The sequence below is a fragment of the Lissotriton vulgaris genome, chromosome 1_1, assembly GCF_964263255.1.
Source record: "Lissotriton vulgaris chromosome 1_1, aLisVul1.2, whole genome shotgun sequence".
Classification (NCBI taxonomy): Eukaryota; Metazoa; Chordata; class Amphibia; order Caudata; family Salamandridae; genus Lissotriton; species Lissotriton vulgaris.
The window spans coordinates 1,964,716,128-1,964,860,306 of NC_141685.1; positions in this window are offsets into that span (position 1 = coordinate 1,964,716,128).

Genomic DNA, 144,179 nt, shown 5'->3' on the forward strand with positions numbered 1-144,179 from the left:
CCTCCGACCCTTGCCCCCACCACATCTTAAACAAAGCCGGCACCATCATCGCACCCCACATGCGGAACGTCATAAACAGCTCCTTCACGTCAGCAACCTTCCCTGAAAGCTGGAAACACGCAGAGATCAACGCCCTCCTGAAGAAACCCACAGCAGACCCAAAGGACCTCAAGAACTTCCGTCCCATCTCTTTTCTCCCCTTCCCGGCTAAAGTAATCGAGAAGACCGTCAACAAACAGCTGACAGCTTTCCTCAAGGACAACAAGTCGCTCGACCCTTCCCAGTCCGGATTCCGAGCCAACCACAGCACCGAGACCGCCCTCATCGCAGCCACAGATGACATCAGAACCCTGATAGACAACGGGGAAACAGCTGCCCTCATCCTCCTGGACCTCTCAGCAGCCTTCGACACCATATGCCGCCGCACACTAATACAGTGCCTCAGCAACACTGGAATCCAAGGGAAGGCCCTGGAATGGATCATCTCGTTCCTCTCCGAAGAACCCAGAGAGTCCACCTCCCCCCCTTCCGATCCGCGGCCACAGAAATCATCTGTGGCGTTCCCCAAGGATCCTCACTCAGCCCAACACTCTTCAACATCTACATGAGCCCCCTCGCCACCATTGCACGAAAACACGACATCAACATCATCTCCTACACCGATGACACCCAGCTGATACTTTCCCTCACCAAGGACCCAGCCACCGCCAAAACCAACTTCCAGGAAGGGATGAAAGAAGTAGCAGACTGGATGAAGCACATCCGTCTCAAGCTACCCCAACCCGCCGGCTTTGCTCCACCAGCCTCGCCCTCGCCATCGTCCCACGAATTCGAAGAACCACCTCCGGCGGAAGATCATTCCCCACTCACCTTCGACTGACCCAGGACCATCTCAGCTTCAGGAAGCACCTCAAGACCTGGCTCTTCGAGCAGTAGCAGCACCCCCCTCCCCCTAGCGCCTTGAGACCCTCACGGGTGAGTAGTGCGCTCTATAAATGCCTTGATTGATTGATTAAATAGAGTGTAATCCTCTGTCCTCTGGATGGATTCAGAGTCATAATGTAATGCCGACTTTTTGTATCACACCGCTAGGGTGTCTATGTAATGTCATAATTGCTGCAGTTTGTTTATAACAATAAAAACGGTTTTACCAACAAAAAAAACAAGTGCGGACATTATGGAGAGCAGATTATGAGCAGGTGGGCAGAAAATAGAGGGATACACGTTCCCTTAGATTTGATTAAAACCATGATTTTGCAGTGTCCTGTTTGTCAGCATGCTCGACACAGATCAGTCCCACAGATAGTGAGAGGTCAGCTAGGTACAGGGAAGTTACCAGCACATATTTGGCAAATCGTTTATGTCGAGCTTCTGTCATTGAGTAGAGGATGTCAATATGTGTGCACGGCTGTGGACACATACTCTTGATATTCAAAAGCTTTTCCATGTAAACGTGCTTCCCAGTTGAATACATTGAAAACCCTAGACTTGCTGATTTTGTAATATAGAATTCTTTTACAGATTCAAAGTGACAACGGAAGTCATTTCAAAGGTAGATTGGTGCAGGAGCGACACCGGAGGCTGCAGGCCTTGACTTGCATGCTCTGAATTTATACAGATTGACAGAGTTACTCAAATGGTGATCTTGCCAGTGTATGCAGGGGTAGTAAAGAAAGGGACTGCCCCAGACTCCCTCACTGTACGTGGGGAAGCAGGGTTTGGCTCGACTGATAAAAACCCAGGAGTCAAAGTGTGGGTAGAGTCCACAAATAGACCTACCGAACAGGCAGAAATCATTACAACTGGAACAGACAATGTCATTCTGATTATGAAGCCAGGGCAAGAAAAATGGGAACATGTGCCGGCTGACAAATTTTATTTGTGAGAATGAGTAATACCTGTTTTGTTTCCGTTCTTTTAGATCACTGTATGGCATGTTTGCGCTCTGTGTGCACTCTCTGGACTCATTTTGCCCATGTACGCATGAAGCCGAGGAGGATGAGAAGCCCCATATCGCTAATTGGCCAGCCGGGCACGCAGACTGACAGCGATGCTGACTCAGAAGACTAACATCTGGATGTATTTGGCGCAAACAGTGCTCAACAGATCATACTTCTGTAAGTCCAATATGAGGAGTACACTTGACGTGGTTTCTACATGCCTTGTAACTGTGCCTACCCCTGTCCACGAATTAGTACACACTTTTATTGTCATTAATGCAGACGGGGCTGTAGAAGAACATGATGTGAGATCTCATCTATCGCCCTATGAATTTTTTAGATTCCGTCCCGAAGCTACCGTCTATGACGGAAAAAATATGACGCAGGTCCTGACATATAATATCACTGAAGGTGATGTTTGTTACAATTTAACTTGTGACCCTGCTTTTATCGGCAAATGTGCTGAAATTCGACTTAACAGAAGTTTATCAGCTATGTCTTGGCAAGAAAAGCTTTTATGCCAATATAGACATGACAATGTTTGTGCTAATGTGCTGAACAATATGGTGTGCAAAAATATAGTATCTGCTACCAGTCATTTCAGACATATCAAGTTGCCTGTAGGGTTGTTGTTTTCCTGTGGAAATGTGAACTTCACTTATATCCCAGCAAATATCACAGGTGGACCATGTGCTTATACTAGATTAAGTTTGATGATGTTCCCGTTAGATGCATCATCTCATACTCGGACTCTGAGAGAAGCTGTTTAGCTTAACGAACATTGTAAATCTGAATTACATTTATTATCAAAATCTGAATACATTAGTTTAGCTGCTTTGATAGTTAGAATTTCAGGTCTAGCAATTTATAACTCCAGAGCTGTTAGTGAATTAGCTTATTTTATGGTTAAAAATACTAATCATAAATCGATTGTTTTAACTGAATTCTTATTAGACATGTGAGGGGCATGAAAAACAATTTTGCAGAATAGAGCGCTATTGATTACCTGTTTTTGAAACATGATCATGGATGTTCTGATTTTGAAGGAATGTGCTGCTTTAACCTTTCTGATCATTCTAAATCAGTACAGACCCACATCAATGCTTTACACAAGTTAGCTAAAGAAGTCAAGCAGGATGTCAAAAAAAGGTGGTGGGTTGAGTTGTTTGGATGGTTGCCAGATTTTGGTATTCTTTGTTCTGTTTTAGGTGGTATAGTATTGGCAATATATCCAGTTTCATAGCATCAATTTGCGAAAATTAGGAATCTGATACCTGGTTGGGTGTGTTCTGTAATGTGTACAGAAACTGTGGTAGTGCAAGCATTTTAAATAAGGATGCATGCCCTAGCAAGGTAAGGGGAAGCGTTTTCCAATGTTTGACATCTGAGCGAAACCTCTGCAGCGGTTCGAGCAGGTTTCTATCAAAGAAAAGTGTGGGGTTGATAATGATGAAAATTCCTAGGTAATGGAAGCCCAGTGAGGCCACCGGAATATCGTAGCCTCTTGGACTCTGTGGTGGCTCTCCTCATAGGGGATACATCTGGGATTTAGACCAGTTTATTTGGTACGTGAAAATGTGGAGCACATGGTGCAAGGAGTGCGTCGGCGAAGCGAGATAGAGTAAAATATCGTCAGCGTACAACGATATGCGGTCTTCATGGTTGTTCATCCAGCGAATGCCTCTAATACCCGGGTTGCCCCTTATCCAAACCGCCAATGGGTCTAGTACCATGGCAAAACAGTGGCGACAACGGGCAACCTTGCCTTGTGTCTCGACACAGGGGGAACGGAGTGGAGCGATGATTGTTCACCGACACATGGGCCATGGGCTGTGTGAAAAGCAATTCAACCCATCCCATGAATTTTGGGAATAAACCCAAAACGGCTAAGAGCTGCGAACAAGCATTCCCATGCTATAGTATCAAACGCCATTTTGGTGTCAAGAGCCAATCGAATCGCTTCTTCCTCCAGTGTGTGTACCCGGCCCAGTGCCCCATGTACTCGATGTAGATTGCGTGCAGTATTCCGCCCCGGCATGAATCCCAATTGATCTGGATGGATCTGGTCCGTGAGATAGGGGAGTAAGCGGGTTGGCAAAAGTTTGTCTAAAATCTTGGCCTCCGCTGTAATCAAGGAAATGGGTCTATACGAGGCACCCTCATCTACCGGCTTACCAGGTTTGTGGATGACTACAATGGTGGCCTCACGGATATCAGTTGGGAGGAGAGTGTTATCATAACTTTCATTATATAGATTCAGTAGATGTGGTGCTAGTTTGGAAGCCATGGATTTGAATAGTTTGATCAGGAGACCATTAGGGCCCATCGCCTTAAATGCCCGAATGTACCGAATCACCATCTGTATTTCCTCAACTGACAAGTCTGCCTCCAATGCCTCCTTATCTTGCTTCGAGAGGCTAGGCACTTTAATAGTGGCCAGGAGTTCTGCAGCATACTCAGCTTGAGAGACTTGTGGGAAATCATATACAGATGTATAGTGGCTTGCAAAAGTCTCAGCGATGCCCCGAGGGTCCGTAATGAGAACTTTCTCGGATCACCGAATAGCTCGCACCCACCGCGCGGATTGCTCCTTCCGTTCCAGCCATGCCAGTAGCTTGCAAGTGTGTTCCCCCTGTTCGTATGTCGAGTCGCTAGAGCACGTCTATTGGCTTCTTCTAGGAGAAGTTGTTTGTAATCCTGTTTTTTAATATCACTTCGGTGCTGAGTGTCAGGGTCCGGGGATCGAGAGATATCAGCGTCTAGGTGTAGGATCTCGGCTTCCAGTTCTAACACACGTCGGCGATGCTCAGCTCTGTGACCAACCATCAATTATAGCACGCTCCCCTTGATTACTGCTCCATAGGCTCCACAAAGCGTAATGGCCAACTGGACCGAGCCAATATTTTCTTGAAAATAGTACTTGGTATCCTTGCGCAGGCTGTCTTTAATATGCGGGACTTTTAGCACCCAAGGCATTGTACTCCAAGCGTCGTCAGCACGGGAGAATGATCAGACAACCCCAACGCCAAACACCACGGGTCAGAGAAGTCATGTATGTGTTGTGCATGCGTGAACAAAGAATCTATGTGGGATTGATTGCGTGTACACTAGAGTGAAATGTATAGTGTGTGTCATGGAGGTGGGACCACCTCCAGATGTCCACCATCCCCAGGACGTCGATCAAGTCTCGTAATTGGAAGCCTTGTTGTGGGACTTGTCTGGGCGGGGACCTATTTTATTGATTGTCAATCATCAGGTTGAAGTCACCCCCCATGATTAGGGTACCCACTGGAAGATTAAGTAAAAGAGCCTCAATATCCGTCAATGTCAATCTTTGTAGACCCGGAGAAGCATACACAGTAACTACGTTTAAAACTCTGCCCTCCCACATATCTGCACATGCTACATACCTGTCCTACGGATCAGTCCAAGTGTCATATAGCACGTATGGACAACCTTTTCGAAAGAGGACACCCACCCCTCTGGAGCCAGTGGTAAAGTCAGAATGCATAATCATAATGTACCCCTTCCTGTCAAGGGCCTTACATGAGTTACCAATCAGGTGGGTTTCTTGTAATAATATCAAATCAAGGCAATGTCGGTGGATATACTGCGTCACAATACCCCTCCTAATTTTGTCCCCCAACCCATTTACATTCCAGGTGACAATTCTAAGTCCCTGACCCTTTCTCATTTGTCACAAAAATTGGTAGAATGGTATTTATGGAGACCCCGGGGCATCTCAGGCACTTCCCAGCTGCCACACGTGCGACCCCAAGAGCATCAATGAGCACCACATAATATTGAATCTCCCCTGTTGCCCTGCAAACATAACACTCAACCAAGCCGTACCTGTCTAGGCAATCACATTGATCTGCTGAATGATACTCCCCAAAAGCAATGTCCCAGACATTTAAACTCAACAAAACATCCCCCAACAAAACAAGCCCAAACATACCCAGATACGCAGTAGCTCACCCCCCTCCCTGCCTCCCTGCATAATGGGACTAGAACCACCCACCACCCCCAACATGCAGAGCGCCTGTTGCCCACCCATGAACAATTCGAGGGAACATGAGCTACCCCACTCCCAACACAGTCACTGACAGTCAATAGGTTCCTCGTCCCCCGACCCGACCCCATCCTCAACCCTGTATACAACACCCATCTCAGCCCGTGTGACTAACCAACATCAAACAGTGCCCCAGCTCAGGGACCCATGAGTCAACGGCTCCCATATAGGAAACAATCACTTTCAAATAATTAAACATGAAGAAAGAGAAAAAAATCAACAAAACAAATCATAGTAATGGTTCAAAATAGGCATTCAAGAGCTGAATCAGTTTCCTCAATGATGACAAGTAACGACATTTCGCCAGTAATGGTTCGCTCCCAGCATCCAAGAGTAGTGTCCCCCTGTGTGTCCGAATGTGGAGAAGAGTGCTTCTGCTGACGCTAAACGTCGGCCTCGTCAGCCACAGAGAATCCCTTCTTTACCTTCTTTTCCACCGTGCACCAGACCTCCAGCCAGTCCCATGCTTCTTCTGGGTGAGTGAAGAACCATGACTTCCCATTGGCCTCCAATCGCAGCTTTGCGGGGAACATCATTGTGTATTTAACTTCTCCAGGAAGCTGCGTCTCTGTTTCTGAACTCTCAGTGTGAAATTGGGAAATAACATAACTTTGCTGTTTTCGACAATTAGCGGCGGTGCCGCCCTTGCGGCTTGAAGAATGCTGTCTCGGTATCGGAAATTGAACACGCGAGTAAGGAGTGGTCTAGAGGGTGCCCCCGGCCTGGGACGACCTCCCGGCACCTGATGAGCCCTTTCAATCAAAAACCACTTGGAGAGTCCTCTAGGTTGCAGATGCTTGAAGACCAAGTCCTCAACTAAAAGGTCCACTGCTTGTCCCTTTGCGTGCTCCGGAACTCCAATAATGCGAACGTTGTTATGCCGCATTCTTCCTTCATAGTCATCAAGCTGTTGAGCCATTGCTTCGTGGGAGGCGCGCAGTTCAGTGACTTCTCGCTTGAGAAGGCTAGTGTCGCTGCTCAGTTCCTTGATCGCGCTCTCCACTGTGCCCACACGTTTAGCGATTTTCTTCATGTTTTCTCGGATCAGTGGCCACAGTGTTGATCCTTGCTTCGAGGGACGTTTTAATGGCAGTGATCGCTTCAAGGAGATCATTATTAATGGGTTCCGCAGAGTCGCCTGAGGCCGCCACATCCCCCCCGCTCACCACTCTGTTGTTTTTGCCAGGCGAATTTCTCTAGTTTGGTTTGTGCAGCTGTTCTGTTGCTACGTCCGGACGCCATGGTCACCGTCCCAGTGGCACCACCCGGTGTCAGAGTGCGGCCGCTAATCCCTGCCGCCTGCAGTGGACTCAGCATGAGGTACCCCTGTCGCGGTGGGGAGCACACATGCTTCAGGCTGCCTGGATCTTATCCACAGCCTGGCCAGGACTCAGTCACTCAGTGGGGGGAGAGGATTGATGGGCCTCCACACACTGTGTTATTTTTGATTTATTCTGATGATGTTATTCAATGGTCATGGGATGGAATGGTATGAATGAGCCACTCTTGTGGTTGGGTACTTGATGATGACCACCAACTATCACCATCTTAAACTGACTTTAGTGCGTTATTTTATTCTAGCCTTAATGTAGAACGATACGTATATATACCTGCCTAGTGAGAACAATTATGTAGAATAGTACCTTTTGATATGAGCTCTTACCATTGACTTTGACATGGTTTCATGTCAATCTTGCCCTCTAACTTTATCTTGCCTAATGGTAGTGCTTGCTGTTGGTTTTTACATGACCTTATGTCACCTTGCTTACTAATTTTGCTCTGCTTAAGCTTCTTTATGTGCTTGAGAGCGCTTGCAAAACGGACTCCATTTTCTCATCTGCCACCATTTTCTGTGCTTCACAAGGTGGGAGGGCAGCTTTTGCTCCTCACTTGTTTTTTGAACCTAACTGACCAGAAAGTACTCTGTGGAATGTCCAAACTCCATCTCGAAGCCAAAATACAGAGGCTTGGCCAGCCACTGTCTTGATCTTGACGTGGACTGGTACGAGCCAGCCCGGTTTGCCAATGAGAAAGGAGCGAAGCTTTGTAGAAGCTTTGTTTCACATTATAAATGGTAACCAATGAGGGGTCTCCGCAGGCCAGATGGAAGTTCACCATAGAATAGACATATTGCTGTGGACGGCAAAGGAATTTGGGTCCTGACTGAAACTCTGTTGAGGCTGCAGAACCGGCCTCCCCTCAGCTTGAGCTGGCAGGATGGTGCTGAATCAGTCGGTGAGGTGTTCCGAAACCAAACCTTTTTCTTATTCCTTTATATTCTTTAGTACTCTATTGCTACATACATATATATATTGCATTTTATTTTGGCCGTTTATTCCAATTATCCATTTGTTACTTGGGAGTCTGCCATGACTAATGAATTCGGACTGCCTTTGTTGAAGTAGTGTATTAATAAATGTATATGTGTTATATTCCACGTTTGGATTGGTGTTATTACTTCGCCTTGGGGAAGTGCTGGGTTTTGCCTTTGCCCAAGGGAGGGTTGTGGTTAGGATCTGTCCTTTTTGTGAAAAGCAGATTCACAGCAGGGGGGTGGGAGGAGCAAGGTCCTGTCCATCAAGGAGGAGTTCTATTGAAGAGCTTTGTTTTGAGGTCCCTCGTGAAGTTGGGGAGTAATGTCGTCTGCCTTAGGTAGAGTGGGAGGGAATTCCAGGCTCAGGCCGTGAGAAAGGAGAAAGAGCGGCCTCCCGATCTGGACTTCCTGGTGTGAGGGACCAAGGAGTAGGAGAGCTGGGCTGATCGTAAGGTCCTTTGGGGTGCACTGAATGTCAGTCGGCTCTACAAGTATGCTGGTCCGGTGTTGTGGAGGACTCTGTGGGCATGGGTGAGAATCTTGAAGGTGATTCCTGCCTCAATGGAGAGCCAGTGGAGTGTGCGCAGGTGCTGGTGATGTGGCTGTGTCGTGGCAGGTTGAGGATTTGTCTGGAGGCGGCTTTTTGGAGGTTTTGAAGTTTTTGGGTGAAGTGTTTGTTGACTCCGGCGTAGAGTGTGTTGCTGTAGTCAAGTCTGCTGTTGATGACGGCATGTGTGACGGTCTTTCTGTGTTCGAGGGGGATCCATTTGAAGGTCTTGCATAGGAGGTGGAGGGTGTGGAAGCAGGAGGATGCTACAGAGTTGATCTGGCGGTCCATTTTGAGTTCGGAGTTCAGGATTATTCTGAATTTACCTGCGTGGTCCCTGGGGGTGGACGGGCTTCTGAGGTCAGGGGGCCCCTCCTTCTGCGAATATTGCATCACTGTAGGTAGTATCTTCTGACTGTCTTTTGCAGTATTCTGGTTGCCTCAGTAAAGGCACAGTACTGCCTTTCAGTATCTTTTATTTTGTCTGCTATCCACCAATTTAAGCACACCAAGCTTCAGGAGGAGAACTGCAACTTTCCCCGTACCCTATCTGAGCCCCATATTCAGGCTTTACATTTCACCACTTGGCAAACCTCTAAATTCATAAAGGTAGGAGCGATACTAAGGCGCCTCCCCCAAGCCTCCGGTGATGGCCGCTACTGAATCGGATGCTGCCCGCCGCCCCATACCAGCCGGGCCATGGAGGAATACTAAATAGGATCAAAGCGGAGCATTCTGCATACACAAGTAAGGTCTCGCCTCCCTTTCTGAATTCGCCTCTAGCACGGCGACAGCCTATCTTTCACCATACACAAAGGGTATTGACTTCTATATTCCTCTTTTATCTCCAGATAGTAACAGGAGTGACTCCCCCCCTGTGCCCCGATTCTCTGGACCTTTATAAGTATTGATGTAATTATTGGCGCTTTACACTCTGGCATCTTTTAATTGTGTGTGCATTTCACCATATAATTTTTATATGTATGTCTGTCACTACGTAATTTTTAAATGTATGTGACTCTCACTGTAACAACACAGCGCATTTAAATGCTTACCTGTTGCGCATTTGAGAACATCAACTCCTTGGTGGCGCAAGGGACAGCCGCCATAGGTGACGGCATCACCACGGTTAAGACACTGGGGACACTTAGGTTACTGTGAATGCCCACCAGGCTCCATAGCGCCACCATAATAGTGGAGAAGTGTGGCTCACTGGTTAGAGCAGGCAGACCCTGAAGCAGAGGTCAGACCCGGGACCAGGGTTCAATTCCTGACGCGGCAGGGTCTTGAGCTCAAATGTCCACGGACTCGATAATTCTCGCTTCGGTGCCTGGCCTAATCATGGTTTCACACTCTGCAACTCTGGGCATTAAGCTTGCTTAATCTCCACAACGGCCCCCCGCGGCGGGATGCCTGGCTTTCACCTTGGGGATGCCCTGTAGGGGCTATCTCACAGCGAAAAGCCAGGACGGGTTCCCAAGGCAAGCGCTCAGAGACCCCTGGGTGATAAGCGCTATATAAATCCAATGTACAATACAATACAATACAATACACAGCACAGGCATGCTAGCACTCACAGCGTGCTGTGCTCTACCCACTGTCACCTGTTTTGCTTGATATCAGCAACCACCAAGCACGCCATAGAACACCTGTTTAACATAGCGAACGGACGCTTGCAGCAATCCTCTTAACGCATTGGTGTGCATTGTCTGTTCTTCCTTCCCACAGGATTTGTTCGCTCCCCAGAAGGTGCCTGTAACCCACAGGTGCGCCTTCCACCACCTTTTTTCCACACACCTTAGCACATGTGTAGGAGTGGCCTTTCCTTTTTGCCACTCACTCACCCTGGTCCTGAAGAAAGACCCGCCCAGACTCTACAGGGACTGAAACATGTAGACCGTTATCAAGTCAACTAAGTAATCATAAATTTTTTACTATTAGTTGCAGCACATCGTTTTTAATTGACACCCTGGGCCGTCACAAATAATTTGCCAGGCAAGGATTCCCAGAGGTGCATTTTAAACATTCACCTTCATCCACTTCCCGCTATTGCACGACACCCGCTCCGCTGTAGTAAGGCGTTGAAGCACAACCAGGCGGCACTCGCTGCCTGGTTGGACCCCGATGATGAAGCATGACACCAACCAGGTTGGTGTGTGAGGGGTTTTCAAACAAAGACTGCTTGTGCCCAGCTGACACAGCTACATTTACAGGTGACATGGGATACTAACCAGATTCCATCACTCCAACACAGTGGGCCAGTCCTCGTTGTTTACTTGATTATACCTCAGGGGTAGGGACTCGCCCCTCAAAACCCTTGCTCTCTGTATTTAAGTTTTAATTGTCCTGGCATGAAGGTTATTTTTCACTGTTGTAAGGCTATCTCTCTATAAGGGATACCTTATTACATAACAAATGGTACCACATAGAGAAATGTTGTTTAGACTCCAATTAATTAATAATCCACTTTAATGTAAAGTCAGTTTTATTGTTACTATTATAAAAATGGCACTTTTAGAAAGTTTAAATTTTTTGGCCCAAACCAACTGTGCCTTTCTGCCAGACTCCTGGGTCACGTGACTGTGACTGACTCTCCTGTTGTGAGTTGTGTATTTCTTCCAGACTATGAGACAAAAGAGGGCATGGTGTCAGGGGAGAAGGTCTTCTGACATGATGGCTTGAGAGGAGTTGTGCCCTGCCATTATTACACTTCAAATGACCCTGTCTGAAGCTAACACAAAGGGACCTTACACCAGGCCTCCCCTTGCCTTTGTCAGCCAAGACATTTTGGCCCCATGATCAGGGGAAGGGGAAGGACTGACTGCAACCAGTTTTGAGGGTAGGCCAAAGCATTCCACACACAAAGCACTTCACCAGTTATACATGTGGCATCTTCAGAACCATGCAAAAACACTCCTGGACATGTAGAAGATTTAGAAGAAGAATTGTTCAGTTGTATGAAAAAAGAAGAGTGGATCTGCTTGCCTTGAACCCAGGCTCCCTAGAAGTGACTCCAGGGTCTGTTGACCGACCTCTTGTTTGAAATACAGGGACATAGCAAAGTTCCAGAGTTCTCCCTGCAGCAGCCCAGCTGACCAAAGCCAGCTGCACCTGCCTTGACCTGTCAGAGCCCTACTGCTGGCCTCTACTGGAGTGAATCCTGATCTCCAAGATGTGCCACCCAGGTCAGGGACCATTGGCTGGTATCAGAGAGTACTCCTCCTGAAGAAAAGATGAAGGTACAGACGTTTTGAGCTACTGGAGATGTGACCTCTTCACACTGAGATTCAGTCTCCCACGATGACTGCCAACACGAAGTTCCAGTGAGACCTGGTGTTCACACCACAGTAACTGCTGTCCATGACGCCTGACCTGCAACATTTTACGGACAACCTCCTCCTCGCATCCCGCACAAACATGAAAGGCACTCCACGCAGACTTGAGAAAATGAGTCTTCAACAGATCCCAACAGACCCTCTACCTGTATCCAATGCATGTTCCATCATGATCAGCCTGAAATTGTGACTCTCCCTCGATCCAGCATGGTCAGAACCAAAAGTTACGCTTTGTGCTGTTTGGCGCTATTTTCATCTACAAGTTTAAAAACCTGTGTCTACGGTTCGACTGAATAGATTTTTGCCATTTTAATGTAATTTTATTAATTACATTTCACTCTGTTTTTCTACATTGATTTGGGTTTATTTGTTTTGTGTTTTCACTTTATTACTGTTTGAGTTCTACATAAATAGTTTATACATTGCAGAACAGATTCTGGCAGCCAGGCAACCATATGCTGCACAAGCCGATGTAATCACAGAACATTTCAGCCATACTGATTGTCCACCTCTTGCCATCATTAGTCGTACATCAAATACATTTACACACTAGTGAGAGGCAATCAAACAAATATCAAGAAAAGTCACTAAATAGGTCAGCAGAAATGACACAAATTCAGTCCTCTGCTTGCATGTGTTTCTTTATTCATGTTTTTTTTTTCTTCACACAGAAGTAGACAAATTAAGCCAACACATTTCACCATCACAAGGCTTCTTCAGGGCTGCAAACATGTTGAAAAGTACTCATATAAATAGAGAGATATGCCAAACACGCATGAATACAAGAAACTATATGTAGTTAATATTTAAAAAACAATCAAAAAAGTTTTATACATTTTTTTTAACGTTTTTTCTAAAGGTAGGTGTACTAACCATAATACAATTATTAATTCATGAAACAAAACAATGAACACAATCATATCACAAAATTTCGAAGACCAGAGAACTTAGTACATACCATTAAATGAGTACATTACCTAAACAAACCCACACATCACAACAAATTATTAAAACAGATACTAATTACACAAACAATCAATCGCAGACAGATTTAAGTACAGGAAAGAAAAGTAAAAAAAGAAGCAACAGAAAACATTTACATGATTAAAATGATAAAGTGACAATGACCAACAGAAATTGTGTCAATTAAACTGACCTTTGTGACTTTGCTTGATATTTTTTTTATTGCCTCCCAATATTGTATATATTTACACATCGTTAAGTTTAACTGCTTTGGGCCAAACTATCAGAGGGTTTAGCACAGGTTAATTTAGTCACTTTTGTGGTTCACTCTGACAAGGAGTGTTTTAGTATTTGAATGGGGCCTCCACCCTTCTTAAGTAATACCCCACTTTCTTAGTGTGAGAAAGTCATCCTTTTTGCCCTGTTCATCCCAATTTTTTGACTGATACTGGTGATAACTGATTCTGATTGTGCCCTGGGGGCTCTACTAAACAGGTCTGCTCTGATGCAAAAGGTATGGTAAATTAATTACAGTTGGCAATGACAGACCCTGTAAGTCGTTACTATATAATAGGGCACGGGGGATGCAATCTACCTATAATTCCTTGTATATAAAAGGGCAAGGGATTTTAGGGGCACAGCACTTTTCCTGCACTGGAGTGTGCACTGCTGAGGGCTTAATATTCTTTTAAAAGGCTGCCCTGCTCGGCAGACTGTATTTAAAATGAAATGACATTCAAACCTGTCCATTCCAAATTGTTAAACAACCTTTTTCTGACATATAAGTCCCCCCCATGGTCTCCATTAGGTGCCCCAGGGGTGGGGAGCTTGTAATTATATGCAGGGTCTTTATGAAAGGTGTTTTATATGGCCTAGTGAGGAATAAAAACTGCCAATTTTGTTTTCCCCATTCTAGATTATTAGCTCCATAGGCAAACATTGAAATATCTTGTTTAATTACAAATATTGCTAAGAAGGAGCTACAAATGTCATTCAAAGACTTAAAAGAATGGCGGTGATAAGTCCAACTACTTGCTACTGTTTAATTTATCTTAATTAGTACTCATGTTTAACATTTATTTCTCAAGTTGCACATGCAGATGTGTAACCCTCTATTCAAAGTACATAGTAAATGCTCAATTAAAGTTAGCCTACTACAGGCCTCAGTTGAAATGCATTTTGGTTTGCTTGCATGTTTCTCTTTTTCTTGCCGGTTTCTTATTTCATTAGTTAGAGAAAGGCTTATTGTCTGTATTAGACTGTTGATAGTGAGGCATGGTGGTAAAACTTGGCTGCTCATCATGTATCAGAATGGGAAGATGTTCAAGGTTGAGAACCACAGCCCCATTTCGATGTACTGGGAAACTGAAGCGATGTTGCAGATGCACTTCAATATTGGTTTGATTGGTCCCTGGTGGTATCAAAGAAGAGACTGATGTATTTCTGAATCTCCTGTTACTTTTCAATTTGTGTTCACACAGTTGGAGACATGAGAGATTACGTTTGGATTTCGAGAGGTACAGACTCTTCGTCTACTGAAGTCTAATCATGCTGACAACTTCTATGCTCCCGAATTAAAGTGCCTTGATAGACGTTCCCTGTTAGACCTGACAGCCTTAGGGTGGCATTCCCCAAACCTTTCACCTGCCTCCCTCCATTTTTCTAACCTTTTTTTGCTGATGTTAGGAACCTGAACACTTTACCATTGCTGACCAGTGCTAACGTTCTTGTGCCTAAACATAATACTTATGGCTTAACACCACTTGGCATATTTAATTTACTTCTAAGTCCCTAGTAACATGTACTGCATGTGCCCAGGGCCTGTAAATTAAATGCTACTAGTGGACCTGCAGCACTCATTGTGCCACCCATTTAAGTAGGCCTCTGACCAAGGCTCAGGTTTGCCATTGCAGAGCCTGCAGGTGCCGTTTCACACAGTCACTTCGACCTGATAGGTTTAACCCTTCCCTTTATATACATATATGTCACCCCTGCGGTAGGCCCTATGTCAGAAGCCTTCAAACTGTGGGGCGCGACCCCCAGGGGGGCTGTGGAGTGATGTGAAGGGGGTCGCGCATTCACAATCACACTTCTGCCCTGGCCTCCAGGGCTTCAGCTTCCCTCCTCCCCCGTCCAGTGTCTCAGCCCAGGCTGCTGAAGTGCAGCACATGCTGCTGGAGGCTCAGCTGGGCAGTGTCTGGAGTCTTATCTCCAGCAAGCCCGAGTTTTTCACAGGTCTTTAAAGACCATTAGCGTATTTACATGCCTTTGTTAACTGGTTACCAAGGCTTATTTTTTTATGGTTCCAGTACCCCCTGGGCCCCCATTCTACCTATTCCTTACATTTGTATTTTTACACTTACTGCTGTAGTATGAGAATGCATTTAATGAAAAGGAATATATAGTTGGATTGCCAAAAGAAACATGCCTGTTGTGTGTTGTTCAAAGAGCTTGCAGCGACCTGCTCTTGACACTAAATAGAGTTATAAATAAAAAAGTATGTATTAAATAGTTATGTACACAAGTAAAACCAATTAAAAAATGACAATAATAATAAAAGTACATGGAAATTCAAAATTGACCAGCAAAATTGATACAAATAAGGGGGACAAACAACAGTAAGACATCCAATTGTACAATACAAGGTATATATTCCAACTCTATCTGACACCCATGTGTTATGCACCATCTTATAATGTATCAACACAGGTGTCCGAGATGAAGAATTATACTTGGAAATGCGTCGACGCGTTTCAGTGGTAGGTTTGGTTTTAAGCCACCTTTATCAAGACACTACGTTCTGTCTGTCGTATTTCTGGGGTCAATGGGATCACCCTTAAGAGTATTCCTTTGATATAGTCAAATGAGGTTAAGTTGGGATGTGGTATTTTCCAGGATTGCTGGGTTTGCTTCATTTTCCGTTTTTCTCTCCTATATATGCATGGCCCGCAGAACAGAACGGAACCAGAGAAGCAGGCAGTCCCCTACGGCAGAATAGTGAAACGATTGTTTCCACCGGGGAGGACATGACAAAAGCGCCCCTGGTTCCTTAATTTTTAAAGATAAAAGACGTCATTGGTCGAGGAACATTGTTTAAGATACCACACGCCCATTTTCAGGATCCCCAATAGATAATTGAAGCGGGCCATGCATATATAGGAGAGAAAAACGGAAAATGAAGCAAACCCAGCAATCCTAGAAAATACCACGTCCCAACTGAACCTCATTTGACTATATCCAAAGAATATTCTTAAGGGTGATCCCATTGACCCCAGAAATACGACAGACAGAACGTAGTGTCTTGATAAAGGTGGCTTAAAACCAAACCTACCACCGAAACGCGTCGACGCATTTCCAAGTATAATTCTTCAACTCGGACACCTGTGTTGATACATTATAAGACGGTGCATAACACATGGGTGTCAGATAGAGTTTGAATATACACCTTGTATTGTACAATTGGATGTCTTACTGTTGTCTGTCCCCCTTATTTGTATCAAATTTGCTGGTCAATTTTGAATTTCCATGTACTTTTATTATTATTGTCATTTTTTTATTGGTTTTACTTGTGTATAGTGGTGCTACTGTCCACTTATTCTTTTTAATATATTGTGTAATTAATAAACTGTGTTTTTTTTTACTTTATATACGAATTGTGCTAATTGCTTTGTGATCTAAGCTGTTCAATTGAACACCCTACTCAAGGGAACCTTTTCTGTTTACTGGTTGGATTAACCCTACTTCCCTTGATTTTGGTTAAGGGGTACCTCTCACTTTCTTCTACTTAAATAGTTATGTGACTTTTCTGTCTTTGTTCTCTTTAATTATCAAATTAACATTGAGGCATCCCTAGAACACAATTAAACGTGCTTTCTATTTATATTTGCTGTTCTAAGTGTTCACAGATAAGTGCTAACAATACAGCTTTAGGTGACTGCTCATTTCTGGGCCATCAAAATAATGAGCTGGTAACCCTAATCATAAGACTGGAAGTTTGTTGCAGGATCAGCACATTATTTATTTCCTCCAACCTTGATCCCTGATTAATGCCATTATAGCAATAGTTTAACTTATATCTGAAACCCTACGCTTCAAGTTTCTGGGAATGCACCCTGCTTTCAGACAACTCACTTCTCAATCTCGCCTTCACTTTCACGCTCGCCCTGTACTCCCAGCGAGCACAATGCACTCACACTGATCACCATGCACTCATAGCGATAACAATGCACTCACACTGATCGCCATGCACTCACAGCAATCACCATGCACTTACACTGATCACAATGCACTCACACTGATCACAATGCACTCACACTGATCACCATGCACTCACAGCAATCACAATGCACTCACACTGATCACCATGCACGCACACCATTCACTCGCTCACCCTGCACTTAGCGATCTCAATGCACTCACACTGATCACCATGCACTCACACTGATCACCATGCACCCACACTGATCACCATGCACTCACAACATTCACCCGCTCACCCTGCACTCACAGTGATCATAATGCACTCACAGTGATCACAATGCGCTCACACTGATCACCATGCACTCACAACATTCAGCCGCTCACCCTGCTCTCACAGTGATCACGCTGCACTAAAAATGTGCTTGCATTGTTACCTCTGTACCACACCTTGCAGTCACATGAGCACACTTCTCACCCTGCACTCATGTGACACTTCACTCACCTGTCCCCCCCGCACTGCTCAAACGGTAGCTTACTCAAACAAGGTCATCACTAATCATGCACTAATTTGTCCCACTCTGCACTTATAGCCAAACCTAAATTCATATGGTCACCTCACTCACCCAGTAGTCACTCCTTTTACCATACTCTCACACTGTTGCATTGCTCACCGTGCAGTCACATGGGCACTCTTGTCACCCACACAGTGCAGAAGGTTAAAGTGCCTGGTACAAAGAAGATGTACCATGCACATCAAAGAACTGAGTCTGAGTAAAATATGAGTAAGGCTATAAAAAAATGAAATGTTTTACAGACAGGTGCTATAGAGAGATGAGTTGTATTGTTGGTGAGTGGTAGTGAGGGAATTCATGGAGAAGGTGGAAAGACTGTTGCACCGTGTGCAACCAGTGCTAGGGCCAGCCCTGGCTGGGAGTGTTAATTCCCCTCCCCCCCGAAGTTCGGGTCTAGTGGATCCCCTGCTTCTGCTTATTATTATTTACATTTGTAGTGTGCTACTGTTACCAAAAGGTGTCCTGGGTCTAATAACCATCTGCCTGCAATGTGAGAGAGGGATCTGGGGTTGGGAGAGGAGAGAAGAGAAGGATGGAAGGAAGGGGATGAAAGGAAAGGTGCATGGGTAAACTGCTGAACTCTACACAAGACCACCAGGGTTTGGAGGGACACTTGCTGCTCCCGGCAATGGCCAGGTGAGCTTCTAATGTGGCAGCGCGTAGACCTGTGGAGTGGGAGGCCCTTCACAAAGGTTGACTAGACATCTTTCTGATATTAATTGCTGTATTTTGGTTATAAACTGGTACTGATGGGGTGAAATCTTTCTCTAAGTGTTACTGTGTTTAAAAATGTTCAAAATAATAAGGCTATCCCGAAATACGCAGCATCACAGAACATTATTTACATATTCTACTCACACAATTTAGTCAAGCCTGTCATATAATGTGCAGTACGTTATACAAATTGACGGAGTAGCTAAAGCATTGACAAGACATTTACAAATAATAAAACATAGTAGTGTAAGGTCACCACAGATTTGAGCAAACGTTTAAGAAAGGGGAAATTTTTAATTTCCTAATACTTGTAACATTTGATGCAATTATTATTCAAAGCATTTTTTAAATGGTTATCAAGTACTTATTAATAGTGCTCATGGGTGTGAGATAAAAGGGAATGGTAACGGAGTAGTGAGAGTGATTAGGCAAGTGGGGGACAGGGTAAAGGTGTTTGTGACACAATATACAATACACACTATTTACAGATAGACCTTTACAGCCAAATTGCGGTCAATTAGTTAATGAAATCACATTGCTAATACATATCCTGCAATTTATAACATTTAGTACTATGAGCATGTGGAAAACAGTACGACGGTCTACGTTTTGACCCCAGTGACGAAGAGGGTGAGTGATGGCCTCACAGCAGGGTCTTCATCAGGACAAAAGTGCACTTGGGAGTAGAAGAGACGGTGAGCATTAAGTTCATGGTAGGGCTCTCACAGGGCTCCTGGTGTATTTCATTTGGATCAAAGGGGTCCGAATCTCCCTTTGTCCGTTGGAGTAGATCAAAAAAGAGTCTTCTTCCTCACGGCATGTAGCTCCAAATGTCGTATAATGTGGCCTCATAATTCCAGTAGTCCTGCCTAGAGGTTTAGAAATTTTTGTCAGGAGGGGGTCCTTATGCCTGAAAATGTTGACAGGGGGGTCCCGGCATCCAAACGTTTGAAGACTTCTGCCCTATGTGATCCAAAGGGCTGTGTACAATGCATATAAAGGGTTTAGATCTCTTAGTAGCAAGGCTTATCCCTCCAATAGGATAACATTGGGGTGACCTTATTACATCTTTTGAGTGTAATTCCCAATTATGAAGAGATAGAATTTTCAAGTTTGGTGTCACAAGATTCACTATTTGAAATCACAATTTATGGTGATTTTAGATTTTAAATTACAGTTTGGCACATTTAGAAAGTTTGCATTTACTTACTTTAGCCATTTGATGCCTGATGCCTGTCTCTGTTCAGTGTGATTGGGTAACAGGTGGGTTTTGTGTATTCCCTCTAGACAGCCACACACAAAGGGAGCTTAGGTATGTCTTGATGGGTCGTTCTGGGTGATGGGAGTGCGGGGCCTCACACTTACACCTGAATAGTATGTGTTGTCCAAATACCACTCACCCCGACATGCTTAGTTCTTGAGCTTGCTCTAGTTCCTCAGAACGAACAATAATCATCTCAAAGCTGTTCAAATATTCCTCCACATTATGAGGGAATAAAATACTGCTTTTATCATTTCACTGCAAGTATTGCCATTATGAAATGCCACCTGTTTCATATCTTTGAAGGACATATAACACATGGTTAGATCATTCTGGAAATTCTGAAGATTCTTAAGAGAATTCATTGTTTTTACTGCTTGACCTCCTCTCGAAATACAAAGATATTCACCCTCCAATCTAAGAGATGTTTACCTCTCCCCTCTGCCTTTTATTGGATGCTTTATTTAACATACTTTTCTTCCAGACATAGTCTGTAATTCCTTTTCCACATCCCATTTTGGGTTTCTCCCTAGGTTTTGTCTGACCTTGTGCTGATTCTCGTGTTCTTATAACTTTCCCACTTAGAATGTTTTTGCTCAACTCCTATTTCTCAGACTCTTTTGCATATGGAGTTGAACTCACTGAATCAACTGTACATAGCAGTACCTTTTTATATGTCCTGCACCCATTCCTTTCTGCATTCTAAAAGTAAAACTGCTCTTCCTTTACCCCTGCCTTAAGTCTTATGCTTTAATGTCCTTCTTTTCCTATTCCTCTATCACTGTCAAAAATGTAACAGTTAGGTCTCAAAACAATTAGATCATATCTTCTTTTTATCAACATCATCCACATAGATATATAAACTCATGGAAGCTTTCCACGTTCCCTCTCTTTTAGGCCTTTCTCCTCACTTCCTAAGTCTGGCATTGGCATGGTTAGTGAGGGCATAGAAGAATGAATTTGTTTCAATTCCGGAGTTATATTCTTAAGAAGGCCTGTTTGAGTTTTCATATTATCATTTGAAAGTACTGCTGCCTCTAACATCCCATGTATTTTTGGTAATGACACCTAAGATCGAAGAAGATACAGCTGTAGAAATCTCCAAGATTCACACTCATGCTGAAAGGTCTTCAAAGCTTCCTTCAACCATCACCAGAAGGGCTCGTGAATGACTGCCCTCTCTTCTGGAAGTCTTTGAGTCTCTGCGTCCCTCTTCTTGTCCTGCTCCATTCTCTCCTTCTGGGAAATCCCTGCTAGGTTTCACTCCAAGGTTGTAGCAGGCCATGAAAGCCAGATTCACAATGTTTATAATTTTATTTTAAAGTACTTTGCCTTCCGAGAGTATGCCCAGTCTCGGGCTTGCAAAAATGGCTTCGGGCACGGAGTGCATCAGGCCTGTCATAAAACTGTGATCGTTTCACTTACACCGGTGCATCTTTCCTGCCCATACATCTGCCACAGCAGAGCGGCAATTGTATGGTGGGCTGCCGCGTTGACAGCTTGTGCCTCGATATGACCCATGATGGGCCAGTGACCTGCATTGATCACGGGGGTGTACATTGTAAGCTTCACTGCAGAATATTTCTCTACACCTAATTTCCAATGTACAATCATGACCTGAAGTTTGGTTTGCCACATAAAGACACCTGTTGAAAACGCTGCCACAAAAGTTTTAAAAAACTGTGCCTGGTCAATAACTCAGCAGCTGGTTTTCATTTGTTATGCAATGTGGAGGGTTCAAAGGCAGGTTCAAAGCCAGAGGGTCCTGCTTACATGCAGAGGAACATAGAATGTCGTGTACTGCATATTCAGAATCTAGGACTTATGGCTGTCAGATTCAAGTGGTTACAAACTGTGACCTGCCCATGCGAAGTACCCTGAATTGCGTGGGTCTGCTGCCAGTATTACGGAAGCTTTATAACTTGAGCAGGCACAACCCTCTCCACTGACTTGGTATTTTCTTGCAACCTACACTTTGACAGTCCTACCAGGTGAAATCAAGTTCTGCTAACGCTCCCAGTTCCTGGGCCTTTGATTGAATATGCAAATGAATTATTCATTGACAATGACTAAACACACTTTCAAAGCTACAACATTTTCAGAGTCTAGGCACTATGGGCCCGATGTAGGTAAATCGCTTTTTCCGATTTCAAAATACCGAGGCGCACAGAATCGGTATTCTGAAATCGGAAAACGAGATGTAGGAAAAAAAACGAAAAAATACCGATTCGTTCGTCATCGGTATTGTGATTTGATACGTACCGAATCGGCATGGACCGATTCGGAATGTACCGAATCGGCTACCACCGATTCGGAAATTGCCGAATCGGCAAATACCGATTCGGCAATTACCGATTCAGAGATCGAAATACACCCCCATGGCCAAAATGCCCATAGGAATGCATTGAACAATCCGAATCGGCAAAATCTGATTCCGTAGAATCTGAATCGGTAAAATCCGAATCGGTAAAATCCGAAACAGCCAATGAGGTGGATCCACCCTCCCCCACCCAAGCAGGGAGTGGCTACCCAGTCAGGTGCAGCTCATTAAGAACTTTCTGGAGAGGCAGCCTGAGCTGAACATTCACAGTGAGCAGCAGTGGAAGCAGGAGCCAGAGCACTGTGAGAGAAAGATGGCTAGCAGCAGTGAGAGCCAGAAGGCTGGCCACAAGAGAAAACCCAAATTTAGTACCATGGAGCTGCAGGTGTTGGTGGAAGAGGTGGTGAGGGTGCACAGGCAGCTCTTTGGGAGGCTGTCCCTCACTGTACCGGACAGCACGAAGAGGAGGCTCTGGAGCGAGATTGCTGAGAAGGTCAACTCAGTTGGTGTTACCCCCAGGACCCTTGATGACCAAAAAAAAGATTTTATGACATCCGCAGCCTGACTAAACGCAAAATGGCAGAGCTGCAGAGGCAAGCTGGAGCTGGACTGACTGGTGGAGGCAGGAACCCGGCGCCACCCCTCACTGAGCTGGAGGAACTGGTGTCCAGCACCATCGAGAGGGAGAGTGTGACTGGAATCGGGACCCTGGATAGCTCAGCCAGAGCTACAGCTACAGGTAAGAAGCATGCGCATCATGACACACCCTACCAGACACCTCCCCTTTAGACACAATGCACAGCCAAACCCCAGCCCAGTACTGTAACCAACATACAAGAGAAAAGCATCATGGTAAATGTAGTCAGCAGAAGTAGGCAAAATATGGCAGTGCAGAACCACTATATAGAAAACAGTGGAACAGATTCAAAGTATATGCAAGGACATGTGCAATGCTTTAATTGTAGTGACTGTAATACATCGGCACTCAATTCACAAATGCTTCTTTATACCTAGGGGCACCATCAGGCGGAGGAGCACAAGCAACTGAGGCACCAGCACCAGAAACAACTTCCAGTGCGGTGGCAGGGCCAAGCACAAGTCAGGATGCCCTGGAGGAGGAGGAGGAGGAGGACAACACCATTGGCCAGGGAAATGAGGGAGACCTAGGACTTGACTTCACATTTCTTCACTCCCCACAAATGTCTGGCACACCCCCATTGCTGTTCTCCCCTGAGAACTCTCCAACAACGGCCCACCCTGCACCTACCACATCTCCTGCCAGGAGTATGGTTGTGGCTCCACTGAACCCTAACCAGGGAGCAGCGGGTCAGGCCCCAGCCACCACCACAACAACACCAGTGGCACACCAGCCCACACAGCAGGGCAGCAGCAGTTCCCGGAGGCGTACCATTTCCAGCACTGCACTTCCGGCACAGGAGGGCAGCGTCTTTCAGGGGCTGGAGGGCAGCATGGTCAAGATACAGCGCATGCAGGCAAAGTCCATCATGGCCTGCCAGCGCCAGCTTCGCCAGCACAACCTGCAAATGGGCGAGATGGTGCAAGGGTTTAAGGCTTTCGTCGACACAAATAAGGAAGTTGCTGCAGGTCTTGGCCGTCTGACCACAGCCATCACACAGCTATGCACCAGACTTGACGAGCACGAGCACTCGTGCCGGCGGGATGCCCGCATGCACAACAGATCGATTAGCCACCTTGCTGCTGCTACCGCGCAACTGTGCCAACGTGGGGCTAATATGGAGGCAAGCTTGACACAGAACACCGCTGAGGTCACCAGGGGCATGGCCCGCATAACAACAGCCATGGAGGCAATGATTATTTCCAACACTGCGGCCAATCCAGCCCTGGACCTGGGGGAGGCTGGGGACAGCAGCAGCCGCAGCAGCCCAGCCAGCGCTGTGTCAGAGCCGCGCCGGAGCACCAGGCGCTCTGCAGAAGCTGCTGGACATGCGGAAGGGGGAGAGGCACACCCCAGTGGGGCTGCTAAGCGCAGCAAAAAGTAGGCTTGCCAGGGCGGGTGAGGCAACCCGGACCTTTGACATTGCTTTTCTTTACATTGACATTTTCTTTTGTTGCACATCAGTGCAGTAACGGTGTTGCAACATTATTAAAATTTTCTTTTCCTCACAACCATTTACCTGTCTGTGCATCTGTACTCACTCAGAAATAGTTTTCTGTAATCTCCTCACGTCTGTATCTGCCATCACTTGGCGTAGACACCCCAGCAGGTTGTGTTTGTGGCACAGCAACGTCGTCGTCATGGTCCTCGTAGTCAAACAACTCCACCTCAGTGCCCTTCTTCACCGCAAGGTTGTGCAACATTGCACAGACAGCTATGATCTTGCAGCAGGTGATGGGGGTATACTGCCTTGCAGCTCCACTCTTGTGCAGGCATCTGAATCTACGTTTCCAGATGCCAAAGGTCCGTTCAACTACATTCCTTGTGCTTTTGTGGGCCTGGTTATACCTCCTTTGGCTGGGTGTGGAGGGGTTGAGGTAGGGGGTGAGTATGAATGAGCGGAGGGCATATGCACTGTCGCCTAGAAGGAAAAGGGGTAACATTACTCACATGCATACATGTATTACACTTAGCTACTTTGTGTTATGGGGGTCTGATGATGTGTCTCACCTAGGAGGTATCCTTCACCAAATTCGCCAGCCATCAGCCGTGCATAGATGCCGCTCTGTTGAAAAATGTAGGAGTCGTGGGTACTCCCTGGGAATTTTGCTACCAGGTCTGTGATGGTGCACTTCGCATTGCAGATCACCTGAACATTGATGGTGTGCGTAGACTTCCGATTGGGGTATATGTATTCTGTGTCAGCTGGGGGGCAAATCGGAATGTGCGTGCCATCTATGCAGCCAATGATTTGGGGAAATTGTGCCATCTGGTAGAAGTCAGCTTTAGTTTGTACCAGTTCTGCGTGGGTTGCAGGGAAAGAGATGTATTGGTCCATCCTGTGTATCATGGCGTCAAGGAATGTGTGGAAAAACCTTGACAGGCTGCTCTGGGTCACCCCTCCCACCGCTGCAACTCCACTTTGATAGCTGCCAGACGCAAGCAGGTGTAGGCTGCATAGCACCTGGACATGCGCTGGGATGGCGTGTGCCCTTGGGGTGGGCTGGTCCAACAGTGGTTTGAGGTCCCTGATGAGCTCCAGAATGGTGTCTGAGTCCAGCCTGTACCGCTGTAGGATCTCTGCCTCTGTGAGCATGAACAGGGTGATCCTCTGTCTGTAGACCTGTTCCTCTCTTTGCCATTCCCTCTGTCCTTCCTGCTGTAGCCGTAGCCGCCTTGCAATGACATAAAAAGCTGCCATCCTGCAAGTTGCAATGCATTTTGGGTCTATTTTTATGGGTTGGAGTTGGTTACCACCTGATTGTAATCCATGGTAAATACCGAGTGAGAAATACCGATTTAGAGCCAAAATCAGTATTTCTGTGCTTCCCTACATCTCCCTATCTGTCCGAATCAGGGATTTTCCGATTCGGTGATTCTACCGAATCGGTAGGTTATCCGAATCGGCTTTTTTCCGATTCGCTGTCTCTACCGAATCGATACATGGACCAAATCGGATTTTTTCCGATTCGGTGTCACTACCGATTTGGTACATGGTCCGAATTGGATTTTTTCCGATTCGGTGTCACTACCGATTCGGTACATGGACCGAATCGGTATTTTTATCCGATTCGGTATGTTACCGATTCGTTATATTTCCGAATCGGGGTATTTCCGAATCGGATTATTTTCGATTTGGTAGTCATTCCAATTCGGTATTTGTACCGATTTGGACGTTTTTCTTTGCCCTACATCTCGATGGCTGTATACCGATCGGTAAGGGCCCAAAATCGGTATTTTCGGGGTTACCGATCGGTAACGGCCTACCTACATCGGGCCCCTATGGCACTTAGAGGCTACTGGGCAGCATAAACGTGGGGCAATATCTTAACACCAGTGTTTATAATTGGGTGAGTTTCCCCCTGTTGGACCCTTAGTTTTTCCGGGGTAGTGAAGATGAGCACCAAGTTTGAAACAGAAATACAAACAAGAAATGTGTTGTCCAAGAAGAGCTGCTGCAATGATCTGTTGTGTTGTGCTAAAATGGCAGGCAAACAAAACAAATAATACAGAAAGACTGTTGGGCCTGTCCAACCTGGAATATTATTTTGGCGTGCTGCCAATCAGAATCTCGAGGGAGGTCACCAAGAACTAGATGCTGTATTGTTGGATCTTTAACACACAAAGGTGGCTAGACCCAAAGGGAGGGAGGGTAGGCTGGGCCTGTACTAGGAAAACCAAAAAAATGTGCCTATGCCTCCAATTTGCAATAATGCAAACAATGAATGAGTGACGATAAACCAAAGTTTATTAGTTTATCTCGACAAAACTTTTTGTCATTGAGTCAATACGTAAGTTGCAAAATTTACATCTTAAAGAGCAGACAAAGAGAAAACCATCAACTTCATTTCAAGCCGTATGGATATCAGTCAAACAGTGTATGTATATTTACAGTGAGACAATTTAAAGCAAACACATTGTACTAAATCAAACATTCATGGACATCAATAAATCAAAAAGATACTTTTCAAAAAACAGATACACATTTCACAGTTCGAGAATCATAAATACAAGAGCAAATAAGAGCAGGGGTGAATATTTTTGAACCAAACACCTCCTAGCTCGTGAACTGAATTCGTTTATGTAAATGATCACAATACGCCCATTCTGGATATATGACTACAAGAAGTCATTGGTGTGGAAGCAAATGTCTGAAGTCAAATGCCAAATGCCTGAAGTCAAATGCCGACGCGTTTCCAATCCTGTCAGTTATTTACAGGATTTTCATCAGGGCAGAAGTTTAGTCCATGCGAACTGTTTATCAAAAGGAGATTAAAAAAATGAAAAGTTTGTGTTAGCAAACTTCATCTAAACGCCATTTTACTGAAATACAAAGTGGTCCGCAGTGAATTGCGGCATACCTTGAGAGTAGTAGCCTGTATGGCCTCGATTTTAGAAGTAACGCTTTAGGTCAGGCGGGTCTGGGCTGTAACAAGGAAAGGAACTAGTGTCACCGATTTGAAAATGACATGGTGCACGCTGCGGGAATATGGTGTGGAAGACTAATTTTACCTTAGGTCTTTGTAACGATAAGTCCGGTGGGCCGGTAGTGGAGTTATTTTCCAAATTATATTCTCTGTAGGAACAGAAAGCGAAGGAATCGATATTTGGAAAAATTGTATCAAAGCGGTAAGAAAATGAGCACAGAAGCGCCACCGCTTCAATGGGAACACTTACTTTTAGGAAGTCAACACGGGCACTGGGGTCGGACCAGTGTTGCAATGGAACTCTTGTTTTCCCCTTTTATCTTATAGAAAGGACAGCGTTCCATTGCAACACTGGTCCGACCCCAGTGCCCGTGTTGACTTCCTAAAAGTAAGTGTTCCCATTGAAGCGGTGGCGCTTCTGTGCTCATTTTCTTACCGCTTTGATACAATTTTTCCAAATATCGATTCCTTCGCTTTCTGTTCCTACAGAGAATATAATTTGGAAAATAACTCCACTACCGGCCCACCGGACTTATCGTTACAAAGACCTAAGGTAAAATTAGTCTTCCACACCATATTCCCGCAGCGTGCACCATGTCATTTTCAAATCGGTGACACTAGTTCCTTTCCTTGTTACAGCCCAGACCCGCCTGACCTAAAGCGTTACTTCTAAAATCGAGGCCATACAGGCTACTACTCTCAAGGTATGCCGCAATTCACTGCGGACCACTTTGTATTTCAGTAAAATGGCGTTTAGATGAAGTTTGCTAACACAAACTTTTCATTTTTTTAATCTCCTTTTGATAAACAGTTCGCATGGACTAAACTTCTGCCCTGATGAAAATCCTGTAAATAACTGACAGGATTGGAAACGCGTCGGCATTTGACTTCAGGCATTTGGCATTTGACTTCAGACATTTGCTTCCACACCAATGACTTCTTGTAGTCATATATCCAGAATGGGCGTATTGTGATCATTTACATAAACGAATTCAGTTCACGAGCTAGGAGGTGTTTGGTTCAAAAATATTCACCCCTGCTCTTATTTGCTCTTGTATTTATGATTCTCGAACTGTGAAATGTGTATCTGTTTTTTGAAAAGTATCTTTTTGATTTATTGATGTCCATGAATGTTTGATTTAGTACAATGTGTTTGCTTTAAATTGTCTCACTGTAAATATACATACACTGTTTGACTGATATCCATACGGCTTGAAATGAAGTTGATGGTTTTCTCTTTGTCTGCTCTTTAAGATGTAAATTTTGCAACTTACGTATTGACTCAATGACAAAAAGTTTTGTCGAGATAAACTAATAAACTTTGGTTTATCGTCACTCATTCATTGTTTGCATTATTGCAAATTGGAGGCATAGGCACATTTTTTTGGTTTTCCTAGTACAGGCCCAGCCTACCCTCCCTCCCTTTGGGTCTAGCCACCTTTGTGTGTTAATGTTCTGAGCGGACTCCCGTCCGAGTGGCTTGGGAGCGACGTTTAAATACGTCCACAAATATACTTCACCATTAAGGGTATCGCAAGGGTTCCCCTTGCTTAGCATGGCAGACAAAGACACACTATCCTTCACAGAAAGCCACATTCAAAATCTCATTGAATCTTCGCCATTCTCATCCATTTCCCTTAGCACTTCCGCCAAACAGCAAAATGAGGCGGATAAGTTAATACGGCTTCAGAAAAAGCATATTAGAACTGAACTTCACGGTTACTTCCTACTTAAACATCTTAAAGCAGGTACTATCCCTTGGGGCCTTCAGGTCAAGAACATTCCCGTCATTTTTACGGAGGATTCTGAGTATAAAAAGGGCTTTAGTCAAATCAATACTAAATGTAGCAGGGACTTAATGGTGCATACCATTGAGACAGCACAGAGGATTTGTAGTCAGGAAGAGAAGGAGATTGAGGAGTTAATCAAAAATATTAATGACACCCAAACTACGAGTGATGCCAAGATACTTTTAGATAAAATAGAAAAAGAAATTGCATCATTCAAAGATTACTCGCTTAACATCAAAACAACACAATTTGATAAGGATTCTAAATCTTTTAGACTTGAACAAGTGTACCCATTTCTCAGGGAAGACTTTTACACCTCTGGTGAATCGAGAGGGGCTTTAACAACTTTTCAAGGGAGATCTAGAAACAAATTCCTTACATTCTCAGATACCACTTCCTCCGACTCTTCTTCTGATTCCAGACAATCTAATTCTAAAACACGGGGTGCAGGTAGGGGATCAACTCCTTTTTTAGCCAGGGGCGGCCAAACACGGCCGCGCTTCAAGCAACCATGGCAAATGCGCACCCGCAACAAGAACTACAACAACTAGTCCCATCCACTATAGTGAACCTTTCAGACAAAGTATTGAATAAGAATGAGGAAATGCTTCTTGACTTGGGCCTCAAATTCGTCCCAACTAAGAGGACTGACTTTACAAAATTAAAACTTGAGGCACTTGATTTTTGTCGCAAATTGAGGCTGAAAGCCCATTTTGCTGGTACCGAAATGACGTCCCCACAGGAAACCACTGGACTAAGAGTTAAATCTAGGTTTACTCCAATGATAAACATTCCCAAACAAATCATTGCTTTTGAACAAGCAGTTTTGTCCTCCCTTACAAAGCTTGAGAAAAAAAGCGGTTTTGTCAGAAATAACATCGGCAAAGACACCCAAAAGGCAATTACTGACCTGAAATCGGATACATCCATCATAATAAAACAGGCGGACAAGGGGGGTGCGGTGGTCTTATGGCCCCGACCCATGTATCTCAGCGAAGGACAACATCATGTAAACAATAAGGATTGGTACAGACCTTCTAAAGAGGATCCTGTCCTTATGATTCAGGGTAAAATATCGCAAATCACTCAAAGAGCCTTGGATGAAGGCTTCTTGGGACCAAAAGAGCATGAATATCTTAACAAAAAGTCACCCAGAACGCCAATTCTCTACTTCTTACCTAAAATTCACAAGAATGATCAGACACCCCCGGGCAGACCCATCGTGTCCGGATGCGACTCAGTCCTTGAACCGATATCTAAATATATCGATTTTTTCTTGAAGCCATGCATAGAACAAGTCAAATCGCATCTAAGAGACACGACTGACTTCATTAACCAAATAGAGGGACACTCATTTGATGAGACAACAGAATTGATGGTGACACTAGATGTCGCTTCCCTTTATACACAAATACCTCAGGATGAGGCTTTAGAGGTCATTGAACTATACTTAGAAAAACGCGAGAGACCCCATCGGGTTCCCACGGCATTCATTGTGGAATTGGCTGAATTGACTCTTCGGAGCAACTATTTCAGATTTGAGAGTGATTTTTATATACAAATCAAGGGGACAGCCATGGGCTGTCCTTATGCGCCGGAGCTGGCGGTGCTTTACATGTCCCAGTATGAGGAACGATTTATCTATAAGGACAACCCCTTTTCACATCACATGATTCACTGGTTGAGATACATAGACGACGTCTGGCTCCTGTGGCAGGGGAGCCAGATTGAACTTGATCACTTCCACACATGGTTGAATTCACGACACCAAGACATCAAGTTCACGATGAACTCAAGTTCCAAAGAGATGACTTTTCTGGACGTCCTAGTAGGTACCAGTGCATCTGGACTGACGGCCTCTTTGCACAAAAAACCAACAGACAGGAATACAATCCTGCATTATAATAGCTCACACCCACAAAGCCTTAAAGATAATCTACCCTATGGGCAACTGCTTCGAATAAGACGCAACTGCACTAGTGTACAGGACTTTGAATCACACGCCACAAGATTTTGTTCAGAGATGTCAGCCAGAGGATACCCAAAGAAATTGCTAAAACATGCCAGAAACAGGGCTAAGTTTACCCCGAGGGAGACACTCCTACAGGTAAAAGAAAAAAAGCAATCAGATCAATTAGTTTGTGTGACCACGTTTGGTCAACACACAAATCAATTTAAAAACATTATCCGTAATAATTGGCATTTGTTGGAAACAATTGAGCACCCTCTGCCCAAACCGATCTTTGCAATGAGAAAGAACACAAGCATTGGTCAGCATCTCATTAAAGCAGACACCCATATCCCGCCGCCCAAGAGTGACCTCATATCACAGTGGAACCTCAAACCTATCAGTGGGCACCACAAATGTGGTAACTGTGTTTCATGTTCTTCTACAATTGAAGGGGACACCTTCATTAATCACGGCATCAAATGGATACATGATGCATTCACAAACTGCAAAACAAAAAATATCGTTTACGCAGTGGTTTGCCCTTGTGACAAGGTTTATATTGGCAAGACAAGTCAAGCCATCAATGCACGCATCACCCAACACCGATCTCGGATCAAAAAACGAGTCATGACTGCACCAATGGTTGAACACTTTGTAAATAACCAGCACACTGAAAACGACTTTAAATGGACACCACTTGTATGGCTGGACTCCAAACGCTACCCTAATGCAGAAACTATGTTGTTACGCAAAGAGGCATACCTCATATTGCGATTTGATAGCGTGAATAAGGGCCTGAACTCTCTTAGTGAAATTAATCGAGCTTGACTTCACTTTTGGACTTCAGTTCCCACAATGCAGCAGCACTTTCGACTCTTCCTATTGGCTGTTAGCGCACACATGCTTTTATTGTCTTTAGCACCGGCAGTGCCCTGGACAACTAAACCCTGTAGGTGCCGGTAGAACTCAGAACTCAGAATGCAGCCTTAGCAGAGCCCTCTGCGGCGATTTTTGGTAAGTGCTCAAATCCCCTTTTTCACCTGCCATTGCATATTGGCTCACAGTTAACAATTGCGGTATTCAGCGCATAGTTGCTAGCCTCTTGTTTTCCCCTTTTATCTTATAGAAAGGACAGCGTTCCATTGCAACACTGGTCCGACCCCAGTGCCCGTGTTGACTTCCTAAAAGTAAGTGTTCCCATTGAAGCGGTGGCGCTTCTGTGCTCATTTTCTTACCGCTTTGATACAATTTTTCCAAATATCGATTCCTTCGCTTTCTGTTCCTACAGAGAATATAATTTGGAAAATAACTCCACTACCGGCCCACCGGACTTATCGTTACAAAGACCTAAGGTAAAATTAGTCTTCCACACCATATTCCCGCAGCGTGCACCATGTCATTTTCAAATCGGTGACACTAGTTCCTTTCCTTGTTACAGCCCAGACCCGCCTGACCTAAAGCGTTACTTCTAAAATCGAGGCCATACAGGCTACTACTCTCAAGGTATGCCGCAATTCACTGCGGACCACTTTGTATTTCAGTAAAATGGCGTTTAGATGAAGTTTGCTAACACAAACTTTTCATTTTTTTAATCTCCTTTTGATAAACAGTTCGCATGGACTAAACTTCTGCCCTGATGAAAATCCTGTAAATAACTGACAGGATTGGAAACGCGTCGGCATTTGACTTCAGGCATTTGGCATTTGACTTCAGACATTTGCTTCCACACCAATGACTTCTTGTAGTCATATATCCAGAATGGGCGTATTGTGATCATTTACATAAACGAATTCAGTTCACGAGCTAGGAGGTGTTTGGTTCAAAAATATTCACCCCTGCTCTTATTTGCTCTTGTATTTATGATTCTCGAACTGTGAAATGTGTATCTGTTTTTTGAAAAGTATCTTTTTGATTTATTGATGTCCATGAATGTTTGATTTAGTACAATGTGTTTGCTTTAAATTGTCTCACTGTAAATATACATACACTGTTTGACTGATATCCATACGGCTTGAAATGAAGTTGATGGTTTTCTCTTTGTCTGCTCTTTAAGATGTAAATTTTGCAACTTACGTATTGACTCAATGACAAAAAGTTTTGTCGAGATAAACTAATAAACTTTGGTTTATCGTCACTCATTCATTGCACGTATTGTTGGATCTGGCATAGAATCTGCGAAAAGAAAAGACTCGACTACGGGTGAGCTACACGAGGGGGGAGAAAGGGCTCATGATGAAGAGTGACCTGCACAAAGGAGGAGAACGGGCCTCATGATGATGAGTGACCTCACGAGGGACGAGAAAGGACTCATGATGATGGGCCAATGGTGCAGCATGTGGAGTTGCACCAGGCCCCAGAGCCACTGAGTGTGGGCAACTGCATTAGTAGGAATGAGAACGAGTATGACAGCATTTGTGTGTGAGTTAGTGAGTGTGATTGAGTATGAGTGAGAATGAGAAAGTGATGGAATGCGAGTTAGAGCGGGTGACAGGAAAGAGACTAAATGTGAGATGGAGTGGGTATGAGTAAGACACATTTTGCAAAAAAAGGGATGCGCTCCTGGATACTATAACGCCCTTCTATCAAAACAAGTAAGAGTGGGTTCTAGGAGCTTGAAAAAGGACCAGTGCTTGTGCTCCTGGGGTTGAAATAAATGCACTGTTCCTAAATAGCAAAGGGGAAAAAGAACTTTCTGAAAGTTGGACAGATCGTAAGAGACAGTCAACAAGACTGTTTCATGTTGGCCTCACACATGCCAAGGGATGTCATGCTTCATCAAAGGGCGGTTGCTCCTCGTCGGGCCAGCGCTGCAATGCCCTACGGGTCCTGCTCCACATGTGTTGATAAAAAAGTACCTAGAGAATTGTACCTATTTGTCTTGGTATTGGCTGTCCAACCTAAGACTGCAAATTGAGGTGCTCCATGGGATGAGGCAGAAGTGCTCTGCTCGGGCATGCTAAAGGTTCCCCAGTGCGAGCCACTTGTCACACATACCCTGGTTCTCAGCTTCTCCCACAAGTGTGGGGTAGGAACATTCACCCATATTTTTTGGTCCTAAAGAAGCACCACAGATCCCTTTTGATCACTAGGGTTGCAAACAATGTTGACCAGAGTTAGACCCTAATAAGGTTGCAAACATAAAACTACTAGGGTACATCATTACCCCATCAGTAGCACTAACCTATGAGGTTTTTTAATCCGACAGGGGAATCAAGTTTTTAAGAGTTTCAGTGATATCTCCAGTCAGGTTTAACTCACATCACAGCACACTCAACACCATCCCACTTAGATATTACTTGCACTCATCAAACAGAAATAAAACAAAAGATTGCCACTAAAGTGACCCTCCAGGGGACCCGTATGGCATTGCAGCGCCGGCCCGACGAGGAGCAACCTCCCTATAATGAAGCATGACATCCCTCGGGATGTGTGAGGGCAATATGAAACACTATTGTGCCCACCACTTCCAAGTGTCACCAGTTGCCACTGGGCTGGGATATGGTTTGACATTTGGAAACACGTTCTCTCTGGAAGATGAATGGGATGAACCATAAACTGTACCATTTGATAATATTTGAAAACTTAGCACAAAGAGCATTGACCTCATAAAGCAAATTCTGGGTAAGCCCGCTTTGTCAGTATTCACATAATTAGGAACATTTTCAAATCACAACAACTTTCTTTTCTGAATTAGTACTTTCATAGACTCTCCATCTTTGCATTACTGCAAATTTCTAGCTGGGAAGATGGGACTTAGGTAGCTGTGCGTTATGTAGTGCAGAATTAGTATAAAATGGATGAGATTTGAGTTAAAACAATACAGTCTCTTATTAGCCATAAAAAGCACCACAGGTAAAGACAAACTATGGGGCACATTAGGATGGCGGGCGGACTTTGTCCGCCCATCATCCCGTTGTAAAAAGCGACCACCCGCCATAAGGGCGGGGTCCCATGGATGCCATTAGGATGCGCCCTTCACAGTGGTGGGCGCATCCTGCAATCCTAACATTGTGGCGGGGGTGCTCTTACCACCGCCCGCCACAATGCCAGGAAGGCATGTTGTGCACTTCCATGCACAACATGGCAGGCACCGCGGGCCAGGGAGCAGGGAGTCCTGGGGCCTATTGCGGGCCCCCCGGACTCCCGGGGGGCCCGCAATAGGCCCCCCAAGCAGACTCTCCATGCCTTTATTGCCGCCACGAAAAGGCATTTCAAATCCCAAATTCTAATATGGCTGGTGGTGTTTTTCAGACACCACCACCAAATTGAACCCTTTTCTGCTCGGTCGACATGTCGACCGGGCGGAAAAGCGGAGGACCATCTTTCCATCCCCAGCAGATCCCTCAGCCATTGTGATATGGTATCGTCGGAGGCCAAGTGGGTCAGAAGTCTTCCCTGGCCTTTCAGGGTATGTGCAGTGCCGGATGCTCGTGGTGATTCGCCAAAGAGCCAGGACTTGAGGTCCTTCAGGAACTTGGGGAGAGTGGGAGTCTGGAGGAGGTGGAGAGGGAGGGTGTTCCAGGCCTTTGCCACGAGGAAGGAGAAGGAATGACCTCCTGTTTTGGTCTTCTTCATGCATGGTACCGTGGTGAGGGAAAGCTGGGCTGAGCGGAGAGATCATTGGGGTGCGTGGAACGAGAGGCGGTGGTTCATATAGGTGGGGCCGGTGTTGTGGAGGGCTTTGTGGGCGAGAAGCTTGAAGGTGATTCTCCTCTCAAAGGGGAGCCAGTGTGGTTCCTGCAGGTGTTGGGTGATATGGCAATGGTGCAGTAGGTTAAGGACTAGTCTGGCTACAGCTTTCTGGATGTTCTGGAGTTTTGCGGGTGAGGCTCTTGTTGATCCCAGCATAGAGTGCGTTGCCATTGTCCAGTCTGCTGCTGCTGATGGTGTGGGTGACAGTTTTTCTGTGTTCGAGGAGGATCCAGTTGAAAGTTTTATATAGGAGATGGAGGGTGTGAATACAGGAAAAGGTCAATTTTGTGTTCCAAGTTTAGGATGATTCTGAGGTTGCGTGCGTAATCCGCGGGTGGGGGTGGATCCCCGAGGCCTGGGGGCCACTAGGTTTCGTTCCAGGAATCAGGATGTGGGCCTATGATGAGTACTTCAGTTTTGTCTGTGTTCAGTTGTAGGCAGCTGTTCTTCATCCACCTGGCAACTGCTCCCATTTCTTCTTGAAGTTGTGTTTGAGTAGTTGGGTTCATTGGTTAGTGAGAGGATGAGCTGTGTGTCGTCTGCATACGATACGATGTTGAGTCCTTGTGATCTGACAATGGAAGTGAGAAGGGCCATGTAGACGTTGAACAGAGTTGGGCTGATGGAGGATCCTGCGGGACTCCGCAGGTGGTTGGCAAGGGCTCCGAGATGATGGGAAGAAGTCTGACCCGCTGTGTTGTGCCGGAGAGGGATGAGCGAATCCAGTTGAGGGCTTTGTTCCGGAATCCTACATTGTAGAGTCTGAGGGCTAGGGTGCGGTGTGAGACTGTGTTGATGGCTGTGGAGAGGTCTAGGAGGATGAGGGCCACAGTCTCTCCTCTGTGAAGGAGGGAGCAGATGTCTGTCGCAGTGATGAGGGCAGTCTGGTTCTTCCAGAAGCCTGATTTCAAGGAATCGTGGATGTTGTTCTAATCGATTAAGTAGGCGAGTTGGCTGTTGACAGGTTTTTCAATTACTTTTGCTGGATAAGGACGTGGGGAGATCAGTCTGTAGTTCTTGAGTTTGCTGGGGTCCTCCAATGGTTTATTAAAGAGAGAGTTGATCTTGGCATGTTTCCAGTCATCGGGAACGAGGCTGTCTTGAAGGATCGGTTGATGATTATTTGTAACTCCGGGCGATGATGTCTGCGGCTCTGTGGTAGATGTGGTGGGGGCTTGGGTCCATGGGGGCCCCTGAGTGGGTGGTCCTCATGGTCTTTAGGGTGTCTTCGATGCTGAGGCGGTCCAGCGTGAACTGTGTAGTGCAGAAAGCAGTAGGTGTGGATTCCTCATGAGGTTGTTGTAGTCGAAGTTGTCATAGATGTTCTTGATTTTGTGATGGAAGAAGGCGCTAAGTTTGATGCAGAGGTCCTGGGAGGGTGGGATGTCGTGGACTCGCTGTTGGGTTGGGCAAACTCTTTGATGATGCCAAAGAGTTCCTTGCTGTTGTGTTCGTGGGCGGAGATTCTGTCCTGTAGTGCTTTCTTCCTTGAGTGTCTGATGAGTTTGTGGTGGCTGTTTAGGTCTCGGCCTGATCCAGCCCATGCGCTGATCTCGGCCGAGACATTTTGGGGCTCTGAGAAATACTACTTTGCGACGATCAGCTTGCTAGAACGCGCACAAGAGCTCACGCGTGCATGCGCGTTATAGCAAGCTGATCGCCGGCAAGGTAGCACTTGCGCTGACGCACATGCACACCACGCGTGTCACACTCGTGTTTTTTTTTAATGTAATTTGTGGCCGCCAAAACTTGTAATTTGTTTTGCTAGTAGTCTGTACATGTGTGTCTGCTTTCATGCTGAGTGTAATATGGCGTTTGCTTTGCACAGACTATGTTTCTCCGGTGGGGAGAATGGGCACTACTTCGATGTGAGACAAAACCCTTAATGACTGGTCGATGTCAATCAGAACAGGGTCTGCTGAGCATGCATACTTTTCTGCCTGTTGAAAAATATGGATTCCATAGCATCAAGGTTCCATTTGGTACTACTGTGTGCTAAAATGTCAAATTAGCTAGATGAAACTGCCACGGAATATTCCACACTCGCTGCGTTTATTTCTTAACATGCTGCACAGTTTACCTGTGCTTGATGCATTATTTGTACTTCCTTTGTCCGCCAACTAAATCAACAGGGTCACTTAGTGGAATCCTCCGCTGCTGGGTGCTTCCGCCTGCCCTCCCCCGAGGCGCAGTCCTGGACCAGATGTGAAAAGGGGCAGGCGCCATGTTTAATTTGGGAAACAAAGAGTGCTGGTGCCCAAAAGCACTGCTCAGAAGTCCTCAGTTGGTGCTATTTAATGTTGTTGCGCCTATAACCAAAGCTGCGCAGTGTGAGTCCGTGTCGGGCCTCTTAAAATCCCCTGCCAGGCAATTTTGGGTCCTTTATCTAATCTCACTCTTCCAGGTAAGTGGATGCCTCATGCTTATCTGGACGTGATAACGGACAATGCCATGTTTTTTATGTCTGGACTAAAAGTTCAAACTAGGTTAGCTCTTAACACTCCTGTGACAACAGGAGCAAACCTCACCCTCGAGGCAAGCTGAAGTCACAGACAGCGTGGCTCAGAAGCGCTAGGCAGGGAATTGTGTTTAATGTTGAATTAAAGGCTGTTGTCCTGATAGACGCCGACTATTGCGCAAGTGACTTTGTGGTGTTGGTCTAATCTCAAAACAAGCAAGATGCTGGACGGAATGTTGCACAATGGCAAAACATTCACCCCCAGTCACAGATCTGGGTTTAATCCATCGTTATTTTGCTCACCAAGCCACCCCAGTTCAGACGTGGCCATATGCAAATCAGTCTTGGCCCTGTGCCTCATGGGAACAGTCCAGCTCGAACTGGCAAGCCATGTCTTTCCTGGACCGGAATCAAGCATCCTAGGGCCGGTTTCTGGCTATCAGCCATCTTCAGCCAGGATAGCTTGACTCCAGTGGCGTAGTGAGCAAGGGACCCACATCTGGGCATACCCTTCTGCATTCTGCCCATCAACTGTTGTTTTTGCGTTGGTCTAATCTCGCCAGCGTCCTGTTTTACAAAAAAAGCATACTAAAACATGTCTCGCTGTGCCTGTCAAAAAGGCCGTTGTTTAAAGTAATGAATCTTGTGTGAAGCGCTACATAAAAACTGCAAAACAGGAGAAAAAAATCTGGCTAGAAAGTAGTACAATTCAGTGTTGGGCTGGCAGTCCAAGCTCTGCTTTCGTGTATCTTTGTGTTTATTTGTGTGATGGGTGATTTGAAAAAATACGCGCAACTCCCCCAGTGTCTGTTTAATGCTGTTAGACCTATTCCATGTCTATTGCAAATGTTCCCCCAAATGCCAGGTTTCGGCTCTAAATCCAGTCTATGCCTTCAACGGTTGTATTCGTGAAACCAGAGGGCTCACCCGGATTTCCACATAACCAGCTGTCTGATCCTTGGCAGTTGGGTAGCAGGGGGCGTTCCACCCCGGGCGGCACGAGTTTTGGTTGCAGCCTCCTCTCCCCCCTTACCTGCGGCCCTCTCTGGGGAGTCGACAGCACCGCCCCCCCCCCCCTTACTGGTTTATTGCCTAGTGTTAAATTGATGTAGAGCAGTGGTCTTCAAACTTCTTAATACCACGTACCCCTTGTAAATAAAACACGTATTTGCAATGCAGTAGGTCTCGCATTTGCGAGTTTAAGCTATTGGCTTTGTAAATGGCAATGCTTTTTATTTATGATTTCAAAACCAACAGGTAAATAAAAGGCATTGTCATTTACAATGCCAACAGCTCAAACTCTCGCAAATGCAAGACCTATTGCATTGCAAATGCTTGTTTGTAGTTGTCGAGGTTGGCAGGGGTTTTGGAGCACCATGGTGCAAGAGTGCCTTGATCAGGGCAAGGCAGCACATTATGCATCAGCACTGGGAAAAAGGCTTTCCCTGTAACGCAGCACAGCTCAGCAAGATGGCTTGATGTGCTGTGCTGCATTACATGTTGATAAACATACCCCATACTTTATTACAGATTAATTGTGTTGCATCTTTCTATAGCACAAACTTGACCTGTAAGTATTGGTGCGGTTTTCATGGGTACCAGTTACATTGCACATGTCAGGCTGGTTTCTTTCTTTCTTTTTTAGGAAAAGTGAGGTTCAGTGACCACAGATGTGTGCAGAATCACAGGATGCTGTGCCGACGAATTAAAAGTAGAAAGTAGGTTTTTGAACCTTGATCTTAAAGTCACTGGGTGAAAACTGTCTATTTTATAGACTTTTTAAATATTGACTTTGGTGATTTAGAGCTGTGGCAGTGAGCTCTTATGGACGCCGGGGCTCCATCATCCTTGTTTCTGCCATATGGTTTACCTATTCAATATAGATGCAGTCAATGGCAACATTCTGGCACTGGCATATTGTATGTTAATCGAGGCAATAAAGATCACTTGCGGTATGTGGGGATATCCATGACTAAATGCTAGTCGGACACAATCAATGTAATTATTGATATTTGGGGCAAAAAAAATAGGATCAACCCCTAGGGAACATCAGACTTCATTGACTTGGCACATCATGAAAGTACTTTAATATTTACTGAGTGCACTTTCAAAGGGCATTCATTATTTTAGCACATTTGAGTGACTATTGTTCCTTAAATTACAATATTTGACCCCATTTATTTTTCAAATTTTCGTTGGGCAGAGAACCTCAGAAACCACCTAGAAGCCATTGGGCTTGCTTGCTGGAATTCAGGGGAAATATGTTGCCCCGGAACGTTCAGAGATAAAAAGCTGCCTCTGATTTAGAGGCTGCCCGGAGCTCACTGGAGGGTGTGCTTAGGGCCCAGACTAACGGAGCACCTATCGTGGACAAAATATACTCTCGCTTCTTGCAGTTTCCGCTCCAAATATTGCTGCTTTGCTTCGATATAGCAATGCACTAAAACAGCTATGCAGTCTTTTCTAGATGGAAATGTAATTACAGGAGTGCTTACCTTCTACCTTGCAGAGACTCTCTACACTCGCAAGTTAGCGCAATAAATGAATTACGAAGCCATAAATAAGACTCCTCTTAGGATTTCCCCAGAGCTATTAGCCCTTCATCTTTTCGTGCACTTAAATTTACCAATTTCACATAATTACGAAAGCACTAACACTATTAGTCAAGTATATAAATTCTCCTGAGGAATAACAGGCAGTGCTTCATCCCAGTGGTGGTGCATCCATTACCGACAATAACACTCCAGACACTGTACCAACCTAGCAGTGATTTTAGGATATCGTAGAAAGGCTGTCCAAATTACGTGATGCCTGTTGTAGAGGAATTTTAGAATTGTACATAATGTATTAAAAACAATGCTTTGAATGAATGATTGGTAGCCATCTGCTAGTAAACTAACTTTTCTTCTATTACTACTGTTATAATTACTGAATATCAATGCATATATTAGATTATGTTAATATCCTAAAGCTTTCTTACTGGTATACATCTCATGTTATAGTGTTCAAAAGCCCATCTTTATCTGAGGACTTAGGGGCATATTATCAAGGGGTTTTTTCTCTGCTTTTTTGGCTTTAAAAACCAAGAAAGCTGAGATAAAATTATCTCCCTATTACCTAGCTTTTAGGAGATAAGGACCATCTTGGGCCCCACTTTGCATGTCAGGGATATTTATCACTAATGACATGCAAAGTGGGCGTGCCAAGATGTTAGCGACTGGATCAGTCGCTAACATCGCTATCTCCTATTACCAACTTTTGGAGATATTAGCGCTAACTTTTCAGCGATATTCATGCATTGCGGCCGATTTTTATCACATTTGCGATGAACCTTGGTAATACCAAGGTTTATCTGCGATAAAAATCGCCACAGCTCAGCGGTAAATTGTTGTCTCTAACCAACCAATAGCGTTAATTATCGCTATTGCTTGGTAATATGCCCCTAAATTTCAGAGTAGAAGATGTATGTGAATCTTAGATTTCTGTGCATATTCGAACACTAAAATGACTGATTTTAACAGTCACTGGTGATATAAGGGAAGGGGCTTGGCAGTTCAGGCTTGACTGTTCCCAGTCAATGAGCACGTCGTAGTGAGTCTTCACACGCCGGTTCGTGGATCACGTTCGTGACCCAAACCTGTCTAGAATACTAAGGATTTCTGCCACCTCCCTTCAAGCTAATTGTCCCAGGACTTGTAAATAACTTCTACAGCCGTGGGGCTACAAAAGTGATGGCCCCACCTGGGGCTTCGGGCACCCTCATACAACAACCGAAATGGAGGGCGAACACTTCTGATAAGCCATTAACCCTATAATATGTCTTAAAAGGTTTACATGTTGGTGCTCCGTTTTGTTACGCACTCTGGGGCATATTACCAAGCAACAGCGATAATTATCACTATTGCTTGGTTAGAGCCAAAAATTTAACGCTGACCTGGGGCGATTTTTATCGCAGATAAACCTTGGTATTACCAAGGTTTATCGCAAATGCGATAAAAATCGGCCGCAATGCATGAATATCGCTGAGAAGTCAGCGATATTCATGCATTACCGAACTAATGCTCTTAGCCATGTTATCCACCTCCCATTGGATAACATGGCTAAGAACTGCTCAGGGCAGGTGTTAGCTTTTGGAGATAAGTTGGTAATAGGAGATAGCGAAGTTAGCGACTGTTTCCAGTCGCCAACATCTTGGCACGCCCACTTTGCATGTCATTAGTGATAAATTTCTCTGACATGCAAAGTGGGGCCCAAGATGGTCGCTATCTCCTACTAGCATTCACTAACTGGTGTTAGCGACAGCTAGGTAATAGGGAGATCATTTTATCTCCGCTTTCTTGGCTTTTAAAACCAAAAATGCGGAGACAAACCCCCTTGATAATATGCCCCTCTACTCTCACCCTGATATTCTTTTCAGCATAGTCCAATGCTTGGGTGACATTCGTTCAACAAAGTCCTGAAGAGGTCACAAAGCAGAAATGTAATATATATATATATATTTATTTTACTTTAAATATTAGGCATTCTGATAGATTTGGGAGAGGAGGCACTTCGGCTGACACTGAAAGCCCCTACATGCGGAGAAATCACCATGCACCTGTCTGATATTCCGTGAGTGATGTCCAACTCGAGACCAGGACGGAGTCTATCACTCTCTCCTATCAGGTAATGGGGTTGGATCGTCCCTTGGAGGGATTTTTGCCTCTACACCCATACATTGGTCCGAGTAGTAGGAGTACGTTGGATTACTGTATTTTGCATATATGCCTGCATATATTCATTGCTCCAACACCATGGTAGAAATGTATCTACTGTTCACTCTTTTGGTGATCATAATCTCCTTTATTTGCTTCTATCTCTTAATCTTTGCAGCACATGTATTTTATACAAGAATAACATTGGTTCGATAAATATATTGAAAACGCCCCACTGTGTATTCTGTATACTTCTCTAAGAGAGGGTAAGCATGAGTGACTGAGTGAAAGATTCTGTACCGTTTCCATGATCCCTGAGTGATCAGTGTTGTCATGTTCAGTGGTTGCCAGAGTCCATTCACTTCCTGGTAAGGTTAGGGCGGCTTATGCTGGCACTGTGAGCTAGCTGGTCTATAGGCCCACATATCCTGCTGGGGTGTCCTGAATTAGTCTTGACACCAAGCCCTTAGTTTATGTTGTTCAAACAATGCGCACATCATATGCATTAGTAGGAACTACACAACATGGTGCCCAATGCTGATTAGGCACTTCTTTAATGGTCAAATCTGAGTAGTTAAGTTGTGCTTTCTCAGAGACCCCTACTTATATTTTAACCAGAGACATCCATAGTGGGAAAGGGAATCCACCTCAGCTGAGTTGGTACATCCTATGGCAATAGGCTGTAGGTTTTATCAAGCTTGAAGGATTAATGAATATTCCCATCTTGTACAATCTAAATCTCAATAAATTTATCTTTCAAAAAATACTTTTTTATTTTTTACAATGTCTGAACATGGAGCAGATATTGAAGTACAGGTACTCTAAATATTTCAGAAAATGGCAGATAGGCACTTACTATGAAATTATTACAACATGGCTTTCCGGCAACAGATGGAGATGTTATCTTAGTTGTCGAGGCACACAAAGCATTCAGGACAGAGGTATTCTGGGCCTGATTCACAAAGGGCATTTAGGAGTAGTAAAGTTAGGATTTTGTCTCAGTTAAATTTAAGTTTAACTTAAGTTAAACTTAAGACCAAAACTTAAGTTTAACTGAGACAAAATCCTAACTTTACTACTCCTAAATGCAATTTGTGAATACCGAAAGTCGTAAAGTTAGGATTTTGGCTCGGATTACTTTTGTGAATCGGGCCCTCTTTTCTTGGGTTAGATTCCTAGCTGCAGACGCATGCACAAAATTGTTTCACACTTATATTGGAGATGAGACACAAGAAGAATACTTTCCATACGTGGACACAAAAGTCCTGTTAACTTACCAACAGCATATACATTGGTTAAAGTCCTCCTCCCCCACACTGTAGAAAACGTGAGACTCGGTCTGCTCAGGAAAAAAGGAGCAACCTGGCCGGTCTTAGATTCATATACACCACATCCAGACATTCACAGGTTACCAACAGCAGAAATGCACACAGTATACTAAGAATTCATAAATATTTACAGTTATCTTACACAATTGATAATACAAACACTTATAGTTCATCCTGTGAGGGCTGCTCAGGCTGCACAACCTCAATTGGCTACTATTGATATCAGCGTTCAAATGCTGAATGCCGTAATTGGAAAGATTCCTATCAGTGAGGAGCAAGCATTGGTCTGGATAGCACAAAAACAGCACAGCTTGAACCAGTTTTTGCTATATGGGCCCACAGGAAAAACACAGAATTAACACACTTTGCTTGCCAATGTGGATGGCTCTCCTGATAGAAGATTGTGCCACTTTGGTTACAGTCTTCGATGCGCTCACACAAGAACTCATGGTACCCCTCCAGTAGAGGTAAAACTAGAGGTATTAAAACAAATACAGAATGAGTACAGGGCAGAACCTGCCCTGGACTTAGGGATGAAACTAATGGGCAATTTTGCCCAGGTTTCAGCAATTATGTTAAGCAACGTAAAAGGGGAGGCAGTTGTGATGGCTATACACAAATGCCTGAGGTAATTCACTCCTATACAACAGGAGAAGGAGTTATCTAAGATTATCGCAAAACCAAACTTTTCTCTGGGAAGAGATAATCTGGAAGCCAGAACAGGGAAACCAGCGGCTAAGGGTAATTCTGAAAAGGATAACTATAAGAAAGCACCTGGTTTTTCAAAGAAGAAATAGAATAATAAACAAAAAAATAAACAAAATAAACAACAATCACGGAGTAGGTCTCCTCAACAGGAACATACTGAAAAGAGATACAATTTTAGAATCCTTGATAATAATAGGAAGACTGACCGATATCAGGATACTGATACATAAACATTTAAGGGTAAATTTGAGAAATGCTCGGAGGGGCAGAACGGTCACAGCAAACATCTGAAGAGTGAGTCAAGTCAAAATGGGAGACACATCGCACTTCAGACTGCATCATCAAACAAGAAGATAAACAAAAATCCACAAAACCTCAATTCAAAAATAGAAAGGTAGCAGGGAATATAATCAGAAATGCCCAGACTGCTGGGCATACTGCTTCTGAATGGGGAATAGGCAGTGACGATGCTATACAGGCAGCAGAAGTCTCAATAGCTCGCCAGTACCTGATGGAGTTTCTGGAAGTAGTAGCACTGAGTGTATATCACGGTGGAAACAGCTTATACAAGAGTAAGTGTGCCACATTGTTTACACAAATAAGGCTCCAAATAGAGGGGGGCATACAAAGACAGGTGAAGGGTCTATTTTGAGAGGACCTGAGATATGGTTATGGCATTATTTTAGCTGAAAAGGATTGGCCACCTGAGTTCGTAATAGATTGCCCACTGGAGGAAAAGGTAATTTTACCTGCATTCTCCAACCTTGTAGCAGAATCAGTTAAGAATGTATTTGTGCAGCAGTGGGCATCAGCGTTAGTACCTACTCTATACTACAATCCTGCTGCGTGGGATGATGAGTCTCCTCGTCACAACATCCTGTTAAAAATGATCCCACAACTGCAGAGATAGTAGCCAATTAAACATGAAGCAAAGAAACAAGTCAGGGAGATGTTAGATCAACTTGAGTACCAGGGTGTAATAGAAACTTGCACCTCATCTATGAATAACTATTTTTCCTGTAATGAAACCCGACAATTCATCACATTTAGTCTTAGATTACAGGCACTTAAATGCATCCACATGCAAATTTGCAGTACAGAAAGCACACAGTGCCGCACTGATGAATAACATCATGCGGAAAAAATACAACACAACACTAGACATCTCAAATGTTTTTTTCTGCCAGAATTTAGCGCCTGGAAGTAGATATTTGACCACATTCTCGGTGCTAGGGTCTGAGCTGCGATTTTGTTGTTTACCACAAGGGTATACAAATTGCCCTGGGCTGTTTTCAGCCAGAGCAACAGAGTTACCTCAAAGTATTGATGAGGAGGCACTGGCCTATGTAGATGATATTTATCTGACGGACGATGAATTAATGGAACATTTCGCTAGCGTGAACAACATAATAGTGGGATTTGCTTACCTGGGATACAAATTTAATTTCAAGAAATCAAAAATAGCCAACCATAGTGTCCAGTTTCTTGGATATGAGTCATCAAGTGAATGCAAAAGCCTGACAACACATTTTTTAAAAATATGTGCATTGCTCCAACCTCCAACAACTCTGAAAAGAACAATCTATTTTAGGATTTTTTAATTTTAGCAGAACTTACATTACGAATTACACAGAAAGGGTAAAACCATTCTAATTAGACACATCTTTTCAGTGGAACACCGGAGACAGGAACATACTGATAATGTAGGTTCCATCCAAGCTGACATGCTAGCTTCCTGGTTTTTACACACATGCGTCAATACAACTAACCTGGTGATCCGTGTAGTCGCTGGACCAACAGTGTACACCTATATAACTTTCAATGATGGTGATACAGTACCTATAGTGTACAAGTCACATTTATTCACGAACGATTAAATGCATTTTGCAGCTACTGAGTAAATTCTCACAGCTCTACAGACTGCTGTAATGAGAGAGAGCCCTGGCTCAGGGAAAACAGATTTTTATTGTTAACCCAGTACCTACCCTAGAGGCTGATATGAAAGCAAGCATTCCGAATGATAAGGCTCTACATCCAAGATGGATTCAATGGGTTAACTCTCACTACAACAGAGCATAAAGCAATTCTTAACAGCTAGCGTACTAGGTTTGGGTGGCTGTTGGGTTAATCACCTATGTGGGGTCCAGTAGGCACTTAATAACATGCCAAGAATATCCCTGGGGGTCGTACACCCTATGAGCTTCTGTTTGTGATGAGAATGTGGGTACCAGACAGTGGCAACAGAAACACCATTTGACCTCCATGATCGTTGTGATGTTTCACAGGACCTAATTAACTCGCAGCTTCAAGAAGGAATGTCCAAGTGAAATGCACTGCCACTGGGGAAGGAAAAGCAGTATTGGCAAGACCTGCATGGGTTCTGAAGATTGGGGACTTGGTCAGAGAAATAATAAAGGGCCAAGAAAGAATTTGGGCCATCTTACACCTGAATCTGTCCTGGCTGTTGATGGTACCAGAACTGTAATTCTCTTTTCTCCTGCCGGTCGGTGCACCGCACTCCTCTTGCTACTGCACAGGAAGATCAAATGGAAGCTTTAGTAGCAACTGAAGACTCCAGTTTCCAAAGAGAGTCTCTCAACGAAAATGAGATGATGCTTCTCCATATTGAAACAACTATAACTGTACAGTCAAAAAGAATAGAGATTTCTATTAAAAGAATTGACAACGTCTATGTCAACATGCACAGATTGAGTCATCTACCAGTTCTACTAAACCTGCTGAGCTGCCAAAAATAGAACGGATGGTGTTTGGCTCCTTTGTGCATCACAACAACTTTTCATCAGAACCACATGAACCAGAATTGCCAACACCACCACTCCCTTTCAAGCTACAAGTTTATTCTCTCTATCATTGGCTAAACAAGACATACCTTGTTGCTCCCTGGATGCATCTCTGGGTTACGATTGGATTACTTTTCCTGGTACTATGGATTGGTTTGGTAACTGTCTTTTTTCTACTTCTCAATGGACATTATCTCCCAGAACGCTCTGCAGCGCAACATGTGACCTAGGTACTAAAACCACATGCATCATTACACTGTGAACTGAGGGACCTGTCCCTGGTGAACATTACAACAGTTCCATTTCTTGATGGAATAGTTTGGGACAGGGTATCATATGATGTGTATGGCCCTACTGAACTTTTGCAAATTCCATATTTGTTTACAATTTCTTTAAATTATATCATCACCTCTAGTACATTCTCTAATGATTGGGACATTGAAACTGTGCATAATTTGCTTTTAAATCTAGAGCAATCAGCAGTATTTTCTAATGATGAATTGTATGATGGTACAAGTAATTTGTCAGTATGTTCTGTTATCAACATTATGGTCACCATTTTTTACATAAAGCTAGTAACCCATGTGGTCTTACACCCGATGGGAACACTGCCAACATCACACAAAAGGTAGTTCAAATTTATTTACAGGAAAGTTTGCATATTTTTCTGGTTGTGACACATCAGACCCAGCCTCTTATAATATAGGCTCGCACCTACACCTTCAACGAAGAATATGTTCACGAACACCAAGCTGATTCATTCTGATTTCTTTATTTATCAATTGTCTGTACAAGGTTTTGACTTTTGGAAAGACACAATAGGCATGAAATCTGTCTGGGGAACAAGAGATTGGCAGGTTCAGGGACAAAAGGCCTTATTCAGTGCATGCCTCATTTCACAGCAAATGATTTTCATTAATAAAACAGTGCAGCAGACTTCCCGTTTTGGTTTAGCTAAGGTGAAAGATTTGAACATACCTCGCATTCCCACATTTGTACATTTTAAACACTGGCAACAATACAAAAAGTATAGTGAGGAAACATTAGATGCCATATTCAGAAATGGATCATACAATACAACAGACCCCGATCAGCAGGGATGGTTGGTTTGGACTCTAGACATAAATAAATGCCAGTCTGGATTCATGGGTAACTTGGGAGGGTTTAATATCAACAGGCCTGACCTATGTAATGTACAAAATGAACACGCAGGGGTGGTGACATCGTATAGTGTTGGGAAGTTACGCCTAGATTGGCTATAGACCTCAACTGAGGTGAAACAACACTTGTCCCTTCTTTCTGATGACCTGGATCTCAGGGATTTGTTACTCTGTCCCAGAAACTCACGTCAAAACCCCTTCTTGTATAAAACATACAACGAACTATGGAAGATTTCTCAGCAGGAAGCTGCAGAGAGATTGTGCAAGATCAACAGGGTAAACATGGAAAAAGCTTTGGCTGTGATTAACAACTGTATGACCACATTATCATCTAAAATGTATTTACTGGGCAACATTGTGTCATCTGCAATCAACATAATTCAGCAGGGCATGCTATTTTACAACATGGACAGTCACAATTACATTCCATTGCAACAATGAGCTGGACTTTACAAACACTACGGGGCATATTATCAAGCCTGTGCGCTAAAATTATCGCCGCTTTATCGGCCGAAAACGGCCGATAAAGCGGCGATAATGGGCTTGATAATATGCTCTGTGGAATTCCAATCGAAGCCCATGTTAGATGTCTTCACATCTAACATGTGCTTCGATTGGAATTCCATAGAGCATATTATCAAGCCCATTATCGCTGCTTTATCAGCCGTTTTCGGCCGATAAAGCGGCGATAATTTTAGCGCACAGGCTTGATAATATGCCCCACTACATTCTGGCCAGGTGCTGTGGCTTTTCATTAACTGTATTTGGTCTGATGGAAAGACAGATAACTATGGCACACAGAGATGCTAAATACACCATGTTGCACATTGCAAAATTAGACCAATTTCCATTTACAGTGGCAGAGACACCATCCACAGACTGGATAATCCATGGTTAAATCACTGTACCGGTCACGACTTTCCAATTCTAATATTGTCTCCAAGACCAACAGGTAGGCATATACAAAGCGCGAGGGGAAGGTTACATGGATGAGTATTGGGATTTACCTTTCAGGTTTAAATACAGGAAAGGGGACACAGATATTTTTCTGAGTGGTTCAAATTGTGAGGAAGCCTTAAGCGGGTCCTTAGTTTGCAAAGACATTTCTTTTCACAGGGCATGCAATGCTTGTGTTGCAAACTTGTCCTGTTATCTCAAGGGTTCCCCAGATGCCGTGATATGTCTGGTCTTCAAACTGCTCTTGAATGTAAGCTACTTGATGCTGAATGATCACTGTTGCAGTGGAATGGAATAAGTCATCACTTATCTGGTGAAAGTTAATTCCTTAGCCACTTGTTGTACACAAGTACTGTTTCCACATGCCCGCAAAATTAGGGAGGCAGCACTGTGGCCTTCGATAATTGTTTCCAACATACGCTTTGATTACCTTAGCAGACTGAAAGCCATGCTTTTTCAACTGGATGTGGCCTTAACTTGATCTCCAGATTGCAAGGTCCTCATCTGAGATACAGGCACTACTCCACACTAATTACCCACTGCATTTTGGGGAGCTAGTCCATTGTATCTTTAACATTTCTGATACTACAGGATTAGTGTATCAGTTCTGGACTGGTTAGCACCTTTCAAACAATTTTCGGAGTTATTCCATCCTTCATACACTTCGTACTGGGAAGCATTTTAGGAGGACTTCCGCTTGTCCTGCTACTTTTGGCGGGAATCCTGATTTTAATTTCTTTGCCCAGCAATGGACATACCAGTTCAATTCTGAATGGAGACAGCACTGTTCGCGCTACGATGCTGTGAGCACATGGTTCACACATTTGGCACACTTTGACTTCGAGAACTGGATGAGCACTAGTGTGTGGGGGATTTATCTGAAGAAGTGCTTTCACCCTCTCAGTTGACACCTTTCTCAATGTTGTGTCCCAGATATTCAACTTCTTTTTGACAGTATTGCAACTCTACTGGAGACACATTGTGTTCATTCTGATCCAGATGATTTAAGAGTGCAATCATATTCTGCTTACAGGCTTCTTGCTTCTCTGTTGCCACAAGTAAATCATCTGTACACTGCATACGTACTGATTTGTAGGGCTCCTGCAGTGACTCCAGATTTTTCAAGATCTTGTTAAAGATGAAAAGACTTTCTGTATACCCTTGTGGGACTCAGCATAATGCCACAACTCTCTGTTGAAACATGAAGGAAAAAAGGTATTGACTATCCTGGTGTAATGGCACTGGGAAAAGGTTTGCCAAAGATCAATATCAGTGAACCATTCTGCAGTGCACAGGGTATAGAAAATTATAAGGACTGGATTTGGTACCACAGGACAACATGGACCAACAATGCTATACATTTTTGGAAGATTCTGCACAATCTGATATTTGCCATCAGGCTTCTGTAAACGCATAATCAGAGAGTTGCACGGCCTCCCCACCAATTTCCATAATATCCTTTGCTCAGCATATCTTCAGTTACAGGAGGTATTCCTGCAATTGTTTCTGGTGTCAATTTGTAGTGCGATGTTCTTGGATGGACTGCATTTGATTTTGGTTTTGGTGGGACCCAGACTGGTTTTACACCTTTTATTAGTCCAATATATTTTCCTGTGAAGTCCCATACTTCTATGTTCACTTTTCTTTTAAGTCAGGAGGTAACTCTTCAATTGGTCTTACTGGGAACAAAGCCACAGCTGAATCTTGTTGAACCATTTTAAACTCAACATCCTTATCATGGGTCTGGTATTCAACACGATCTGGTGTGCAGTAAATTGTGCAATTTAACTAGTACAACAAATCTCTTCCTAGCAGGCTACAGGACTAGATTCACAAGCAACAAATTGATGAGTTTCCTAAAATGAACATATTTATACATGAACTTTCTCTAAAACCAGGTTTGTGATCTGTTTATTTGAAACTCCTACAACTTGGATCTTTTTATCAGAGAGGGGTAGATCTGGGACTTCGGCTGTTCTCAGGGTGGACCTGGTAGCTCCGGAATCTATTAGAAATGGTATGGGGTGGCCATTCACCTCACCTTCTACAAATGGAAGATTCTGGTCTACCATCACATGTCCACATCCAAGGATAAACAGTCTTCATTTCAAATAAATAAATACAGCCAACACGTGTTTCATGGTGCAACGTAGTGCACTTGTGACTTTTTCAAGGCTGCAAACCCAAAGAAAACATAATTACTCCTTATATCCTGTACAAAAACAGCCTTTATCTCTGGCATTTCTGGTTAAGTTCTTTAAATGGGCTGAAAACCCGGGCACGCAGCAGACACGTATAGTAAGCAAGGCACTGCTAAATAGTGAATGCTTTTATGAAAGCTACTTGATAGTCTGGGGAGACTGCAGGAGTTTTTATAATTTTTAAAAGACCATCTTTTAAAGCTTTGCATTTGGCTAAACATATTTCGGTCCCTTCCTGCTACTGCTATTCAAACTCTCTGGTGGTCCACCACGGAGTGTCCCGTTCGTTGGGAAGAGAGTGGTTTTTACTTGCCTCCACTTCGGGCTGGCCGCAACTGCAGGAGAATGATGGTCATACCTTTCTCTCTGCCTTTCTCTGGTATTTCCGGGTACGTTCTTTAAACAGGATGGAAACCCAGGCGCGTGCAGCAGAGTCACCACTGGTGTCCCGAAGGCAAGCCTGTCTACACACATCCACTCTCGGACATGCTCAGTGCCAACCACTCCGCCGGTTCTGAGCCAGACAACTCCATTATGAAGCCTAAACTTCAATATACAAGAGACATTTTAATGAACTTGAAAGTGTCAGGTAAGAACTGTCCTGGTCCATGTTTTGACCCCTACTCAGCTAAGGGCATATTGCATTGCTCTCATTGTGCCTTACTTCCCAGCACCTATCATTGCTTAATAATATATACACCATCCCCACTGCTCCTCCTAATAGGGAAGCGAGGCCTGTAATGGCATGTGTACTCAAGAAATGTGAGGTCACTAGTTAAGAATACTATTGCATTCCGTGAGCTTTCAGAATTCAATCAAATCGAAAATGTCATTATAATGGAAGATTGGACAGATGATTCCTCTGGCCCTGATTACTTCTACCCATACTGGCAGATTTTGCAATTCATAGAATTGATGGAGTAGGAAGAAAAGGCGGCAGCATAGCTCTTTTTCTCAAATCAAGCTTTAAATCTTGTGTCAAAGTGAATCTGTACAATGGGGATTGTGAAGTTCTAAAGTTTAAAGTTGAATTAGAAGGTCAATAATCCTTCAATGTCATTCTACTTTACTGTCCACCTAGGCCAAAGGTTTCGTTTATTGACAACTTATGTCCCTTCTTAGCTTAGAAAGCTGAATATTTCAATTTCTCCGTTAGTTGACTTTAACTTCCACTTGGAAAATGCCACCTACTCTGCCAATTAACTGCTTACTGATCAGATGGCCATTGTTGGATTATGTCAACTTGTAATATGTTCAACACATATTGCTGGACACTGTCTAGATGGGATTTTCTCTGATAACCCTCATCTAAGATGTACCAGATTCCTGCCTCTGATTTGGTCTAATTATAAGGTAGTACTCTTTGAAATCTCACTGCCCATTAAGCAACACCCCAAAGTCCTCAGTAAATATCTTGTCAGTCGCTCATGGAACAAACTAGAAGCGAAATTGCCAAATCCACTTCTTCTAGAAACACTGCCGCCCACGTCCATTGGTCCCGATCAAGCAGCAACTAACTACCATTTCTGACTTGATTCAGCTATTATCCAATTAGCCCCTCCTACAAATTGTTAGTGGGCCAGGTGCTCATCTTCTGAACCCTGGTTTAATGATATTCTTAGTGATCAGAAACAACTATGCCATAAACTGGAGAGGAAATGGAGACTTGACAACAACGTACCCCCTAAAACTGAATATAAATCAACCCTTCAAATGGACAAGAAATGCATTCTTAGGGAAAAGGCTTCCTACTTTACAGAGAAAATCAGAGCGGCCAATGGATGCCCTAAAGCTTTATTTACCATGGTAAAGAAGATGTCTAAACTGCCAGCTATGCCAGTCACTAATGCCAGTCAGGAGTTTTGTAACTCCCTAGCTGAATCCTTTTAACACAAGGTTTGACTGTGTCTGTGTTTGACACCTTAGTGCTCGAGGACAACCGTCTGGATCAGACTCCTGCCCAACTCAATAAGATACAATCCACAGTAGAATCAAACACCACAGTCCTCTCATCCTTTACTGCTTTCACCAACAAACAGACTACCAAAATTGTTAGTGCGATTAAATCAGGTTCGCCCTCAGATCCCTGCCCCTAAAATATTCTGCACCTGTCTCTGGAAATCATAGCTACTCCCCTCCAGCTATTTTAATGGTGTTTTCCAATGGAGTGGAAGAAAGACTCCATACATCCATTATTTTAAAAAACTAATTTGGATGCTAAGGAGACTCTTAACTACAGACCTACATCAAGACTCCCCTTTCCTGCTACAGTGATCGAGAAAGTCATTAACCCTGAATAGTCTTCCTTTATCGGAGATAATACCATTCTTGATCCTTGCCAATTTGAATTTCGTGCTTACCATAGCACAGAGCTGGCCATCGTCAAGGGTACTGAGAAATTCAGGCAGACTTTGGATAGTGGGGGAGCACTATCCTGATCCTTTTAGACTTATCCGCAGCTTTTGGTATGGTTAATCATGAGCTACTGATTGTCCGTTTAGCTTCCATTGGGATCAGGGAGTCAACACTCTCCCTGTTGAACTCCCTTCTGTCTGAGCAGTCTCAGCTGGTTGCGCTGGGAAATTACATTTTTACCCTCCTTTTTGCCACCATTTTGAGCCCCCCAGGGATCTTGTCTGAGCCCAATGCTTTTTAATCTTTCTGTTACTCCTTTGATATGGTTTTACCCTCGTATTGTATGCAGACGATACTCAGATCATCGTATCAGTAAGCATATCATCAAACTCCGCGGCCATCAGTTTGAATGACTGTATGAGCTATATAGCCAACTGGAAGACAGTCTGAAGTTAATATTCATCTAAGACTGAGGTTTTGGTATTTGGCAACAATCCCTCTTTCAGGACAGATAGCTGGTGGCTGGTCCAATGTGGTCCATAACCTACATCAGCGGCTAAAGATAAAACCTTAGGTGATTTTTTTACACTAAGCTGTCTTTTGAAGCGCAAACCAACTTCATTACCTCTGCTTGTTTTTTATCCTTAAAATTCTGAGGAAGATACTTTTCGCAATACCGATAGAATTAAGGAAAACTGTGGTGTCTGTATTAATATCATCTATATTGGATTATTGCAAAGCTCTTTTTACCAGCTGACAACTCAAAACTCAGCAGCTAGAGTACTTCTAGGAATCTGTAAATATGATTCTGTTTCCTCAGCTTTATGCTGTCTGCACTGGTTGCCGGTAGTTAAACGGATCCAATTTAAACCACTGTTCATTGCCTTTAAATCACTGAACAAGTTGGGGCCAATGCAACTGGCAACATTTCTTAAACCATATATTCCAGCAAGGTCCATCAGGTCAGCAGAGCTTGGAAATCTTGCTGTTCCTAGAGTAGGTATGGCTAGGTGGAGTGGCTGGAGCTTCATTACCACAACGTCTAAACTGTGGAACTCCCTGCCAACCTTGCTTAAAAAAGAGAGAGGCTAACTTGTTAAAATGTAGAAAGGGAATAAAAACATGGTGTTTTAAGGCATAACTCTTAAACTTACTCCAGCTAGATCTGTACGTGCTAAGTCCAGTGCCTATACACCTTAGGGTATTTGTCACACTTTGCAAATACATCTTCATCCTCATCATCCTCATCATCATTTGCTGAACTGGCACATTTTGCATTTGCATTTGATTATAACTCTGCCTTGTACATTCTCATTTACTCCATGAGGATCAAGCCTACACTACCTCTTCCAATGCCCGATTTTGTTATAATAGTGACAAGGAGTCATTTTCTTCAAAGTCAAACATCCATACCAGAATTTTGACCAACCGGAAGACCTCTACCCTGTGAAGGACTAAATTCTCCTTGAGTACCTTGCTCTCCTTCTTGTGTGCCAACACCTTGCATAAAGCTTTGATTCACTACAAAAAACTGGTTCTGAAACCCTCTCTGTGCAAACTTCGTCTGGGTCAACATATAATTCTACTTAGGTTTTTTCTGCTTCATTTCTTGTTCATCACTACAATATTTTGCATACACCAGGATCTCATCAAGTCATTTATTCTGCCAGCAAATCACACTATGTTGTATATGCATTCTCATCTCTGGTCTTACCCAAATGGCGGACTGAGATACAAAGAATCCTACATCATTTAGATCATGATGCGTAAGTGAAACACCTGAAGAAATCACTCATATTAATCATGCACTAATTCTTTTGGCTCTTGTAAATTTCTTATAATCTTCACCCAATCAAAATCTTTCAGAAACACCTTGCCTTTCAGGAAAATATTCACCACGTTTTACTTATTCATAACTATAGGAGATGGTGCATTAGTGTGTACCTCTCTCATTGGTTCTACTTGTGGACATTGCACAATAACTTTACATTCAGCCCACAGATCATTTGACAATATAATGTCAAAGAACATATGCAAATCCATCCATAACTCCTTTGAAATGTTGACAAATCTGTGTGAAAATCAATGTGAACAACAAGGACCCCCTGTACAGATACTGAATTTGTAATGCAGGGAAATAGACAATGTGTGAAGAGAAAAACGCACTTGATGATATAACTAGGGAACAAAACAGTATGTAAGACACAATAACCAATTAAAAATTAACAAGTTCAATTTATTAGTGAAGATACATTACCAGTCTTTAAAAACACAATCAATACAATGTTTCTATAAAAATACACAAAATAATGTATGAAAGAAATACTCATGGCATAGTTAGACAAGAAAATACATAAAAAACATCGGTGGCAAACAGTAAAAATTATCGACGCGCGTTTCGGCGTTAACAAAACGCCTTCATCAGGAGCCACATTCAATCTGTAAGACATGTTTTAAAAAAAGTTAGAGACAGCTCGAGGTCATAGATAACTCATGACAAACAATCAATAATTTAAAACATTTCATTGTGCTTACATAACAAGGAATCCCTACAGGATGCAGCTACAAATTGTAGTTGAAACTGATACAGACTAATAAATGTATATTTGAGCAGTAATTCAACCCATCTCTATAAAAAGGAAGGTTTTTTTTTTGTAAAGTCTAAATGACATCAGAATATCTGTCATTTATCAGCTAGCGGGAATAGAATGCATCTAATTTACTATTATTAGAGATATTCCATCTGCTAGAGTGTATATATACGAATGTAACTTCTTCATTATCTTCTTACCTAGTGAACACGAGGTAGGTGTTCTCTATTGGTTCTGGATAATGTCCGACATCTGTTTTCTTAGCAGTACTCTAAGTTGCCTGGTTAAAAGTTTTAGTCTGAAAGAGATGTGTTTATTAACTATATGTACCACTATAATACATTTATTTGGGAGGAATGAAATCAATTTATTGCACTTCTAGGTAATAGCTAGGTTGTATGGTTTCTTGCTTATTTAGTACGGGTTCATTTTATGGGTACCTCTTATATTTTCTCCCCTATTTTGTACAATTAATTTTGGGGATATGCGAAAAGGATGAACACCCCTATGTCACTTTTTTCAAAAGAAAAAGAGGAGGGGGGGGGGGGAGGGGGGGTTTTACCTAATAGAGGGGAATAAGCTGAACCCTCACACTTAGAAACTTTCAATATTTCGTGCAACAAGAGGAAAACAAAATGATTCCCATTGCTATTATTTAGCAGTTAGAATAGTCATAGATACAGAGAGAACGCAGAATAATACAACTGTGTTGGGCAAACAGTTAAATAATTCCTATGTCTGTGGAAAAGGATATTGGAAATCTCTCCCACATTCGGCAATTAGTCACACATAACATTAATGTATCTAGAATGGCAAATGCTTACCATATATATTCGACTGTGTGTCGGTGTCAAAGCGATCACCATTCAGAAATCCTCTGTAATGTCGGTGTAGTTCAAACATGCTTAAAAATAAAGGGCACATACCATTACTTTCGAGCGAGTCATTAGTGATAAATAATTTCAAAGCAGCCTCATAGCTTGCTTACCGAAAACAATAAAGAGGCGAGCCGTGGCTTCAACCTGTCAAGAGCCAAAATAGGTCACAGTATGTGGTATTATACTGGCGTCTCGCAGCCGTTGGTATATGTGTGTCGGTTCCTGGGAGGGTTATAGAGCGTAAACAATTATTGTAGTACAAAATATTGCTCGGCTCATGTAACTCGTCTGGCGGGTAAGTTATGTGCTGTATGTTAGCTAGCTTACCGGGAATAAAAGGAACGCGAGCCGTAACTTCAACCTGTAAGACGCCAAGGATATTTCCGTCTCTTAGGGTCTTTAGCGGCGTCTCACAGCCGTTGGTTTACACGTGTTTCTTCCTAAGAAGAATTAAAAGCCGGGCTAAATTATTCAAGTTCGCGGCGCCGCGCATAAGGCCAAGCAATAACCAGACGGCGGGGCACATCCAAGCCAAATGCTTACCGAAAAACGATCGAATCCGGTCTGTGACTTCAACCTGCGGGCGCCGCGCCAGTGATCTCGATCGGCGTCCCGCAGCCGTTGGAAAAGGATGATTGACCAGCCAGGTGGGCGGTCCTGCTTTAAATAACTGACAGAGCACAGATCTGCCATCAATACTAAGAAACTGAATGCACCTCTAGTTAAACATTTTTTAGAGGCTCAGCACAAACCGGACGACATTCAGTGGAGAGTGCTAGAAAAAATTAAACTTGCTGATAACAAAGGTGGATGTGCTATTCGTAAGAAACGTGAAGTTTTTTGGATATTTGTTCTGAATACCTACAAGAAGGGTTTAAACAATGAGATTCCGTGGGAGAATGCCATCTTTTAATGCCCTATGTATTTTCTCTCGAAACTCAGTTGCCATATTTTACAAACCTGTTCCTACGTTCCTAATAAATTCCCCACATTGTGCTCACACGCACTATTCTGAAACGAACAAATTAGGTCTGTAGTATCGTTTTGAGTATCTTTCAACATGGGAGTTACATATTCATTAACTGTCAACCTCCAGTTGGGTGGCATATGACCGCCAAGGAGTCATGCCCTATATAGATACATTGCCTCCAGGAGAACCGAGCACGGCAAAGTAACAGTCACTTGCCCTTTAAGAACCGTGGCCACATCCATATCCAGTTATTTAAAGCAGGACCGCCCACCTGGCTGGTCAATCATCCTTTTCCAACGGCTGCGGGACGCCGATCGAGATCACTGGCGCGGCGCCCGCAGGTTGAAGTCACAGACCGGATTCGATCGTTTTTCGGTAAGCATTTGGCTTGGATGTGCCCCGCCGTCTGGTTATTGCTTGGCCTTATGCGCGGCGCCGCGAACTTGAATAATTTAGCCCGGCTTTTAATTCTTCTTAGGAAGAAACACGTGTAAACCAACGGCTGTGAGACGCCGCTAAAGACCCTAAGAGACGGAAATATCCTTGGCGTCTTACAGGTTGAAGTTACGGCTCGCGTTCCTTTTATTCCCGGTAAGCTAGCTAACATACAGCACATAACTTACCCGCCAGACGAGTTACATGAGCCGAGCAATATTTTGTACTACAATAATTGTTTACGCTCTATAACCCTCCCAGGAACCGACACACATATACCAACGGCTGCGAGACGCCAGTATAATACCACATACTGTGACCTATTTTGGCTCTTGACAGGTTGAAGCCACGGCTCGCCTCTTTATTGTTTTCGGTAAGCAAGCTATGAGGCTGCTTTGAAATTATTTATCACTAATGACTCGCTCGAAAGTAATGGTATGTGCCCTTTATTTTTAAGCATGTTTGAACTACACCAACATTACAGAGGATTTCTGAATGGTGATCGCTTTGACACCGACACACAGTCAAATATATATGGTAAGCATTTGCCATTCTAGATACATTAATGTTATGTGTGACTAATTGCCGAATGTGGGAGAGATTTCCAATATCCTTTTCCACAGACATAGGAATTATTTAACTGTTTGCCCGACACAGTTGTATTATTCTGCGTTCTCTCTGTATCTATGACTATTCTAACTGCTAAATAATAGCAATGGGAATCATTTTGTTTTCCTCTTGTTGCACGAAATATTGAAAGTTTCTAAGTGTGAGGGTTCAGCTTATTCCCCTCTATTAGGTAAAACCCCCCTCCTCTTTTTCTTTTGAAAAAAGTGACATAGGGGTGTTCATCCTTTTCGCATATCCCCAAAATTAATTGTACAAAATAGGGGAGAAAATATAAGAGGTACCCATGAAATGAACCCGTACTAAATAAGCAAGAAACCATACAACCTAGCTATTACCTAGAAGTGCAATACATTGATTTCATTCCTCCCAAATAAATGTATTATAGTGGTACATATAGTTAATAAACACATCTCTTTCAGACTAAAACTTTTAACCAGGCAACTTAGAGTACTGCTAAGAAAACAGATGTCGGACTTTATCCAGAACCAATAGAGAACACCTACCTCGTGTTCACTAGGTAAGAAGATCATGAAGAAGTTACATTCGTATATATACACTCTAGCAGATGGAATATCTCTAATAATAGTAAATTAGATGCATTCTATTCCCGCTAGCTGATAAATGACAGATATTCTGATGTCATTTAGACTTTACAAAAAAAAAACCCTTCCTTTTTATAGAGATGGGTTGAATTACTGCTCAAATATACATTTATTAGTCTGTATCAGTTGCAACTACAATTTGTAGCTGCATCCTGTAGGGATTCCTTGTTATGTAAGCACAATGAAATGTTTTAAATTATTGATTGTTTGTCATGAGTTATCTATGACCTCGAGCTGTCTCTAACTTTTTTTAAAACATGTCTTACAGATTGAATGTGGCTCCTGATGAAGGCGTTTTGTTAACGCCGAAACGCGCGACGATAATTTTTACTGTTTGCCACCGATGTTTTTTATGTATTTTCTTGTCTAACTATGCCATGAGTATTTCTTTCATACATTATTTTGTGTATTTTTATAGAAACATTGTATTGATTGTGTTTTTAAAGACTGGTAATGTATCTTCACTAATAAATTGAACTTGTTAATTTTTAATTGGTTATTGTGTCTTACATACTGTTTTGTTCCCTAGTTATATCATCAAGTGCGTTTTTCTCTTCACACATTGACAAATCTGTGTGAACCACTGCACAAATTTGTCTGTCAATTTTGGAAAGCTGTTCATAAATGCTACATCAGCTCCATGGTACATGGACATATATTCCACTCTCTATATCTCTTAGTGGATATGCCAAAGCTTCGTCTACATCTTGTGAATCTGTCAAAGACTAGTTATGTTCCCCATCTACTTCTGCCTATTTCTTTTTCTTTTACTCTTCTTGGACCATTTGCGTTCTAATCTTTTGAAATAACTCCATTTACCGACAAACTTTGCCAATTCAGTTATTTGTAAACCCATCCTCGAAGAAATCATTGCTTCCATTGCTCCATCATCTAATTTAACTTTGTAACTTCTCTGTAAAGGGAATTGTTTTGAAAAGTCGGCATCATACTTTCGGGCCAAATCAGCCAATTTATCATGTGTGATTGCTGCGCCTCTAGTAATTTGTGTAATCAAGTTAATTAATTATTTTCCTGCTACTGGTCAAAATGTTCAAGACCTGAATATCGCCTAATAATTTTTTAGGGCTCAACCTTTAATTATCAAACATTAAGTGGTCTCTCATTTTCAGGTTCTGGGGTAACTTGTCATTCTGCACTTGCTTTCTGTGTATGTCCTGTTGTTTCCCCAAACCATGGTGGAAAAATGTCATCCTCAAACAAATGTGCCTCACCCTTTATTATTGGTGTTGTAAACCATCTCTCAATGACTGAATAATTTGTGGTGGTTTTCAGGCAACAATATGTGAATTTTTAGATGTCAGGATACATCCTTATGCAGCCAATATTCCTATAGCTCCTTCAGCTTCTAGAGTCACGAAAATGTTCATAGGAGTGGGTGCATTTACAATCAAGGCAGTACCAGAATGATCAGAATAGAAGCAATAACCCTAGGTGTGATAAATTTCAGTTTCTGAACAACAAATTACAGAATTGATCGTAAAAAATATCGCTAGAACAAATCATAACAAATAATGCATTCAGCACGTTCCATGGAGGAATAAAATCCCTGTTCTAAAGAATGGATGGAACTAGGATACCATATACCCATAAAGAGTTCAAGTTCAAAAGGCAAGAGGGAGTTAGAGCATAAAAGAAAGCTCAAATTAGGTCAGTCAGTGACGGCTGAACTTACCAAAAAGAGAGGTTCATCAAACTCAATAAATCTCAGCAATGAAGCAAAATAGTCATGCAGTAGGAATTAGCAACCAGGTCAGAAATGGGTAGCAAATCAGAGCTCAGACTTCAGCATTAAGCTGTTACCATCTAGCACAAAGGACATGGAGTAAGGACCTGGGTAAAAGGCATTCAGTGTAGAGTGTTAACCTTGTCTAGGAACATGTAATAATATAAATAGTTGAAAAGAAATATTGCAGTTGCACTTGTATCTTCTTCTCCTCTCGACCAATCAACTTTCAGTGCTTTTCTGAGAACAGACTCTCCATCTCCTTTTCCTTTCTCACGATTTCACACAAAGCACTTACAAAGAATTATAATGAAGTATAAAACATTATTAAAAGTATGTCTATGTTTAAGTTATTCTCTGTTCTCAGATCTCCTTTCCAATGGGTATGAATGCATTGCTAACCTTCTACTATAATATATTTAATTTTAGCTAAACAAAAGGCCATGTGAATTAGAAACATCAGCTACAAGTAATATTACTTAGCACCACATCTCTTCATTATAAAATGAGGAAAAATAGTTTTAAGGATCAATATTTTTTATTCATGCATTGTATTCAGAATGTGAAACAAGAATTCATTTTATTTCACTATAAAGTATTTCTAGCAAATTTGGAAATGTTATTATTAATCGGAACATTCTGCAATATGATGTGAAGCTTTTTACAAAAGATATGTCAGGGTAAGGCCAAATTTTAGGCATATTGTGCATGCCTTAGCACATTTGGTTTAGTTACTTGTAAAATTAAGCTTGTTTAACATTTTGAGGCCTAGAAATAACAGGTATAGTTACATACTGCATTTTGAAAATTATATTATTGTGTCAGTTCAATATAATTTGCACGTTAATGTTACACATGTGACTTTAATTAGGTTATTTTTGCATTGTAATACAACTTTTTTCCAAGGCAATACCACCGACACAAGTGAATCATTCGCCACATACTCTTCAGATGTTAAAAACCGGATCTATTCCTTTTTGCCTTCTGTTTGACCTGACATCTTTTTCAGACCTACTGTTTTTTACTTCATTAATGCAGATTTTGGACTCTGAGCACTATGATGACAATTGGTTAGTCATGATTGGCATATTTGGTTCACTTATAAATTCCTGGTAAAGTTGTATACCATAAACCCAGAGTATTGCTACTAGTGGGCCTGTAGCACTAATTGAGTCACCCAGAGAAGTAGACTTTCAAACTTGACTGAGGCCGGCCACAGCAGGGCCTGCAGGTACAGTTTAATGCCACCGCGATTTGCAATTTCCAACTACTTACCAGGGCTCTAGTTAGCCCTAAGGGCAGTGTGTTGTGTAAGTAAAAGGTAAGGCATGTACCTTTTTTATTTTACATGTCCTGGTAGTGACAACCACTCAAGTTCATTTTCACTACTGTGAGACTTGCTCATCTCTCAGGTTAATAGTGGGAATTCCTTAAATATCATTTTTAAGTGTAATTTCTAATTGCAGAGGAGGAGTTCCTTTATGTTTTATATCACTGGACGGTAATGACAAATCCTCTTTGGTGTTAAAGTTGGATAACCCTGGGCGTAGTAGCACTACACGTAGCTTCATGTAGTATATCTGATGACACTGTGTACTTGTCTGCACTATGATAAAAAGGCATCCTACACAATGCCAATTATGATAAAAAAAGAATCTCCTTACATGCTAATGTGCATATAGAACTTTCACATAAGTGAAACTGAAAAATTAGCAAGCAGTGAGAGAGGTGATGATTTTGGGATCCTCCCTAACCTAGGGGGAGAACCAAACAGATGCCTCGAAAACAAAAAAGCACATCTTATTGAACAAATTGGTGGTGGTCCCATCCTCTTAGGACCACCCCAACCACAGTTATTGGCAAAAAAACATTCCCAACCAAAGGCACTGAAAAGCATTATGGGATGAGATTAGCAGTGTACAGTGAATATTATATAGTATCCAATATCCAAATAATTCTACATAGAGCTGCAGTTCAACTGGTGGTTACTAGATGTCCCTCACGAGTCAAATGCAAATGCTTGATGAAAGGATTTCAATGGTTTTGCATTTGACTTGTGAGGGACATCTAGTAATGACTAGTGGAACTGTAGCTTGATGTAAGAATAATTTCAATGCTTTGCATTTGACTCATGAGGGACATCTAGTAACGACTAGGTGATCTGCAGCTCTTGTAGAATTATTTTGATGTTGGAAACTATAATATTCACTGCTAATCTCGTCCCATAATGCTTTGCAGGGCCTTTGGTTGGGATTGTTTTTTTGCCAATAACTGTGCTTGGGGTGGTCCTAAGAGGATGGGACCACCACTGAAGTTCAACAAAATGTGCTTTTGTTTATGCTCTTTGTGTTCAAGGCATCTGTTTGGTCCTCCCCCTAAGTTAGGGGGACCCCAAAATCATCAGATCTCTCATTGCCTAATGTTTTCATTGTAAAAGTTCATTTTTGTGAATTAATTATATGCTTTTAAGCATGTAAAATTTCCTAATCAAAGCATCTGAGGATGTTGTTAATTTGGCTGCTATGCTACGTGATTAAGCACACCTTTGGTACCGTTGGTACTGTACTAAGTGCAATTTGTGATGTATGATTTAGTACAAACTTTGCATGCTCTGTTAGCGTAGTATTATGCCCAGTGTTAAAGTTGGGTCCCCTGTGACTAATCTAAAAATGGCTCTTTTTATGAATCAACCTTTTTTATTAATAGGAAGATACATTTGTGAAAAACAGCTATCTGCCTACATCCGTAGGCTGGCAGAGCGAGCATGAAGCGGACTAACACAATGTTCATGCCTCAACCCGGAGGCCGGCTCGTACAGCTATAACTAACAGGCTACCAGAAGCATGTTCCAGTTTCTGACAAGTAAACAAGAAAATTCACAAAAGAATACATCAAACAGGAACCAAAAAGAAAACAAACCCTACCCCCCAATAACCCTTCCACCCCCCCCCCTGCACCAGTTAAACTTCCAAGATGATGCTAAGCATCAACACTCAGCTTGATATGCACCCCTTCTTTACACCACTGGGTGAGCCTCCGTTGATGATCGCTCATTGGTAGAAGGCGCAGGACTTGCAGAATCTTCGGGCACATGACTTCCCTCATATCTCGTGACAATAAACTCACAAAAGGCTCAATACAAAGTTGCAAAGTCTCTCCCTTTTCCTTCCACCCCAGAGATAGACGCGCAATGGCTGAGAGGTTCCATAAATGATGTGAACAGGCTAGGAGCTCAGGGACTGCCACGGAGCCCCATTGTGCTAGGATGACCTGTCTGGCTGCCAACAGTACTAGTGCTATTTGTCTACCTCCGTGAGATGTCAGCAGGAAAGTCTTAGGATGTGGGAAACCAAGGAGAGTATACTCCAGAGTGCGCAGCAGTGAGATGCCGAATGCTGCATCTATGTTATCTAAGACCTCACCCCAATACCTTTGCAATTTCGGGCAGTGCCAAAATAAGTTCACAAGTGTACCAGCCATTCCGCACCCCTGCCAGCATTGGTCTGTCTTGCTTTTATCCCATCTATGTATTCGCGCAGTGTGTAGTACCAATAAGAGAGAATCTTAAAGGTGGATTCAGCCCCGCTATGCTATGTGCAGTGTGATGTGCTCTGTATAGGATACGTTCCCGTTCGTTGGAAGTGAGAGGTCTACCTAATTCAGTTTCCCACCACACTTGTGCCTTTGTACGACGCCCTTTCGGCCCCCGCATAGGAATGGTATATAACTCAGATATGAGGCGATGATCGTCCTCCTTACGCACCAGCCATTTCTCAAATGACGTAAGCAATCTCAACATTTGCACTTAATTAGCAGGCCTCGTAACCCAACCCATTAGTTGGTGGTAGGAATATGCATCAGCGGTGTGTAAATCATAACATTGCCTAAGATGGGGGAAATGGTATCAACCCCTCTAGATCGAAAAGGGACCCTACATGCTTGCAGTTCTGACCTTGCCAATGCAGGGAAACCTGGGCTATCCACATTGGGGTCATCGGCAAGAGAAAAGAGGTCCAGTCCCTCGGTACTGCCACTCTATCCCAGACCCTGAGTGTGGGTGCCATAACCGGTGAAGAATACAAGCCCCAGGCCTGATATTGGTGGGGCAGCCACAATTCTCTCCAGATGTTTTTGCCCACCACAGACAGGTCCATAAAGTTCCAGTGCTTCTCTGATATCGGCCTATTCCATTCAACTATATACCTGAGACATGCGGCTTGATAGTAGCCACCAATGAGGGGCAGGCCCAACCCACCTTGCATTTTCAGATGTATCATCTGTGCAAGAGAAAGTCATGGTCTCTTCCCCCCCAGACAAACTTGTTCATGAGGGCTTGCAATTTTGCGAGTGCTTGGGGTGGTGGCACCATAGGTATCATTTGAAAAACATAGAGAATGCGCGGCAGGATCAACATTTGCACTGCCGCTATATGTCCAAATCATGCGAGGCGCAGCTTTGATCAGGTGTCTAGCCCCTTGGCATCTGCTCCAATAGTGTTGAATAGTTAAGCCTCACCGTACGGGCAAGAGACGGAGCCAGCTGCAACCCCAGATACTGTATATCACCTTGCATCTAACGGAATGGGAATTGTTGTTCCAAAGCAACCACTTTCTCAGGGGGTATGCCCACATTCAAGATAACAGATTTGTGTAGATTCACTTTAAACCCGGACACCTCCCCAAACGCCGCAATCTCATCCATCAGGGCCGGCAGGGAGGTCTGCCATATGCATGAGGGATAAGATCACATCATCGGCATATAAGCTTATTTTATGAATATCTGCCTACAAACCTACAATGCGCTGGTCCGTCCGAATACACTGGGCAAAGGGCTCCATGTAAAGCGCAAACAATAATGGCGACAGAGGACATCCCTGTCGTGTCTCTCTGGAGACCCGGAAAAGCAAGGACCTATGGCCATACGCACGTACAAAGGCTGACGGAGCACAATAGATACACTGAATCCACTTAAGGAAGTTTTCCCTAAAGCCGAAGTGGCGCAAGACCTCAAAGAGATAGCCCCAATCTACCTAATCGAAGGTCTTCTTGGTGTCAATAGCTAGCAAAAAGGCCGTCCGATCCGATCTCCGCACATAATCTAACAAGTGGTATTATATCCCCCTGCCGCGTGGGAATAAATCCTACCTAATCAGGATCAATTATTCCCGCCATAAGTGGTTTAAGGCGGCTGCTAGTACTCCTGCGAAAATCTTCGGGTCAATATTAGGAAGGGAGATGGGACTGTATGAACTACATTCCTTCACATCCTTGCCCGGTTTCGGAATAACAGTATTGGCCGGGGGTCACCCTCCCAGTCTCTAATAACGGGTTAAATAGTCTGGTTAAAAGGGGAGCCAGCTCCACACAGAAGACCTTATAGAAGGAAGCGGGGAAGCCATCAGGGCCAGGCGATTTGGCCACCTTCAGTCTAGAAATAGCCGAGATCACCTTCTCTATTCTGATCTCTGCCTCAAGCCCCTCTGCCACAAAGTTAGTAATGGGTGAAACATTGCACGTGGCTAGATAAGCACAGGACACACTCGTGGACTTGTCCTGGGCAGTATAAAGGACACCATAAAACTGGCTAAAGGTATCAACTATATTCTCATCTGCCGCATGTTCCAGCCCCTTCCGGTATTGAATCACCAAAATGCGCGAGGCTTGGGTTTTAGCACTGAGTCGGTGAGCTAGCATCTTACCGCATTTGTCACTTCTTAAAAAGAATTTATGGCGTAAGCTGATAAGAGCATACTTAGCCCTATCTAAGTCCAGGTGTTTCAGCTTGCGCCTCTTATTTTCAAATTACTTCCAGACTCTCGGGGCACCAGTACGCTTATGGATCGCTTCAAGTTCAAGCACCACGTTCCCCAGCTTCTCATGCTGGTCCTTACAAAGCATATTGTGCGCCGCTGTAATAGCAATAAATTCTCCTGTGTAACTAGTTTCAGGGCCGACTGAGGGCAAGGATTTAGTGGTGGTGTCACTGTGATAGTAGCCCTAATACGCTTCATCGTGTCTTCTGAGTGCAGTAAGGACTCGCGCATGCACCAGTTCAGAGGGAAGTGACGCAGGCACTGCACTGGGATGTAGACAGAGAGGGGCGCATGATCTGAAAGAATGCGGGCCTCAATTACTGACGAGTGTAATAAAGGAAATAGAGCTCTTGAAGCCAAATAATGATCTAGTCGTGCATACGTCTTATGGGCGGCTGAATAGTAGGTGTAATCCCGCTCCCCAGGATGGTACTCCCTCCAAACAATGTGCAGTTCATTGTGTTGTCACTTAACCATTCCTGCCCTTTAGCGAAAAGCTCTCCCGCCTGGCTGTAGGCTACCCAGACCTATCTATTTCAGCATGCATGACCAGGTTCATGTCCCCCCCACCAGAATGGCTGCATCAGGTGTCAAAAGAATGTCAGTAATTGCAGAAAGCAGGAAGGGTTCTTGGTGTGTGTTAGGAGCGTATAAGGAAGCAATATTAAGGTGAGTTCCCCCCAAAGGACCCTAATGGCCAACAGATGACTTTTTATTTCAGCTATTGTCGCCACCACCTTTCCAGAGAAGTGGGCTTCCAGCAAGATGGCCACCCCATTTCTCTTGGATGGACCTGCCTACCAGTATTGTTGGGAAAGGTGCCTAATCACGCAGCTGTATGGAATCTTTAAAAAGAAGATGAGTCTCCTGTAATAGGCAGATATCACCCTCTAAGCCTGCCAAGAGGGACAACACTGCAAGCCTTTTCCTGGGGTGATTAAGGCCTTTAACATTCAGGCTCACTACTTTAAGATCCCTCCGCACCATAACAGTACGATGCCCTGGAAGTGGGCCGGGAAAGCAGACTGCCTCTTATGACTGCGTGACAAAGGTGATGGCAACAGGGACCCGCATAGGCAACGTGAACAAGTTGACCGTTGCAGAGGCCCAAACAGAAAAACCTCCCCCAAACCCACCCAACAACAAACCCCCCTAAACAAGCAATGACCAAAGTCCATCATAAAAAGGCAAACCCACCGGGGCATGAGACAGGGGGCAAGAAGAACTGACAGCATCCATCCCCACATCCTCACATCAACAGGTTGAGAGCTGGAGCTCCGCATATCTGAGGCCTGTGTCCCCCAACCGACACCCCACTCATACCCCGTCCCGAGGCCCATTCTGGGTAACTCACATAGGACCTCACCGCTCACTTAATGTCCTCCCCAGCAGTCCGCCTGGGCCAATTCTAGCATCGTCCGGTTGCTACGTGACCTGGGCCAGCTCAGTGATCCCAGCCTTTCTCTCCTTTCTCATCTCTGCAAGATCAGGCTTCTTGGGCCTTCCATGCCTGCCCACCCTCTGCCATTCCTGTGCATGCGGAGGACTTGATTTCTGTTGTAGGGTTGCGGAATCCTTAGCTGTGTCTGCTTTGATCCCAAGCAAGTTCAAGGCCTCTGACAGCGAACGGATCTGGTGCAGCTTTCCATTGAACTTAAAGATAATTCGAAAGGGGTGGCCCAGGAGTAGGGAATACCACTCTCCCTCAGGTGGGAGGTAACTGCTCGGAACTTTCGCTGCTTGATAAGTGTTGAGGCCGCTAGGTCTTGGTAAATTGCTGGAATGCATCCACAAAAATTCAGGGGTTGCTGTTCCCGTGCTTTCCGTATGATACGTTCTTTTAATTGAAAATCGTGGATACATACAAAAATGTCTGGTGGTGGTGAACTGGTCCCCCATGGAAGGCCAACCCTATGGAACCCATCCACCTGAATATCCACTGGTTGGAGTTCACCCAGCACCTGCTGGAAGAGCGCATCCACATTGGCCCACAGGTCATCCCCCTCTTCCTTCCACGGCACGCCTCTGATCCGCATGTTATTACGCCATGATCTATTTTCTAGGTCCTCAGCAAGGGCTTGCAGGTATAAATGTTGTTCATGGAGGTGCATCATATCCTGATGCAGCTGGTGGAGTTCCTCACCCTGTCCAAGGTCATGCTCCTCCAGCGTGGCCACTCTCTCTCCCAGGCCGTCTACATCTCTCCGTACTTCTCAGAGGTCCGCCGCCAGTTGCTCTTTGGGCTCCTGAATGTCTTCCTTAATATCCGTAAACAACTCCAACATGAATTCTTTGGTGGCCGTCATTTCGTCTCCAGCTTCAGGCCACTGATTCTTCTCCCCAGCAGCTGTGGAGGAATCTTGTTGCTTCAGGAGCATTTCTTTCAAGGTCTTCTCCCTCCTAAAGCAGGAAGTGGCCATAGATGATTAGTCACAGTAGAACTCGCTCCATGATCCCAGAGATATGGAGGTCCAGCAAAGCCCACTCCACCAGTCACCAGCACCTCCAATGGTGCGCGGGGCCCCGTACCCCTCCACCAGGAATACAGCAAGCCCTCGTAGCACTCTCCAGCCGCACCCTTCAGGGGACCCATACCAGCTTCAGTGCCTCTGCAGCCTGCCTTCCGGGGCCCTCCAAACTTCCCAGGTGTTCAAGAGCGCAGCGGACTGCAGGCAAAGATATACAGAGCACACTTTGCTCCACAAAATCACGGAGTGCCACTGCCGCTGTTCAGCCACAGGAGGTCTCAGATGATCCACCCCTCCTTGGGGCCACCACAGTAAAAGCCACAGGACCACCTCGTGGGCCCCTGTGCATGCGCAGGTTACTGCAATCTAGCAGTGACAAGTAGAAAGCTCGCAGCCGGGCCGCCGTCTTGTGGCTAGCCTGTAAAAGGTGATGCTCAGGCCCAGCCAGCTAAGTCACCCGGGTGCCCCCGGTAGTGCTGTGTCCGCGATCTCAGCCTAAAAGCCGTAGGCAACCATGCACCTCACAGGTAACTATCTTCCCCACAATGAGTATATCCAACAACTGTGGAGAATGCCTTGTGTGTGCCCACCTCTCCACCTCCTGTGGGGCCTAGAGCAACAATGACGTCTCTCAGCAGACCAGCACCTGAGCACAATCTCAGGCAAAGACAAAATGGCAGTGCCAGGAGAGCTCACCCCACAGTTCCAGAATCACCAGCACTTAAGGACAAGGCCTGGGAGAGGGGCCAAATTCGTTGTGAGCTACTCCAGCTCAGGGCCGTATCCTGCCAGGGAGACGCTATCAGCCCAGTTGCACACGCGTGGCTCCTCACCTTCACTTCCGCTCCGCAGCACTACAAGATGGCGGACACTCCCGTGTAGCCCCTGGGAGGTCTCTGCAAATCTCCGAGTGCGGCCTGCTGGTGCTTTCTCTTTGCCGCCACTGGTGCCCGCTCCCACAGCAGCGCCTCTAGCTGGCACGGTCCCACCTCACCAGGCAATGCACTCCACCGCCGATGTGCACCTGGGCTAACTCTGCTAGCACCCGGCTCGCGGCCTCATCCGTAGGCCAGTGCCCCACTGCCTTCATGCCCGTCAGGCACAGTTCTGCTGCATCACCCCACAACAAGGAGCCCAAACATCAGGATCGCTCTGCAAGTGTCCCGTAGCTCGCCTGATCAGGCAGGTCACAATGCACCGACTCAGGCCCCCGGACACGGTGCTATTCAATGCTAAACTGGCGACGATACCAGAGGGACACGGATCTGTGTCCTACCAAGTCGCCATCTTGGCCACGCCCCCAAAATGGCACTTTTTTAAAGTTGACTTTCTCTGCAATTAGCTCTCTTGTGTGCCTTCCATCCTGTCTCCCAAACACTTGTGGGATGGGGTGACAGCTACACTTTGCGCACTCCCTTTAGACAGCCACAAGTACAGGATACTCAGCTGCATTTGCATTCATCTGCATGTTGATGGGTCTTCCTGTGAGAGAGGCAGGGGAGGAGCTGACACATACACCTGAATAGGTAGTGGCCTGGCCCTACACAAAACACTGATTTGCACCCCAAAGATGGGATGGCAGACAGAGCTGCATCACAAAGGCTTTGCTTTGTAGTGACCTCCATTTCAAGTATACCTTTAGGTATAAGCATTTGGTCTATGAATCCTCTCACTTATTCACGTTGGGGTCCTAAGGAGACTCTTCCAAGAAGAGGAGCTGTGCTACAGAAGGGACTGACACTTTGCTAACTGCTTTGCTGTGTTAGCTTGCTGCCTGATCATTGCTGCGCTACCGGAGGGTCTGCCTCTTCACTACCTGCTGTATTGGCCTGCAGCATGCTGACCCTGACCTGGGCAGTAAAAAGGAATGGACCTGTTCACTACAACCTTTTGCAACCTACGTAACTCCCCTCTGTTCAGGAAATCTCAGGGTCATCAAAGATTTAATTCGCACAAACGACCATAGCTAGGCTCTGCTAATCCATAGTCTGACTCTGATTGGCTTGCCCTCAACCAGTCCTGGGCCTTTGCAGAGTGCCAGCAACCACTTTTGGGCATCCACATGCATCAGCGCAGTGCACTGATCAAGATACGCCATGGCTGCCTGCTCAAGCACAGACCATCATGTTTGACGACTTTGCAGAAGCTGGAGTGCCCAAAGGCAGTCCAGCACGACCTGGCACACTGCGCGCATCAAGGAAAGACAAGTGTCTGCCCTCTGTGACTCTAATCACTGCATCATATTCAGTAAGGCTGGACTCCAGCAATGCGGGTCCAGATCCTGAGGCCATCAGCACCGCTGCAATCCCCCCAGAAAGGTATTGTGCACTCCGGACTTACGAGGTCCCTGCCTCCCACGAGTGCTCGTGTGGGTGGCCCCAAAAGGAATGAGCAGAGTATTCTCCTGCAAACTTGAAAGATTGCTTCGCATTGACCATCAGAGAAAATCTGTTCCTGATCCATGACGTAGATCGTTGTGATTTCCACAGCGCAACTACTGAAAGCAAAAGGACTTTTTCAGTATTGTGCATTCTTGAAGAATTTGTAACTTTAGAGGCTTTAATTGGATTTTTATTGTTTTTATCTTGTTTCGTACCTTATTGTGTAGTCTTTTTTGTGGTGTTTTCACTTTGTTACTGTATCCAAGTATGCACAACTGCTTTACACATTGCCTCTTATGTTAATCTTGACTGCTCTATGTCAAGCTACCAGAGGGCTGATTGAAGTCAGTGACTAATGTACCCTGACTAAAATTGGACAGGGTGCATACCTCTGCCAACTAGAGCCCTGATTACTAACGCACTGGAAATGGCTGATAGATTTTAGTAATCTTTACTGAAAATGAAGATAAACAGTTGCAAATTTCCAAAGACGGAATAACATTGTGTTGTATGCTGACAGAATTTAACAAATTCTTTATTATTTTTCAAAGTTTTCCTTTTTACATGCATGTACTGTAGATGCAGACTTTGCTCTGTCTTCCGGTAAATGTGTAAATGTCCTTTCTAATTGCTTGCAGGCTCATTTATCAGATGCCATCAGTAGAGTAAGCCATGTAGCAGTAGAATGTTTACAAGATGAGATATTAGTGTTCGGAGAACCAATCCCAGTTAAGTACTCAAAGGAATCAGCATTTAATTACCTCTCGGTGTATTTCTGCATCCTTCTGAATCATGCACGGTTGCCTCCAAGAAAGCAGCCAGGCTGTTCATTTTACAACTAAAGAAATTCCTATTGTTTATAGACTTAAAGATTACTTACCTTCTCACACCGTTTGTTCAAGTTACAGCAAACCTTTGGAATTTCCTTCCACCTTCTCTGAGAGGTACAAAAATGCACACAATGCTCTAAAAAGCTTTTAAAACCTCGCTTTTTAGATCTACAGATTTACATTAATAATTTCCCCTGTTCTAGAAATAGGTGCTTACCAATGTGTCAGATAGAGTTGAAAATGTTCATCTAGAAGTGAGAGGTTTACTGTTTGAGTCTGCCTAGAGTTGTTCTACCAATCTTACATTAGTGAGGCAGGCCAGATAAGGTTTCAATTTAGACACTGGCTGTTGAATTCAAAAGGTGTGTTAAAAATTGGGTTAATGGTTGACTGGGCTGTGTGTCCTAGTCAAGCAACAACCACAACCCTTATCAGGGTGAGATACAAGCCAACCCTGAATTTCCCTATGCTTAAATACACACCAGAATGTGTGGAGAGACCCACAGAGAGCAAGGAGAGTGTTGTGGGATGTGGTTGGCATGGCACGAAGAGAAGGCCGGGTGTCGTAGATGAACAGATTGGAGCCTTGTATTGGCAGCCCTCTGCTGGCAATCGCTGTTTGCTTTGCACATAGACAGGCTGGTGACAGCTTGCATAGGAATTCGGTATGAGCAGTGTGGTTCAGTTCTGTTCATGGTCGCAATGAGGCCAAAAGCTTGATATCAAGAGCCCATGAGCCACATAAAGGTTCCAGGACCTGAGATGCACCACTTTGAGGTCAGGAACTTACTGCAGCTGGTTGAGGAGCCTTTTATGTCCCTAAGCCTGAGCAGACTAACTCTTTGAGTTACTCTGGGCTCCTGGGTTCTAGATGAAGTTGCAGATCTAGTTAGTCTTCCTCAGGCAATAGGGCAGCAGGCGGCAGGGCAGCAGGGCAGCACTGCAGCAGTTCCTTTAGAGCAGCAGTCCAGAAGAGTGGAAGTCCTTGTTGCAGCACAGCAGTCCTTCTTCTTGGCAGACTATCCACAGGTCCAGAAGTGTGCTGAAGAGTTGGTGTCTAAGGTGCTTCTTTTATATGTGGTACCCAGGTTCTGGAAAGTGGGAGAAGCTTCTAGGCAGTGGCATTCAAGTGCACGGAATTTCCTGCCTCTACTGCCATAGCTCAAAGGTGGCTGAAGTGACAATGCAGGGTCATTAGTCCTTTTGTTTGAAGGTAGAGTACAGGCTATTCAGGTGTCAGTGGAACTGTGCCTAACTCCACCCCCATCCTGACAGAAGATAGCCCACTCAGGCACACCTAATCCTATATATTGTGCGACTGTCTTGGAGGGATTCATCAAGCCTAACTGTTAGCTACATCAAGTCATGTTACCCAAGACATGTTACAGGCACAAAAGGGTTAAGGACAGTGAAATGAAAACTTTATAAAAGTTGCATTTTCATAATTGTAATGAAAAATATGGCTTTACCGTTAAAGAGGGTTTATCATTACAATTTCATAGACACCAAACATTAAATAGTGACCTGCTCCTAATTGAAAATCACAGCGTATTAAATGTGAACTGGCACAACCAATGTTATCCTTTGAGAGGTGTTGGCCTCACAGTAGTGCAAAATACCTGTAAATCTATTCACTACCAGGATATGTAATTGCTAAGAGTTCATGTCCAACCTTTTAATTACACAGCACAATGCTCTATGGCCTACCTAGGACCTACCGTAGGAGTATTATATGCAATAAAAGGGTAGTTTAAGGCTTGACAACTAGGTTTAAATGCCAGGTCAACATGGCAGTATAAAACTGCCTTCAGACTTCAATGGCAGGCCTGGGACCGATTTTGTAATGCTACTTAAGTGGGTGGCACAACCAGTGCTGCATGCCCATGAGAAGTATTTAATTTACAGGCCCTGGGTACATATAGTGCCACTTCACCAGGTACTTATAAGTAACCTAAATGTGCCAATTGGGTATAAGCCGATCACACCAGTCCTAAGGCTACCAAAAATAGGTTCTGCAAAAAGGAGGAGGAGAGGCAAAAAGTGTAGGGGGAAGACCACCCAAAGGCTGAAAGATACAGGACATGTCGCCCTCCCAGCTGAAAGTGGGAAGAACTGCCCCACCCTGTGAGAGTTCCCTTCACTAAGGCAGAAAAACCTGGAGAGACCATAAGCAGTGGTGTTGTCTGACCCATGGCGGTGTTCCACCATAAAGTCCTGTTCCTGTACTGCGACAATTTTTGATTTTCAATCCTCATTTGCAATAGCCACCTAAGGGGCCTGTGGTTTTTCTGAACCCAGAATTGAGTCCCAAACAAGTATGGTCTCAGGTTCTTTAGCATCCAGACCACAGCAAATGCTTCTCTCCAAATAGCACTGCACCTCTGTTATCTTGGATGTAGCCTCCCAGAAAGGTCCCAAAAAATACTACAGGTTGATCCCAGCCCTCCTCATTCAGCTGTGATAGTACTAACCATGAACCATGCTCCAGAGCATCTGCTTGGACAATAAAACTCCTGGGAAAAGTCTGGGGCCTTATGCAGAGGGGCTGTGCACATGGCCTGTTTTAGTATGTCAACAGCTTTCTGACAGGCCTCCATCCAGATCACCTTCCTGGGCTGATTCTTGGAAATCAGCTATGTTAAGGGGTCCACAATGTGCCATACCCCTTGACAAACCCCCTGTAGTACCCAGTGAGGTCCATGCAGGCCATTCCTTCTGTTGAGTTTTTGGGGGCTTCCAGGCCAGGATTGTGTCTACTTTGGAAAGGAGGGACAGCACTTTACCCTTGCATACCACGTATTCCAAGTACACCACATACCCCTGCTTTATCTGGCACTTACTGGCCTTGATATTCATGCCTGCCTGTTTCAGGGCCTAAAGCACCTTTTGTAGTTGAAATTGGTGGTCCTACCAGGTGCTTTTAAAGACAGCTATGTTGCCTAAATATGCAGCAGTGAAGCCTCCATCACAGCCAAGATCTGGTTCACCAGCCTCTGTAATGTGGCTCGGGTATACTGGAGTCCAAAATGCATCACTTTACATTGAAATTGGTCCTTGGGGCAGAGAAGAGTGACCACTCTTTAATCCCCTTGGTCAGGGAAATCTGCCAGTACCATGAAGTCAAACTAAAATTGCTTAGGAGCCTGGCAGCCCATAACCTATTGATAATCTTGCTGACTCAGGAGACAGGGTGTGCATCAGTCTTCATGATGGAATTGGTCCTGGTAGTCAGTAGAGAACCTGAGTTCAGGGGCATTTGCTGATGGGGCCCCCTTTGGAACCAGCTGCAATGGGCTGGACCAGGGACTCCTGGAGGGCTCAATAATCCCCAACCTCATCATCCTAATGACTTCTGTTTTGATGCTGACCCTTAGTTTGTGAAACAGCCTGTATATGTTGTTTTCGAGGGAAAATATGAAGGCAGCATTTTCCAGTAACTGGCAACAGTCCCTCTGCCACTCTGTGGTCAGGGTAGTGGAGAGGTTAACACCATCCAGTGACTCATCCTTCTCAGTAAGTGACAGGAGTTCTGGGAAAGGTTCATTCTCTTCTTCCTCCTCATAACCTGTCACCAGCAGCATGTGACCTCAGACCTCTCACAATGGGGTTTGAGGCTATTGAGATGAAGGAATCTTAAGGAGTACGTGTTGGCTTTGAGATCGACCAGGTAGTTGGACTCCTCCTTTCTCTCCACCACCTGGAATGACACAGTGCAGCTATCCCGGAGAGAACTGGGCTCTACAGGATCTACCAGTCACACTTTCTACCAAGGTTGAATTGCAATATTGGTAGCAATCTGCTTCATAACCTCCTGGCTAGCCTCTACAAACTTAGAATCCTTCTTCCACAACTTGACTATCTGGGTCCAAAGGGCTAACTGAGCAAATCCTGGGGTGGGGGGGGGGAGGGGGGGGGGAGGGGTTCTTGGGAGTTTGCTACCACCCTTTTTTTACTAGACTGAGAGGTCTGTTGACAGGGTGAATATACTGAATTTCAAATAGGCTAAAGCCAACTACCTTCTGTAGCACCTCCCTGTAAGCAAAGAGAAGGCATGGTAAAAGGAAATCCCACTTCCACCTCATGGGCTCATGCAGGCCCAAAACCATGCCTTTATGGGTCTTGTTAAATCTTTTACCCAGCACTTTTGTTTATGGATAGTAGGGTGTGGGGAACGTATAACTCCACACTCCTGCCACATAAATGTCATGTATGTGGACATGAAGTTGGTGCCCCTGTCTGACACCATTTCCGTAAGGAAATATACTCTGGTAAAAATCCCCGTTAGGGCCCTAGCCACTACAGGTACAGTACTGGACCTAAGAGGGATGGCCTATGTGTAACTAGTGGCATGGTGCATCAAGACTAGGATAAACCTATTGTCTAAAGCTGTATTGAGGTTCAAGGATCCTACAATACAAATTCCTACCCTCACAAAGATCATGCAAGAACAGGCATGGGAGTAGGGGAGCTTTTTCCCAGTCTTCCCACTAGCCTGGTAAGTGGGACAAGTCCTACAAAATACAGCAGTAGCTGTCCTCATCCATGGCCAATAAAAGTGGGTGACAAGTCTCTCAAAGGACTTTTTCTGCCCCATCTGTCCTGCCAGGGGTGCTCACATGAGCCAGCCCCTGCAGGAAGGACCTATAACCAAGGGGAACTACCAATAGATACGTTGCCCATGCTCAGTAGCCTTAGGCTCACTATACAGGAGGTAATTCTCCCAATATATGAACTGATCTCCAGAGATGTCACCTGCTGCCTGGGCTTCGGCTTTGGAACTCCTTCCGTGCCTTGCAGATCTCCTCTCTGTTGGGCTGTCCTTCCATTTGCCATCCAGCAACTTCAGACAGGGTACCAAGAGAGAAAATGACCTCCCCAGTAAGCTCCAGTGCCGGTCTTCTCTGGTGACCTATTCACCTGTTCTGGTGGACATTCAGGGGCTTGCTTTCATGCCCTGTGCCCTTCACTTCATGAGAGCAGTCCGGGTCATTTTTCCAGGCTCTAGACCTTCTTGACTTCGCTCCTGGGCATTCATGTACCAGGTGGTTGCACATATGTACTCCGACAACCCTAACATCTCCAGATGTGATGTGACTGAGCTCCACTTCCCTCCAGGTAGTGTGCTGCAAGTCATTCCCTAACATGCAGTCCACGGGCACAGCAGAGCTCATTGCAACTTTCAGAAGATCTGAGACCCCCCCCCTCACTCAAAGGGAACAAGAGCCTCAGGGTAGTGGCGTTCCTGGTTTTCTGCTACCACAACCTCATGAAACGTATTGGGTATCACCTGCTTGGAGGACACCAGATGACATCTGACTGTAGTCATACTGTTGCGTGTGTCCTTCAGATTTTCCACCTTCTGCTTATTGATGGTGACCCACTGCCTACACTTTGAACTTGAAGTATTAGAGAGCATGTGGATTTGGGCACCGTCTTTGTATCACCCAGAGAAACTAGGGTAACCTTGCTGGTCTCTCCCACACTAACTGGGCCCAAATCCTCTCCAAGCATTATGCTACTTTCCCCCTTTGACCCTTCATATGCCCATACTTACAGCACTCAGGGACAAACCTTCCAGTTTTCAGATCTGTGAAGTCTTTCTTCTGGTTGCCAGATTGCGAGTGTGATCCTTTCCCCTATGAAATGATTTGGGATCTATGAGAGAACTCCTTGTTTTTTTATCTCCTCTCTTTCTTCTGTTCATAACCCTGACCACACTTTTGGGAGTCCCCCCCTAGAAACCTTCTTAGACACTCTGCTGTTCACCTTAATTCTGCCTCCACAGCAAGCTCCTCTGATAAGTAAGCTTGCTAACCATTAGGTGTTGTCACAGCTCTGAAAAACAAGTATTGAACATGTGCACCCTCAGAATTAGTTTGTACAACCCAGTGCATGCACTTTGCTGCCTATTACTCAGCCTTTCAGTGCCTTGCTGACATAAACTAAGAAGTCCACCCAGAACGGATTTGGGAGCAACAAGTTTACTTAGCAACAAGGATTTCCGTCACGGAGCATGCCAGGTCTGATCCTCTGCCTCTAGTGTCAAGAGTGTGTCCATCCCCACAATGGGCATGATGTTTCATAGCCTACTCCCACCAGTACTCCTCTGGGATCTTATGTACCCAAAGCACAACTTCAGAAGCAGCAAACCACTTGTCCAAATCAGCTCACACCACATAGTTAGGCGCCAGGTCCTGGCCTACGTAGACCCTGGCCTCTCGAGTAGACACTGTTGGTATGCTGCCACAATCACTGTTACATTCTGTAAGTTGCCTTGCCTTTAGCTCCAGCTTCCTCATGATCCAACAGTAGCTTTTTATCAGTCAAGTCCCTCTCTGCCTCAGCTTTTTCTAAGGCACTCTCATTCTTAGCCTTCTTTGCCTCCATGGTCAGTTTCTTTTCCTCCATCTACGGCTTTAGTTTGGCCAATTCTAGCTTGAGCTTCCTTTGCTCCCTACTGTCCACCAACTCCTCTGGGCCCCAGGAAGACACACCTGTCCGTGCACGAGTAGGGATTTCCAATCCTAGGAGTAGGTTACCCGCCTCCACGACAGGCTGCATTCAGTGACCCTCCTGCAGATCCTGATGTGATCCTTCCTCATCATCCTCTCCCTCCTCCTTATCTGTTGGCTACTGCTGGGCCTCTGCCCATGCCCTCAAGGTATTCTAGAGCTTCACCTTTTTGGTGCCTATATTGGTAGGCAGCCTCCTCTACTGGCAAAACACCCTGAGCTCAGCCACAGTGAAGCTCTCCAGGTTGACAAGCATAAACTCAATCCTTGCAGGTAGGGCCACAGAAACAAACAGTTTGGTAGAGTTGGAGAAAAGTTGGAAACAGCAAAAAAACAATCAGGAAAGAATTAAAACTCTAGTTGGTCTGAGATATGGCATGATAGTGTACACTAAATCACTGTATGGCACTACACAAACGCAAACACAAGTCCTATCCCATTGCTGCCACCAATGTTAGAAATTGGGTTGGTGGTTCATTGGGGTGTGAGCTCCGGTCAAGCAGCAACGATGGTCCTTGTCAGAGTAAGGCACAAACCATCTGTTATATCCTATGTTTTCTTATTTCCTATGTTTTCTCTGTTATTCTCTTCATTGTATGTTCTCTATTATACTGCTGTATCCTAGTGCCTAGGTTGCTAGGTTATTTTAGAATGTTAAGCCTTTGATCTTCAGTTGAACACTAATGCTTCTTGGAAGAGCACTCTGACTGATCTGGTGCTGTACTTGTTGTTCATAAATAAACTTAAATCCTTAAGTTTACTTCCTTCTCCTGTCATCCTTGGACACAACATAATTTGGCGACGAGGTGGTCAAGTCAGCACTTTCCCGAACCTACGCCCAGATTAACTTTTTTGGAAAGATCTTGTCAGACTTCAGTGTTCATTCACTGTTTTTCTCTGTATTTTTATGGACTTTGAATACTTCAACTCACTCCTACTGAACTACCTTAAAGACTTGGAATCCTGCTTGCTACACGAACTGAATTTCATCTTCTTCTACTACTATGAAGAGAAGTTTTAATATTTGAATATTTTTAATAAAAAAAAAAAGTCTATTGGGAGCTTCGCTGCATGTATTTTCATTTTACTTTCTATACTTCGATGCAGGCTCATAGATGTATTTCTCCATTTCTAATTGACTTTGGAATTGCTTGCTTTGGATTACTTCTCTCTGCCTTTCTACATAACTGTGCATGCCTTTATTCCACTTCATTTACGATGGTTAAGGGGTCAACATTTTATCCTGAAACAACTATTGTTCAAGTCAGCAAACATGCTGTTAAGGTACTTGGTGGCAAGTGGTGGAGTAAGAGAAATGTTGCCAAGGTGAAGAATTCAAATCTAGATCTTGTTGAAGTTGAGACAGATTTGGATGCCTTATCTCCTTACGTGAGTGATTTCCAGGGCCTACAGGGAGATGGTTGCAGCCTTAGCATTCCTGACCCTCCTGCCGATAATGTGAATGTTGACAATTGTGAGACGCCTTTGTCTGCCGATAACGTGAATGTTGACAATTGTGAGATGCCTTTGTCTGATGTATCTGTCCCTTGCTCAAGATCCAGTTCTAGAATTAGGTCTAAACCTAAATATCTAGATGAATATACTACTTGATATGTTCTATTTCTTTTGGAGATATGCTTTGTAAGATATTGGCTTGTTTTTGTTCTTTTGGCTTGTATTTGAAATGTTTTATTTTTTATTTTTGTTTCTGTTTATGGGAAGGAAGGTGTGTTATATCCTATGTTTTCTTATTTCCTATGTTTTCTCTGTTATTCTCTTCATTGTATGTTCTCCATTATACTGCTGTATCCTAGTGCCTAGGTTGCTAGGTTATTTTAGAATGTTAAGCCTCTGATCTTCAGTTGAAGACTTATGCTTCTTGGAAGAGCACTCTGACTGATCTGGTGCTGTACTTGTTGTTCATAAATAAACTTAAATCCTTAAGTTTACTTCCTTCTCCTGTCATCCTTGGACACAACACCATCCCAAAATTAACTTGTGCTCAATCCTCTAGCAGCTTAGCACAGATTAGTTAGGCTTCACCGAGAAGCAATGTGTAATGTATTTTTGTAGCACTTCAAACAGTAATAAAGTGCAACACACCACACAAAAAGTATCCCACGCCAAGTTATACAAATAAAGTAAAATGTAATAAATAAGACAGGTCGAACTGGAGTAATGCATTATCTAAGCGTGGGGGTCTGGGGGTCTGAGATGTGTAGCGGAGGCGACCCGATAATCTGCATAATCTCAACATGGCGCCCAGGCAAGACTTTCCTGACCTTGACATGGCGCCCGGTGCTCAGAAAAGCAGCAACATGCAATAATGAATGCTTACTGCCCTGCTGGCTAATGGCAAGCGGGAGCATTGATATCTTCACCCGTAACGGCTTTTACCCACTCCAACTAGGGTCCTTCTCCCTGTAAACAAAGGGCTTTCTCCATTCAAAGGAGAATTAATGATCCCCGGCAGCTCCTGACTCCAACATGGCGCCCTTGCTGCTGTATCTACAGGAGAGACAGTGGCGGCCCAGTCCAACTGATGATCTACTTCCTCCTCCACCAGGGAAGCTCCTGATTGCTCACAAACTCAATCCTGGGAACTGGCTTGACTCCATCAACAAGGGACATGAGCATCACCCTGTGCCTGAGCCCAAAATGACTGCCACTGAACCCATCTAGTTCAAGGTGAAGTCTTGTGGCTGAGGCTGTGGACCACTCACATGGATATTGATTCTTGATTTTCGGTCACCTCCTGATCATCTCTCTAAAACGGGTGGAGCCAGCACCGCATGGCTGAATCCCAGTGGAGCTGCACCAACAGCTATAGGGGAGACTTGCTCTGACGCACCGCTTTGGCCGTCACCTACCCAGCCCGACCTCGGACATATGTCTCACATTTTCTCCGCCGCTATCTCCTTCCAATTGGTCCCCCAGCTCCCCCTATTCTCCTTGAATTGATACTCGTCAGGCAGAGCCCGAACCGCATGGCCGATTCCGGGTGGAGCTGCACCGACAGCTATAGAGGAGATTGGCCCGGTGTCGCGTTGGCCATCACCTACCCAGCCGGACATCAGACATATGTCTCGCCTTTTACTCTGCTGCTACCACCTTCCAATTGACTGATAGCTCCCCCTGTTCTTTTTAATCCTGACACTCGACTTGCCAATAGTTGTTTCCTTATGTAAAGCGCTCTGATACCTCTGGGTCTAGCTAGCGCTATATAAAACTCTAAAAATAAATAAAATAAATAAAGATGCAGTGCAGGTCGAACACAGTCCCATATTATTCCCACTGAAGGTTTACCATCACAAGTTTTGTGCCAAGAGTCCTGTTTGCATTGGAGAGGGTCGCAGAGAGCAAGAAGAGGGTTACAGGCAGTAGTCGGCAGGACGGGTGTCGCAGATGTGTGGGCCCGAGCCTCGTGTTGGCGGTTCCCATGGGCAATCGATGCTTGCTATATGAAGAGATGTGCTGGCAGTGGCTCACACTGAATTTCAGTGTGAGCAGTGCTTTCCAGTGTGAACTGGCCTATTCACCTTCATAAAGAGCCCAAATGCTAGATTTCCATGGCATGTGAGCCACAGCAAGGGTCCAGGACCTGAGAGGTACCACTCAGGGTTTAATAACATGTAGCAGTTGGGTCCAGGCTCTGGTTGGGGAGACTTTTATGTCCCTGAGGCTCAGATCCGGAGGCCAGCAGACTAGTCCTTTGAGTCACTCTGGGGTCCTGGGTTCAAGATGACATTGCAGGTCAGAACAGCAGGGCAGCAAGGCAGCTGTTCCTTTAGAGCAGCAGGCCATCAGAGTGGTAGTCATTGGAGCTGCACAGCGGTCCTTTTTCCTGGCAGAGTATCCACTGGTCCAGAAGTGTACTGAAGAGTTGATTATGTGCTGGTGCCCCGGTTCTGAAAAGTGGGAGAGGCTTCTAGACAGTCGCTTTAAAGTAAATGGAAAATTCCGACATCCCCTGCCCTGGCTCCAGGCTACACAAGGAGTTGATGGACCAAGCACTGAAACTTTTCAGACACTCACCCCCAGTCTGTAGCGATGAAGTCCACACTGGTTGTAGTAGTTTAAGATGGTTTATTGAAGATAAATAGATGAGGCCCTCCATAAGCAGCCAGTACGCTGCTCATCCCCATCATAACTGTAGCTTTTCTTGAGAGACACCTGTGGTACACAAACAAGGATGCGTAGTCCAGGTGTAGTAGAAGGCCCTCTTTATTAGCAGGTAGTTAGGTGGCAGGTTACAGGATAGGAAGATACAAGGAGAAAACCCCACCAGGAGAGAGCTGCCAGCTCCTCAGCCTGAGATGACCAACTGACAATCTCAACACAGTAAGGCACTCAAACATTCCATGATGTCACAGGGCATTCTGATAAAGTGGTAGAGAGGGAAAAGATATAGAAACCAGTTACCACACATCCTCTTCCGTTAGCAAACAACAGCAAGTAAGAAGTTAAGACGGAGCAGAAGGATTCAGAGGAGACTGTAGACACAAGAGCTAGTCAAAGGGACAATTTGAAAAGCAGGAAACTCAAGCATGAAAGAAGAAGCAAAGGAAAATAAAAAGAGGCATGTAGAAAGATATACATAAGATGCACAAATGGTCATGGTTGGACAAAAGCCAAGAATGCAAATTACATAACATGCCCATCCACCCTCCTTATTAAAACAAGGTAGCTAACCTGGCAAACGAAGTAGGGTGAAACCACTAAATGACAAAATGTGTGCAGGTGGAAGTAAGCACAATAAGATGAACTAGCAACCTACACAGAAAAAAAGGAAAGCCTTGCAATAAAGACTAGTGCATGACGTGCACTAACAACCTCCCCTTCAAGGGTACACCAAGAAAGGCAACCTTTAAACTGTGGAACAAAACAACTCCCCAGGAAAGGGTACACCAGAGGAAACTAACACCCCTGGAACAAAGTACACAGTAGCCACACACTGACAATAGTGGTGCAACTACACCAAGAGGTAGCGCTGAAAACGCACCCGACTACCTACATAGAGTGATGCAACTTAGACCAACACAGACAACCTCCCCTAACAAAAGGGTACACCATTGAACAATGTAGAAATTGTTCAACGCAACAACACTTAATGGCGGTGCTGACCACGCACACCACCTTCCCCAGAAAAGGGTACACAAAGTATACTAATCCTTGAAACCTTCGAACAAAATAGTTACATGCAGACAAGCTCCCCTAATAAAAGGGTACGCCACGTTAAAAGTGTGCAACGTAACTTCTTCAAAGGGTAACAAGATGACCCTAGGAAACAAAATGTGGCACTGACTGGCACCAAAGCTTCCACACAACCTCCCCTAAGTAAGGGTACACCATAGGGTACTAACCCTTAGAACATGAATGGGGCATTGATTAAACACAAACACCCTAGCTGCCCAAGCAGCGTGAAACACAGGATACACACCCTGTGAGACCAAGACTACAACAACCCCTATATATAAATAGGGTACACCATAAGGTACAACATCGCCCTAGTTTCAAAATATGGCATTGACTAGCCACACACCCTCCCCTAAATAAGGGTACACCGTAGGGTTAAAACATTGCCTTAGAAACCCAACCCAAACTCCCAATGGTAGGGTACAGCATAAAACAACCACTGACAAAAAAAAAACACAAAAGGAAAACATACTAACAACCTCCCAAAGGTAAATAGAACCAACCATTATGCTCAACACACAAACCAACCCACAACATACACTGAAATACAAATGAGTTGAAGCATAAGAAAATGATAAAAACAAAAGTCATTAGCTCCGGTGAGCGATTTCTCACCCGAGATCCTCATAGATTGCTCCAGGCAGTGACAAGCAACCCCAAAATATGCAAACAGCAAGCTTGAGCTCTGGTACTTCACCCGGGTTCCCATAGACGTCTCCTCCTAATAATGGCAATGACCAAATGCGCAGTGCGATGTAAAGAAAAACTCGGAACACAACGAAGGCTTGAAGTGTTCAAACACCAAATAGTCACATAATTTATTTATTTATTTTATTTATTTTATTCGATTTATATAGCGCGTTATAACCCAGGGGTCTCTAAGCGCTTTGTCAGGTGCGCACAGCAGAAATTCCTAAAAAGCTTTACCAGGAGTTATAGCCCAACCCAGGCCTTCTGAAAAAGAACAGTTTTCAACTTCTTCCGGAAGGACATCAAATTGGATTCCTTCCGCAAATCCGCCGACAGATTCCAGACTGCTGGGAGGGTATTGCAAATGGCGCGGCCACCCACTGTGGCCAATCTGAAGTGTGGTTGGGTAAGAAAGGTTGCTTCAGCAGATCTTTATGTATGGAGTCAAACGGGTCTTGATATATCTTGGCGCCTTTCCATAGAGCGATTTGTGTGCGATGCAGAGCCCTTTAAAGAGCACCCTCTGCCTTACTGGCAGCCAGTGTAGCTCGCGCATAAGTGGGGACGCATGTGAGCTCCTTGGTTTCTTAAAAATGAGCCTGGCTGCATCATTCATCATCACTTGAAGTTTGTCCAGAAGTTTTTGGGGCAGTCCTAAATAAAGCAAATTGCCATAGTCCAACCTTAATAATATCATTGCGGATAACGCCCGTCTCAAGGTGGAGAAGGACAATAATGGCGCAATTTTCCTAAGTTGTTGGAGAAGACCGACACAGGTTCCTACCACCGTGGTGACTTGCTTCCGCATGGATAGTTTGTCATCCACATGGATGCCTAGGCTTTTTACCACCGCTGCAGGTTCTGGGGGTGGCCCAAGTTCTCTTGGCCAAAACCCGTCGTGCCATGGGTTACCAGCAATGGTGATTGGTAAAACCTCCGTCTTGTCAGGGTTGATTTTTAAGGAGTTCAAAGACATCCAGTTGGCTGTATGCTTGAGGATATTTTGCAGCCTTGCTAATGCCCCAGGAGCATCATCCATTTGGATGATGATTTGGGTGTCGTCAGCGTAATTATACACCTGACAATCCATTTGATTGAGGAGTGAAATCAACGGTTGTACCGGAAAGTACCAAAAGTGCAGTGCGATATGAAGCTTTTGAACACAAAGATGATGATTTGGGTGTCGTCAGCGTAATTATACACCTGACAATCCATTTGATTGAGGAGTGAAATCAACGGTTGTACCGGAAAGTACCAAAAGTGCAGTGCGATATGAAGCTTTTGAACACAAAGAAAACTTGAAATGAGCAGACACAGAAGAGTCACGTAACCTGTGAAGTGGGGAAAAGAGTTCCATACCTGACCTTCCGCTTGCCGCTGAAATTGAAATGAGTCCGCTATCGTGTGGAGACTTTAAGCACCAGACGCACTCTTGCGAAGACTCGCAGAACAGGACGCACACTTGGGAAGACTTGCGCACTGACAGTAAACAAAATGGCATCACGCCGTCACGTCCATGGCGGATGGCTCACGGCTTAGACGTGCTGAACAATGTTGCATAGCAACTGGCAAGTGGCAAGGAGCAGACGTCACAGAGGAAAAGATGCCGGCAACACGGGACCGGTAAGGTTGTGCGCGTGCAAGGGCTTGTGGCTTGTTTAAAATGCGGCAGTTCAACTGCTATGAAGATAATTACACCGTGAATACATAAAATAACAAATAAAAAATGTGCCCCAGTCACCAATTAAATAAAACTCACAGTCAAGTTCGCACAAAGACGAGCGTCGGCTCACACTCAAGGTAATGTGCTCAATTTGGTCGCAGTCGCAGGAAAGCAGGGGAAACTCCACTTTCTTGGCAAAACACACACCGCCATAGAAGTTGGTACGCTGCGGGCAAACATCATGGATGATGGCTGTTGTGAAGGAGAAGGCACTGCCAGCGCCGGGGCAACTCCGTGAAAGCAGACACAGCAGGCGCTCACAGGATAAAACGTGCCCACACTGTGGGAGAACACGCTGGTCTCACCTGTTCCACAGTAGATGCAAAAAGGGCGAACTGTCACAGTACAAAAGTTGTAGAGAAGCAGTAGGGTGATCAGGCCAGCTGAAACTCAGATGCTTATGTGGCTGGAGACAGGCAATGTCCAGATGACAGTAAGATGGCTGTTGGCTCCTTCAGACAACAAACGCCCAGGGTACAGGCTGTCTAGAATGAAAAGGACACTGGTGGGGTTTACTGGGCATTGCTTTGATTCCTTGAAGTGACTAGTTTTCTTCTGTTTAGAGTTTTACTGTGTCCCAGATCTATCCTTGGTTTCCTTAAAGCTGAGTTACAATCCTCTTTCTGTGCAGCGTAGGTTAGACCAAGAAAAGTCGCCGAAATGTGGTACACAAACAAGGATGCGTAGTCCAGGTGTAGTAGAAGATCCCTCTTTATTAGCAGGTAGTTAGGTGGCAGGTTACAGGATAGGAAGATACAAGGAGAAAACCCCACCAGGAGAGAGCTACCAGCTCCTTAGCCTGAGATGACCAACTGACAATCTCAACACAGTAAGGCATTCAAACATTCCATGATGTCACAGGACATTCTGATAAAGTGGTAGAGAGGGAAAAGATATAGAAACCATTTACCACAACACCCAACATTCCATAATACATCATCATGCTGTAACATTCCACTAGAAGAGCATGCATGGGCAGAAAGCTAAAATACTACATATATCCTTATCTTCTACAAAATAACAAAAGAGATAGAAACGAAGAAAGAACAAGAGAGAACCTAACCTTAAATCCAGACAAACCCACTGGCCAGACAGGTATGACAGGAGGCACATCACAGCAGGAGAAATAAGAAAAACAGACAATAGACAGAATGAATTAAATACCATCACTCCTACTTCCCTGTAAAAGACAAAGCAATGACAAATCGACAGGATGAAGAAAGAATGAAAGAACACAATGACATCACTCCTACTTCCCTGAAAACAACATAGCAATAAAATATCGACATTGGAAACCTCGTAAAGAGGACACATGTTGTAAATTGAAACAAGGAGACTAAACCCATGTGACATTATCATACTCTGTGTGAGTTGAACTGGACAACCTCATGTAGAGGTCACTGTATACTTATCAAAAAAAGAGGGAGAAGGAGGATACGGCTAGGTTCGACCTCCTAAGTGAAAGTACAACACAAAAATCCATATATGATGGATCGTGGGAACCCAGCCAGAAGGAGTTATAAGGTTTGTCCAGATTTTGGGCGTACCTTTGAAGAAAAGAACAATTCTTTTCTTGAGTCCCCTCACTCACCGAAGGTTGCCTCTAGGTGACATGCTTCATCATTGGGGCCATCCCAAGCATCTACTGCTTGGGGTGTGCTAAGACTTGCGAAGGAGACGTGGGAGCACTGATTTGTGAGACTATGTGTGGTGCAGTATGGTGGTGGAATGGAGAGTAGTGATAGTGTAAAAATACCTAACTAGTAAGCTAAAGTTTTATTCCTGCTCCTAGCCGGTATGCTAAAAAGGGGTAGATAAAGGAAAAATAACTGTCATGTGGTCAAGATCCTTAATATCCTATCAACATGTTTCATGGTGACACCTACACCTTTTCTTCAGGATCACTTGAGCGCCAGCCTCAAGTGAACGACTCCTGTGAAAGAACCTAAATTTGGTAGTAGGAAAAATATATTTAATACATAACACACCTAATGTGTGTGTTTTTCGACCATACATACGGTTAACGCTGTATTTATTAGGTAGCAACAATATGCCCCATGGCCCGCCCGGGTGGAGGGGCCTGTAGACCTTATTTCGGCTGCCCTCCGTCAAATTAACTTCAAGGTCCCCGGCTTATAATACACACACTGTGTAGAGTAATGATATAATTGAATGTTAAACCATCACTCATACCACACACACTGTGTGGAATAATGATATAATTGAATATTAAACCATTACCATTACACATACTACACACACTGTGTGGAGCAATGATATAATTGAATATTGAACCATTGCTCATACTACATACACTGTGTGGAGTAATGGTATAATTGAATATAGAACCTGAACCTGAAATACCTTTAAAAGTAAGATACCTTGAAAAGTGAGTGAGTATACCCATGGGCAGGTAACATAAGAGGGTAAAAACCTATGAAATATACTTGAAAACATATTAGAAACAGTGAGTAGTACAAAAGGGTAAATAAACATAGAGCAAATGGGACTAGCACCCCTTGCTATACCAACTTAGAGAAAACTGCATTAATGTGTGCACAGCGAGATAATTGAATATTCAAACAAAAGAGAGTGTCTAGGGTCCATAGATGTACCCCAACAAGCTAAATCGAAACACAACAATCCTGTGAGGGTAAAGCTTGAGAAAACAGTAGCATCATAAAATGTGCAACAAACCCAAACATAGACACATATAACAAAACATTACAATGATGTGTAAATGTCACTTTAGGAAAGGTAGGCACGATGCACAGCGCGATTAAACTTAAGGTTTGGTATGGATTCAATTAGTTCAAGTTTCATTGATATTGGGTGCTCCAATAGGTGGCGTAACCGACAATTTCCGCCTGTTTAAATGTACCATGAGTGCGAACATAACCGTATGGACGCATCCCTATGAATGGGCACTCGCGTTTGGTTCGTCGAAAAACGACGACTCCACTGTACTTTAAATGTCACTATACCCATGTGAAACACACCACAGTTTGAACCAACAAACTAAGAAGAGATTGACAGGAGAGGACAAAAACTATTGAGTTTCTTGTGCACAAATGGAGTCCTTTTTCGATGTGTAGAAATGTTTTTTTCTCATTAAACTAATGGTAGATGATTGAAAATGCACATACAATTGTGAGCCTGAATTAGGCCTGGGTTTGTGAAGAAATTTGAACTCAGCACACTATGTGCCACACAATGCAACCAAAAAAAATCCCTAAAACAGGAAGACTGAAGGCAGAAATAAAGGTACAATTAGAGATTTGGTTCTGTCTTGACAAACTCAGATTAAAGAAGTTACGAAGAACATACAACAAACAAAAACGATGAAAGTACCCCGCTGTAGATATACCAATGAGACAAGTTGAATAAGTGATCTCCCAATGCTCCCCAAAAGTCATACAGGAGGATAACCTTGTGTAGAAATTGTAGGAGGGGTCCGGTGCATACTGTCTGGCGACTTGAAAGGAGACAGCTGCACAGATGCCTGAAATGGGAAGCAAGCCAATGCCATTGAAAATGAATACAACTGTATACAAGCAGACAACGTGATTGGCAGAAGATGGTCCATTGAAGGCTATGTTGAAAACTTTGCTGACTTCAACAGAAAGATGGCAGCACGCAGTCACACCAGCACAGGATGGCTCATGACATGTGCTTGCACACAAAAAGGCAGTTAATGTTATGTTAATGTTAGTAGGTATTTATAAGCGCACGTACGCCCGGAGGCTTCATGGCGCTGTAGGAAGGAGCTAGCGCAGGGTCACAGGGGAGGGAGCAGCTCAACAGTGCGCCTGAGTGAAAAGCCAGGTTTTCAAGGAATGTCTAAAGCTGAGGATGTTGTCATTCAGTTTCAGATGGAGGGGAAGGGAATTCCAAAACCCAGCTGCAAGAAGGTCAAAGCAGCTGCCTCCAAGACGCTTCCGCTTGTAGGATGGGACAGTCAGAAGAGATTTATGAGTGGAGCGAAGATTACGTGAAGGAGTATATCTCTTAAACATGTCTCTGATGAAAAGGGGGCCGGAGTCATGTAGAGATTTGAATACAATGCACCTTGTTTTAAACGCCACACGCTGCTCCACAGGCAGCCAGTGTAGCTGTTTCAGGCCGGATCTTACAGACTGCCTCTTAGAGAGGTTCAGGAGGAGTCTGGCGGCCTGGTTCTGAACTAGCTGAAGGCGTTTGAGCTCTCCAGCTTGAATGCCAAGGTAAAGGCTGTTAGAGAAGTCAAGTCTGGACAGAACCAGGGAGATGACTATCTGAGTTAGAGCGGCCGGGGAAAAGAAGCTAGCAATTTTCTTGATTTTCTTCAGCTGGAAGAAACTAGCTGAGACAACTGCACCGACTTGTTTTTTGAGGGAGAGATCTTCGCTAATGTGTATTCCCAAACTCTTGATCGAGCATGACTTGGATGGGGGAGTTCCCATACAGGAAGGCCAGAAGCTGGGGTTCCAGCTGAGGGCGCTCAGCCCCGGCAAGACCAGTTCGGTCTTGCCAGGGTTGAGCTTCAGATGACTGCAGTGAAACTTGAACGTTACGAAGACAACAATGTGAGAGGAGGAATCCAGAAGTGGAGGAGGTAAGAACGTGTGCATAGGCAGCAACACACGTGGTTCATTTTTAAATGAAAACTGGGCTAATCCATTGTGCTCTGCACGCGTGGGTTCGGATCCCATCCTCGTCGCCATCAAAATGTAGTGATGATGTCCATACTGGTTGTAGTACTTCAAGATGGATTATTGAAGATAAATAGATGAGCTCCACCAGGAGCAGCCAGCATTCTGCTCAGCCCCATCATAACTGTAGCTTTTCTTGAGAGACACCCAGCATTCCATAATACATAATCATGCTGTAACATTCCAGTGGCAGAGCATGCATGGGCAGAAAGCTAGAATACTACACAGTCACATATCTGGGTTGAATTCATCATTGTTCTTCAGCTCACTTCCCCTTCCCAGTTCAGACCCAGCTATATGCAAATCAGTCTTGATCCTGTGCCTCATGGGAACAGTCTTGCCAAAGCTGCCAAGCCAGGTCTTCCCTGGACCGATACCAAGCATCCTGTGACCGGTTTCGGTGTAACACCTATCATCAGCCAGGCTAGCTTGAATCCAGTGGCAAAGTGAGCAAGGGACCCACATTTGCGTATACCCTGCCAACTTAGGGCAAACAAAGCAAACACAAAGAGATGATTGACGGAGCACTGAAACTTTTCAGACACTCACTCCCAGTCACAGATGTGTGTTGAATCCATCATCATTATTTAGCTCAATTTGTCACCCCAGTTCAGATCCAGCTATATGTAAATCAGTCTTGAACCTGTGTCTCATGGAAACAGTCCAGCCTGCACTACCAAGCCAGGTCTTCCCTGGAACAGAAAGGAGCATCCTGGGACCAGTTTCAGGGTAACACCCCTCATCAGCCAGTCTAGCTTGAATCCAGTGGCAAAGTAAGCAAGGGACGCACGTCTGGGCGTACCCTGCCAAATTATAGCAAACAAAGCAAACACAAGGAGATAATGGATGGAGCCTGAAGCTTTTCAGACACTCACCCCCAGGCTCAGATCTGGGTTGAATTCATCATCGCTGTTTAGCTCCCTTTGCCACCCCAGTTCAAACCCAGCTATATGCAAATCAGTCTTGACCCTGTGCCTCATAGGAACAGTCCAGCCTGAACTGCCCAGCCAGGTCTTCACTGGGCCGGAAATAGGCGTCCTGGGACTGGTTTTGGAGTATCACCTCTCATCAGCCAGGCTAGCTTGAATCAAGTGGCAAATTGAGCAAGGGACCCACGTCTGGGTATACCCTGCCAACTTAGAGCAAACAAAGCAAACACAAGGAGATGATGGATGCAGCACTTAAACTTTACAGATACTCGCCCTCAGTCACAGATCTGGGTTGATCCATCATTGTTATTTAACTCACTTCGCCACCACAGTTCAGACCCAGCTATAAGCAAATCAGTCTTGACACTGTGCCTCATGGTAACCGACCAGCCCGAACTGCCAAGCCAGGTCTTCCCTGGACCGGAAACAAGCATCCTTGGACTGGTTTTGGTGTAAGACCCCCTCATCAGCCAGGCTAGGTTGAATCCAGTGGGAAAGTGAGCAAGGGACCCACGTCTGGGCATATACTGCCAACTTAGGGAAAACAAAGCAAACACAAGGAGATGATGGACGGAGCACTAAAACTTTTCAGACAATCACCCACAGTCACAGATCTGTGTTGAATCCATCATCGTTCTTTAGCTCACTAGGCCAGCCCAGTTCAGACCCAGCTACAGGCTGCTGAATTGGCAATGCAGGGTCATTAGATGCTTTGTGTGAAGGTGTAAAACAGGCTATTCAGGTGTAAGTGGGGCTGTTCTCAGCTCTGCCCCCATCCTGCTAATAGTTGACCCACTCAGGCACACCTAATCCAGCCTATTGTGTGCCTGTGGCAGGAATTCACGGAGTCAAAATCTCAGCTACACCCAACCATGTGACCCAAGACAGGCTACAGGCACAAAAGTTCTAAGGGCAGAAAAACTTAAACTTTTGAAAAGTGGCATTTTCAAAATAGTAATGAAAAATATGACTTAATTTTAAAGAGGCTTTATCATTACAATTTTATAGAGACCACATATGAAATAGTTACCCTCCCAATTGGAAATTGCAGCTTATTAATGTAAAAAGGAAACCTCAATGTTATCTTATGTGAAGGGGTGGCCTCACGGTAGTTTAAACATGAATTTAGGTGTTTTACTCATTATCAGGACATGCAAAACTTAAGAGTACAAGTCCAACCTTTTATTTACACACCACCCTGCCCTGTGGGCTTCATAGGGTCTACCTTGTATGTGACATATGTAATAAAAGGGAGTTTAAAACTTGGCAAAGAAATTTTAATTCTACATCAACATTGCAGTTTAAAATTGCCTTCAAGCTGCAATGACAGGCTTGTGACATGTTTTACAGTGTTACGTAAGTGGGTTGCATGACCAACACTTCAGGCTCATAAGTAGCCTTTAATTTGCAGGCCCTGGGTACATGTAGTGCCACATTACTAGGGACTTACAAGCAAATTAAATATGCCAATTGGGTATAAGCATATTCCACCATTTTTTAAGGAGACAGCACTAGCACTTCAACACTGGTTAACAGTAGTAAAGTGTGCAAAGTTCTAAGGCCAGAAAATAGGTTCAACGAAATGGAGGAGGACAGGCAAAAGGTTTGTGGAAGACCACCCTAAGGATGATTGGTCTAACGTGGGGTGAGTAGCAGGTTATGACAGCCTACCTGCCCTGTGAGAATTACTTTAGTACCTCTCTGACCTTGGGGTAGACCTTTTTTTTAAAAGGTACCCTTTGTTTTCTTCATTAATCAATGTTCTACAAAGCTTGCCTGCCCAGTCTGTCAGTGAAATGCCTGACTGAGAGGCGAAGTCAGTAAACATAGCATTGTAGATGTGGTAGATGTGGTGCAAAGCTTTATCTCAGTGCCGATTAAAGAACTAGCAGTAAGGTAAAATGGGTGGAAGACAGAGTAAATGAGGTGAAGGGATGAGATATAAGGGTTAATGGGTCATTTTCCTGGAATCTAGCCATTTTGAGACAGTTTACAGTATCACATGCATCCAGTATTTTGGGAAGATTGCCAGGTTGATGCATCCCACTCAGCATGAGTTTTTGTTCCTCAGAACAAAATACATATGTGCCCATTCGGCAGGGAATCTTCTCCCTTTGTGCCATGCACATTCTCCTATTTTCAAGGCTGGACCATCATGCCTTACAAGAAGAAATCAGTGAAGGTCTCCATGCTCTTTAAAGTGTGAAGGTGACAAACACTGTGAACTGACGGATACTCCCTTGGTGGATAGCCACTGCCTCAAAGATTTCCAATGGTAGAGCAAACCATCTGAAACCTAGCAATTCTCACACTTCTAACTGAGACAGGAGCTCTGCAATTTATGATGGAGTGTTCATTGACCTGAACTGTAAATAACCTCCTTAGCCCCCTTAGTCTCAAATTAATCATAAATGGCTTCTCTACAAACAGTGTAGCATGGAAGCCATAGGCCCTGGTGCAATCACAGAAAACTGCCCTTTGACTGTTATTGGGGTAGCAAATTGAGCACTCTACAGGGTTCAATGGGCACAGTGCCACTGTACCTGCTGCACCAAAGGTTGCTATACAGTGATTCTGCAAATTGTCCTTGCTTTAAATACAACTGTTCTACAAAAGAAATGTAACCAGAAGCAACGCAAAATGAATTGCAACATACAATATTAAGCATGTTTCATATCGTGATTCATATTAGATCCTGTTCAAAGTGGTCAAAGCTGCACTCAAGAAATGTACATTAGACAGGGAAGGGTGCAATTAATTTTAGGTCAGTCAGAACGGTAATTGGGGCTGGGCATTCCCACTGAAGATGTGCATTGAAGTGGCAGAAAGCTTACTTTTTAAAAGACCGAAGGCAAAGCCATGCTTATCCTAAACTGATCCTCTGTTGCCATGTCACTTCTCCTTCATGAATACTCCCATCGGAATACTAGGCTGCGTCTTTGCTTCCCATGGGACCATATAAGATATATGTGTGTTAACACATCCCATCAACAAAAAAAACTCACAGCAGTGCAAAAACAAAATCAAAACACAACATAATGACAAATACTAATGTAATACCAACAAAATGCAATAAGGACACCCAAAAATGCAACAGTACAGCACGACAGCACTTCAATACAGCACTCCAATATACCAACACAGGCACACTAAAAGAAATTAATGCATCTCAGAACACATGTAGAACAACACATTGGCATACCAACACCAAAAATACCTACAAATAGTAACAAAAATACAGTAACACTGTAATACAGTAACACCATGTAAATGTAGAACACCAAAGTGGTATACTGTTTGAATTGGTACTGGTTTGCACCTTTGTCCTAGTAGGGAGCCTTCTTCCTAGTCAGGGTAAGGGGGACACACTTCTTAGAAAACTATGGATGCAACACTTTTAAAATAAAGTACCTTGGAATGCATCACAGTCACAGCCACAGGGAAGGTGATGCGCCGGTTACTTACACCCAGAGAAGGTAATGGTTTGGTTCCTTACTCCAGGGGAGGTGATGCGTCAGTTTATTACTGCCACGCAGCAGAGTGATGCGTCAATTCCTTACTTTCTTCAGTTTAACAAGATAGTTTATTAGGCAAGATTCAATATGATACAATACATAAAAAGAAAATATTTGTTAAAATAAAGAACATTCCAAGCAAATAATAATATATATCAGAAATATAAAAAGAAAGAAAGGGGAGGAGTGAGGGAAGATAAAGAGAGATGAGGGGGGATTGAAATAAGAAAGAAGAGAATATACATACTTTGATAATCTGAACTCTATAACAGTCTTAAGAGAAAAAATGCCATATGAAACAATTTCTATATATATATAAAACATTATGAAAAACTATCAATATCAGGTTGCAATCAGGACATTCCAAGGGAATATAATGAGAAAAAGTTTAAACTAAGCAAAGACGACAAGTAAATCATGGAGGTTTCTGAACATCGTCAGAAGTTTGGACTCAAGGAACATTATGTGAGGCAATATAAGTTAAATAGGTGGATATAGGGAGCCATAAAAGGTCTCTTTTGATGGATACAGAGATAGGGGTAACGTAGTTAGTGTCAAGTCTGTGATGAAAACATACTGTATTCCACCAGGCCCTAAAGGTGAGTTTGTCAGCTTGGTTCCAGTTGGAAGTGATCAAGTGAAGAGCTACTGCCAGTAACAAATCTATGATTTTAGAATTAGTAGGAGATTGGGGCCAGCAAGGAGATAGAGAGCCTAGAAAAACATTGAAAGGGAAGAAGGGAATTTTGGTTTTGAAATTTTTATTAATTTGAGACCAAACTAAATGCCAAAAACGCTTCACAGGTTCACAGGGGGGCAATCAAAAAGCATGTGATGTAAATCTGCATTTGTGCAAGGGCAAGACCAACAAATAGGGGTAGAATGTGTATTAAAGGAGGCTAATTTTGCGGGAGTGAATAAAAGATGTTGATAAACAAAATAGAGGGCTTGAGACTTATTACCAGCTCTGGAGGTTTTTTGGATTTTGAGCCACAATTTATCCCAAAAAAGAGTTGTCCAACATTCCAGGACATCACTTTCCCAAGCCGATTCAACCTTCGTTTTGCTCCTATCAGGGGATAGAGATAAACACTTATATAATGATGAAGCAGAGGCAGAGCTCATTAGGGAAAGAGTGTGGGATTGCTAGATGAAGGAGAAGTCAAAGATGGTAAGGATGGAAGGTCTTGACAATGTAAAGAATACAAGATATCATATTGGGTTCTATACGACGAGGGTAAGCTAAATTGTGTTTGAAGATCCGGAAAAGATAAAAGAACATTATTTAACGAGAATTGCGAAATCCAAAGTAATCCCTTATTTCTCCAAGATTTCCAATAGAAAGTACGATTTTTAATGTGCAGTAAAGAATTATGCCAAATGGGTTTTTGATCTAACGAGGAAAGAGAAGGGGAAGAGGAAGGCAGTAGTGGGGCAAGAATTTTGCGAGTGTGGCCAATGGCTGGAGTCCGGGATGAAGACATTTTATTGGTAAATGCAGGGTATTCATTAAATTTAAAAGGTGTAATAAAATAATTTTCTATAGTCAGCCAAATAGGGAAAGGTATGTCTCGATCCCGCAAAAGCCAAAGGGAAGATTGTTTTAATGAGCAGGAAAGATGGTATTTTTTTAAATCAGGACATTTTTTTGACCACAAGAGGTTTTATTCGCCTTCAAAGAGGAAAGGGCTATATGAAGAGGTTTGTTTTTCCAAAGAAATTTTGTTAAAAGAGTCTATTTTTTAAAAATAAAATCCAGGGATATGTACTGGAATCATAAAGATGATATATAAAATTATGGGAGTCTAGGCGTCCCCACCAAGAGAGAGAAAGTAGATGCCAACGATCAAAAGAGTCTGACAAAGTCGTCATTATGTGATTGCAATGTAATTTTAGTGTGTCCAGAATGTTTGAAGAGAACCACAAGCCTAAGTATTTTATCTTTAAAGGTGTTGCCGGGAAAAACCGGTAGAATTGAAATCTTGCTTAAGACAAAGTACATTTAGAGGGAGAACTTCACATTTGTCTGAATTAGGAAGATAGCCAGATATTTGAGAGAAAATATCAACCTGTTTCATAAAAGCTGGCATGGAAGAAGAAGGATATGGCTGAGATACCCGCCACCCCCTCTTAACACAATCCCCAAGGATGGGAAACCGGAAACGGTTCTGAACTTTTGGAAGGCGGGAGGGAGTGACCCTCCCGGCCGTATTTATTAAAATATGAAACAAAATCAAAACATTAAAATAACAGTTTCATATTATGTACAATTTCATTTCCACATTACGATGTTTGGCTAACCTTAACAGATCTCTAATACAAAGGTTCTCCTAGCCGAACTAACATCCTACAAAAACATTTGACTTGAAATTGTACATCCTAACGTTAAAGGCCAACGGCAAGGTCGTAACCGGTGTCAGATCCCTAAACCAGAAATACCACCCTCACTTGTGAGGGGACCAACCGCACAGAGGCGTACCTCAAGTGCATCTACCAATTTCCCTTGGACTTGACGGGGGCCCCAATGAACTCGACGCCATTTAACGGTCGTCCGAGGACTCGTGTGAGGTGTCTAAGAGGTAGCGTAAACCCCCTCCCGAACCCCACACAACTTACCCATCTGCCGTCGCAGATGTCCTGGCCCCGGGAAATTCCCCAGGAGGGCCCGTAGCCCATCCTATCCAGGAAGGGGCCTTGACCACCTTTCCTTTCCTTCCGGCGGCCTATCCTTAGACGGGACCGCCTCCCCGTTGAGGGGCCAATGGCCACCTCCCCCGAGCGCTCCCATCCGTAATGGGTGACGCCCCCCCATAGGGATCTTCCAATTACTGCTCACCGATCATGACCTTACCGCCCGACAATAAATACGACAAATCTACCTAAATTCTTAAATTACAAAACAAGTATAACTTATTACCAGCATGATTACTGATCAACACTAGTGCAAAATACTTTATTTGCAAAACATACTGAAAGTGACCATCTTTATTGCATATTCAAAAAATATCACGACAATCATCACAACCTGCAAGAAAATAGAGTTACCACATCAAAACTTTATTCAAAACAACTAGCTGTCCTCAGGGGCTGGTGGGTGGGTCAAAATTGGCTCTTCGTTCCGTCTCGAGCTCACGTGCAGCGGGGAGGTGCAGCTTCAGAGCACAGGAACAAGAGGATGCTTTCTTGGCTTGTTGCTCCTTTTATCCGTCTTCAGGGCGGGCGTAAACCCGCCCCCGCCTGCCTCCGAGGGCGTGGCCAGTCGCGTCAGTGTCTAGGACAACCCACTCCTGGGCGGGAAAAGGCGCGCCCCGGCTACGCCGCTTCGGGCATACCAGCCGAGACTCGCCTCCCGCCCAAGATGGCTTCCCGGGGGGATCGTGGTACTCCACCATACGTTCGGGGGGACCTAATGGTCGCCCCTTTCCATATGGCTGAGATACCCGCCACCCCCTCTTAACACAATCCCCAAGGATGGGAAACCGGAAACGGTTCTGAACTTTTGGAAGGCGGGAGGGAGTGACCCTCCCGGCCGTATTTATTAAAATATGAAACAAAATCAAAACATTAAAATAACAGTTTCATATTATGTACAATTTCATTTCCACATTACGATGTTTGGCTAACCTTAACAGATCTCTAATACAAAGGTTCTCCTAGCCGAACTAACATCCTACAAAAACATTTGACTTGAAATTGTACATCCTAACGTTAAGGGCCAACGGCAAGGTCGTAACCGGTGTCAGATCCCTAAACCAGAAATACCACCCTCACTTGTGAGGGGACCAACCGCACAGAGGCGTACCTCAAGTGCATCTACCAATTTCCCTTGGACTTGACGGGGGCCCCAATGAACTCGACGCCATTTAACGGTCGTCCGAGGACTCGTGTGAGGTGTCTAAGAGGTAGCGTAAACCCCCTCCCGAACCCCACACAACTTACCCATCTGCCGTCGCAGATGTCCTGGCCCCGGGAAATTCCCCAGGAGGGCCCGTAGCCCCTCCTATCCAGGAAGGGGCCTTGACCACCTTTCCTTTCCTTCCGGCGGCCTATCCTTAGACGGGACCGCCTCCCTGTTGAGGGGCCAATGGCCACCTCCCCCGTGCGCTCCCATCCGTAATGGGTGACGCCCCCCCATAGGGATCTTCCAATTACTGCTCACCGATCATGACCTTACCGCCACAGGCCGGATAGTTGACCGGCTATCCGGACCCCCCACACAACTCCTGCCTAAAGGTCATGTTATAAACTCTATAACCAAGCTATGAGGTCTCCTATGAGTAACTCATTCCCCACCCGGGACAAATGAACACCATCCCCCAAATACATACTGTCCCCTTTGATACAACCATGCGAAACAGAATGCAGTGTACTTGCACGAAACAATCTACTCACTTTGTTATTTATTTTCCTTACTGAATGATTCAGAGCAGAAACAGAAATAGCCCCCCGCCACACTTTTCGTGGGATCATATGGGACCATGCAATTGTGCACCCTGGAACTCTTCTTGCCAACCAACTTACTGTGGAAAGCATTGCCTCAAGAAGAAGTCGTCTACCAGTGGCCACCAAATCGTTGCCCCCAAGATGGACTATGATTATAGACGGCGGTGACCTTGTCCGCCCTAACAAACCCTCAAAAAAGGATTGAAACTGGTCAATACAGAGCCCGCCCTTTCCGTAGAAGGACACACTGTACCCGTATTCCCCAGCCACGTGAATCATGTCACCTGCTTTGAATACGTCCGCGGCACGCCTCACGTATGAGTGGCCCACGACCCACACCTCCTTTTTCACAGCCGGTGATGTCAGACCGCTGGTCCCCAGGTGTCGGGTCGACTGCACAGTCCACCCCGCCTCGTAGGCTTGCGCAACTGAAAACCAAACAAAAACAAGAAGCGTGAGTACATCATTACAGCTTCACAACATGTGCAACCGCACATACCTTTTATAACAGTTCGAGGACCAACGCCCCACACGTTTTACTTCTTCAACACTCAGACCCCTGGCTGTAGCCTCTGTAGCAGCCCCTATCCGAAAGGAATGGGTCCCAAACTCGCCGGGGTTCAAGCCCGCGGCCGAAATCGACATCGCAAGCACCCGCTGGAACTGAAACCTCGTCAGTGGGGTGGCGTCAGCGTGTCTCCACAAGGTTCCCCCCCATGATGCCACCCTTTGCGCTAAATATTCCTCTACGCAAACCACAGGGCACATGGACGACCCGGGAACCCTTTGTATGATTATGCAGTATCCAATCGCACCCTGATCGGTCTTGGACCTGACAAACGAGACAGTCATCGTCTCCCCCTTGACCTGAATGTGCTCTCGGCACAGTCCCCCCATCATATCCTGCTTGTTCCTCGCCACCAGTTCGCTTACCCGCATAGCCCCATGGAATGCTAGCGCAAAAGCGGCTCGGAATAACACCGTTTCATACTGTGATGAACAAGTTGCAGGGAGTACGAATAATAACAGGGCCAACCTATCCAGACCTATCGGGTGCCTCTCATCTACTCTGCGACCCTCAAGGCGTTGCCACCCACGTAGCGCTTTCTGCACCACGAAAGACGCTGTCGGGTCCTGGATCCCATGAGCCTTTGCCATAAAGGAAATGGCGGCCCGATGCCTCTGGGCCGTAGCTACTGATTTGCCTGCCTGATGTAAAGACAGCAAAAATTTTACGACAAGCTCCTCCTGGCCCCAAAGCTCCCCCCTAGCAGAACCCAAAAAGGACCAATAGGAACGGAACGCCCCTTCGTATGCCTTCCTTGTCCTGGGTGCTAAACTCTCTCCCACGAGGTTTTGTAGTTCGGGGCACCGAGAGACCAGAGAGCTTCGGGAAAGGGTGCTGCCACTGGGTCCGCTGTGGGCAGGAAACCCCAAAAAGCCTGCATACGGAAACGAGAAAGCGCATCAGCCGCTTGGTTCAGTACCCCCGGGCCATGTCTCGCCCTAAAGAGCACATTCAACTGCATGCACAATAAAATAATTTCTTTAAGCAGTCTCAACATCCATTTGCAACGTGCTGCCTGACTATTGATACTTTCAACCACGGTCATGTTGTCAAACCAAAACACCACAGAATGATCCCTGAACCCCTCAGGCCAAGTTTTCAAGGCCACCAAAATAGGGAAAAGCTCGAGAAAAGCAATGTTCTTCGTCAATCCGCACTCATGCCACCATGACGGCCATTTTTGGGCCGACCATTGTGTGCCGAATATGGCACCAAAACCTACACTCCCCGCCGAGTCTGTCCACAGCCCCAGCTCCTCCGAGGACACCGCCGGTTTGTTCCAGACAATTCGACCATTGAAATCTGCCAGAAATGCCAACCAAATGCGCATGTCCTGGCGAACCTCTGCCGAGAGCCTCGTGCGGTGATGACCCTCCTTCAGGCCGACCATGGCTTGTGCAATCGAGCGGGAAAAGGGGCGGGCCATCGGCATTACTCTCAGGGCAAAATTCAACTGGCCCACCACTTGTTGTAATTGATGCAGTTTTACCTTAATCTCACCAATACATGTTTCAAGGGATGCCCTGAATTTGAAAACCTTTTCTTTTGGTAATCGAAAACAACCCTCTACCGAGTCAAGCTCGATCCCCAGAAACTCGAGGGAAGTCGAGGGACCCACGGTCTTACCTGGCGCCAATGGCACACCAAATTGGTTCATTAAGACACAAAATTCATTTAAAGCCTGTCCACATTCTGGATCCCCGGCTGCCCCCAGGAACAGAAAGTCATCGAGATAATGCATAACATGTCGAAAACCCGTCTTCTTTGTGAAGACCCATTGTAGAAAACAACTGAACTTTTCAAAATAGGCACAAGATATGGAACATCCCATTGGCATACATCTGTCCATGTAATAGCGACCCTGAAACCTGAAACCAAGGAGACGCTGATCGTCTGGGTGTACCGGGAGCAACCGGAACGCTGACTCGATGTCTGACTTTGCCATCAGCGCCCCGGGCCCCAGGCGATTCAACATGGCGACGGCCTCATCGAAAGATGCGTACCGCACCGAACACACTTCCGGGTCTATCGCATCATTCACGGAAAGACCACGTGGGGCTGACAAGTTATGTATCAGCCGAAACTCACCCGGGTCCTTCTTGGGGACCACCCCTAGAGGGGAACAAACAAAATTAGCAACCGGTGGCAAATCAAATGGACCGGCGACACGACCTCGAGTCACCTCCTTCCCAATCTTTACCTGTACCACAGCCGTATGCTGCAAGACCGATAGTTGATTCTTACAGTTTGCTACACCCTGAAAATCCCCCACTGGGATACGGAAACCATATGTAAACCCGTTTCGCAACACCCCAGCGGAAGCATGATCCGGGTATTCACTGAGCCAAGGAATCATTGCCATGGTATCAATCGGGGTAGGTAAAGGCGCCCCTCTGACTATTTCAGACCTGTTTGGCGCTCCCCTTACCACCGTTATCACCCGTTTTGGCTCTGCACATGGACTCGGGATGGGATGGCTGCCCACACCCCCCACATTAATGTCTGAACTTGCATGACCCCTGGGGCCTCGTACATTTTCCTCTGTTAAAATTCCAACAAATCCCCCTTTTACCTGCGTTGCCACTCGTCTTCGAGTGGTACTCGTTACCTGCACCCGTCCGAAAGGGTGTCCCAGAGTATTGGCGGGAAGATTCACCCCCGCTACTCCCTGACAATGGCACTTTTAACATTCCTGTACTCTCCATTTTTTGCCATGACACGGAGTCGTAACAATCCCAAGTCAGAACTGGGTCGTGTTCCTTAGCTTTTCTAAAAATATTGTCATAGCAGAACCACTGATTGCCCCCATACGCTACGGAATACTCCATGATACGTGATTGATAAATAGGCAACTCGGTCAGCAACTCGGGCCTGCGCTCGCCCATGATGGAAGTAAAAATGCCCCACGCTCTGCCCCAAGTACCAATGTTTTCGTCAACCTTAAAGGCGGCCATTTTTGCGCGCCAAACACTCGGATGCATGAGCTCCTTTTGGCTCTTAACATGCTCCATCTCATAATGGTCGGTAAACAAAGAAAATATATTAACATACTTATTCGCCCAAATCTTTTCCTTAATTTCCAGTGGAACATGCTGAGCCACCTTCTCCCTTCGTGAAGGTACAGACCCTTCCCCCGTGATCGGCAATGGCCGCTTACCTGAACCAGAAGCTGCAACAGAAGATGGACCCTTCACAGCCTCCCTAGATTCCCGCAGTTGTCTCATTACTGCCCGGGCGTCGTCAGCCGTGGTGCCCTCGCTATCTTTTCCCAACCACGCTGCCAGTTGTGCCGCTAACTCGGAAGGCATATCTTCCCCGGTCACGGGAGTGACCACCACGGGGGTCGGATTCCCCTCCTTCGGCACCGGGGTCGGCTCCTCAAGTGGGGTATCCGGAACCGGGGTTTCCCCCCCAAGGGCCCCCCCTCTGGACCTCTTGCCTCTCCCACCGGGGACTACTCCCGGCAAAGGCCGTTTCGGCCCTCCCTCCCCGTTCTTAGCCGCCATCTGCTTCTTAAAATCGGCTACCTCCTTCATGAGCATGCGGAGCATCTGATCGGTACTGACCCGCTTTCCGACTTTCTTAGGCATTCTCAGACGGGATATCTGTAAGACAAAAAGAAAGATTACAACGCTCAAAATTGGCTCTTCGTTCCGTCTCGAGCTCACGTGCAGCGGGGAGGTGCAGCTTCAGAGCACAGGAACAAGAGGATGCTTTCTTGGCTTGTTGCTCCTTTTATCCGTCTTCAGGGCGGGCGTAAACCCGCCCCCGCCTGCCTCCGAGGGCGTGGCCAGTCGCGTCAGTGTCTAGGACAACCCACTCCTGGGCGGGAAAAGGCGCGCCCCGGCTACGCCGCTTCGGGCATACCAGCCGAGACTCACCTCCCGCCCAAGATGGCTTCCCGGGGGGATCGTGGTACTCCACCATACGTTCGGGGGGACCGAATGGTCGCCCCTTTCCATTAGAACAATATAAAAGGATGCTATGAGCGTAAAGAGACATTTTAACATGGGAGGTAGTGAGCTGAAAACCGGTGATCTGAGTATCTTGCTTAATTTTGGTTAAGAAAGGTTCTAAAGCAATTGTAAATAAAAATGGAGATAGAAGGCACCCTTGACGTACACCTCTAAGAAGAGGGAAATAGTCAGAGACTTTGCCATTAACAAAAATAGAGGCTGTAGGACCTGTACAAGAGCAAGATAAGAGGTATGAATTTAGAAGGAAACCCTATCCATTTGAGAGCTTGAAACATAAAATCCCATCTACTTCTATCAAATGCCTTCTCAGCATCTAATGCTATAGCTGCATTAGGATAATCAAGGGAAGAGGCTTTGCTAAGGATATTAAAAAAGACTCTGGAAATATCACAGGATAAACGACCTTTTACAAAACCTGATTGTTCAGGGCCAATGAGATTAGGTAAAATAGGGTCAATTCGGAGAGCAAGAATTTTTGCAAATATTTTATAATCAAGATTGACTAAGGAAATTGGACAGTAATTTGTGCAAAGGGACGGATCTTTGTTATCTTTAGGGATTAAACAGATTATGGCTTCCTGAAAAGTACTAGAGGAAGCGCCAACAGTAATAATAGAATTGAAAAGAAGTAAAAGACGAGGGAGGAGTAGATTAGCGAAATGTGCATAGAATTTAATAATAAATCCATCTGGACCTGGAGTTTTTCCCCTTTTCAATACAGAAACTGAGTAATTTCAGAAAAAGTGATATCTATGTTTAAGGAGAAAAAATCAACACTGGGAGGTGACAAATGATCAATAGAATGGAAATAGGAATCAAGATCAATTGAGGATGGATAATGTTCAGGGGTGTATAAAGTTTTGTAGAAGGAAAGAAAAACGCTTTTAAGATGTCATTGTTAACTAAGGAGATACCAGCATTATTCCGTATAGATTCTATTTTAGTACGATCTCGTCAAATTTTAAATAATTTCTCAATCATTTTACATTTTATTTTGACCTCCAAAGTAACAAGCACTGCTCTTTAAAAGATATGAAGAAGCGAAGTTTTATTAAATTAAAATTTAGCTTCAATAAGTTTTTTTTGGGAAGATTCAGAATTTGAGTGATAGTAAAATGTTCAAGTTGTTTAATTTCAGCAAGTATTTGGGTCGTTTTAGCTTCAAAGGTGTTCTTTTTACGAGAAACAAAGTTCATAACAACGCCCCTGGCAGCCGCTTTAAAAAGGTCCCAAATCATAACAGGAGAAGAGTTTGGGGTAGTGTTTATTGAAAAGAATTTGGAAGCAAACGAGGTGAACTGGGTTGTAAAAATAGGTCCAGCTAATAAGGTATTATTAAATCGCCATCTACGTGTATGTCGAGTGAAGGGTAACAAATCAAAATCTACAAAAACTAGAGCGTGGTCAGAAATTAAAATAGATCCAATTTCGGAATGGGAAATCTGTTGAGATAGGGATTTACTAAAAAAGAGGTAGTCTATTCGGGATTGCGAGTGATGTGAAGGGGAGTACAAGGTATATTCTCGAGTTTCAGGATTACAAAGCCTCCAAAGGTCCACTATGGACTTGCTCCCTATGGTGGAAGTAAATTGGGAATGCATCTTAATGTTGGAAAATCTAACAGAAGAGTGTCTATCGAGTATAGGGCCAAAAACGTGATTGCAGTCGCCTCCAAAAATAATATATTCATCGTTCAGCAAAAGAAGCTTCTCAGATATGAGAGTCCAAAAACAATTATCAACATTAACTGGCGCATAAGTATTAAACAGAACTAAAGGAATCTGATCTACGAGAAGCTTAACTATTAGCCATCCACCTTCCGAGTCACATTACTGATGGGAGATAGATACCTGATATTTTTTGTGACATAAAATAGAAACTCAATTTTTCTTGCCTAAGGCTTGAGAAGAGAAAACATTACCAACCCATCCTCATTTTAATTTAGATGCTTCGGCATCGGATAAATGTGACTCTTGAATTAGTGCTATGTCAGCATTTAATTTAGATAAATGTGTTAATACTCATTGTCTTTTTAAGGGATTATTTATACCCTGAACATTCCATGTAACGACTCTAAATGGAATCAATCAAAATTAACTTGAACAATTTTTATGTAAGTAATAAAAAGAATAAGCTTAATACTGAGATAATTATATAAAATTAAAACAAAAATATAACAGTTAAATTTAACTTGAACAATTGTTATGCAGGTAATGGAAAAACTAAAGGAAAATATGAAAGAAAGATAAAGAATAAAGTGATAAGAAATTAAACATGAGTTCCAGATTAGACATAGAAAAGAAATAGAAATATAGTTTTCATCAAAAAGAGAAGGGAAAAAGAACAGAGGAAGAAGGAAAAAAAATGAAATGAAAAAGGAGAGAGAGAGCAGAGGACAGGAATGAAGAAAACACAAGATAAAAACAAACAACATAACAAACAATATAAGATAATGCATAAGGAAGTCTAAAAGACATTCCACAAAATGGACAATGAAGGTGGGGATTGAGGAACCACATAAGGGAAAACAGCGCACCGGACGGAATACTCCAAGAGGACGCAGCAAAGGCAGAACGACCTCCAGGCATAAGACGAAAAGTTCATACATCAAGGGGATCACAGAACCACACCTGATAAAAAGAAAAAGAACACATTAGGAGGGTATCCCAGGGCATAACAGGCTACACCAGAAATTAGGCTGAAAACAAAGAACAACAGACAGATATGGGTAATCAAAAAACATTAAAACAAATATAATCGAGGAACATCCATGGAATCATCACTGCAGGAGTTGAGGAATTGTTGAAGAAGTGCAGGATCTTCATAGTTTGTTGTTTTATTATTATAAGTCACTTTTAAGAGACAAGTATGAAATACTCCATAACCTGCATTCAGGGAACACAGAGCAGGTCTCATGTCCAGAAACTGTTTTCAACGGTCTGCGGTAGCTTTAGCGTAGTCTTGGGCAAAGAAGAGATTGGCGCCATTCCAGGTAAGTTTTCTCTTCTGTTTAGCCATTTGAATAACTTTAATTAAATCTGTATGCTCTAAAAACTATAAAATAACACCTCTAGGTTTCGTTGAAGAGGATGCAAAATTGGTAGAACGAGAGTGTGGACCTAATTGGTGTGCGCGTTAAATATTCAATGGAGGAGAAGATGGAAGACCGAGAAGTGTTGGCAGGAAGATTTGGAAGAAGGGTTTAGAATTAGGACCTTCAAGACCTTCCGCAAGGCCATAAATATGTAGATTGTTGCGCCTGTTGCGGTTTTCCAAATGTTCAATCTCTTGCTTGAGTGATTGTATTTCTTTATGCCTTCCTGGAAACTGGTCGAGGATTACCTGCATTGAGGTCATTTTACCTTCAAGATCTGCTACTCGTTGCTCAGTATGGGACCAATTATCCTCAAGCCTCTGAAGGCGAACGTTCGTTTCGGCCATGTACGGTTTAAGTGAGCATATTTCTTCAAAAAAAAGTTCCATAGAAAAGAAAAGGATGTGTTGGTGGGAGAAGGAGTATTTGCTTTCACTTGTTTCCCTGATACAGAAGGTACTTTAGAGTTAGGTTTAGTACTTGGTCAAGAAGTTCCAGGAGATGAGCCTTTGAGACCAGTAGATTCAACAGTTGTGTCGTCTATACTATCCTGTAGCACACTGAAAGGATTATTGTCCTCTACTGGCACGCAGGTAGTGTTAATAAGTTGAGTGTTTTGAGGATTAGAACAGGCCATTGTCCCTGCAAAGAGAGTGATGAAAAATATTAGGAGAAGCTCACAAGAACCTGGAATGGTAAGGCAAAACTTAATGGAAAGAATTGATAAAAAGGCAAAAATTCAGGTAATAATATACGAAGTGAGGCTGTTGACCATTGAAGCACATAAAGAGTCTTAATTCATTAAAAAGCAAGGAGCCACATTGTTTTAATCCAGTGAGACCAGTGGAAAAAATAACAAAATATTAAACCTAAAATGGCGTCCAGGTAGCAGACATTCACTGCTGAGGAGAGAAGAAAAAACTGTCCAAGGTCACCAAAAATAGACCAAATGCCATAGAAATCCGTAAGCAATGTAAATTAGAGTAGAGTTGCTAGTCATAGCCCTCAAAAACGTTACAGGAGTCATTTTAAGGTGAGATACCTTAAGTAAATAGCTGCAGGATGCACAGTGAGCCGCAAATGCTCAAAATGGCGGCCGTGACTCAGAAACGAGCCGCGGGCGCTACACAATGCCAGGAAATCATACTGCGAGCTCACCCCCATCTCTGTGCCGATGCCAGTATACGCAAGAGGAATTCTGGTTTCGGAATGTACGACTACCCGACCTTCAAAACAGCTGTGAATGCCGGGAGGAGTCTCGGCTTCCTACATTGTCTCAGAGCTCCCAAGAGCGGCGGCCATTCTGTCCGGCACCTAAGCCACGCCCCGTGTCAGTTCCTTACTGTGGGAGAGGTGATGCATCGGTTTCTTACTGTCTGGAGTGGGAATCCATCGGTTTCTTACTGTGACCCCGGTGGTCTTGTAGACTTGGCACCCATGTGCGATGTGTTGTGTACCAGAGGTGAGGCGTCACTTTGCGAGGCTTCGTGTCAACCGGCGTCATTGCTGGGGGCCCCACGCAAGACTTTGCTTGGCCCGGCAGGACTTGGATTGGCTTTGCATCGCAGGCGTTGGTTCTGAGAGGCTTTGCACAGTTTTGTGATGCTTCACGTCTGTTCTTGCAGAGATCAGCGCCAAAACCCACTTCCGAGGCCTTTTGACTGTAGGTGATACTTCAGGCAAAGGTAGGACTCACATATGGCAGAGTCCAGCAGCACCAGCAGACTTGCAGGAAGTCTTTTGAGTCCATGAGACGTCTTAACAGGAGGGAAGCAGCTCGATTTCAAGCCCTTGGAGATCTTCCTCAAGCAGGGAACACTGCGCACAACAAAGTCCTTGTCCTTTCCTTGGCACTTCAGGCCAACTCCAGACATCAAACAGCAAAGGGGCAGTATGCCTCCTCAGTTTCTCAAGCTTTTCTTCTTGGCAAAGGTTCCTCCTTATTCCCAGAAGTGATCTTTAAAGTCGTGTCTATCCCTGAAACTCCCAACAGGTGGCAAGCTCTACTTCAAGCCCTTGGAAAAAACTTTAACAGCAGGATGATGAAGGCACAGTCCAGTCATTTCCCTGCTAAGACATAAGCAACCACTGCAGGCCAAATGCAACAGAACACAATACAGGGGCATTACTCCGATAGCTTTACCGGGGCTTCTTCCTGGCAGGTTCCTTAGTTCAGCAGTGATCTAAAATTCAGGGATCTCGGCCCCACTTTTTTTATAGCAAACATACTTTGTTCTCTGGTGGCAGAGAAGCTCTTTGCCCAGCCAAAACCAGTTTTGTCCTCTCTGGTGTAGCTTCCCTGCAGGAGGTGGAGACAGCATTGTGTCAGACAGGCCAGGCCCATTCTGTTGTGAAAGAAATCTCCTCCCCTTACTCTAAATGTAGCCCAGGTCTATTCATCCCTGCCCTGACTTATCCACCAAAGACAGGTCACACATCAATTCCAATCCAATCCAATCCAAAAATCTTTATTTCGGCCTTTTAGGCCATAAAAGAGACATACAAATACATACAACAGTATAAAAACATCATTGGAATGTACACAATACAAGTAACGAGACTTCTTATCCATTTTAAAATCGAATATATAAAAATACATAAAAAAGGGAACAGCACAATTCATTACATGAGAGTAAAATTGACATTATGGTACGGACGTTTACAACGGAAGCCGTAAATAGCAATAAGACAGTGGCAAAATATTCAATCTATGTTAGTTTATCCTTAATCAGCTTGGACCTCATACGCCACATGGCAAGGAGAAATTTGGAAACTGCAAATACAATATGGGGGGAAGAGTCAGATTTCAGTATTCTATAGGATGACAGACAGTTACTTATAGCCATGTTCCTGCATAGGGGCACCAACCAATATTTCCTTGGGGATTTATAGGTGGGGCAGAAAAACAGAACATGGATTTCGTCCTCATCGCACAGATTGCAGCCAGGGCATAACTTATCCCCCCCATTGGTCCATTTACTAGTAAAGGATTTGATTGGCAAGGAGCCAAACCGCCACTGTAAAAACAGCTTCCTTGCCAAGGTTGGGTATATAAAATCCAAGAAAGTTTCAAACTTGTATGAATTTTTGGATTGAGTAAAACAGTGAGTTAGGGTGCCAGTGCTAAGTGCAGTCATGTGAGATGTGAGATTTTGTTCCTTATACACTTCCACTAGTCTTTTCCGGGGTACCTTGCTACAGCCTATTTCTGGAGTCACCCAAAGCTCGCTAAAACCAAGCCTAAACAATTCTTTTTTTACAAAGGCTAGCCAAGGTATCTTGTCATTGTGGTTCAGGTTCATGACATTTACCAGATCTTGCCTGTAGTGACTAAGCTCCTTTGTTGACCACAGTCTATGCCAAAATCTAATGGGTTTGGATTTGAGATCCTCTCTGATGGAAGGTAAACCCAGATCCAGACGTATGGGAAGTAGGGGAGTTGCAGTTGGGAGGGCCAGGAGACGCCTCATAAAGTTATTTTCAGCACTAACCAACTCAGTTGCCGCTTGGTGCCCCCATAGCTCGCTTCCATATAGTGCGGCCGGTTTCGCTTGCACTTTATACATCTCAACTGCAGGAGCTATAGGTTTATATGTTGAGGTGTTGGTAACCTTTAAAATAGCCCCAGACAGTTGGGAAAGCCTTAATCTCGAGCTTGCAATCTGTGGGCCCCATAAGAGGTTCTCTTGAAGGGTTACACCCAAATACTGAAATGTTTTGACCCTCTCTAGGACCGTAGAATTTAAGGTTGGGTTGGGTCTAGTTGTAGAGGAGGGGTTAAAAATCATGTATTTGGTCTTCCCTGCGTTTATCTCAAGGCCATGCTGCCTACAGAAAAGATCGAAGCCATCAAGGATTCTCTGAATTCCCATGGGTGATTTGGAAAGCAGGAGGGTATCATCAGCAAACATAATCGCTGGTACCCTCCTGCCTGCCAAGACTGGGACGTCATTATCCTCAACGTTAGCTAAGTGTGAGATGACGCTGTTCACATATAGACAGAAAAGAGTAGGGGCAAGGACACAGCCCTGCCTAACCCCCCGGGAAACAGGAAACCTATTTGTCAATGCTCCGCCCCGTCCGCAGCGTACCTGAGCGAAGTTGCCCTGGTGAAGTCTAATTAAAGCCTGGAGTAAATTAGTGGGCACTCCTAACTCCTTCAGGACCTCCCAGAGTTTTCCTCGCGGTACCAGATCGAATGCTGACTTCAGGTCCACGAACACCATGTACAATCTCCCGCCCTCGATGGTCACCGTTTTCCAAAAGAGGAGAACTAGGCGGAAGATTTGGTCCATGGTGGACGTATTTTTCCTGAAGCCAGCCTGGAGAGGACTTAGGATTTCCTTATCCTCCATCCAGACCAACAGATGGTCCAGTAGGATTCGCGAGTAGATCTTCTGGGGGACATCTATCAGGCTGATCAGCCTGTAGTTGGATGGGAGCAGAGGACAGCCCTTCTTGAAGATAGGGACTATCTCTGCCCCCAGCCAAGTACAGGGGATCGCCATACCACGTGCAAGTGAGTTGAAGAGGATGTGGAGGTAAGGCGCCCAGATCTCTGAGTGGGACCTGAAAAGGTCACCAGGTAATTTATCAAGGCCAGGTGCCTTACCCAACGCTAAGCCATCAATTGCACTGGCCACTTCCCCTAACGTGAACTCCAGAGTGTCACCAGGAAGGGAGAGGAGTGTTGCAACAGTGGCATCAGTATTCTCATGGACATCTGCATAAAGTTTCCCGAAGTGATCTTCCCATATTTGTGCTGCTATATTGGGTTCTACTGCGGCTTTTGGTTCCCCTGAGCCAGTAGTAACCAAGGACCAAAATCTTCTTGAGTCCTTGGCTGTTAGAGCTGCAGAAAGATCCTGCCATCTATCCCAGTCCCAGTCTGACCTCACACGAGCCATTGTGTCTTTGTACTGTCGCCGCAAAGCGGACACCCTGGTCCGGGGTTCCCCCTCTTTGACTGCAGTGATAAGGTCAGCTTTGGCCTTTCTACACTCAGAGTTATACCAAGTAGATGTTCTGGTCTTGTGCTTGGACTTCGGCACCTCTGGGTAGAGGACCACTCCCAATGCAGCCACTAACTCTTCGTGAATAGAAGGTAGGGATTCCTGCAAGGCCTGGGTACTGGGTAGACTAATTAGTTCTTCCAAGGCCTCAAATTTGGGCAGCACCAGATTATAGATTTTCCCCATATTTTCTTCCGATTTGGAGAAATTCTGCCATCTCACCCTACGCCTATTTGAAGTTAATACCAAATTTCCCCTTTCATCTCTTTCCTCTGGGCGAGAGGGTCCTATAGGGTCGGGGAGATAGGCCAAGGAGAGGAGGAGGGCATTATGGTCACTATCAGTGCGAGGAATTATATAAAAGTCCTCCACCTTAGGCCAAAGGCTGGTGTCAACAAAAACATAGTCCAGTCGTGACTCATGATTGAGTCTATTGAAAGTGCACTTGGAGGGGGTATCTGAGGGAGTGCGTCCATTACAGGCTCTTAAGGCGAAATTAAGAGTTAAAGACATAATTTGGACCGCAAGTGGAGACCAGGATTTAGGATGAGGCGAGTGGCACACTGGTATGCCCCAAAAATCGTCTTCTGCAGTAAGGGCCCCTTCCCTCAAGCCCTCTAGGGGCTCGAAGTGGCAATTAAAGTCACCGCCCATTACCACCCTGAAGTCTGCCGGCAGCTGGCCCAGAAAGGACACAAGATCTTCAAGTGTGGTGGACTCTGCTGTTGGTCCTACTGGGCGGGAATAAACATTTATTATTGCTAACGTTGGAGCCCCCTTCCAGTTTAGAAGGACACACTGGATGTCTTGGGAAGACGTAGGTAGGGATTCCGCTTTGCAGCCAATATGCGAGGCTATCCACACCGCCAAACCACCCGAGGGCCTCCCCTTGCCGTTCCAGGTGGCATGGATCTCAAATATGGCATATCCAGTTTTGAGAACCGGCTCCCTCGCCCATGTCTCTTGAAAGAGGCAGATATCACTATTTGTTATAAGGGAATCCCATTCCTCCGTGTGAATTTTGTTGGAAATACCTGCAACATTCCAAGATAGTACCCGCAGGGCACTAGAGGGAGTGTGCAGGATTAGTCCATGCCCCCCTGAGGTGTTTCTACCACTACAAACTTTTGGGATGGGAACCCCTTGTGAAGAGGGTGGACTAAAGTTAGATGTGACTGGAAGACTTGGGATCGTACCATGAGGGTCTGCTGACAGTTGGCAAGGGGAGTTGGCACCGGGAGAGTGAGAATTTTCATTCAGTCCATTTGACGCTCTTTCTTCAGCAGAATAACCAGGAGGGGACCCCAGGCGTCAATCACAAGAGTCCAAGCCAGAAAGAGCTTCAAATCTGTTGTTGACTTCCAAAGGTGTAAATGGAAGCAAATGGTCCATCCCCCCTGAATGAAAAAAATGTTCCATACTCCTGTAATTAGTTCCATAGCCCCTTGGTGGGACATGTTCCCACCCAAGGACGTTCTTTGGGATCATGGAACCTGGGTGTGAGGGAAGGTAATGGTTAGTTTGCTTTGGGCCATTAATCCCTATCGGGGGCATGGGGGGCCATGGGCATGACAGGGGAGCTACTAGGGCTCTAGGATAGAAATAAGTGAGGTCACACGGCATAATTGATTTGCCTAGGTTCCCCGGCATCCAACTCAGAATATGCCTAACAGCTTCAGGGTCCCTGAAGTTATTCACAATCAAGTCGCCCTCAATGTCTTTCTCCCGTCCCCCTAACCAGGAGAGACGGCGCACATGCACTATGTCTCCATTAACATTCACCGGGAGAGGTCTATTTTTAGACAACCAGTACATGGTTTTGTTTTTAAGTTGCTCTGGGCCTTCTCGCTTATCGGGGTCTAGAGTGGGCACACCCGTAAGCACCACTACATAGGGTAGTGATTCTGGAGGAAGTTCAACCTGGGGGATCCTGCGTTTAGGTGCGTTGCTAGATGGTGCCCTCTCTCCCACCGGTTGGCTTGATCTTGCGGCGGTACTGCTTCCACCCTTCGAGTTGGTACCATTCTTATTAATGGCGACTATAGAAGGAGTGGCGGAGGTTAAAGTGCCTTGAGGAATGTGGGACAATATTTTAGTAGGAGGGTTAGGCAAAGGGAATGAGGCTGTTGTAGTGGTGGTAGAAATCGTATGGGCCTCCTTGGCTAGATTGTTAGATGTTGAATAGAGCATCTTGGAAGTAGAAGGTTTTGAGCTGTTAAGTTAACTGACTGCAGTCTGAACTATACTAGGTGTTATAGGGACCTTCTGATTGGCCGGTCTATTTAAAATAGCCTGTTCCAAGTTCCCTAACCGTTGTTCTTTGGCCAATAATCTATCTACAATAGGGGAAGTAAGTGTCCTGAGCATTTGCGCAAATGACTCTAAGGTAGGGGCAAGCGGAGGGGTTACCTCCGGAAATGCACATGGAGGGGTAGTAGTTAGTATAGGGGGTGGTATTTCTTGTGCAGTCGCTGTAGAAGTAGTAGGTCTAATACCCACATCTGGTATAGAAACAGAGACTGCACCCCCCCCTTTCCACTTACCAAATTCAGAGTGACTAATTTTGCCCTTTTGTATAGTACCCCCCTTCCTCATCCTTTTTTTGGGCGGAGGGCCAGGGATTATCTGGGCCTCAGTCTTCCTCAATTGATTTTTAGCAGTAGTTTTTGCCATAGGGATGGGAGGTGGCATAAATTTCTGAGCTGGATCAGGATTGCAAGGTGGTAAGGGAGCGACAGTAGGCAAACTAGAGGGGTCCCCTAAGGAAGAGGGAGGTGTGGAAGTAATATCCCTTAAAAGTTCTGGGATTCCCTGGGATGTGAAGGGGTCCTCAGTAATGGGGGACACCTCTGTACTGGGTATTAAAATATGCGGGGACATAACCAAGGGAGTTCTTGCCTTGTAACCCTCGATGGAGCGTCGACGCTCCACCCTTCTCTCTGCTAAAGCTTCTTCCCTTTCAATTTCTGAGATGGATTTCTTAAAATAGTTATCTAGAGTGCCCTTGTTAAGGTTAACCCCCGAAGTCCCAGGTGAAGCCTTATCCATAATGGGAAGAGGAAACACAGCTATGAAGTGATACAAAGGTGACTATATCTAGAAATACTAGACCAGCAAAACTGAAACAACTATAGTAACACTTAAACAGTGTATACAAACAGTGGAAGTCACAGAGAGCCCGGGTCTAAGTAGGGAGCACGACTAAAGGGACAGGGCCCAGCCCAGCCTCTCCAGCCACCGAACGGCCACACAACGGCCCGCTCTTTGCCCGGTCTTCACCTGCGCGCGTCCCGCGTGCGCAAGCAGAAGTTGGGCTAAGTAGGAGAAGGAGGGGGCGGGAAGAGGCCCAGGTGCGCGCGATTACCTGGCGCTAGCACCTTTCGTTGCCTCGCAGTCCCGCTCCCGCTGCCAAAGTCACTCCCTCAGCAGGTGGAAAGATCTGGCCTGGAATGCGGCGGCTGACTCGTGCAGGGTACCAAGATAAATTCCCTTTGGCCAGTTGCAGTGAAGAAGTAGAGCACACGGGCTCAGGCACAGTTCTGCATTCGAGCGCTGGCGGTGAAAACACAACGGAGCACACAGGCTCAAGGTGCAAGGGTCCCAAATCCGGTAAGACAGCAGCAGTGTGTAGGGCTCCCCACGCTTCCAGCAGCAAGCACGACTGCGAGCGGCTCCCGCGGAGCGGGGGCCGCGAGTCGTTAAGTGCTTGCAGGGAGGAGGGGGCGGGAAGAGGCCCAGGTGCGCGCGATTACCTGGCGCTAGCACCTTTCGTTGCCTCGCAGTCCCGCTCCCGCTGCCAAAGTCACTCCCTCAGCAGGTGGAAAGATCTGGCCTGGAATGCGGCGGTTGACTCGTGCAGGGTACCAAGATAAATTCCCTTTGGCCAGTTGCAGTGAAGAAGTAGAGCACACGGGCTCAGGCACAGTTCTGCATTCGAGCGCTGGCGGTGAAAACACAACGGAGCACACAGGCTCAAGGTGCAAGGGTCCCAAATCCGGTAAGACAGCAGCAGTGTGTAGGGCTCCCCACGCTTCCAGCAGCAAGCACGACTGCGAGCGGCTCCCGCGGAGCGGGGGCCGCGAGTCGTTAAGTGCTTGCAGGGAGGAGGGGGCGGGAAGAGGCCCAGGTGCGCACGATTACCTGGCGCTAGCACCTTTCGTTGCCTCGCAGTCCCGCTCCCGCTGCCAAAGTCACTCCCTCAGCAGGTGGAAAGATCTGGCCTGGAATGCGGCGGCTGACTCGTGCAGGGTACCAAGATAAATTCCCTTTGGCCAGTTGCAGTGAAGAAGTAGAGCACACGGGCTCAGGCACAGTTCTGCATTCGAGCGCTGGCGGTGAAAACACAACGGAGCACAAAGGCTCAAGGTGCAAGGGTCCCAAATCCGGTAAGACAGCAGCAGTGTGTAGGGCTCCCCACGCTTCCAGCAGCAAGCACGACTGCGAGCGTCTCCCGCGGAGCGGGGGCCGCGAGTCGTTGAGTGCTTGCAGGGAGGAGGGGGCGGGAAGAGGCCCAGGTGCGCGCGATTACCTGGCGCTAGCACCTTTCGTTGCCTCGCAGTCCCGCTCCCGCTGCCAAAGTCACTCCCTCAGCAGGTGGAAAGATCTGGCCTGGAATGCGGCGGCTGACTCGTGCAGGGTACCAAGATAAATTCCCTTTGGCCAGTTGCAGTGAAGAAGTAGAGCACACGGGCTCAGGCACAGTTCTGCATTCGAGCGCTGGCGGTGAAAACACAACGGAGCACACAGGCTCAAGGTGCAAGGGTCCCAAATCCGGTAAGACAGCAGCAGTGTGTAGGGCTCCCCACGCTTCCAGCAGCAAGCACGACTGCGAGCGGCACCCCATCAATTCCCCCCTGGTGGCCGTCTGGGAGAATGTGCATCCTCAGCCTATGTCATTTAAAAGCTGGACAATTAATTCACAAAACTAGCAGAGGATGGCTAAGCAAGAAAATACCCACTTTTAAAAACTGGTATTGTCAAGCACTCAATATAAAAATCATCTTTATTAAAAGATGCATTTTTATATTCTGAGATCGGGTATACTTAACTCCATCTTTCTATCTTGTCCCATTGGGACATTATATCTATAAGATGTTATAAATAAACTCTGAATCTATCCTATGGGCGGATAGCCTTTCAATACTGATAAACAAAATACACTGACACTTCACACAACTCAGTGCATGTCCTGACGTTCACATACACGGGGCCCCATTGGGCCTTCCTTAGGGGTGTCTGACATGTAAGAAAAGGGAAGGTTAGGGCTTGGCAAGTGTGAGCACTTGCCTGGTCGACTTGGAAGTAGCCAACTATGCACAGACAATGCAGTGGCAGGTCTGAGTTACATTTACAGGCTGCTCACGTGGGTGGTAGAATCAGTGCTGCAGGACCAGTAGCAGCATTTGATTTACAGGTCCTAGGCACGCACAGTGCACAGTACTAAGGACTTATCAGTAAACAAATATGCCAATCATGGAATCACCAATCCATAAACCCAATTTACAGGGAGAGCATAGGCACTTTAGCAATGATCAGCAGTGCTAAAGTGCCCAGAGTCTGTCATAAAACCACCAAAAACAGGTTAGACACAGAAGGCCAAAGATTATGGGGATTAACCCGCTGGACAAGCCAGGTCTAGCACATGCCTACACAAAAGAATATTGACACATAGTAACAAAATACAGCACACCAAAATGCAGTAACACCGTACTAACAGATCACAATGATACCCTAAGCAAAACAACCCTCTGGCTCAATGCAACAACATAAGTAAATAGCTAATCAATGACAGAACAGAAAAAGTAAGCAAATGTGTTGTGTTTTTGTGCCGTATTGTTATTTTTTGAGTAGTTTGTGTTGTGTTGTGTGTGTTTGTTCTGTGCTGTTGTATTGTGTTTTGGTTGGGTGTTTATGGAAGAAGTGTATTGTAAAGGTGTGGGTGACAGTTTTTTTATTTGCCTTTTGAACAGAAGTAGGAATGTGGTATTGTTAGAGTGTGAGGAGCTTAAAGTAGCAATTAGTGGTTGATACTGTAAATGGCTGTTGACAAATGTTATGGACAGTTGCCGGTGAGTGCTTGTAGGGGTGGAAGAGAGAGGGCTGAAGAGGTGGAATGAGAGGTTGTCAGCCTGTATAGATGCTGTTGGGGACGGGCAGATGATGTTTGTTCTAAAAGTTATGTACGTGGGTTTGCTGGTGAATGTTCTTCCTCTCTGCTGTCATTATTATTATGATGGTGTGCCTCAGTTGTGTGGAAAAAATGTAATAAATATATTGTTAAAAAAAAAGTTGAATCTGTGAATGTTTGAATGTAAATGATGCAACGTCCAGCTCAGAATGAGTAGTGTCATTGACAACTGTAGGTAAGGGATGTAGCAGGTTTCGGCCTGTGAGTGTTAAGACTAGCATATATAATACATGATGATTGCATTGGAACTTGAGAGCGATGCTTGGAAAATAAATCTGGCAGGACGTATGTGTTTCTTAATTTTGGCATTTTTATTTTGAGAGGCCAATGCAACAGAGATGCCAATGCAACAAAGAAATAATGGATAAAACACAAAGAAAATAACGTCTTTGTTCTGGGCATTGTTCCTGGTTTATCATGGCTTCTCTATTCATTGGTGAAACTCTTTTCCTCTTCCTTCACTTCCAAATCCGGTCTCCAGTGGTACGTCATCCCTGGGTTGTCAGGAAAGAACACAAGGAAATAGAGGTAAGAAAAATTGTCTGTCTGGTAGGTTTAACAGTGACAGAGACAGGATGTATGACGTTACAACGCATACTTTTACAACGCCTACCTTTACAACGCAGTTTTTACCACGCATACCACTACAACGCATAATGCTTTTAGGCGCTGGATAGTGAATAGTTTAATTTACTATTCCAACTCCAGTCCCCGTGGATAGTAGGGAAGGTTATTGGATAGTAAATTAACCTATTCCCTATCCTAGAGCGCCCCCCAGAGCAATGCGTTGTAATAGTTTGCGTGGTAAAAGTTGCGTTGTAATGGTAGGTCGCTGTAAAAGTTTCGTTGTAAAGGTTGTATACCGACAGAGACCATCACCAAACCCATGTGTATATAAACCTTAGTTATAAACCTGTTTTTACTTTGGCTTAGTGCTTTTTAATCCTTTGTGAATTCTAACTCTCTGATAGGGGGGGAAATGGGGAGGGCTTGTGCCAAAGAAGAGAAAGAAAATGAATACATGCATATAACTTAATTTGTGTAGTTTGTTATCTTGCTTCTTCAAACTATTGCAAGGACTTTTCTTTCAGTTTTCCTTGAATCCTTTCTAAGCTTCCCTTTAGCTACCGCCTTAGTCCTCTCTTCTTGTGCTCTTCATATATACGTATGTCTCCCTTTAAAGTCCACCTGTTTCTCTCTTGACCATCATAGTAAGTCAGGGACATTCTTTATTCCCTACACATTAATCGTCTTGAACCTCTCTTGTGCTCCCCCCCTTTTCTCTGTTCTCCCCACGTTTCCTTTTTCTGCTCTGAAGGATGTGGCCCTCTAAGGGCCCTGAATGTTATTTCCACAACCACCTGCTATGCCTTCCCAAATGAAGAGTCGGTCCCTCAGTAAAATATACAAACTTACTTTATTAGTAGTTCTCTGCAGAGAGAGAGCCCCGGTCAGACCTGCACCCTAAGATGGGCGCTGAGGGGACTGGCTCCCCAACAGGTTACAGTAGGTAAAAAGGACTTCCCAGCTATCTCTAATCACGCCCACCGTGAAAAGATACTGGCCTGGTCAATGGAGCACAGAGAGATGAGCTAACACATGCCAGATAGGAGCATGTTATCTGAATACAAGGCCACGGTGCTGGGTTTCAGCATCTCCTAAGGTGGGGGCAGAAGCTACACATTCAGCTAGTTATTTGATGACAGAATCAGAATACCTTATTCATTAGCAAATCAAGGAAACAGCCTTGGACAGCAGGTGAAATGATAACAAAACACAGTGTTCTGCTGAAGCAAGCAATATGAGCAGAGAGGCCTAACCCAGGCACAGTCTAATATGGATTGCGAAATATGAAATGGATGCACAACGGCTAACTAAAACATACATGTTGCGAGGATAACTCTGTGGGTTGCATGACATAAATACAAATGTATGTATTTTAGCCACACACTGCTAACCTAAAACAGCATGACAAAGGCATTATAGGAAAGGGAATGTCAAATCTAACAGCCCCGTGCAACCCCTCCCCCCGGGTTACTGTCTCCCCTGCTTTTCCACATACTGGGTACAGCCGCAACTCTCCCCTGTGTTGCGTTGGGGACTTCAGGCTTCCCAGGGCGACCACCACTCTTCGCTCCACCTTTCTATAGCTTCGTCTTCCTCTGGTGTTGGCCTCAACCTCTAGACCGCCGAAACTGGACATCCATCTCCTTCCTCGGGGCTGGCGTCTTCGTCCTCCTTTCTCTCTCCGTCCTGGCTCCAAGCATCTGTCCTTCCGGATCTGTACTCGCATGTGATAGGCCACTCGTGTCTGTGACTCCATCTTCCTCTCTTGTCAGTGTCTCTCCATCCTTCCCCTTAACCCTTTTCTTCTTCTCTCTACAGGCATCAGACCTATGGAGCAGCTCATCAGGCTGGGGATGAAAAGGTAACTTTAAATGGGTCATGGAAGGTGTTTTGGGATCCGTGGGACAGATTAGGTTGTTTTCAAGGGGGAGCAGGATTGGCTCTTCCTCACAGTAATATTGTAGTCATTCTGTTTTGAACGTGAAGATCAGTGGCATTGTGAAAAACTCTGGTTGGTCTTGTGACTGTGGCATTTAAAAAGTGGTATTGTCAGAGGTTCAGTAGTGATATTGATGACTGTGAATGCTTGATGTCATGAGGTTGCAAGAGATACTTCTCTGTGATATTGGGACAGATATTCAGCATTAAGCTGTTTTATCTCTTTTCTATGATGTGTGCTGAATCTGTACGGTTGTAATTCTAAAAACCATTGTAACACTCGGTCATTGTGTCCTTTGTTACAGGATAGCCACTCTAATAGAGCATTATCTGTATATAATATGAATTCTCTACCTATGAGATAATGTCGCAGGGACTCAATAACCCATTTAATGGCGAATGCCTCCTTTTCTAGTACTGCATAGTGTTTTTCTTGTGGAAATAACTTTCAACTGATATATATTACTGGTCTTTCGTTTACTTGTTTATCTGTTTGGGAGAGAACTGCTCCTAAACCTTGCTCTGACGCATCTGTATGCAGGATGAATGGTTTATTGTAATTTGGGCTGAGAAGGACTGGTTCAGATGTGAGGGTGCGTTTTAGTTGATGGAAGGCACGTAGGGTCGCAGGAAGGATTCTTCAGGTTTTTTTCTGTTTTTCTGCTTTCTGTAACAAATCAGTCAGAGGGGCTGCTATTTGTGAAAAGTTCGGGATAAATCATCTGTAATAACATAAGACATCCAGGAAGGCTCTCAGATCCTTCTTTGTTTTGGGAAAGGTAGATCTGTCATGGCTGCAACCTTTTCATTTAGGGATTTTATACAGCCTTCCCTTAGAAGGTACTTTGGTGATGTTGGGTCTGGTGGCTTGGTGGACTAATGCATCCACTGCAGGGGCCTTTGTTCGACCTCGTGGTCACAGGTTCAAATCCCAGCTGGTCCACTTAGCCTTTTATCCATCTGAGGTTGATAAAATGAGTACCATTGAGTTGGGTAACAATAAACATCTGTTATTCAGCGCCTTGAGACCCGCAGGTGACAAGTGCACTTTACAAATACACGTGTCATGTTATGTTTTATGTTTATGTTGTGTGTACCCCAAATATTTCACTGATTTTACAGCTATGTGACTTTTGGTTGGACTAAAGGTTAATCCCCCTTACTCTAGGGCTTGAATAACTTTAGTCAGATGTATCAAATGTTGTTCCCAAGACAAACTATGAATACCAACATCATTTATGTAGGTGGCTGCAAATGTGCTACATGGCCTTAGTATTGTATTCATGAGTCTTTGGAAGGTCGCTGGGGCCCCATGTAGACCAAAGGGTAGTACAGTGAATTGATACCGCCCCCCTACTGTAGAAAACACTGTTTTCTTTTTATCTTGCTCAACATAATCAAGACCAAATCCCCTACAGCAAGGGTCCTTTCTTTGGATTTTTTTGTGGTACTTTGTTTTGGGCGGCCTGGGCTTGTTCTAAATGTGTTTGTACAATTTTGCGGATCTGACCTAATTGGTTCTTCAAGGTAAAGATATACTCAGGTAAGGGTTTTCCTGTCACCTTTTCCTCTTCCCACTCCTCGTTGAGCATATCTAACAAGGTACGAGGTTGTCTCCCGTATAATAATTCAAAGGGGGAGTATCCAGTGATTTTTTGCTGTTTACATCGAATAGCGAAAGGGCGAGGGGTAACATATCCTCCCATTTACGAGTTTCTGATTCTAACAGTTTCTTTAGTGTTGTTTTTAGTGTGGCATTATATCTCGCCACTAACTCTTTTGTTTGTGGGTGATAAGCAGGTGCCCTCATTTGTTTAATATTTAACTGTTGGCAAACTTGTTTTAGTCATTTTGAAACAAAGGGTGTGCCCTATTCAGTCACAATCTGCGGTGGGAACCCTACTCAAGAGAAATTGATAATCATACCTTAGCTTTTTGAATAGCACTGGGCTGTCGCAGGGCTACTGCCTCAGGGAACCTGGGGCCAGATGTAAAACCTGCTTATTAGCGAGTTGCAAATTGCGTCTCATTTGCAACTCACAGTATACGACTTACTAATTGGAATGCACAACAGTGTTTCAGACACTGTTTGCGATTCCTAATGGGGTCGAAAATTGCAAGCCTTATTAATAATAATGAGGCAGGTGCAATTTGCGACCCCTTTAGGAATGGCTAGCATTCACAGGGATGGTGGCCTGTTCGTGACTGCTTTTTTAAGAAAGCAGTTTTTTTTTTAAATGCAGCCAGTGTTCTTTAAAGGAAAATGAGATGCATTCAAAAAAGAAAAATGAAACTTTTCAGTCGCATTTTTTTTAGGGCAGGCAGTGTTCTCTGGGACCACTGCCTCCTCTAAAATGATATTTTCCCACATACTCACAAAGGGGAATGGATCCCCTGGGGACCGCTTCTCCTTTGCAAGTGATTTACCACGTACTTGAAGTAGGTGGTAAACTGTGAGTGTTTTGGGGCTGCAAAACATTAGTGTATGTAAATGTAAATGTACAGGAATTTATATAGCGCAAATCACCATGCGGTTTCTAAGCGCTTGCTTAGGGAACCCGTCCTGGTATTCCCCTGTGAGATAACCCCGGCAGGGTATCCACAAGGTGAAAGCCAGGCATCACGCCGCGAGGGGCCATTGTGGAGATTAAGCAAGCTATTGCCCAGAGTCGCAGAGTGTGAACCCGTGAATCGAGTAGGCACCAGAGCGAGAATTGTCGAGTCCATGGACATTTTAGGACTCAAGACCCCGCCGAGCCGGGAATTGAACCCTGGTCCCGGGCTGACCTCTGCTTCCAGGTCTGCCTCCTCTAACCAGTGAGCCACACTTCTCCACATGTATAGCATGTTAACTCACTGTTAGGAAGGGATGCCCCTTCTTAATAGCATTTGTACATGCTACTACCATTTTTTTCCGCTGCAAATGGCAGGATCTCCCATTTGCAGCCGCAAAAAAGGGTTGTACATCTGGCCCCTGGTCGCATAGTCAACCAGGACAAGGACATATCGATATCTGCTTCGGGAAGGAAGGAGGGGATCAGTTATATCCATGCCTACCCTTGAGAAGGGTTCTTTTATTATAGGGAGAGGTGTTTATGTGACTCTAGTAGGTAGACCTTGGCTATTTTTTTTTTTACAAATCAGGCATTCTCTACAGTATCTTCTTATCTGTTGATAGATTCCTGACCAATAGAACTTCTCTAGAATAGCCTTTTCTGTTTTTTTCACCTCCAAAATGAACCCCCAGCAAATGACTAGGGGCCAAAAATAACACCTTTTCTCTGTATGAGCTAGGTACTAGCAGTTGTGGATAATGATCCATCTCCCCTTTTCTGTACAGTAGACCATTGTTTATAAAGAACTGGGGACATACTTGGTCAGGGTCTCCTAATGGAGAGGCTTTGTTCCAGGCTTCTCTTAGAGTCAGGTCTTCTCTCTAAGCTCTTTGAAACTCTTAATCGGATTCCCATGTATTCCCTTAATTAGCCTGAGCTAGAGCTACATGATTCCATTCTTTCTTCTTTGCCTTCCTCTGTCTGCAGCTGTTTGGGTGTTTGCCTATCCGCCATTCATCGTCTTGTACTTGTGTAAGAGGGGCTGTATTCCTCCATTCCTCTCCCTCTTTCCAGGTTTCCCGAAACAGAATGTCCATGTGTGGATAGTCTCTTCCCAATATCAGGGGCTCTAGTAACTTTCGTATCAATCACGCCCTCATGGGAACTTGTTAATTGTAGCTTTATGTTGGATCTTCACTTCTGTAGTAGGATATCTTTTGTTGTTACTATGTACACACTGGATATTTACCGTATTGTTCACTGCCCTCACTCCCCCAGGGACCGCTTGGGGTTGCATGCCACTCTGTATACATCCAGCGTCAATGAAAGCTTCCCTGGTTTCTCCATTGAGAGAAACCTGGTGATGGTAATAAGGACTTGAACCTTCATGTGTGCCATACAATACTTTTGTTGCGCCCACATCCATTAGTTCCTAGTTTTGGGATCACGTACGGGCAATATGTCCAAATAATCCACAATGAAAACATTGGGGCATGGGAGGGGTAGTTAGGGAGGGCAGAGGGGGTTACAGGACCTGGCACCAGAGTAAAAGATTCTGGCTTTTTTAAAGGTAAACTCTTTTGGCTCTTGGTCGGGAATCTCCTGAAGGTTTCCAATTTGTCTCTTTGCTCTTTTGTATCTCCTGTGCTCGGTCGCATGCACTAGCTACTTCCTCAGCTTTTTCCAAGGTTACTTGTGAATGTTGTCTATCCCATCGTTGTATAGGAGGGTGTAGGGAAGAAAGATAATGTTCCAAATGTATCTTCTCTACTATTTCTTTCTTAGTCGAAGTGGAGGGCTTCAACCATCGATCAGCCAGGTCTTTGACTGGGTAGTACAAGGCTCTTGGTGTTTCTTGTGCTCCCTCTTTTATCTGTTGTTACCGGATCCAATATGTTTCAACATCTACTTCAAGTCTTTCAAGGATGCTTTTCTTAACCTCCTTATAAGGTATAAGACGAAGGTGGTGGCTGCTTGGTAGGCAGCCTGAAGTTCACCAGAGAGGAGTGGTCCGAGATATAGCCCCCATTTGTCAACAGGCCAGTCTGCTGACCTTGCCATCCATTAAAAAGTTGCAAAAAAGAAGCCTGGATCCTCTCCAGCAAAGTATTTTTGCATTTTTACTGAAGGGAGAGCTGCTGTGGGTGGTGTCTGTTGGTTGAGTACATCTGTCAACCTTCCTATTGTAGACTCTTGAGTCTGTTTTTGCTCTGTCAGGGTCCTATATAATTTCTCCCTGTCTTCTTCTGCAACGGCCAGAAAGTGCTACATAATCTGTTCCAGTTTTTCCTGGCCTTTCACCAGTCGAAACACAATGGCCTCCATCAACTAGGATCCCACTTCTGACACCATGTTTGTTAGGGATGAGTGGAAAATACATCTGACGGGCCATATGTGTTTCCTTATTTTGACGTTTATTTTGAGAGGCTAATGCAACAAATAATTAATGGATCAAACACAAAGAAAATAACATCTTGGTTCTGTTCATTGCTCCTGGTTTATAAGGGCTTCTCTATTTATTGGTGAAACTCTTTTTCTCTTTCTTCACTTAGGTTCCAAATCTGGTCTCCAGTGGTACGTCATAGCTGGGTTGTCAGGAGAGAACACAAGGAAATAGAGGTGAGTAAAATGTTCTGTCTGGTAGGTTTAACAGTGACAAAGACCATCACCACACCCAGGTGTATATATAAAAGTTAGAAACCTGTCTTTACTTTGGGTAATGCTTTTTAATCCTTTGTGAATTCTAACCCTCTGATATGGGGGGAAATGGGGAGGTTCTGTGCCAAAGAAGAGAAAGAAAATAAATACATGCACATAACTAAATTTGTGTTTATTGTTCTCTTGTTTCTTCATACTATTACAAGAAATTTTCGTTCAGTTTTCCTTAAATCCTTTTTATAACTTCCCTTTAGCTACCGCCTTAGTCCTCTCTTCTTGTGCTCTTCATATATATGTATGTCTTTTCACTCTCTTTCCTTAAAATCCAACTGTTTCTGTCTTGGCTTTAGTCATTGCCCATCATAGTAAGCCAGGGACTCTCTTTATCCCTACACATCACTCCTCTTGAACCTCATTAGTGCTCCTCCCTTTTCTCCGTTCTCCCCACATCTCCCTTTTACACCCCATGCAAACCCTACAAGGCTACCGTTTCCCCCTTTCCACATATCGGGTACAGCTGCAACTCTCCCCTGAGTTGCGGCAGGGACTTCAGGCTTCCCAGGGTAACCACCACTTTCCACTCCACCTTTTTGGAGCCTCATCTTCCTCTGGTGTTGGCCTCTACTTATAGACAGCCGGAATTGAACATCCATCTCCTTCCTCGGGACGGCGTCTTCATCCTCCTTTCCTTTATCCCCCTGGTTCTCAGCTACTCCTTCTTTTTTGGAGGCATCTGGATTTCACATTCCTCCTCTCTCCGCCTGAGCGTTTGTCCTTCTGGATCTATACTCACTGGTGATTGGCCTCTTGTCTCTGTGATTCCACCTTTTTTCCTTGTCCACATCTCTCCGTCATTTTCCTTAACCTTTTCCTTATTTTCTCTACAGGCATCAGACCAACAGAGCAGGTCATCGGGCTGGGAATGAAAAGGTAACTTTAAATGGGTCTTGGGAGCTGGGTTGGGATCCATGAGACGGATTAGGTTGTTTTCAGGGGGGACGGGATTGCCTCTTCCCCACAGTAATAATGTAGTCATACTGTGACTACGTGAAGGTAAGTGGCATTGTAAAAACTCTGGTTGGTCTTGTGGCTGTGGCATTTAAAAAGTGGTATTGTCAGAGATTGAATAGTGATAATAATGACTGTGAATGCGTGATGTCATGAGGTTCTATTTAAATGGGTGACTTGTTTTGTAACAGGCCTGCTTCATTGTACAACATTAAATTAGTCCACAGTTAAGAACAGCAGGGTGGAGTTACGGGGTAACAAGACAGCAGTGAAATGGGCTGGTAGATAAGGCTGAGCCTTGAAGACTTTGTAACCACAATTACCTGAGGTGACCTGTAACAAGGGAATGCACAGCAGCTGGAATACTGTATCTGGCTTCACGGAGGCAGGTGTGTTTTGGGTCCTCTCTCATCTTTGTGGTAGAAATAGATGTGGGACCAGCAAATGCATTGCAAAATTGTTGCCCTAAAGGATTATTGCTTTGTTTCCATATATTGCTGCTAACATCCTTTCCTCAGCTGCTGTCCGTTCTGTGGCTGGTTCTGCATGCTCACAAAATTAATTAATTAACCAAATCAAAGAAAGTGCTCCACTGAGACATGCTGTTGTTGTGAGCACACTATAACTTGCAGTAGAAGTCTGGTACCACTCATGCAAGGATTTATTAGATATGCTTCATGACCTTTTAGGAGCATTAGTTGGGTACCACTCATGCAAGGATTTATTAGATATGTAGTCTATAGTTTTTAGACTTGACATTTTAACCTTCACTTCCTGATTTTTGCTGAGCTCGTTTATGTAGGCATTTAGACTCTGTGCATCTAACACCTGCTAACAAATGCTAAAGTTCTTGTGCTCTCTCCTTAAAACATGGAACTATTGGTTAACGCCTAATTGGCACAGTTGATTTAATTATAAGTACTTAATTAATAGTACAGCATGTGCCAGAGATGGTTAATCAAATACTACTAGTGGGCAACAGCTCTAATTGGGCCACTCATAGCACTTTGCTAAATGTCTTAGGCATGCCACTGCAGTCTGTAATGTGGTTTTAAACTATCATTTCAACCTGGATAAATAAACCTTTTGCCAGGCCTACATCTCCCTTTTGTAAACATAAAAGTCACCCCGAAGGTACGCCGTAACAACTCTTAAGGCACTGTGCGTACTATTTAAAAAGTTACTTCAAATCTCAGAAGAAGAAACCCTTTATTGAAAAGGGAAGGTTTTTTTTTAAAACAGACAAAAAAGCAGGTTCCCTTTTCGTATAGTCTAGAGGAAGAGACATTCGTCTCTGGGGGTTCTTTTAGAAGGGGTTTGTGGTGAGCCAAAACACTTATTAAAGCTGTTCAGGGATCAACAAATTCACAATCAAATGCAAACTTCATTTAATAAATCACATTTTGCCTCTCTTTGACCATAACATGAAGTAATAGGGATGTAAACACTATTTTTATTAAAAGAAAATCTTTATTGTTTTCTGTTCATACCATTATATTAGGGCAGGTTCATGAGTTATTTAAAACATTTTTTATATAAAAAACAGTTACTGTGGCAATATGCTCCACAAACATAAAAAATTCACAGTTTAAAATAATGGTTCTTTCAAAGCAACAAATTTATCATATAAAACAAAAACTTGTCAAATTTATTACAAAAACACAAATTGTCGACGCGGCGTTTCGGTGATTTTATGTCTTCACCTTCTTCAGGACAGTGTGTAAGTTAAAAACTCTATAGAATTAAAACACAAAAGAAACATTTAGTGTACTTGGTCTGTGGTAGAACAGAATTTTCTTTTTACCTATACGGTATCTACAGCATACATCCTATGTTTACACCAATACATAGTGTTTAAGCATTGCAGGCAGTGTCGTTACCCCTCTTTCTATTGCAAACATTTCCAAAAAACAGGCCTAATCGTTATTTGTAGATCCCACAACTTTAGTTTGGTCACACCTCATGGTTTGCATCCCTTCATGCCTCTTATTCTAGGGCGATGGGTTGAACGTTAACTTGTTGGTCATCATTTTTTATGCAGATGACCTCATTTATAGCTATTTCTGGGATATGGGGTGTGTGTTCAGTTCGTACATACCTCCAGTAAAGCTGTTGTTTGGTCAGTCGCTTTTTTAAGAAGAAATTGGCGAGTTGTGACCCTGTCGGATATCTCGACTTCTGTAAGAATAGTTAGATTTAACGGGTCGTTAGATCACCTCTGACTATTTTTTACATTTTTTCTAGATATATCTTACTTCTAATTTCTTGTTACCTTGTTTTAGAGGGATTTCCTCTCACGTGAAATGGTGTTGGACCGCCTCTTCAATGTTTTTTATCAAAAGGCGTGCCTATCGAAAAATTCTAGACTTTAGTAGTTGCTTCTACCTTATATCACCGATTGTTAAATTTTAATATAACTGGCATTGTCCTATAGTTGCTCTTAACTTTTACAGTAGAATAGAATTATCAGTACCTGGGATTCTCCACAGACTAGTCTTTGTCCTTGGATGGTATCAATTTTCTTCACCCGGTTTGTTTGGTGAGGTGTTTTGTCTTAAAAAGCTGGGGAGCACCAAGAGATAAATTTTACCATGGGGCTACAGCGGGAATTCTCACATTATTCATAAGCCTATTTCTGCTTTTTTCTAAATCCTGTAACATTTATGCTGGGAGTACCTGAGATACTTCATAGAAGGATCTTATGCAGAGGCCGGTTTTCCTTGTCCTTGCCCGGTATTGATCAGAGTGGTAGTTCTAACCTTTTGGGAAACCGGGAGAAAGCACATGGGAACTTAATTTAGGGGTGGTGCAGGGTTATCTAATTTTAGTACTCTCTTTACTGATTTAAATACATTACCTTTGGTTATCTTTTTTAGCAGCTCGCACTTGCTTTTGTAGCGAAGCTTTTCAAAAAAGCGGGGGTAATTCTTGCTTTGTCTGAAACATAACAAGGGAACGACTATTTAGGTCTACGGTATTAATCAAGATTAGTTTAGTAAATGGAAGTCGAGGTTCGCTCTACTCTAGGGTTTGAGTTGGATTGTACTTACTTGAACTTTTCCTCCTCGCGTTTTCCGGGCGTACACCTTAGCCGACTTGCAGGTAGTGGTTACTGGCTACTGACAGTTCTCAGGCTTTTATAAGTCTGTTAATTAGTTAATTATGCTCAAGCTCTTGCACCTGAAATTTCATTTGAAAAGGAGCTCGGCTTTTAGGTTGAATGTGGCGGCCATCTTAGCACTGTAAAACATTCATTAGGCACGCGTTTGTTTTATTTTATCCTTGTTACCTCGTGTTTGTTTACACTATTTTTCTTTATTTTGAATTTAATGAATGCAATTATTTTTTGCCGAAGGGAGTTTATGTTGGTCCCTACTTCCTGAATTCACACCCAAGGTATGGTCGCGTGGGTGGAAATTCTGTGCGCATGCACGGCGGACATCTTGGAACATGTTTGGATTCGCCGTTTTTCCTATATGATTATAGTTATCTAATCTGCAAGTTTTCAATTTATTTATCCTATAATTCATTTGTCTCTTTACATTTGCGTATATACGGTGGACATCTAAGAATTTCTAACCTGCGCTCGGGAGTCGAAAATGTTATGTCCTAGTTTCTTTGGTTGGTGACTTATTAAAACTATATTTCATGGCTGTGCACATTTTGGACACCAAATGTGTTTCCAATGATCACAACTCTACGTTTCTGTTCTGTTGTTGCCAAATTCCATACTTGTCATGGGTGGAACTTACCATTATTTTTATGATTTCTTAGATCTTTTATTATTTCCTCGATATCGATGAATTGGAATTATTTGCTTGGGAAATAGTGCATAGACCATGATAGAGCATCTATTTGTTATTAATGGTTCTAATGTCCTATGTTGTGTTTTGCAAGAAAAAACATATAAATTTCGTATAGTTAAATTTAGCTATTTTGACCCTGTCTGGAGATTTAAAGGATCCTATCCCATTCTTCTTTACTATTCAATCCGTTTTTAAAAGTATTGAACTTGGACATGTAGTACTGTTCTCTCTTTCTTCTTTTCATGTCCAAGTCACCTCCTCTGTTATTTAATGTGACTACTTCGAGCACACACCATTTGAGATCTTCGACCTTGTGTTTCAGGGTTTCCCAGTGTTCAGTCAAAGGGGCATTTGCCCGTTTTGATCTGATGGCTGATTTGTGCTCATTCAGCCGTAGTCGTATTTCTCTGGAGGTTTCTCCTACATATGCTTTCTGGCAGGGGCACTGTATCATATATATTACATTAGATGTCCTACAGTTTACTAGTTCTTTTTGCTGATGACTAACTCCATTATAGGTAACTTTGGGCCCCTTGATGATCAGATCGCAGTTTTTACACGAACCACATGGGAAATTACCCACTGGGGTTTTCCCGTCTATGGTTCTCAGTTTGTTCCTCCTATGATCGTCAGGATACGTGTGCACTAAGCAGTTTTTAATTGTTTTATTCCTGCGGAAAGCATAGATAGGTTTGGGTAGGGGAGCGCTGTTCTGATTTTGCAGTAAGTTCCAATTCCTATTTATCAGATTCTTGATCTTATTGCTTATATTGGAAAAGTTTGTGACGCACACTAGCTGTTGCTCTTTTGAGGGCCGTGCTGTTTTGGGTTCAAATATACTGTCTCTGTTAAAGTATTTCGCTCTTTTATAAGCTTTCTTAACCATTTTTTTGGGGTAACCTCTTGCCACAAATTTGTTGGTAAGGGTTAAAGCATGTTTCTCAAATTCCTTTTTGTCTGTAGAGTTTTTTTCACTCTTAAAAACTGGCCAAAGGGTATATTGTTCTTTTGGGTGGATGGGTGATAGCTGCCGTAATGTAACATTGTGTTACGGTCGGTGGGCTTACTGAAAAGTTCTACTTTTAAGAAGCCTTCTGAGTGTTTTATCCTTAAATCTAAGAAGTTACAGCTTTGATTGCTATAGCTGGAGGTGAATTTTAAGTTCTTATCCCCAAGGTTTATCCATTCGATAAATTCCTTTAGGACATCCTCGCTGCCTGACCATATAAAAAACACGTCGTCAATGAAACGATACCACATTTTAATGTTTTCGAAAAAAGGGGACAGTTCATTAAATACATGTTTCTCCTCAAAGGTTGAGACATAAAGGCACGCTAGGCTCGGTGCGCAGGTTGCGCCCATACTGGTGCCCTTTATTTGTTTAAATAGGTCTTCTTTAAATAGAAATATATTGTTTGTTAGGATGATCTCTATACAGTCTGTTATAAATTGCGCATGTTCAGACATATCCTCTTCTCCACCTTTGAGGATATTTTCCATCATTTCTTTCGTATCTTGCTGTGGGATATTCGTGTATAGTGACTCTATATCTAGAGTCACTAGCCACTCGCTGTCTCTATTGTAAGGTTTATTTTCAATGTTATTGATCATATCTGTGGTGTCTTTGATATAGGCTTTTTGTGGGGTTACTAGGGGTTGAATAAACTTATCCACGTACTGGCTTAAAGGTTCTGTTAACGAATTCAGACTGGATACTATAGGTCTCATGGGTGGGTCCATGAGGTTTTTATGAACCTTGGGCAGGCCGTAGATAGCAGGTATCACTGGTGTTTCATTTCTAAGGAAATTAACTTCCTCTTGGTTTATGACACCATCTTCTAGGGCATAGTTCAATCTATTTGTTATTGTTATTTTTAAGTTGGACCATTCTTGTCTATTGGAGGGTATATAATGCAAAGGATTTTTTAACATTTCTTGCATTTTAGTCTCGTATTTGTGCGTGTCCATGATGACAATACTGCCACCTTTGTCACCTGGCTTTATTGTTATGTCCTTACATTCTTGAAGGGTTCCTAGGGCATTTTTCTCATCTTTGGTGAGGTTGTATTGAACCCAGGATTTTTGTTTCAGAAGGTCTTCTAACCCTTTCTCAATGACTTTTTCAAAGATATCTATTTCTTTACTAACCATGGGGCCAGTGGGCATCCATTTTGACTTCGGCCTCAGTCCTGACTTATTATCACTCGGGGGGTTTTCTTTTCCTTCGAAAAATCTATTCAGACTGATTTTTCTAAAAAAACTTTTTATATCCCTCTAAAACAAGGTAACAAGAAATTAGAAGTAAGATATATCTAGAAAAAATGTAAAAAATAGTCAGAGGTGATCTAACGACCCGTTAAATCTAACTATTCTTACAGAAGTCGAGATATCCGACAGGGTCACAACTCGCCAATTTCTTCTTAAAAAAGCGACTGACCAAACAACAGCTTTACTGGAGGTATGTACGAACTGAACACACATCCCATATCCCAGAAATAGCTATAAATGATGTCATCTGCATAAAAAATGATGACCAACAAGTTAACGTTCAACCCATCGCCCTAGAATAAGAGGCATGAAGGGATGCAAACCATGAGGTGTGACCAAACTAAAGTTGTGGGATCTACAAATAACGATTAGGCCTGTTTTTTGGAAATGTTTACAATAGAAAGAGGGGTAACGACACTGCCTGCAATGCTTAAACACTATGTATTGGTGTAAACATAGGATGTATGCTGTAGATACCGTATAGTTAAAAAGAAAATTCTGTGCTACCACAGACCAAGTACACTAAATGTTTCTTTTGTGTTTTAATTCTATAGAGTTTTTAACTTACACACTGTCCTGAAGAAGGTGAAGACATAAAATCACCGAAACGCCGCGTCAACAATTTGTGTTTTTGTAATAAATTTGACAAAGTTTTTGTTTTATATGATAAATTTGTTGCTTTGAAAGAACCATTATTTTAAACTGTGAATGTTTTATGTTTGTGGAGCATAATGCCACAGTAACTGTTTTTTATATAAAACATTTTTTAAATAACTCATGAACCTGCCCTAATATAATGGTATGAACAGAAAACAATAAAGATTTTCTTTTAATAAAAGTAGTGTTTACATCCCTATTACTTCATGTTATGGTCAAAGAGAGGCAAAATGTGTTTTATTAAATGAAGTTTGCAATTGATTGTGAATTTGTTGATCCCTGAACAGCTTTAATACGTGTTTTGGCTCACCACAAACCCCTTCTAAAAGAACCCCCAGAGACGAATGTCTCTTCCTCTAGACTATACGAAAAGGGAACCTGCTTTTTTGTCTATTTAAAAAGTAAGACATGCGGGGTTCGGTTTTATGTGTTCTAACAGAGAAAAACCCCCAACGTTGTTTTTCACTGTTGTAAGGCTTATCTCTCCCACAGGTTAACACTGGGTTACCCTATTACATTTATTACGTACTAACTTCAAATTGGGAACAGATAAAGATATGCTGTTTATACTCAAATGATTTGCAATTTAAAATACTCTTTATTGGTTAAGTCATATTTTAAATGAAATTATTGAAAATACCAGTTTTATAAAGTGGGTTTTCCTATCCCAAATTTTCTGATGTCTTTCTATGAAGTTCCAGCTGCCTTGGTCTGGTAATGGTTCCCCGACAAGTCTGTGAATTGGGCCCTGACAGTGAACAATGGGACATAGGTGTAACTGGGAGTGGGTCTTCCAGGCAGGATGCCTAGGAAGGAAACTCTCCCTGCTTCGATTACATTTCAGAGGCCCTTGTCCACAACACACATAAACAAACATGACACTAGGCCTGCCCTTTCCTTTTTCCACTAGGCATTGAAACCAGTCTACAAGAGAAACCCTTAATTAAGCTCATGAGAACCTGGGTATACAAATATATCAAACAACAGTGGTTCACAAAGGTACCATAAAAAAGAGTTCTGACGGTTTATCGGTCAAAATATTCTAAAACATGATCACATCTATCAGACCTCATTGGCTCTGACGTATTAGAAATCATAGAAAACACAACATACACCACTTTAGAAAGGGATTTTCATATACAACAATGTAAACACAACAGTAAAGGCCTGAGAACCGGATAAACTATCATCACTACAGTTTAAAAAGACAAAAGTGCAATGTGTTCCCAGTGTCAAAGCAACAACAATAATATTATGCAAGTGATCGACATAATGCATAACGATTGTGTATGGTAGCAACAACTCTGAAGAAATATTTTGATAAGACTCATGGAAAAGTAAAAACAATAGTCAGTTTGTCTGTTACAGTAATCAGTAGATGATGATTCGTCCCGGGAAAGGGTAAAGGGGTATCCTCAGGACATTATAAATGTAGGGACATCCTAAATAAAAAGGAAAGCGAACCAATAATTGGGTGGCGCAATAGCACAGTACTGTGTCGACCATTGAATAAGCCAAGCAATAAACAGAAGTATCTGAATGCAAAGGAAATCAAGATGACGTGCAATTGTGACTAACAGTGACCTTCAGCAACGACCAGCAATGTTGGACCTGCACTTTGGCCTACAGCAACAACATGCTCCGGTAGACTGCTAATGTCGAACCAATTTAGAAAAATTAAGTAATTCTCAATAAACAAAATGATTTTTAACAAACAAAATCCAATCCCTGGAACCAGAGCTATTATTTTTGTGAAAATAACACCATATTGCAAAAAGCACCACTCGTGGTTACCTGGTCACGCTAGACCATGGGAAAGTCACAAGTTCAGGCAGAACGTGAAAGCGCATGTGTTAGATGCAGGGACAAGGTTAGCCTCAATAAAGAGTTATCTTCTCAAGTCCGGTGTGAAGAGTTCTGTTTGCACTGGAGGAGGCCACGATGAGGTGGCTTTCAGTAAGAAGAGCAGGTCGAGCATCGCGAACCGCTGTTGCTGATGCGTGAAGAACAGCCATACCTGAAACTTTGCATCAGTGAATCATTGCAGGTGCTTGCTGTATGTGCAAAGTGCAGGTCTTGTGCTGCCCGTCATCGTGGGTGGTCACTGTTGGTATGAAGAATAGGTCCCACTGGAGCTACACTTTGGCGGTCCTCATTCCTTGTGCAAAGGGGTCACTTTGCGGTCACAAGAAGCATAAAAGTAAAAATTGTAACTTAAAATCAGACTTCACATTAAAGAGAATTTTAAATTATAATTAATTTGTGTTTAAAAAACATATCTCTATCTGCTCCCATACTGAAGTTAGCACTCATTAAATGAAATAAGGTAACCCATTGTTGGACTTTGGAAGACACAGGACTTGCAATAATGCAAAATGACTTTAGGTGTTTTTCACTGTCGGCACATATAAAACCTAAGCGCACATGTCCTGCATTTTAAATACTATGCGCCCTACCCTAGTTGTGGTTAGGGCCTACCTTGGGGCAATGTAAAAGTATTAAAAAGGAAGGTTAGGACCCGGCTGAGCTGTGTTTGGGGGTAGGACATTGCTGTTGACTTGCAGCAGTGGAGTGGTGCTTACTTCAGTTTACACTGCACATGTCACTTTGGATGGCTGTCTTGTGATGCCAGCCTGGCATGGTCATTGTCTAAGACAGCTGGGTAGAGATCACACAGGCATCCTGTGCCTGCTGGAGCATTGAGGCAGCCTGCCCCAGCCAATCATGGCTCTGCTATCATGCTGCTCATCTGCAGCATGAGAGCAGCATTAGGATTATTAGCACAAGGGCAATGGCTGAGATTCCATGACCTGGCGTTGTGCTGACGGCATCCAAGAAAAAATAAGAAAACATGGAGGAGAGCATGGCTAAGTACATTTTAAATCTTTTTCTATTATTGTTTTGAACCACACTGGGATTGGCTCTTGGTCCCCTTGCCACTCCTCCCGTGTTGAGGGTCACCACCAGTGTAGAAATAGCAGTTTAAAAATGCACTACAAGCTTCGTGGCAGGCTTAAGACATGTTTACAGAGTGTAAGATATCAGAACCTGTTTGCAGTGTCTCCCAACTTTTCACCCTCTTTTTGACTACGAGGTGCTGGCTTTCTGACTCTCATTGTACGCTGCGCTCTACTAACCAGACCCAGGACCTGTGCTCTGTGCAAACATTCATGGTGGTTAGATATAATTACAATTGGCAATTACAGACCCCTGTGAGTTCCTAGTATATAATAAAGCAAGGGGGGTTCAAACTACCTATAAGCCCCCTAATATATATCAGGGCAGGAAGGCTTGGAGGTCCAGTAGATTTCCTGTACCAGAGTGTGCTCAACTGTGGTGCCTGCTGTTATTTTTTTAAACACCAGCCCTGCCTTGCAGGTTGCTTTTAAATTGCAATTATATGTAAATTCGATTTTGAATGTAAAGCTAATTCCAAAGTAGTAATCTACTTTATATTTAAATCTGTCAACCCTAAGGTCTCCTGCCCTAGGGTTAGGGTGCATTGCAACTATAAGCAGGGACATTATAAACGTGTTTATAAGCCCTGGTGAGGGAAAAACTGACAATTCTGTTTTCCCTATTGTAGTAAATGGCTCCATAGGCTAACATTGAGATATTATATTTAATTCTAAATATTGACAGCAGCCACCTAAAAATAATTTTCAAAGTAATTAATTCAAAGTCAAGAAAAATCCAAGAACTTGCCACCGTTAGATTTATAATGACTATTACAGAAAATAGGTTATTAAACTTTCTTTTCTGTGAGCCATAGTCCAGCTTTCCAGCGGCCCTCTCCTGATTGGCCAGCCTTTCCCAGGCTGAGCCAGAGATGCTTGATGAGGTGTGAAGTGTCCTGAAAGAGTAGAAAATGGATTTCCTTTGGGTGGAGAACATCAGCTGCAGATGCCTTTTGATAGGAAGAGGGTGAGGAAGTCAAACTTGTCTTCAAAGGGAGAATGACAGTTTGGAACCAGCACAGACTGAACCCCACACCCTGTACCCCCAGCCACACAGGGGCCTCAACAATTAGATTAGCCAGAGGGTTGGAAGGGGTGTGTTAGTAAAACCTAGCCACACCAGTGGGTTGACCTATCCAGATCTAACCCCAAAAGAGAGACTTTCTCCATGTTGGATTTTGAGAAAATAGTGCTTTTTGGGACAAAGATATGACACACTTTGGAGGAAGTGGTCACACACCTGGGCGGCAACCTGCTTACTGTTGGTCAGGGGTGCTGTCCTGCTTCAAGCCCATAAGTTGGACAGGTGCATTGTGTGACTTGTAATTCCAGACAGACTCCAGTAGGCCAACCAGAGATTCTGAACCCTTGGCTGTTGCTGTGGACTACTTTCCTGCATCACGAAACATTTCTGAAAGTAAGTGTAAAGAACTCTTGACTTTGCCATTGTCTAGCAGGACCCTGTTTAACCCTTTCAGAGCTATTTGCTTCTTTTTTCTTCTTTTTCTTTATTTTTAATTAATTTGTATTGAAGAACAGAGAAAACCTAACATAAAGACAATTATAGTCCCAGTATTAAGCAATGGTCTTACAAGGGGCTGATGATTACATACATAGGATTGCTTCAGTCAAAGTTATCCCTTTCATCGATGTGTAATCCGTTGTTGAGAATAAAAGAAAAGAAATCATGAAAAAGAAATGAAAACGCACAAAGTAGGGGGGAATTTGTTTCCACACTTATATCCTGTACGTTATGTTTTGTCCGATGTGGTGTTCAAGAATAGTGTTTTCAGTCTGCATGTAATGCTGTGCAACAAACAATTATCTCACGAATTGCGAGGTTTTCGTGTAAGACAGTGAAAAGAGGCATAGAAACACTAAGGTGTAGGTGTGGCAGCTGAATGTAAGGGAGTGGTGGGCACAGGCAATGCTGACATCGGTATGGGCCAAGGGGATGGATCAGGGGAGGAGATTCGCACCTGCTGTAGATAGCAACGATAAACGTAATATATGTCTTTGAGCCTTGAGGCCGGGGGTTAATGGGTCGCATAAATTTCGGTTTGTGTATCGCAATATGCCATTGTACTGAGCAATGCAGCTTACATAGCTCTCTGTTTGGCACCCCACTGTATTGCAATTTCTCTTTTTGCCACAGTAGTGCTATAGCAATGAACCTGGGGTAGAAAAGTTTGATTCATGGACCATACCCAACTGGGCATGTTTTAGAGAGGGGTGGAGTGGCGACGATATTATGTCTGAAAGCGTCTGAAAGATATCTGTCCAGTATGTAGCTATCTGAGGACATGTCCATGTCATTTGAGCAACTTCTGCATCTGGGGCCAGGCATTTGGGACAATTGGGTGACCTTTTGGGGTCGAATTTGGCCAACTGTCGCGGTGTAACATAATCTGATGTATGAACTTGAAATGTAACAATTAGTGCCTGTAATTAGGGGAGACCCTCTTTATTTGTTCATGGAAGCAGGCCTAATCTTGATCCGTCAGTGGCTGACCAAGGTCTTCCTCCCAGTGACGCCTCACACCTCTGTCTCTGGTTTGTTTAAGCGCCATACAGGCTCGAAATGATCTCCTTCTTTATCGGTTATGATCAGGGTGGGCGGCGTGAACTCAGTTGGTGGAGATGAGAAGGAGGGTTCAGCTGAACAAAGAGCTCCGAGCAGTCTGGTCTCAACATATGTATACATATAGGACACTCTTTTGAGTAGCTGTGCGCTATTTGAATGCATTTATTCATTCATTCATTCATTCATTCATTCATGTCTGACAATGCAGACATGTCTGTCATAGTAATGGCCTGTCCGATTGGGAATATTGACCCAATGGAACGTAGCTTTATTTATTTAGGGTATGCTGAATCACCGTCCCAGAGGTGAGCGGTGGTCGTGGGTTCTGCTGTAGTGGGAGTTCAGGGGACTATAGCGAACCACAGCTAAGTAGGAGACTAAGCTTACGCCAAGCCCAGCAAGTGGTAGACAGTGGTTGTACATCGTTTGGGTGAAGTGGGAAACCTTGGAGAAATATCGCTTCGAGTGGGGTAGGTTTCGCTAGGTCTTTTTCGGGCTTAGTATATGGTATGCAAGCATCTGGGTGGAACCAGTGCTGTCAAGTTATGAGAAAAGAGCTCTCCCATTTAGTTCTAGGCCAAGAGGAGGGAGATCAAGGTACACAAAGCATAAGCAAAAACCTCTTAAAAGACCTATATTACTTTTGACAAGGCAATGAGTCCTACAGACATTTTCACATACAAGGATGCTACAAATAGACAAAACTTTAAGATATTATAAACATATTATTTTATTTTCTTTTTCTTTGTATTTTTTTATATCATTTTACTTTTGAAGGTTTATACAAATATGCATTACAACATCACATATAAAAAGTCATAAATAGTCATAATACATTGACTAGATTGCCAATAGTGCAGTTAAATAAAGTGCAGAATAAAGAAGATTTTTTAAAGAGAAAATTTGCCCCTATAGCTAATATATCTTGCTAACATACAAACTTTCATGCATACCAGTCATGCATACACATTCATAATTGTTTAAAACAAACAGAAGAAGGAACATACAAACACACTAAATAGGATAGAATAACAACCCAAAGGTGCAGATGGTAATACAATTTCTACAGATGGTATAAAAATGAGAATTCCACCGGTTTTAAACGATGATCTGTGTGGTATTGATCATTTTTTGATACATTATCCAGATCTTGTTGGGATGTACGGCCTACGTACGTTTCGGTGAAACAATCACCTTCCTCAGGGCCAAGATGGTGAAACAGACAAAACTGATACAGGCAATAGGTGAACAAAGTATTAAAAAATAAGGGGCAGTAAGTTTTCCTTTTCTATTGCAGTTCGCATCGGTGTGCAATAGAAGGGATATGGGTCATCACTTAAGACAATGATGGGATCTGCTATGGCTTTTGAGATGAATAATAATGTTATTCCAAGTTGTTCTATGTAGTTTTTATTGCATATGGAAGAAACCGGTACTGGTATGATTTAAGTCCTCATACAGTGCTGGTCTTGTATTTAGCATTTGCTGTTGACCAGAAAATGGTAACGTTTCATTCTACTTGTAAGTGGAAACGTGATGGCCGTAGCAGGGGGTCCCAGACGAGTTTACACAGCAAGCGCTTGCTGTGTAAACTCGTCTGGGACCCCCTGCTACGGCCATCACGTTTCCACTTACAAGTAGAATGAAACGTTACCATTTTCTGGTCAACAGCAAATGCTAAATACAAGACCAGCACTGTATGAGGACTTAAATCATACCAGTACCGGTTTCTTCCATATGCAATAAAAACTACATAGAACAACTTGGAATAACATTATTATCCATCTCAAAAGCCATAGCAGATCCCATCATTGTCTTAAGTGATGACCCATATCCCTTCTATTGCACACCGATGCGAACTGCAATAGAAAAGGAAAACTTACTGCCCCTTATTTTTTAATACTTTGTTCACCTATTGCCTGTATCAGTTTTGTCTGTTTCACCATCTTGGCCCTGAGGAAGGTGATTGTTTCACCGAAACGTACGTAGGCCGTACATCCCAACAAGATCTGGATAATGTATCAAAAAATGATCAATACCACACAGATCATCGTTTAAAACCGGTGGAATTCTCATTTTTATACCATCTGTAGAAATTGTATTACCATCTGCACCTTTGGGTTGTTATTCTATCCTATTTAGTGTGTTTGTATGTTCCTTCTTCTGTTTGTTTTAAACAATTATGAATGTGTATGCATGACTGGTATGCATGAAAGTTTGTATGTTAGCAAGATATATTAGCTATAGGGGCAAATTTTCTCTTTAAAAAATCTTCTTTATTCTGCACTTTATTTAACTGCACTATTGGCAATCTAGTCAATGTATTATGACTATTTATGACTTTTTATATGTGATGTTGTAATGCATATTTGTATAAACCTTCAAAAGTAAAATGATATAAAAAAATACAAAGAAAAAGAAAATAAAATAATATGTTTATAATATCTTAAAGTTTTGTCTATTTGTAGCATCCTTGTATGTGAAAATGTCTGTAGGACTCATTGCCTTGTCAAAAGTAATATAGGTCTTTTAAGAGGTTTTTGCTTATGCTTTGTGGAACCAGTGCTGTGCAAACTGAGCCTGAGCCACCAAGTTTTATAGATACAGGTCAAGGACCGCAAATTCTTCACGCTAATACAGGAGTGTAAGAGTGTTCAATGCTACTCATCGTCTTTGTCCTTCCCAAATTAGTCGGGTAAGCAGGCCTCGTAGTTGTGTAAAAAAAGCTTTCGAAAGCGGGATAGGTATATTGATGAATAAATATAAAAAACGGAGGAGGACATTCATTTTGATGAGTTGCACCCGGCCATGGATATCGGCAGTTAAATCCACCTTTCAATTTGCGAGGTAAGGTGATCTACTGCTAGTCCGTAGTTAAGACGTATAACTTGTTCTTTATTCCTGTG